General features: G+C 36.3%; 1 protein-coding gene and 1 long non-coding RNA gene across 7 annotated transcripts; both read left to right on the forward strand.

Moving 5' to 3' along the window:
• Nucleotides 1-2097: 2097 nt before the first annotated feature.
• On the forward strand, nt 2098-29675 carry LOC130544802 (uncharacterized). The gene is made up of 3 exons (XR_008961410.1): nt 2098-3242; nt 5555-5651; nt 29571-29675. It is a non-coding gene; the product is annotated as an uncharacterized LOC130544802 (long non-coding RNA).
• Nucleotides 29676-50394: 20719 nt separating this feature from the next.
• DYNC1I2 (dynein cytoplasmic 1 intermediate chain 2) lies at nt 50395-103447 on the forward strand. 6 transcript variants are annotated; one of them, XM_026492566.4, is made up of 16 exons: nt 50395-50826; nt 51862-51978; nt 54517-54634; nt 63357-63447; nt 70733-70848; nt 82301-82396; nt 82611-82773; nt 82896-82995; nt 83481-83606; nt 84469-84615; nt 84987-85100; nt 85406-85539; nt 86397-86541; nt 98480-98620; nt 100778-100903; nt 102505-103447. In XM_026492566.4, exons 2-16 carry the CDS (start codon nt 51871-51873, stop codon nt 102616-102618), a joined length of 1839 nt encoding a protein of 612 aa, XP_026348351.1. In that variant the 5' UTR covers nt 50395-50826; nt 51862-51870; the 3' UTR covers nt 102619-103447. The 6 variants fall into 6 exon arrangements, with proteins under 6 accessions (XP_026348351.1, XP_026348353.1, XP_026348352.1 ...); XM_026492568.4 differs by having other exon boundaries at nt 50397-50826; nt 102508-103447; XM_026492567.4 differs by having other exon boundaries at nt 50404-50587.
• The last annotated feature ends 6545 nt before the right edge of the window (nt 103448-109992 follow it).

Raw genomic sequence — 109992 nt, forward strand, 5'->3', positions numbered from 1 at the left:
ATTGTACATTGACCAGGCTTTTCTTTGACCTTCAAAAATAAGACCCTTGAGATTCATTTTTCTGTTAGCACCTGTAACATTTACATCAAACATTATGGAGTTCGCTTGTTTGCTGTAGGTTCTGGGTTTGTCTGTTTTTGGAATCTGAATTGTCTTTGAGTCTCCTTAGGCTGCTAGAAGACACAGCAGAGTGTGGTCGCATTTCTTGGTGCTGGGGTTTGGGTGGAGTCGTTATGCCAAGAGTTTCTACAGTTCTCACAGGTCTCATGCCATTGGGCAGGCTTGTGAGCTTCACACTAGGGTTGGAAACACACATTTGTTGCTTGATATCGGATTCCTTCCGTCTTTTTTTGGACTGTGGCTTTCATTACCTCTTGCTAAGCTTTTGGAGTTTCTTCATGAAACTGTTCTTTGTCTCCACTTCTTGTTCCCGTTTCTCGGATCACAGGTTAAACCTTTCTCCAGGCTGTGAAGGACTCAAGGTCTTACCCATGTATAACTTTGATCTTTGTCCATTCCATCTCGGATGGAGAGTAATACAAGGAATGAAACAAAATCTGAATCCAAGAGCTGGAAGGGGGATTTCCTAGAAAGATAATAATGCCTTTCAGAATTTTACTCTTAAAAAGTTCTGAGATAAGTCTTTCTTTTCTCCAAGGTTGATCTTGTTCAAATGACCTGGGACTTAGCTCTCTCCTCCAAAAATTGTGGGATGAAAAATCCGGATGATATCACAGAGAATGTCAATTTAAGTGTTTCTAACACTTACTGGCTCTTGCAGCAAGGAGAAAAATGTTATGTATGTTCTTTTAAAAGCTATGTTTTTGAAATTGCATCTTTTGATACCTGTTCTTGGTTCCTTTTTCTGACTAGGATGACCTATTTGCCAGTTCCAGCAAATGACAGCAGTTTCCTGGGCTGAGAGTACTCTATAAGCTTATGGGAAGAAAAGGAAAAAAAAAAAATTAAAAGCAATTAAGTTGAGGTAGGCTTGTAAAACAATGAATTAAAAATCCAAAGGGAGCAGGGAATGTAATAATTTCTCTGCCATGACAGTTTCTCTTTGTTATAAATGTCCTTATTCTTAACATGAGTTTCCAGGGTGCTAAACCAATTAAACTGAGGCTATGCTTAAATATTCTCTCTTAAGGCCTATTTTAAAACATAAAGTGAAGCTTGACTTGAAATTAACCTTTCTGAAATAAATAGTTCTGACTTTTTGCTAAGGAATGGAAGAGTTAGCTACTGTCAAACATGCATTTTCTCACAAAATGTACAATTACAGTTCTTCAAAATCTGAACAGAGAAGATAAAAGCAACTTGGTTCAAAAGCATAAAAATTCAAGGTTTAAGGTGGCTTTACATTGATTTTTAAGGAGAATGTAATATTTTCATCAACTGCCCCTTAGATATATTTATTTCTTTGGTGTCAAATCTTTGTTGACTTTTTGTCATTAAATTTAAAATTCAACTACATGAGCCCTGGAGTGACCAAGCTGAGCCATTTATGGCACTTCAAAGCTTGTCCAATCTTGTATGTGTATTTTGAAAATTTTGGACTTGCTTCTACTGCTTAAAAATGCCATTACTAATTATGTGACTCTGTGAATGTAAATAATACGTTCTTTGAAAGGCTTAAAATGACATTGCAAGGCAGAGACACATGAGGGCACTGTAACCAACCCCAGCAATCTGAGAGGTGTTTTTATAACAGCCTTTGTGAGGGTGGGGGGGAGAGATGGGCAGAAGGGAAGGTGGGCCTTTATCAATGACGTTGATAAATTCTGACTTTTAAACTTGACCAAGACTTGTATTAGCTTTTTTTTTTCCAGTTAAATAGTGGCTTCCGATTTTTTTTTCTTTCTTTTTCCACCTTTTTGGTTATTTGTTTATATATTTATTTATCGTGGTTGACATATATATTAGTTTCAGGCGCACAACATAGTGATTTGACAATTATGTACGTTATAAAATGCTTACCATGATAAGTCTAGTTACCACCTGTCACCATACAAAGTTATTAAATATTATTTTTTAAAGATTTTATTTATTTATTTATTTGTTTATTTATTTATTTATTTGTAAGACAGAGTGAGAGAGAAAGCACAAGCAGGGGGAGCAGCAGGCAGAGGGAGAAGCAGGCTCCCCGCTGAGCAAGAGCCTGATGTAGGACTTGATCCCAGGACCTTGGAATCATGACCCGAGCCAAGGGCAGACGCCTTACCGACAGAGCTACCCAGGCGTCCCATTAAATATTATTGACTATATTCCCTATGATATACTTTTCATCCCCATGGCTTATTTATTTTATAACTGAAAGTTTGTACTTTTTAATCTCTTTCACATATTTCACCCACCCGTCCATCACCTCCTCTCAGGCAACCACGAGTTTGTTCCCTGTATTTATGAGTGTTTCTCTTTTTGGTGTTGTTTGTTTGTTCATTCGTTTTTGAGATTCTGCATATAAGTGAAAGTATTTGGCATTTGTTTTTCTCCGGCTGACTTATTTCCCTTAGCATCAGGTTCTTTTTTTATACCAACCTAATGTTATTTTAAAAATATTGCTTTGATGATACTTGCGCTCTTAAGTGTAATTCTTTGGAAAAGAAAAAGAAGAAATGGTGATTATTTATAATACAAAACAGGTAACAGCAGTGAATGTGAATGGTCAGCAACTCAGTATAAATCGCAGATAGGATGTCTGGGTCAACTTAGACAAAAAAGACCTGTAGTCAAATGTGGGCACTATTTGACTTACCAGGAAGGAACACAAGAACCCACTAAGAAGCCTCTCCTCTCATCCAAAATTGCAGTTCTGTGAGGTGTCTGCATTGGTGCTGGAAAAACTGCGGGGGGCGGACACAGAAAAGAGTGCGCGGGCCCAGGTGGTCTCTGGCTCTTGGTGGTTCCGTTTGTGCATTTGTTGGGCGATGTTTCCCTGCGGTGGTCTTCTGCCCCAGGATTCGCAGGGTCTTCATGTTCAGACTCACCTGGATTGTAGTGCTGGAGCGTCTGGACTACGGATCAGAGATACGCTCACCTGGGTTGTAGACTGTAGTGCGTGAGAGCCTCCAAGCGGCCCTGCTGCTGAATTTGGACGGTGCCCTCTTCCAGGGTCCGCGCATGGATCCCTTCTGTTCAGTCCTGCTGCTGCACAGGGAGATGAGTCCGCACAGTGTGCTGAGAACCACAGGAAATGGATGTTGGCGACCACGACTGAGGGCCACGGCCCCGACGTTATGGTAACTACGGCAATAATTTGCTAACTGTTCAAAAGTAGCCCAGGCTTTTGCTAACAGAACAGACATTTTCTGCCTTCAGGGCGAGCTGGTGAGGTGGGACGTTACCAAAACAACAGTACCTCACAGACTTCTACTAGGTTTTAGGCAGATGTTTCTTCTTGCCAAATGCGTTTAAGCTTTATACGGTTTTATTGGACCTAATTTTTTTTTTAAATGAGGCTTGTTTTAGGCTCCAGTTCTCTTTTTACAATTAGAGTTGGGCACATTTTTTCACTATTCATTCATCTACATTTCCAGATATTATTTTTACCCAGTCTGAGGACTAGAGTTTCTGGAAAAATTGGAAAAGCACCCAAAAGTGGTTTTGCAAAATTTATTCTAAAGGAACTCATTGAAAAAATTTTTTCTTGCAGTCTTTAAAATTATGTATATGAGTGAATTAACTTTGAGGGCAGCCAAGTGCAAAACCAGATGCCAATTTTCCCTTCATACCCAAGTAGATTTATATGCTTTGCCTACACAACATAAGAGTATTTTCTCTGTCATTAGTTTGTTAATGGGTCAGTTGCTGGTAATTTAATGAAATGGTTCAAAGGGAAAATATTCCAGACCATTTTAAGATTGGCCTGTAGCAGTCCAAGTGTCCAATAAGATGAATAGATAAAGGATATGGGGGTATATATTTATACACACACAATGAGATATTATTCTATTATTCCATAGAAAGAATGAAATCTTACCATTTGCAACAACAAGAATGGATCTAGACAGTATAATAAGTCAGTCAGAGAAAGACAAATACCATATGATTTCACTCATGTATGGAATTTAAGAAACAAAACAAATGAACAAAGGGGAAAACAAGAGAGAGAGACAAACCTAAAACAGACTCTTGATATAGAGAACAAACTGGTGGTTATCAGAGGGGAGGTGGGTAGGGGGATGAGTGAAATAGGTGAAGGGGATTAAGAGTACACTTATCTTGGGGCACCTGAGTGGCTCAGTCGGTTGAGCAGCTGACTCTTGATTTTGGCTCTGGTGGTGATCTTGGGATGAGCCCAATGTTGGGCTCTGCACTCAGTGGGGAGTCTGCTGGAGAGTCTCTCTCCCTCTCTCTCGGCCCCTCCCCCTGCTTGCTCTCTCTCTCTCAAATAAATCTTAAAAAAAAAAGTATACTTATCATGATGAGCACTGAGTAGTATATGGAAATATTGAATCACTATATTGTACTCCTGAAACTAATGTAACAGTGCATATTAATTACAATGGAATTATAGTTTTAAAAAAAGAAAATTGAGATTGGCCCATATTGTATGGTGTTTAAAGGTGCTCAAAAGGAGTTGGTTTGCAGAACATTTGGATTTTAGTTGCAAGCCAGTCACATACACATTTGTCTGTACCCTTCTGTGTGACCTACATAACAGTAAAGCAGACTCCATTGTGCAGATATTTCAAGTCAGTACTGATTTAAAATCCCTGCATTCCTAGGCCTTCCTTTTATCCATTGAATTAGAATCTCTAGAGATTGGACTAGAATTCATATGGCACTCCCCGTGCCAGGGGAGAATGGGCCGAGAATGGAGAGTGTATAGTACCACCTGGATCAGCCAGCGGTCCGTACCGCCCCTCCCAGAGTGAAGGGAACACTGCAGCCTGTCTTTGCGCACCCGAAGGTGCAAGTTCAGAGATGTTAAGAAAGCCACATGGTAAGAGAAGGACTGGGTTTCATCTTCCTTCCAGGGAGAGAAGAGGTTGTGGAAGAAAACTAGAGGCAGAACATTATGAAGCAATGGCCTAGAGTCCCATGAGACTCCTGACCCCTGGGCAATGATCTTCTGCCTCAGCTGTTTCTGAGAGTTTCCAGACAGACATTTTCCAGTTGCTTCTAAACCATTCTGCAAGCTCTAATCACTCCTAGTGTCCCCTCCATTTCCAGCCCCTACTCTCTAGTTTGTGCCATCCCATGGATGCTTGGGGGAGCAGTGTCCTCACCAAGGCTGAGATACTCAGGGGCTCAGGGGGCTGCTTCTGGGCAGAGGTGGGAGAGCAGCCCCGCTCCAAACTCCAAACTCCGGACCTGGGCATCAGACCTCCAAAAGCCTCCCAGCAGGGCCTGTCAGCTCTTGGTCTCTGGGCATGGTGGCTGGAGCCTTCCTCAGCACACCTGTGTGCCAGCTCTAAATCTTGCACCAAGAAGCTTCAAACACTGCCATTGCGCAAACAACATTTTATTTTTAAAAAGACAGATTATCACTTAAAAGTATATACACCATCCACATTTCTATTTTATTCTCTAAAAATTTTAATTCCAGAAGTGGCCAGAATGCAAATGGACTCAGAGGACCACAGCGACCAGCAGAAAGCAAATGAGAGGAACTGACCTCCTGGAGATTTTTGTCCTAGAATCAGGTACGAGCTGAGAGCTTTGCTCTGCAGTCTTCATCTCCTCCAGCACCTTTTCTCCTGCCTTTTCTGCTCGCTGTGCTTTCTCTCGCATCTCTCTGCACATCAAACACCTGACAAGGACCCTGGGTCATGGCTCTGGTCACCCACCCATGCCCTGCGGCTAGCTCAGGATTGCTGAAAGCTGGAGCACTTGTTTTATATATGTTTTAATATATATGTGTGTGTGTATACACACACACACACAAATATATCTAAACTATATTTAGTGATAATCTAGTTACAGTGAAAACACTAAGTGATTCAAACCTGGCTTCTGATCTCAGCTACGTGAGTTTCTTAGCATGGCCAAGTTCCCTAATCCAGTCTCCATTTCCTGATGTACAGATATGGTCATTCCTATCCCCCTGTGTTGTTGAGAAGGTGAAATGAGAACTTACTCATAGACAACATGATGTCTTCTAAATGCTCAGTCAGCGTCAGTTGCTTCTTCGTGTTTGTGAATAAAGTAGATCTGTAATATATCTGACTCTGGCAGTGGCTCCCAAAGTGGGGCAATCAAGAGCGAGGGCTCTGCACCTGGGTCAGGTGGTGGCTTATGTGGAGCCCAGACCTTTGCTGGGTTGCCAAGGGGGTTTCTGGTAGTACTTTCCAAGTATCTGGGAAGGAGTGATGAATGCATTTGGTTGAAAGGACGGATGTCTGAAGATTCTGAGCTCAGCTGTATGATCTGCCTAGATAGGAGAATACAATATAAAATCAAGGGCTTCTGAAACATTTTCTAAAGAGGCTGAAATGTAAAGTTCTGGCAAATGCCTGGCAGTTTTGGAAAAGCAGAAATATCTGAAAATTAAGAATTAAAATGTTCCCTAATGCATATAATAAAAATATTAATTGGCATCATTTTATGGAATCAATTTTAAATATATATGTTATGTTTCCCTTTAAAGATACTAATGGTTAAGTGATACTGTGGAAATCTAAGAAGTGTTGGATAATGTGTCAGCAATTAAAGTCACTCTCACAATTTCTTGGACATCTTACATGATTCCCCTTAGTGGATCTTGAGGGGGCTGAGATATCCACTGGGGTAGCAAAAAATCTCTCAGGTTAATTACAGCTGTTAAAGGAGATCATGTGATTCTTTGCATCCACGAAAACAGAATTTTCCAAAGACCAAACAGCCTTCAGGGAAATTAAACATGACTGATGTGTTCTTTTTGTTCTGTCCAAGTTCTGGTTGTGTGTGTGTCTGAGAGTGAGGATGCTGTTAGCCTCTGGCTGAGGCTGAAGGAGGTGAGGAAAGAGAATGAGTAGCAACAGAGAAGACAAAACGGAACACCAGATAATACTTGATATGAGATGAAAAGAATTTCTGAACCAATGAACTTTCCAAAACCATCTATGGGATATCAGTGTATTGGAATACTCTTCGGCCAATAAAATGATAATTATGTTGATAATTTTGACACATGAAAAAATGCACCTAAAACAGTTTAAACTGCAAAATAGATGAATTTAAAATGCCATAATATGCCTTTTGAAAGTGTGTGAAATGTGTGTGTCTTTTGAAAAAATTAGAAGCTAATTTGATGTGCAGGAAATGTTTAGAGTTCATTGTTAGTTTACTTTTGTGGCAATACATTAAAAAATACCACTTTGGGTGAATATATAAAGTAACTTCTATTTCATTAAATAATAATTTGATAATCAAGTGACATTCAATATTTGCTCTGTAGCATAAAGGGTGAAAAACCATATATACAAGCATGTGAGTAGAGAGATATTGGATATTACTCCAGGAACACGGCAAGCCATTGTTGGTCCAGGAATAAGTTTTGAAATAGACAAAAGTTTTTATTTAAAACTCTCGGTCAACTATTTGAAACATGGAGCAAAGTGCAATGCAAAATACATCTATTTGTTGAGGTACATGAGAGTGTATGTGTTATGTAGTACAATATGATATTTTATTGGTAATTACCTGATCAAAACAGAGTCTCACTGAAATTCTATTTAACATTTTTATTTCCTTGGATGAGAGTCTGCATATTGAAAAATTGCCACCGCTTTCCTCTCACTAAGCTTGATGGCAGTGTGACTTGTCCTTCAAATTTTATGTTGGGCTCAGTTTCTAGACTATTATTCAGCAGTTCAGCCCATAAAACTTTCTACCTTCAAAGGAAGAGAGCGTCCAGAAAGCAACATCTGCCATTTTCCTTGCAGAGGGAAATAGACATATCTTCATGAAGACATCTAGTAACAAATTTCAGACATTTAGTATAGGGATTATGGAGTTTTAGCCAAGATTCGAGATCATCTCCAACCTTCTAAGATCATACTACATATAAAGGAATCTTATAGTCCCACCTTGGGTAGATGTTAGATTTCTATAGTTTTCTATTGCCATTTTATAACAAAATCCATAATGGATGCACACACAGAGTTAATGGCTTATGTATTGACCTAGTGATGATCTGTTTTTCCTTTCTTCTTTTTTTCAGGCTTAGGTCTATCTTGGACAAAACCAACCCTTTCTTCCCCAGGATCTGATTTCCAGTCACCTTCACCTCTGCTCTCTCATTCTACCTATTCCTTCCCCAGCCTGGGGTTTTCACACCCATCTCCTGGGCTCTCTTCCTTCCCTGCCTTACCACCTCCCTAGTTTACTTGACCCTAACGTTCAGCCTTTCCAGGTCCAAGGTCTCAACTAACTAATATAATCTATCAGTGTTAAAATGTGCTAGTGGCTCAGGTATTTAAGGTTGGTTCAACATTCAAAAATCAATGTAATCTATCACATCAACAGACTGAAAAAGAAAAATCACATGATCATATCAATAGATACAGAAAAAACATTTTATAAAATCCAATACTCATTCATGGTAAAAAGTCTCAATAAACTACAGATAGAGGGGAACACCTCAACTCAATGAAGAATATCTACAAAAACCTATAGCTAACATCATACTTAATAGTGAGAAACTTGAAGCTTTCCTACTAAGATCAGTCAAGGATGTCCCTTCTCACCACAGATGACATGATTGTCTATGTAGAAAATCTGAAAGAATTGACAAAAATACTCCTGGAATAATAAGCAATTAATAGCAAGGTTGAAGGATACATGATTATATTCAAAAGTCAATCATTTTCCTATGTACCAGCAATGAACAAGTAGAATTTGAAAATGAAAACATAATACCACTTGCATTAGCACCCCAAAATTGAAATATTTAGATATAAATCTAACAAAATATGTACAAGTTCCATATGAGGGAAATTACAAAACTCTGATGAGTAAAATCAAAGAACTAAATACATGGATATTCCATGTTCATGGGTAAGAAGACCTAATATTGTCAAACTGCCAATTCTTCCCAAATTGATCTGTAGATTTTTTTTTTTTTTTTTTTTTTTTTTTTTTGGAGGTTAAACCAAATGCGGTAATAATTTTATTGTTTTTTTTTTTTTTTTTTTTTTTTTTTTATTAATAATGATTTTTTATTATATTATGTTAGTCACCATACAGTACATCCCCGGTTTTCGATGTAAGGCTCGATGATTCATTAGTTGTGTATAACACCCAGTGCACCATGCAATATGTGCCCTCCTTACTACCCATCACCGGTCTATCCCATTCCCCCACCCCCCTCCCCTCTGTAGCCCTCAGTTTGTTTCTCATAGTCCATAGTCTCTCATGTTTCATTCCCCCTTCTGATTACCCCCCCTTTCTTTATCCCTTTCTTCCCCTACTGATCATTCTAGTTCTTATGTTCCATAGATGAGAGAAATCATATGATAGTTGTCTTTCTCTGCTTGACTTATTTCACTAAGCATTATCTCCTCCAGTGCCGTCCATGTTGTAGCAAATGTTGAGAACTCATTCTTTCTGATTGCTGAGTAATATTCCATTGTATATATGGACCACAACTTCTTAATCCAGTCATCTGTTGAAGGGCATCTCGGCTCCTTCCACGATTTAGCTATTGTGGACATTGCTGCTATGAACATTGGGGTGCATATGGCCCTTCTCTTCACTACGTCTGTATCTTTGGGGTAAACACCCAGTAGTGCAATGGCTGGATCATAGGGTAGCTCAATTTTTAACTTTTTAAGGGACCTCCACACGGTTTTCCAGAGTGGCTGTACCAACTTGCATTCCCACCAACAATGTAGGAGGGATCCCCTTTCTCCACATCCTCTCCAACAATTGTTGTTTCTTGCCTTGTCTATTTTTGCCATTCTAACTGGCGTAAGGTGGTATCTCAGTGTGGTTTTGATTTGAATTTCCTTGATGGCTAATGATTTTGAACATTTTTTCATGTGTCTGTTAGCCATTTGTATGTCTTCATTGGAAAAGTTTCTGTTCATATCTTCTGCCCATTTTTTGATTTGTTTATTTGTTTCTCGTGTATTGAGTTTGAGAAGTTCTTTGTAGATCTTGGATACCAGTCCTTTATCTGTAGTGTCATTTGCAAATATATTCTCCCATTCCGTGGGCTGCCTCTTAGTTTTTCTGACTGTTTCCTTGGATGTGCAGAAACTTTTAATCTTGATGAAGTCCCATAAATTCATTTTATCTTTTGTTTCTTTTGCCTTTGGGGATGTGTCATGAAAAAGGTTGCTTAGGCTGATGTCGTAGAGGTTGCTGCCTATGTTCTCCTCTAGAATTTTGATGGATTCCTGTCTCACATCGAGGTCTTTCATCCATTTGGAGTTTATTTTTGTGTATGGTGTGAGATAGTGGTCAAGTTTCATTCTTTTGCACGTAGCTGTCCAATTTTCCCAGCACCATTTATTGAAGAGACTGTCTTTTTCCCACCGGATGTTTTTTCCTGCTTTATCAAATATTAGTTGCCCAAAGAGCTGAGGGTCCATTTCTGGGCTCTCTATTCTGTTCCATTGGTCTATGTGTCTGTTTTTGTGCCAGTACCATGCTGTCTTTGTGATCACAGCTTTGTAGTACAGCTCGAAATCCGGCATTGTGATGCCCCCAGCTTTGTTTTTCCTTTTCAACAGTTCCTTGGAGATTCGGGGTCTTTTCTGGTTCCATACAAATTTAAGGACTATTTGTTCCAGTTCTTTGAAAAACGTTCTCGGTATTTTGATCGGGATAGCATTGAAAGTGTAGATTGCTCTGGGTAGCATGGACATTTTAACTATGTTAATTCTTCCGATCCATGAGCATGGAATATCTTTCCATCTTTTTATGTCTTCCTCAATGTCTTTTAAGAGTGATTTATAGTTTCTAGAATAAAGGTCCTTTACGTCTCTGGTTAAGTTAATTCCAAGGTAACGTATGGTTTTTGGTGCTATTGTAAATGGGATGGATTCCCTGATTTCTCTTTCTTCGTTCTCGTTATTCGTGTACAGAAATGCAACTGATTTCTGAGCATTGATTTTGTATCCCGCCACGTTACTGAATTGCTCTATAACTTCTAATAGTTTGGGAGTGGCTTCTTTTGGGTTTTCCATATAGAGTATCATGTCGTCTGCGAAGAGAGACATTTTGACTTCTTCTTTGCCGATTTGAATACCTTTGATCCCTTTTTGTTGTCTGATTGCTGTTGCAAGGACTTCTAGTACTATGTTGAATAATAGTGGCGAGAGTGGGCATCCTTGTCGTGTTCCTGATCTTAAGGGAAAGGCTTCCAGCTTTTCCCCATTGAGAATAATATTTGCAGTAGGCTTTTCATAGATGGCTTTTATGAGATTGAGAAATGTACCTTCTATTCCTACACTCTGAAGGGTTTTAATCAGGAAAGGATGCTGTATTTTGTCAAATGCTTTTTCGGCATCGATTGAGAGGATCATATGGTTCTTGAGTCTTTTCTTGTTGATATGATGTATCACGCTGATTGATTTGCGAATATTGAACCACGCTTGCATCCCAGGTATGAATCCCACTTGATCGTGGTGGATAATCCTTTTAATGAATTGTTGGATTCTATTAGCAAGTATCTTGTTGAGGATTTTGGCGTCCATATTCATTAGGGAAATCGGTCTGTAATTCTCCTTTTTGAGGGGGTCTTTGCCTGGTTTGGGGATCAATGTAATATTGGCCTCATAGAATGAGTTTGGTAGCTTTCCTTCTGTTTCTATTTTTTGAAAAAGCTTTAGGAGAATAGGTATTATTTCTTCTTTGAATGTTTGGTAGAATTCCCCAGGAAAACCGTCCGGGCCTGGAGTTTTGTTATTTGGAAGGTTGTTTATCACTGACTCAATTTCTTCATAATTAATTGGCCTGTTTAAGAAATCAATTTCTTCCGGTTTCAATCTTGGTAGTTTATAGGTTTCCAGGAAGGATTCCATCTCTTCCAGATTGCTTAGTTTATTGGCATATAGCTGTTGATAAAAATTTCTAATAATCCTTCCAATTTCAATGGTGTTCGTCGTGACCTCTCCTTTTTCATTCATAATTTTAATAATCTGGGTCCTTTCTCTTTTCTTTTGGATAAGTCTTGCCAGTGGTCTGTCAATTTTATTGATTCTCTCCAAGAACCAGCTTCTAGTCCTGTTGATCTGCTCTACTGTACTTCTGGTTTCTGCTTGATTGATTTCAGCTTTAATTTTGGTCAACTGCTTCCTTGTGCGTGGATTAGGCCTGTCCCTCTGTTGCTGTTCCAGCTTCTTGAGGTGAGAATATAAAAACTGCATTTTAGATTTTTCTATTCTTTTGAGTGAGGCTTGGATGGCTATGTATTTCCCCCTTAGGACTGCCTTTGCAGTATCCCATAGGTTTTGGACTGTTGTATTTTCATTCTCATTGGTCTCCATAAATTGTTTAATTTGATTTTTGATTTCCTGGTTTATCGAGTCATTCCTGAGCAGGATGGTTCTTAGTCTCCAAGTGTTTGAGTTTCTTCCAAATTTTTCCTTGTGGTTGAGTTCCAATTTCAGAGCGTTGTGGTCTGAGAATATGCAGGGGATAATTTCAATCTTTTGGTATCGGCTGAGACCTGTTTTGTGTCCCAGAACATGGTCTATTCTTGAAAATGTTCCATGGGCATTAGAATAGAATGAGTATTCTTTGGTTCTGGGGTGTAGTGTTCTATATATATCTAAGAGGTCCAACTCGTCGAGTATGGCATTCAAAGCCTTTGATTCTTTGCTTAGTTTTTGCCAGGGTGTTCTGTCTATTTCTGAGAGTGGAGTGTTGAGGTCCCCTACTATTAATGTATTTTTATCTATATGTCTCTTTATTCTGGTTAAGAGTTGCCTTGTGTATCTTGCTGCTCCCCTGTTGGGGGCATATATATTTATAATTGTCATATCCACTTGTTGAATACTTCCTTTAAGAATAATATAGTGCCCTTCTGCATCTCTAACTATAGTCTGTAGTTTAAAATCCAATTTATCTGATATGAGAATTGCTACCCCAGCTTTCTTTTGAGGTCCATTTGCGTGAAAGATGGTACTCCATCCCCTTACTCTCAGTCTGAATGCATCTTTGGGTTCGAAATGAGTCTCTTGTAGACAGCAAATGGATGGGTCATTTCTTTTTATCCAATCTGCAACCCTGTGGCGTTTGAAACCAGAATTTAAACCATTAATGTTCAGGCTGAGTACTGAGAGATATGCTTTTGATTCTGCCATGTTGTCAGTAAAGTCTTTGTTTGTATTGGCTGTGACTTTCTGTTTTGTATCACTCTTGGGGCCTTTTTACTTTTATAGAACCCCCCGTAATACCTCCTGTAGGGCTGGTTTCGTGGTTACGAAATTGGCTAGTGACTGTCGATTCTGAAATGTCTTTATTTCTCCATCAATTCTGAATGACAGCCTTGCTGGATAAAGGATCCTTGGCTGCATGTTTTTCTCTGAAAGAGCTTTAAAAATGCTCCCCCAACCCTTTCTCTCATTCCAGGTCTGTGTAGACAGGTCTGATGTAATTCTGATGCCTTTGCCTTGGTACGTGAGAAATTTCTTTGCCCTGGCCGCTTTCAATACTGTATCCTTGGATCTCATATTTGCGAGTTGCACTATGACGTGACGTGGTGTAGGTCTGTCATGGTTGAGCTTGGGAGGGGTCCTCTCTGCCTCTTGGACACGAATTTTTGTTTCCCTTGCTAGATTAGGGAAGTTTTCAGCTACAATTTGTTCAAATATCTCTTCTAGACCTCTGTTTTTCTCCACCCCCTCGGGGATGCCGATGATTCTAACATTGGATCGTTTCGTTGAGTCAGTAATCTCCCGTAGCCAACATTCGTGGGCGTGGATTTTTTTAAGACCATCTTCTATTTTTAATTTTTCCTCTATTAACCCATCCTCCAATTCACTAACCCTTTCCTCCGCTTCCGTGACCCTGGCCGTCAGAGCCTCTAGTTTTGCCTGCATTTGGCTCATAGAATTTTTAATTTCTGTCAAATTCGCTCTCATTTCCGCCCTTAGGGATTGTATATTCTCAGTAATATTTTCCTGAATACTTTTTTCAAGTCTACTCATTATCTTGACCATTGTTACTCTGAATTCCATTTCTGATAATTTGGTTACATCCATATCCGTTACTTCTGTGGCAGAGGCCCCTGACTCACTGTCCTTTCTTTGCTGGGGGGGGCTTCTCCTTCTTGTCATTCTGATGAAGAGAGGTTGCGGGGTTTCCAGAGCCCAAAATTATTGACTGGGTCCCAGGCCGTGCCCCTTGTTTTATAGGGATCTTAGAGATGTGGGCTTCTTCTTTAAAGATTTTATTTATTTACTTATCTGAGAGAGGGAGACAGACAGCAAGAACGAAACAGAAGCAGGGGAGTGAGAGAGGAAGAAGCAGGCTCCCAGCGGAGGAGCCCGATGAGGGACTCCTTTCCGGAACGCTGGGATCACGCCCTAAGCTGAAGGCAGGCGCTCAATGACTGCGCCACCCAGGCGCCTGGGTTGTGGGCTTCTTGATTTTTCAGCCTGCCTTCTGTGTTCTGGGGGAGGGGCCTGCCGCGCCGATACTCAGGCAACCCTGTTTGGGTAGAGTCTCCGTGCCCCTGCGAGGGAGGATGGGGATGGGCACTCTCTGAGCCGGTATTTCCAGGCTTTTGTTCTCTGGCGGCTTTCCCTGGCGGCCGGCTATGCCTCTTCTGAGGGTCAGAGCAGCAGAGGCTGCATTGTCGCAGAACAGAGGGATTGCGGCCCGTTCTCCACTGATGTTCTGGCCACTTTAACTGTTACTGTTGGTGCTGCTCAACCCTGCGGCGTCCCGGGATGTGCGCACCAACTCGGCGACCCTGCCCTCACTTCCAGGGCCGGCGCGTCTCTGTCCTTTGTGTTTCTAATGCCGCCAGCCACCGGCCGCCCCGTCTCTGTCCTTTGTGTTTCTAATGCCGCCAGCCACCGGCCGCCCCGCTCGCTCCCGGGTCTCCCGGTCTCAGTCTATGCCCGGTGAGCACACCTCGATTCCGGAGTTTCGTGAGAAGCCTGGTGGCGCGCGCACCCGGTTCAGGGTCTCAGTCTGCTGTTTCGCGGGTGCCGACCGCGAGTCCGCCCGCTCCCCCGTGCAGGTGGCCCGCCAGCCGCCAGCCGCCCCGCGCGCGCTCCGGGAGTTCCCGGTCTCAGTCTGGATCCCGTGAGCACACCGGGATTCCGGTGTTCCGGGAGATGCCTGGTGGCGCGCGCGTTCACGGCTCACCGGTCTCAGTCCGCTCTCTCGCGGGTACCCTCTGTGTGTCTTCCCGCTCCCCCGTGCAGGTGGCTGCCGCTTCCCGGCGCCCAAACACGGCGGCTCCCTCCCCCTTCCGTTTATCTTCCGATATCCTTGCACGGTTTACAGCTCCCCTCTTGGTACCTCAATACTCAGCGCTGGAGATGTTCATTTGTAGAGATCCAGATGCATCATCCTGCGTCTCAGGCTGATTCCGTGGTTATTTAGGCTGGTCTGGTACCTATCCAGCTCGACTCAGGGGACCGGCTGAAAAAGGGGTCCCCTACTCCTCCGCCATCTTAACTCCCCCCTGATCTGTAGATTTAATGCAATTCCAATAAAAATCCCAGAAAGTTATCTTATAGATATCAACAAATTGATTGTAAAGTTTATGTGGCAAGGCAAAAGGCCCAGAATAACCACCACAATATTGAAGGAGAGGAGCAAAATTGGAGGACTGACACTACACAGCTTCTAGACTTACTATAAAGCTACAGTAATCAAGACAGTTTGTATTGGTGAAAGAATACACAAATAGATCCATGGATTCGAATAGAGAGCCCAGAAATAGACCCACATAAGTATAGTCAACTGATCTTTGACAAAGAAGCAGAGACAATACAATGGAGCAAAGATAATCTTTTCAACAATTGTGCTTGGACAAGTGGACATCCACATGCAAAAAGAAATCTGGACACAGACCTCATACCCTTCACAAAAATTAACTCAAAATCAATCAGAGACTTAAATGTAAAATGCAAAACTATGAAACTGCTAGAAGATAACATAGGCGAATACCTAGATAACCTTGGGTATGGCAATAACTTCTTTTTTTTTTTTTTTGAGGTTGGGTTAGCCAGTTTAGAGTGTCTATCATTTACTGATTATTTCTATATGCCAGACAGATTATCCTAGAATCCTACAATATGGAAAAGTGAGACTTAGAGTTAGTGAACTGCCCAAGGCCTCAGGGCTGTGAAGAGATAGAAACAGGATCAAAGCCTAAAACTGGTCTCAGAGCCCATATCTTCCCACCATTCCCTGGGACCTCTAGATTACTGGTTTATCATGAAAGGATATAACTCAGGAATGGCCAGATGGAAGAGATGCATAGGGTAAGCCGTGCGGAAAGTGGGGAGAAGCTTCCCTGCCCTGTCCAGTTGCACCACCTCCCAGGATCTCCATGTGCTCACCAATTCAAAAGCTTGGCAATGACTTTTTAGATACAACACCAAAGGCACAATTCATGAAAGAAACAAATAATTGATAAACTAGACCTCATTCAAATAAAAAATTTCTGCTATTTGAAAGACAGTGTCAAGAAAATGAGAAAACCACAAATATTTACAAAAGCCACATCTGACAAGGACTGTTATCCAAAATATACAAATAACTCTTAAAACTCAACAAGAAAACAGTCTGATTAAAAAGTGGGTCAAAGACCCTAATAGAGCTTTCACCAAAAAAGAGGTATGGATGATAAATAAGCACATGAAAAGATGCTCCACATCATATGTCATCAGGGAAATGCAAATTGAAACAACAATGAGACACCACTATACCCCTTTTAGAGTGGCCAAAACCTGGAAAACTGACAACACCAAATGCTGACAAGCATGTGAAGCAACAAGAACTCTCCTTCACTGCTGCTGAGAATGCAAAATGGTACAGACACCGTGAAAGACAGTTTGGTGGTTTCTTACAAAACAAAACACACTCTTACTCTATGATCCAGCAAGTGAGCTCCTTGGCATTTACCCAAAGAAGTTGAAAACTTAGAACCACACAGAAACCTACATGTGGACGTTTATAGCAGCTTTATTCATAAGAGCCAAAAGTCAGAAGCAACCAAGACATTTTTCAGTAGGTAAATAGATAAATCTACAACTGCTCTAAAAAATATTGTCTCAATAAAAACAGAATGTGCCAATGGAAGAATACTATGGGCTCTCCCAGGTAGTCAGTGTTTTGTCTCTGGAGATTTCCGGAGACAAGACACCAGGCAGGTGTTTACTCTCTGAATTACAGAATGTGGTTTGGTGCTATCTCTAGGTACGTTCTTTTTTAGCAGATTAGTTAAAGAGGTGGTGACCGGATTTTTAAAACACCAAAACATATTTCTAAACTTGTCCTACCTGGAAATTTCTTCTTTCCTCTCCTCTTTCTTCCCATCATTCTACATTCTAACTTCCTCTTTCTTGCAGTTTTTGGTTCCTTTTTCCTCAGGTTATTAAAATCAGCAGATCACAAACAGATTAATCTGATAAGCACAAGTAAGGGCCTCATGTGACACATTTGTAAAATCAGACTTATTTTAGTTCTAGGAGTCTAGTTGAGATGGTATTGGCTTCCTGTCTTTGAAATGTTTCATAAACTAAAAATATATGTATATCTTATCTAAAAAAAATAAAAACTCCCATGTACCCACATTTGCCCATTATTTGCCTCTCCCTAGTCCTACCCTCCACTCAAAGATAATCATTATCCTGAAATTGTGCTTATGATTCTCTTGTTTTAACTTTATTGCTTCACCACATAGAGTTGCAGTGCTGAAAGATACGTGGTTTAGTTGTGCTTGTTTTGGGCTTCATATAATGTACTTTTTATTTCTGTAACTTGCTCTTCCTCTCAACTTCCTCTCAATATCATGTTTGTAAGACTCGGCTCTTGATCTGAGCAGTCATTGTTCACTTACATTGTTGAACATACTACCATTTTGTATCCATCTTTTTGTTGAAGGACACTTGAGTTGTTTCCAATTCTTAGATAATATGAATATCAATGTTTTTGATGAACATATGAATATATTTCTGTTGGGTATACCTACAGGGAATGGAATCAGAGAGTATGCCCATCTTTATCGGATAATGGCAAACTGTTTTCCAAAATAGCTATATCAATTTATAGTCCTACCAATAGTATATGAGAGTTCTTGTTGCATAATATCCTTACCAGCATTTGATATTTTCCAACTTTTAAATGTTTGCCAATATGGTGGATGAAAACTGATATCTTCTTATGATCTTAATTTGTGTTTCCCTGATTACTGATAAGGTTAAGCATGTTTTTCATACATTTATTGGGTATTCATATTTCCTGTCTGTGAAATGCCTGTTCATGCTTTCTGCTCATTTTTCTATTAGATTATTCTTATCTTTTTATATTGAATTCTTAACATTTTTATATGTTCTGGATGCCAATAATTTGTTCATTATGTGTGTTACAAATATCTTCTTCCAGATTATGGCTTGTCTTTTCATTTTTTTTATTGAGGTATGCTTGACATTCAATGTCATATTAGTTTCAGGTGTACAATATAGTGATTTGACATTTGTATACATTGAAAAGTGGTCACCACAATGAGTATAGTTACAATCTGTAAATTAATACATTATTGACTGTATTCCCCATTCTGTACATTAAATACCCACAACTTAGTTATTTTTTTTGCAAGTTACTGGGGCCTTGTTTTTTTTTTTTTTTTAATTTAAATTCAATTAGCCAACATAGTACATACTTAATTTCAGATGTAGTGTTCAATAATTTATCAGTTGCATATAACACCCAGTGCTTGGTTATTTTATAACTGGAAATTTGTACTTATTAATCCTTTTCACCCCCCACAACCCCCCCTTCCCTCTGGCAACCACCAGTCTGTTCTCTGTATCTATGAGTCTGAGTTTTGTTTTGTTTTTTAAATTTCATGTATAAATGAAATCATGCAGTATTTGTCTTTGTCTGACACACACACACATATATGTATGTATATATATGTATATATGTATTTGTCTTTGTCTGACAAATATGTAATTTTTTTTTCCATATGGGCATCCAAATCTCCAGTACCATTAATTGACTAATTCTCCTTTTTTGAGTGGTCTGTAATACCAGTTCTGTGCTCTATCTATCTATCTTCTATCAATCGATCAATCGATCAATCGATCAATAGATCTATCTATCTATCTATCTATCTTATTTATCCACTCATCCATCCATGGACACTTGGGTTGTTTCCATATCTTAGCTGTTGTAAATAATGTTGCAACGAAAATAGGGATGCCTGTATCTTTTGGAATTAGTGTTTCCCTTTTCTTCAGATAAATACTCACTGGAGGAATTGCCAGATCATGTGGTAGCTCTATTTTTAATTTTTTGAGGAACCTCCATACTGTTTTCCATAGTGGCTGCACCAAATTACATTCCCACCAACAGTGTAAGAGGGTTCCCCTTTTTCTACATCCTCACCAACATTTGTTATTTCTTGTGTTATTTATTTTAGCCATTCTGACAGGTATAAGGTGATATCTCATTGTGATTTTGATTTGCATTTCCCTGATGATTAGTGATACTGAGCATCTTTTCATGTGCCTATTGGCTTATTTTCTTAAGGGTGGCCTTTTGATAATTAAGAGTTCTTAATTTTAATGTAATAAAATTCATCAAACTTCCTCTGTTAGAACTTTGTGTATCTTGCTTAAAAAATTGAGGTCATAAAATAGTTCTTCCATAATTTTTTCTAAAATTTTAAAAATTTTACTTTTCGCATTTGAATCTTCAATGCAAACTGAAATTGAAATTTGGGGTATGGTGGAGGGTATGGAGTCCAATTTCTTTTTTTTTTTTTTTTCCATATGGGCATCCAATTCTCCAGTCCCACTAATTGACTAACTCTCCTTTTTTGGGTGGTCTGTAATACCAGTTCTGTGCTAGAACAAGTTTCCACATATGTGTGGGTCAGCTTCTGGACTCTACGTTTTATTTACCCCTACACCAGTACCATAGTGGCTTAATTACTATAGCTTTATTTTAAGGTTTAGTATCTGGGTAGAGCAGGTATCCTCATTTTGTTATCCTTCAAGAGTGTCATGGTATTTCTCGACCTTTGCTGTTCCATTCCTGATTTTAGAATCAGCTTGCCAAGTTCTAGTGACAAGCTCCAGTGGGATTTTAATTGGAATTACATTGATTTTTAGATCAATTTGGAGAAAATTTATACCATTATAATACTGATTCTTCCTATGATTATCATATTTCTCTTCTTTTTACTTGTCTCATTTAATATTTTCATTTAATATCTTCCTTTACTATCTATTCATAGATACTTTTAATATAATATTTAGATGATGAATATTTTTAGAATTACATTTTCTGCTTGTGGATTCTAGGCATGTGTTGACTGGGGAAGTCTGGATTTGTAATAATTTGTGTGTTCTTTTAGGTTTTCTATGTGGACAAGCATATCCCCTGAAAATATTGGCAATTTTACTTCTTATTCTCTTTTCCTTCTCCCATTATACCTCCAACACAATATTGAACTGGAAGTAGTAATAACAGTGGGCATCCCTGTCTTATTCATGACTTTAAAGAGAGGGACTTTAGAGAGGAGAGGAAACATTTCACATTTAATGTTTATTCTATGTCATTGGTAGCTGCCTTTTATCAGAATGAAAGTTCCTTCCCATTCCTGGTTTGCTAAGCATTGCTTAAAATCATGAATTCTTCTTGCTGTATGTCAGATATTTTTTCTACATTGATCAAAACATTCTTGTGCTCTTTCTCCTTCATTTTGTTAATACGGCAATGATAAAAAGATTTTCTAATGTTAAACTAATTCTGCTTTCCTGAAATAAACCTAATCTCATCATGGTTTATTATCTTTTTTATACACTGATGAATTCAGGCTACCAATATTTTATCTGCAATTTGTACATCCATGTTCATGAGAAAAATTCCCCTGTAAACATTTATCCTTAGAGTGCCCATGTCTGCCCTTTGGTATTATGGCAATACTTGCTTTGCAAAATGAGTTAGGCAGTGTTTTTGGGGTTTCCATTCTCTTGAAGAGTTTGTTTAAGACTGGAAATCTCTTCTTTGAATGCTTGTCCCATTTGTTTCTGTGCTTTTTAATTTGATTTCTTTCATCCCACCCCCCCAGTCTTCCTTTCCCACACCTCTTCCTTCTCTCTCTTTATTTGTTCCCTCCTGCTATATTCACTTTTTTTTCCTTAAAGAGCTTCTTGGACTTAAAAGCATCAAGGAAATTGTACTGAAGCCCAAGTATCAAAATATTTCAACTGATGTTTTTAACATTTCCAAATATAACATTTCTTTGTGTTCAGTGTGACCAATTAGTACTGCCTAGATGTGAAAAAAAAAATCTTGTAGTCATTTAAAATAATACTGACTGTTAAATGAGAATTTCAGTCCTCTATTCATAACTACTTATTTTGAAATATTTTTGAAACCAATTCAGTCACATTCATAACACAGTAATTCTAGACCTCTCTGCCTTCTGACACTCAACAATGAAGGGAAACAATTTGGATATGTAAAGAACACATCAAAATTTCATGAGGGCAAGAGCCTTTTCACAAATAAGCTATGATGATTTTCCAGGTTTTTCTATGAACCTTTAGTTCTATGCTTTATATTTCATAGACATATATCCTCTCTTCTTCTTTTAGATAGCACAAATGCAATTTTCTTGATGGATCATTATTTCTGAATGGTAATGATTACTTTAATTCTCTGTAAGAAAACTCTAGGACCTTTTTTCCTTTATTTTAGTTGAAATGTAAATATTTTAAAACCCTCCATGTCAATTTGATTTCTTTTTCTTTCTTTCTTTCTTTCTTTTTTTTTTTTTTTAGTAACTTCATGGCTAAATACCAAATGCTTACAAAAATGCAAATCTCTTATTCAAAATATAATTAAATTATAACATACACAGTTTACAAGCAATTATAGTTACATAATGTGTATAATTTGGATTTTTTGTTAAAAAGGCTATAAATGCCCAGGTACCACATTAGAACAAGAAATATTTCTTTCTGGAAATAAGATATGCTATAGCAAAAATACCATTTCTAGGTAAGAATGAATGTAAAGTAGGTCTCTCTGAAAGAATACCAATTAAGGCTCCCTCTTTAGGAACTCTAGAGGGGTCCTGTCAGTTAATTAGGTCATTTTATGCTGAGAACAGACACCAACCTCAGAATCTATGTGAACATAATTCTATGGTCACATATAACAATTGTTAAGATTGTCAGTGTCTATTTTGTATCACTTCTTGTGAGCAGTCCCTCCCCAAAAATCCTTAACTGAATTGGAATACTCCAAAGTGGATTTCTGAGTTTTCATAGATTTTAACCAGAAACCCCATTTTTCTCAATGCTAGTGCTGGTGGACACTGTGATGAGTTACCCACATACCCATTCAGGGAGAAGGACTTCAGTGTTAGTTTTCTAGGAGAAAAAGCCATAGACTGGGTAGCTTAAAACAACAGAAACTTATTTTCTCCCAGTTCTGGGGACCAGAAGTCTGAAATCCAAGTGAGGCAGAACCTCACTCCTTCCGAAGACTCAAGGATAAAATTCTTATTTCTTCTAACGTCTTGTGGCTCCAGGTGTCCCTTGGCTTTTGGTTGCAGAACTCCAGTCTCTGCCTCTGTCTTCACCTGGCCTTCTTTCCTGTGTTTCTGTGTCTTCTCTTCTGTCTCTTATAAAGACATTTGTCATGGATTTAGGGGCCCATTTGGGTAGTCCAGGATGATCTCATCTTGAGGTCTTCAACTTAATTACATCTCCAAAGGCTCTTTTTTCAAATGAGGTCACATTCACAGGTTCTGGGAGTTAGGATGTGGACATATCTTTCTGGTGATCACTATTCAATCTGCTGCAGGCTTATTTCTCCAACTACTGGTGGGGCTACCAGAAGGCAGTCTCTCCTGTCAGCCTTCTTTGGGGATTGCCTCTTTGGGGGACTGCTTTGTCTAAGGCTTCCTTCTAGGGACAGCCCATAGGAAAGTGGATATAAAATGGATCAAAGTGATCAGAGGGGATGTAGAGGACAGGCCTCCTTGGCCCAACTTGGAACAGCACTGTAAAAACACTCCAGTTCTAGAGCCCCACTCTGGTGAGGTGAGGTCTTCATTTCAGACTGCACCAGAGCTCAACTTCTCTGCCTGATCCTCCTCCTTCTCTTCCACCTTCTCCTCCTCTTCCACCTCTTCCACCTCCTCTTCCCACATCCCCTTCCCCCTCCTACTTCTCTCTTTCTCCTGAGTCCGCTTAACAGGGAGCCCAGCCTGAAACACTTTGATGAAAAGCATTCATTCATTTATCCACTCATTTATTGATTCACTACCTCAATTTATTTAATCACATCAACAAATACTTATTGATCACCTACTGCGTGACTGGTGCTTTCTTTCATAAGTATGTTACAGTGAACGTATTTGAATCTTTCTTTGTTATATCAGGATCTCTCGGTGCCTAAAGCTGACCATCCTGGGGCCTCATTTGTTAGTTGCAGATACTAAGGGCTTAGGAGAAGACCTCACAACTTGACCTGGAAGGTCTCTTCTGTTTTGAATAAATTCCAACCTGACATAAGCTTCTTTTGCTGTGATTTCCAGTTTTCCCCTAACAAAAGCACCCAAAAAAAATCCATCAATTGAGTGTCCTGATTTAGCAGAGTCTGTGTTGATTCTAAACTTTCCATGCTGTTTTAGGTCTATCTCTTAACCTTTTTGAATCTCAGTATAGAGACATGGAAAGAGGAAATAATGACAGATTCACAGTGTTAGAAGCATCACAGGATTGCAGAATGTTAGGGCACTATCAGAACCAAAAAATTATATGCTGCCCAACCCCCTTTCACTGCCAATGGGAAAAGTGAGGGCTCATGACACAGTTGCCTGAATCATGTAGTATATGTGACTTTGATTGTTTTATGTAGGGATCGTTGTCTCCCCATCCAGTTTGTAAAGTTCTTTTGGATAGAATCTGAACCTCATACTTTCCCACCCTGCTCAGTGTCTAGAACAATAAGAGGTGGGTTTTGAATAAATAATTGACTGATTGAGCCCTCTTCATCCAGCAAAACTATTTCAATCAAATGGGTAGAATTTTAATCTTATGTATACGCAGATACTACTAGAGAAAATCCAATAACCTCCCTTCTCACTCAGATCAGAGGCTTGGCAATGATCACTATCAGGGAATTCCTCCTAAAAACATAACCCAGCCTTGCAGAATAGCCCAGAAATGTCATATGTACACATATAATCTGTACTAACCCTGTTCCATCAAAAATACAGATAATGAAACAGGTTAGAAATAAATAGCACTGTTTTTAAATTTAAATTTTTTTAAAGATTTTATTTATTTATTTGACAGAGAGAGAGGCAGCCAGTGAGAGAGGGAACACAAGCAGGGGGAGTGGAAGAGGAAGAAGCAGGTTCCCAGTGGAAGAGCCTGATGTAGGGCTCAATCCCAGAACTCTGGGATCACGCCCTGAGCCGAAGGCAGACACTTAACAACTGCGCCACCCAGGCGCCCCTTAAATTTAAATGTTTAAATAGCTAATCATTATTGGTTTTATTCTACCTCATTCTAAAAATGATTTGTGTCATTTACAATAAAACACATATTTCAATATATTAAAAAAAACTAAGAAGGTGAGAAAACTGAAGTAGAAAATAAGATAGAGCTTGGGGTAATGCTAATATTCAAAGTTCATGACTTGCTAGTGGTAGGCCTAAAATTTGGCTGTGAGCATTCCAATTAATTAATAACAGTTGCAGTAGAGTGGTCCAAGTTCCCAAGTCATCAGAATCTGTTTCACCCCGGATGATGAATCTAAGCCAATCATAGCATCCTATTCTTCTTCTTGGGAAGTGGTTTAAGACTCTGTATGTGACCTATTTTTGGTAAAATAGGCATGAGAGAAATTCTTCCAGGGAAGGAGGAGCTTTCCAGGAAAGGTCTCCTCATTCTTATTCTTAAAAGAGTGGATGTCGTTCTCTGGATGTCGTTGTGTCTAGATATGATGCCTGGGCTGATGGGCCATCTGGGGATCAGCCTAAGAATGAAGCCAAGATATAAGGAGGTGGGGGTGGGCAGAGTCGAGGGGAGTTACGTTCCTTCTGACCTCTGGTTATGGCATTTTTTGGTTATTATTTAGGGCAACTTGAGTTGGTTTTTCTGTTTCTTACAGCCAAAAGCATCCTAAATGGTTTAAAAGCAGCAGTTAAGGTTGAAGTTCTGACATCAGCCAAACCTGGATCTATCATTTAACTTGTTCTATGTAAACATGAAAATGAATTAAAATCTTTAACCATCAATTCTTTCAACCTGTATTTTGGGGGATGGAGTCGTACAAATTTAGTGGAAAAACAAAGCATGTGAACTGTTTAGCACAGAAGCTAATGCCTTGTAAGTGCTTAATAAAGAGTAGATTTTAACACTGAGGAGAAACACAGGTAATCAATACCTAAGTGACTGGCTCTCTGAAACGGCAATTGAACTTTCTCAGGCTGTAATTCAGGCTCTCAACCTGCCCTTAGTGAAGGTGGAAGACAATTGACCACTTCTTACTTGTAAAGCAATCCATTACATGCTGGACTGTCATTATGAGGGGCCTCATTTGTTAATCTCAACTAAATACCTAAAACCAAAACCATGAATTAAGCAACCTATATCCAATTAAGTTGTGTTCTTACTGAAAGGACACAGTAGTGTGACAAGGATAGGACTCAAATGTCACTGTCGAGTGCCCCACAAACAGTTACCAGGATGGTCTTTACTGTGTCAGCTCTTTTGGTCTTCAGTCTGCTTGTCTCTGCAGATAAGCTCTTTTGAGTCTGGTGGGTGCTGTCAGTGTTAGGGACCTTTGGCATAAAGGTTCCTTCCTCCTTCAGGCCTCACAGAAACAAATCCTTTGGAGCCAGCCACCAAGAGACAACACAGTATTGTTTCATTTGTTTTCAAGGGGCTGTACATGGTCAGTCACTAGGCCAACTCCAGTCTGTCCAGTGATCTCATAGCGTTAAGTCGTGTCCATTCAGCTGGAGAAGGATTTCAATCTAATGTTATATGGTCCAACTGACTTATCAGAACACACAGCATTGCATTAGTAGCAAGGGTTGGGGACGGTGGATATGGGAATTGGTGGGAGCTGAGGGAGAAATGTAGCAGACTACCCTGAACAAATCTCTCTTGTCTATAGACCTGCTTTTCACCTTTCTCCAAGAAGCAGTATAAAATAGCTAATTAAATTATGTTTCTTGGGGACAAGGATTGTACCTTCATTGGTACCATTTATTGCCTGGAAGTGTTAAGAATAGTTGTTGCTCTTATAAATTTTAAATGAAGTTTAAATGTCAGTATCTTCAAAATAAAGGCATCAAGCACATTTTTGAAAATAAAAGGCTTAACAAGGTAATTTACTTTTTAAAAAAGGAATATATTATGTTTGTGAGGAGAACCACAATGAACTCAACAGCAGAGACCCTTCTCCAATGTCCTGGGGGTTCTTTTATAATCTCAAGAAAAGGGAGGGGGTCAGAATTACTGAGATTGGATTCCCTCCTTTTTAAGAGAATAATGACAAAGCCAGATTTAATTGTAGCTAGAATAATATACAACACTTCTGCACTGTGGAACAGTTCATTCCTATTGTAGTAATTTTCTAAATGTGCAAATCTAAAAAAAAGAAACAAAATGAAAATTAAAAGCACATATACCCCACCACTTCGAAATCACACTTTATCTTGGTGGCTACTTTTGCTGAGAACACACACATACACATCCATACATGTATTCATGCATGTGGGACCGTACGTATATACGCTAGTATAAACTGCATTTTTTAATGTAGTGTAACATTACAAATATATTTCCCTATCAATAAATACATTCCTGCAATTTTATTTCTACAGTGCAATTTTAATAGCTACATAGTATTCCAATATATAGGTTCTATATGTTTTATATTATAACATGCATAACTAAACCATTAGTGTGAGATCGTTAGGCTTTTCCAGTGTTTTTGTTGTTATAATTAATAGCACTATGATAATTGTAACTAACTTCCTTTATACCTCCTTATTAAATTCCTAATTTCCTTAGTATAGTTTTTGAAAAGTACAATTGCTGGTTCAAAGTGTTTGTACAATGATAAGTTTTTTAACATAGATTGCACAATTCAGCAGACATATTTAGATATTTTTATGAATTATATTTTCTACTTAGAAAAAATTCCGTTGGCCTATTAAATCATCATACCAAAATTTTCACTTTCTTTCTCCATATTTAACAGATTCATAACCAATTGTAATAGGTTTTATTTGTACTCAAAGTTAAAATTCTTTTATTTACTAATAGATCATTTTCTTGAATTTCTTCTATTATCAAAATCCCAGTAACTGGGTTTGTAGCCCAATCTTTTGGTCTGTTAATATAGGCAAATCTCTCTAGTAATTCTATTCATTTTTTTGATTAAATTGATCATATTGCATAGAACAGTAAGCTGTCACTATTTAAATTAACTGAATTTAAAATAGAATATGCTAGGCCTTTTTGATTTGCAAATTTACTTGTAAAAGCCATGCCCACATAGCAGTTAAATGCTCAATCTTTTGATATTAGCACAGCATGAAAAGCAACAGTTTTTATATTTTGGTGGCAAACATTTACTTTAAAAATATGTATACATATACATATATAATGTATGCAATATACATGTGCATATATACACATACATACATAACGTTTATTCTAGAAATATGCTTTATTGCTTACAGATTTGGAATAAATTAACTACCAAGCCAAATACTTGCAAGTGTGTTTTGTTATTGCTTCTGTATAGAAGACCACTAGCTAGATGCTCCCTTTTCTGCTATTTCAACCTTAGCAAATAAGAATACAATTTAGCACTTTGCTTGGTGATTAACTCAGTTCAAAGGCTCAGGAGACACTAATGGTTAGACAATAAACAGTATTTTAACTTTAAATTTTAGCCTAAGTTCACAGCATGGACTACTCCATTCAAATAAAACTGAGAAAAATGTGGAAAAATATGATCCTTTTAGGGACAACTGTTATGACATACGTGAGTTTCCTTAAGTAAATGTAATTCGAGTATAGAAGATGCAGTAAGAGACAATATACTAATTCTTCATATTTGGGGAGCATTGTGGACATGGGAAGTGCTAAGTCATTTTGATAGGAAAATCTGATTTTTAGAAACACAACAAATTGAGCAGCGGTTATGACTTTAATCATCTGAATGAAACAATGAGCTAATTATATATAATGACTCGCTGCTGTACTTTCAACACCTTCGGGGATCAATTTCATCCCAAAGTGAACAGAGCCAGCACCACATGGTCTGCTATCAAGCACTGACCTCTCTGATTCAAATGCAAAATGCTATTGCAGATGAAATTCACTGGGACAAAATGTTCAATAGAAAGATTACATTTCCAGTGGGGCAGAAAGATATTTGCCAGCATCTCATTAAGGCTTTGATACCAAGTCTTGGATTTCAATCAGCATAGAGATAGAATGGCAATAATCCAGTAGCAAGAATGTGTCTAGGGCTTTGTTTCCTGTAGCATTATGCATTTTTCCCATCTACAATAAAGTCTTGAAAAAATTTCCAAGGGAATAGATATGGAAAGAAATCACCTTGTAGTCATTTTAATGTCAGCCACACAACGCATGCAGGAAAGCCTCCGCGGCCTGATAACTTTGCCTCTCACTAGGGGAGGAGAAGGTGACATCATTTACATTTAGCCCAACACGTGAAAAAGCCTGAAATTCTCTGCACCGTAAATGTAGCATCAATTCTCCCACCTTTGCAGCCCCACCTCCCATCATTAATATAGTCCAGCCATTTTATTGCTGGCATTTTATCCTCTTCCCCTAGAAGTAATTTACCGACTTAATGGAAATGTGAGAGATTTGCTTTAACAGAGTTTATGAATTTAAGCAAAAGGTCCCACTGAACATTTCGCTTTGGAGTGAGGTTATTCTTTGGCCAGGAGGCATTTGTAATAGTTCAGTAATCAAAAAAGATTTGCCTCGGACTTGCTAATTTGCTCAGTCTCTTAAGTAACAAAAGGGTCTAAACTCTGCCTCTCAATTTAAAGTGAGCCCATAAAAGCTTCCAGCTTAGCAAGAAATCTAAAAATCCACAATCTGAGCTTTTAACCCCATTTCAATTTGTGCAAGTGTAATATCATTAGGGACTGATTTCTACTGCAGAGTAGCTTGGCTTTTCATGGAATTTAGTTTTTTCTCCAAGAGGTGGTGGGGTGGGGGAACACTCCAAAGGAGACAAACTACTGCAGAAATAGAGCTCGTTTCCCCTAAAAGATCAGAAGCTGGGAACACTGCAAATTTCATGGGAAAGCCTCTTTCCCAGGAAACTTGTGGTCAAATGCAGCCAGGTAAGAACTCTGGATCGGATTTGTACTAGGAGGTAGAAATTTTAACTGTATTCTTTTTAATTTGCAGGGCTGCATCTGAAAAAGATACAATCAGGCAGAATTATGACACTGTGTCCACAGATGTATCCCCAGCATCAAGAATAGTGCCAGGCACTGGGCTGCTCAGTAAGTATTAGCTGAATGAATGAACTGTAACAGAATGGAGCCGCTGTCATTGTTTGGTCAGGGACGCTGTCGCTTCGCCTCAGGCTGCCTCCGCATCCTGCCATTCTTTGGCTGGCTTCCTTGGGCTGGTTGCTCCAGCTTCTCCTGCTACCTGATGCCGCTTTCTGGAACCAACTAATCAAACCCCACAACTTAGTGCGAAAATGTGTAATGAAGATTAGGGACTCTTAATTAACCCAGAAAACAAGGAGAAGAAAACTAACCTGTAAATCTAATATCTTGCCCAACAACCTTTGTACCTAAGAAAAAATTCACACGATCAAGAACCTGGGATAACCGTATTTACTAGATTCCTGAGACAGTTCTAATTTCCAAAATCTTGTTTCACTGCCACTTAAATTGTTGGCCAACCAGTGCTTATCATAATTAGACTGGAAGGTGGGGAGAGGAAAAAAATAAGACAGCAGAAAGGAGGGAAGAGGTTTTGCTAAAGCTGAATGGAACTGAATTATCTCCTCCGAATACATCATTGAGAATTATTATTTTTTTAAAAGATTTTATTTATTTATCTGACAGAGAGAAAGACAGCCAGTGAGAGAGGGAACACAAGCAGGGGGAGTGGGAGAGAAAGAAGCAGGCTCGCAGCGGAGGAGCCTGATGTGGGGCTCGATCCCACAACACCAGGATCATGCCCTGAGCTGAAGGCAGACGCTTAACGACTGAGCCACCCAGGCGCCCCTCTGAGAATTATTAAAAACCCCATGAAGTAAGCATAGACAGTCCCCCACACATAGGTAAAAGGGTTAATAATACAAGCATAGGTGCCTCAGCATCTTCTGATATGCAAGATAACAGCAGTGATGAGACTAGCTATGGTTGGTTCACAAATGCATATGAAGAAAAGACTAGAAAGAAAACACGGCATGCTTAGGCAACTGTAAATAGTTCTGTTTGACAGAAACATAAGCAGGACTTTTTCCTTATCTATACCATCTTCATCTCTGTTAAATTCTGTCTGAAATATCCTGCCATGCTGGTCCAGTTCTTCCTGATCACTCTGTACAGACACCACCAGGACCTTTATCAGCCTATCTCTTTGCTTTGTTAATTGGCTAAATCATACTAAAGTCTTTCAACTTTTAGATTCAAGGAATAAAAGAAATATCACTTTGGTTAGAATGAAAGTTCCTGTGGACTACTACTTGCCATAGGTGAGAGAGAGAGAGAGAGAGAGAATAACATGTATAGAGATTTTGCTTTTGTAAATTATGCCTGCATTTATTATTTTTTTCAAGATGTGGACAGATTTTTGTTTTAATTTTTAATTAATGTACATATGTCATTTAAACAGTCAAATAATAGTAGAAGGGCTTTCTTTCCCCACCAATTTCCCCACCAATAACATCTGCTCTTTTACCTGTTTATCTCTCTTTTTTGTTTTTGCTTTGTTTGAGAAAGAAATAGTGCATATACACGTGAGCTGGGGAGGGGCAGAGGGAGAGGGAGAGAGAGAATCCTAAGCAGGCTTCACACTCAGAGCAGAGACCAATGCGGGGCTCAATCTCATGACCCAGAGATCATGACCCGAGCCGAAATCAAGAGTCAGACCCTTAACCGACTGAGCTACCCAGTGCCCCTATTTGTCTTTGTTTCTAAGTAATGTTCTTAGGCTACTATTTCTTCAGTTTTAGATTTTATCTGACTATCTGCTATGGAAAATGAGAATTTTTTCTTACCATCATCTCTCTCCTTCATCTCCTCTTCATCTTCCTATGTAGTTATAACATATATCCATTCAATCAATATTCAATGTTTACATTATTATCATGTTGTTAACATTATTCACAGCAGGCTACATGGTATACCATAAATACATTTTCTTTATGGTACAATATTTGTTTTCTCTGGCAATAATTCCCTCAGATTTTCATTTGTGTAATATTCTGGGATCCATCCCCAGACTCTCTAAAAGAAGTGTAAACATCCTTCCAGTTCATTCAGACATATCAAGTAATCTAGGAGATCCATTTAAATTATTTTACTGACATCCTACTGGAGTCCCACACTGGCCAGCTCCCATCTGGTTTGGTTGTGTTAAATGCCAGTTAAATGTTGAGAATTCCCTTCTCCCCCGTCCTATGTTGCCTTCTCTGTTTCGCAGACCCTGTGTCTTCTTTCTTGGCTTACTCACTTGTTTTTGCAGATGCTGTTACCAAATTTCTTTTCTTCTTTTTTTTTCCAAATATTATAAACTTGTACAGGCAATGTAAACTACTCGTTTGTTCTTTTTTAACTCCCTATTTTTCATACTTGAATTTTAATGCAACTTGCATAATACCTGAACATCAAAGACCACCAAAACTCCATAGATCAATCACCCTTTGAGACTTTTGCTGTGTTAGTTCAATAATCAACCACAGTCGTACTTAGACCTATTCTTGTTGCTATGAGAAATAGAAAAATGTGACATACAAGGAGTTTACAGTCTGACTGAGAGGTGTGGTAGTCACAATAATGGCCTTCCAAAGATGGTCACATCCTAACTATCGGAGTTTGTGAATATATTGTTACCTGGCAAAAGGGAGATAAGGTGCAGATGGAATTAAGGTTGCCCCTCAGCTGGCCTTAAAAGAAGAAGATGATGGTGATGACGATGCTTCAGATGGGTTCAATGAAATCACAAGTGTCCTTGAATGTGGAAGTAAGAGGCAAAAAGTCAGAGTGTCAGAATGACGCAGTGTGAGAAGGTTTGACTGACCGTTGTTAATTTTGAAGGCAGAAGGTGGCTGTGATCAAAGGGATACGGGTAGTCTCTAGATTATGGAAAAGACAGGAAAACAGATTCTCCCCTACCACCTCCAGAAAGGACTACAGCCCTGCCAATCGTTTTCACCCAGTGAGATCCATTTCAGACCCCTGAACTATGAAACGGGAAAATAATAAATTTATTTTGTTCTAAGCCACTAAGTTTGTGGCAATTTGTTACAGCAGCCCTGAGAAACTAAGACAAGGAGATAAGATAACTATACACACACAGTTAGCATTTTCATCAAGTAGGATTAAACTGTGTAGCTTGTATAAAAGCCTAGAGGAAATCCAGAGACATGGACATGTAGTGACATTCATTGAACATGTACGAGATGCCAGGCACACGTAAGATGTCTTAAGTCTGACGTCTCTGTGGGTTAATTCCAGCGATTTAATAGTTGTAAAGGAAAGATGGAAAATAGAGAAAGACAATTGCCTCTTCATAAGAGGCTTACATACACATCAGATGTGAATTTAAATAGAGTTTAGGGTGTCGTGCTCTGTTTTAATTGTTTTGCAGAATATTCCCTTTAAAGTAGCAATCACTTTTTAAAGTATGGCTGAGCATGGACCTCAACCTTTTCAGTTGAAAGCAAATTACTTAACTCCATCTATTTCTATGAACCATTAAACACACAGAGACACAAAGACACATACACCTGGCCTGAACTAGCCAGCCTACTGAAGTGCCAGGGAGAAGTTTGTATGCTGAGAGTATCTGGCGTGATGCACATTAACCTGGTTGAGTTTTATTTTATTTTTTATTTTTATTTATTTTTTTGACAGAGAGCGCGAGAGAGAGCGAGCACAAGCAGGGGGAGCAGGAGAGGGAGAAGCAGGCTCCATGCTGAGCAGGGACCCCAATGCAGGGCTCGATCCCAGGACCCTGAGGTCATGACCTGAGCCGAAGATAGATGCTTAACCAACTGAGCCACCCAGGTGCCCCCCTGGTTGAGTTTTACGTATGTGAACAAATATATTCAAATCTCTTCATGAAAGCACATTCTCTCTGAGCCACTGATGCATGCCACCTGAAACCTACAGTTAAACAAAGACAACAATTGTTCTGGTCCCCTAAAGTAATCTGTTGAGTCTGCAATTTTATTTCCTCTCATTAAGTAGAGTTTGGTCTTGGAGCTCTAGAAATTAATTACTTATGTGGGTGCAAACTTATACCAAAGAGCAGAATTGAACATTGACTCTTCCCTATTAAACAAGATTAACCCTTCACATGAGGATAAGGCAAGACTTTCAAAGTCACCTTGATTAAATCCTCCTAAAACAATTCTACCTCAAAAGCAATGCAAAAAAAGAAATGCTCACCTATGCATTCCTTTCACATGCCATGGATATGGATATATCTTGCTATATTTTTGCTTTTCTTTGCAATAAGCATCTCCAGTTGTCTCGCCTGTGGGTATTCACAGACATATAATCTTTTCTCTGAGAATCTGAACTGTTGTTAGTGATTAGAATTCCAAGGCAAACATGCCAAGAAATGACTACAAGGGCCTGATTATCCTAGAAAAATATTCTTCAGTCGTTAATTATTTCTCGCATTTGGCCTTAGCATCAACAAAAGCTTCCTCCCTTCCCTCCATAGGAAGTTGCAATAATGCTTTCACTGGAGCCGCCAGTTGCCAGGGCTGGTAGGTACCCTCAGTGCCAGGAGCCCTACTACAGTGCCAAGAATATGGGAGTTTTTTTAAAAGAGGAGTGTGGGTTTTCAAAAATGACATTAAACAACTCCCTTATGTAAATCAAGACCTTCCTTGTCTGGCCTCACCCTGGTTGCAAGTTCTTGTGGTCTACAATAAAGAGAGGAGAAAGAAAAATGGATCCTCCATCCTGACTGCTTTGTCTCATATGCCATTTGAAGAGAAGCATCATGCATTGACAGTGCAACCCCTTTTTTTCTTTACACGCTCCAGACATGAGAAGAGAAACTACGCCAAAATCCAAGGAAACAGAAGAAAAAAAAAAATCAGAAGAAGATAGAGGTCAGTAAATGTATTAAAGGATTAGCGGCCAAGGAGGAAAGAAAAGAATTCTAAAAGACCCTCAGTTCATTAGATTAGATTGTTTAAGCAAGTCAGCCAGCAATGGGGTTGGAAGCTCTAGGGGTTTTGTTTTGTAATGTTTTTAAGTTTTTAGCCTCTTCATAGCTGAGTTACATATTTGGCCAATTAATGTTTAACCAATAGAGCGTATACAGTTTCAAGTTCTTAAAATGAAAAAGACTCAAGGCCAGGAAATATTATATAACGGAATATTTTGGTTAAGGCAATCAAGACTTGAATAATATCTTCCTCTGTTTCTCAGGATAACAAATCTACCTTCTGGTTTTGGACACAATGTTTTAATTATACTCTGTACTATTTCTCTAGGGATATTTGAAGGGGAAAAAATATTGATTTTTTTTTAGTAACTTTGCTGGAGTGAACTGAGTGAATGGCAATAACCCTTTAGGAGAATTTTCCAGAAAAAGGAAATTTTTAAGAAAAAGGAAATTTTCGGGGCGCCTGGGTGGCTCAGTAGGTTGAGCGTCTGCCTTGGGCCCAGGTCATGACCCCAGGGTCCTGTCCAGCCCCTGGTGGGCTTCCTGCTCTGCAGGGAGCTTTCTTCTCCCTCTCCCTCTGCCTGCCACTCCCCCTGCTTGTGCTCTCTCTCTCTCTGTCTCTCTCTCTGTCAAATAAATAAATAAAATCTTTAAAAAAAGAAAAAGGAAATTTTCAAGATTGAATTCTGAACTAAGCAGTGTAATCTATTTTAAATTAGCATTTTATAATAAAGTAAGTATAAAAAAGCAAGGATTTTATATTGTTTTCCTAGCTGCAGAAGATACTATTCAATTCACTGAAATACTAAGGAATAAAGGAGCTAATGTTTACAGTACCTACTATGTGATTTACAGAGTGCCTGCTATGTTGTGGGCACGGTGTGGTCATTTACAATGCGTGTAAATCTCAATTAGGTACTAGCATCCTCATTTTTCACATAAGAAAACTGTGGTTCAGAGAGGTGAAGCAATTTTGTCTGAGAGCATATAATTTGTAATTGAAAGGACCAAAAAAAATAATAATCCAGATCTATTTTAGTCCAAAGCATGTCATCATTCCACCCCCCCCCCCCACTGTGCCCTCAGAGCGTTAGCTGTCTAGTGGTATGACAAACACTCAAGAACATATAACCAAATTAATACTATTAATACCTTTAGAGGTGAATGTCTCGATACTTCAAAGGAGAGACAGAGACAGAGAGAGGTCATTGGGTTGGAAATGGCAAGCCTAGGCTTAGCCTTCTGAGTAGAGCACAGTCTGGAATAATTTGTACAGCAAAGTGGCAGCCACCCCACCAAAACACTTTAGCCCCACCTTGGAGTCCTGCTGCCCAGTAGAGACCCATCTGATTAGGACACGCGAGCTCATCACATCTCCCTGAGAAGAGGCTGGGGCTAGAGTGTTTCTGACTTCTACTATGGATACCTGCCTGCTCTGGCTCCTGACTGGCTCCCTGGCTGCACCCATCTTCTCCACTTGCCACCTTTCTCACTAATGCCAGCCTCCTCGGTTTCTTCTCGGTTCCTTGACCACTCCAAGCTCTCTCTCATCTGCCCTCCCATTTTAGGGTTTTGACACATGCCTGTACCTGCGATGTTCCTCAGCACTGCCGTGTACTACCATCCTTCCCCTCCCCCCTCCCCCATCCATCAGGGTACTTAGATGAAATCACCAGAAATTGACCCTGGCTGGTTTAAACCTAAGAGAAATGCTTCGGAGTATATTGATTGGGTCACGGAATTTCCAGGAAGGCTGAAATACCAGGTTTGGAGAACAAGAAAAAAACAAAGCAAAGCTGGAAACAGAACTTCAGGCAACATCATGCCCAGAACCAGTGTGACGAGGACTCTGTTGCCTTTGTTCTCTCACAGAAGGGAATCCTGGAGACATTGCTCCAGAAACGGAACGTCACTACTATAGACATTGCCACGAAAAGAAATTCTTGGCTCTGCTTCTTGGTATCACCGGCTCCTGATTTTGCCTTGGGCGGGTAACTCTGTCCAAGCCTGGGTCACGCACCTAAATCCTAATGCAAGGCTGACTAGGAAAGTGAGTGAGTGGGCTTTGGAGAAGTCTGCTTCTTACCCAGACTCACATAGTGGGAAGGCCTTAAAGATAGGAAAGGAGTTCAGATGCCTAGTAGCCAAAAAATTCCATTCCTTCTTCCCCTGCTTGCCTTTTCAAGGCTGGCCACTTTACAATTCAGGTCTTTGGACTAACCCCTCAGAGGCTTTCCCTTAACCACCTTCTCTTAAAAGATCTTCAGTCTGTTATTATCTGCATCAGGTCTGTTCCTTCAGAGCACTTATCACAGGCGATCATTATTTATTTGGACTATCTGGTTTCGGAGTACAGGGACCTTGACTGTATTGCTCACACTGTTTCCTGGTACCCGGGACCATGCCTCACACAGCACTCTCAGTACATAGTTGTTGAGCGAATGAGTAAATGCATTCATACTTAGAAGGCAGATTCACTCTCTCTGCTTAATTTTCTTTAGATTACATGTAGCTTTACATTGAAGAGGGAGTTTCCACAAAGTACACTGGGAATTAATCAAATTACTTTAGGCCAGAGCCCCAGTCTTATCAATCAGCACAAAACCATGTACAATTTTGCATTTCCATTAATTTTTTTAATTTGGTGGTAATGTTGACCTAATTGGCATGTTAGCATGCTATGGATTTTTACTCAGCAGTTTCTGCTCATAATCAGCCACTTCTCTTACCTGAAAATAGAGAGATTTTTAAAAATACCTTTTAAAAGGTATATCTTCATCTCTGTAACAAATCAGATATAATCTTATATGCTAGTATATGGCAAGTATTTACTTTCTCTCTCTCTCTCCTTTTTAAAGATTTTATTTATTTATTTGACAGAGAGAGAGAGATAGAGAGAGAGAGGGGGGCCCAACGTGTGGCTTGATCCCAGGACCCCGGAATCATGACCTGAGCCGAAGGCAGATGCTTAACCGACTGAGCCACCCAGGCGCCCCCCCCCAAAGTGTTTTCTTAGACAGAACTTCATAATTGAAATCCAGAAGTGGCATTAGTGACTAATGACTTTCCATCTGTGTCATTATACCTTTTAGGAATGTCTTCCCCACCATTACACTGTTGAGTCCCTTAATGGTGCCTTACTTGGTGCTTTTATCAACTGCAGCAGCTCAGTAAACAGTAAACATGTTTCTCATTCAACATTAGCTTTAGAGTAATGAGTGTAGCCACCCAGGCGTCACTTCCAACAAGCTGGCTCCTGGCCCTGTGCCTCTGGATTTTGAGCATGGGCTAGTACTTCACCACAGAATCTGAGACTTGTCCTCTAGGGTCTTGTCTTACAAATTTTTGCATTTTCCATAATGTTCAACATAGGTCTGGACACGACACACATTTTTCCTTGGTGAATGTTGGCTGTATGAGGCTAGTGGCTATTTTAAAATCTCTTTTACATGTGTATGTGTTCTATCGCCCCATTTGGTGCAGTGCCCTGCAGGCACTGTCTACAGTAGCTGCAGCTCCCTCCCTGTCCCACCACCCCAGGAAGTCTAGAGCTTACACTAAATGGGCTTTTAAGGGTCCTTTTCCCATTTACAAAATTGTGTGCAGTATTTTGTGTCTAGGTGAATTTATTCAAGGAGAGATTGCATTTTCCATCCACTTTTCTAATGAGTTAGAAAAGTTTAAGAATTACTACTCCAAAGGTTTCTAAATCTCAAATTGTCTGTTGGAAGTATAGGTAGAGAAAGATTCTCCCTACACGCATAGTCCCTCTATCCCTATATTCCCTGGATTACTGTAGTAGTAACGGTAATAATCATAAACATAAACATTGTTGGACACTTACTATGTGATAGTCACTTTTCTAAATATTTGTCGTCTGTTTCTTTTTTCTTTCCTTATTTCACCCTGAAACCCTATGAAATAGGTAAGTTGGTTACCAAAAATCTGTTTTAAAATATAAATTAGAGGGGCGCCTGGGTGGCTCAGTCGTTAAGCATCTGCCTTCGGCTCAGGGCGTGATTCCAGGGTCCTAGGATCGAGCCCTGCATCGGGCTCCCTGCTCTGCTGGGAGCCTGCTTCTTCCTCTCCCACTCCCCCACTTGTGTTTCCTCTCTCCCTGGCTGTCTCTCCCTCTCTGTCAAATAAATAAAATCTTAAAAAATATATATATATAAATTAGAACATGTAACACCTCAGGTTAAAAATGCATTAGTGATTCTCTATTGCCACTGAGGTAACACCTAGACTCATTAGCATTCGTAATGTGGACCCTGACTCAACTTCCACCACTTTTGCACAGTGCACAGCTGCAAGAGGTGGACTGTGGACCAGAGCCCTGGGGACCCAAGATGGCAGCAGTTTCCACTTTTGTTTTTAAACAGCAGAACCTTTTTTTTTTTGCTAACAAAATTGTCATTAACCCCAATATGTAAGATAAGTAAGACCAGCATTTTCTCAGCATGGATTTATTTCACACATTCAGCTTTATAACATTTAACATTTACTTCTTATATAAGTTAATCAAACAGCACGCTTTTGATAAACACAGACTTTTGAAACTAGGGTTAATGGGGTTAATTGCAGTCTTTATGGCAATGTAGACACTGAAGAAATTTGAATCAGAGGCTCATGGCCTTTCTAAAAATACTCATACAGAATTCAGGGATTCTGTGGAACACAGTTTGACAAACACTGGTTCAGCATCAAGTTCTTCCCACAAGGCAAGCCTTTCTCAGCCTTAACTGTCCAAAAGTTGCTGAAGATGCCATATTCTTCAATGTCACATTTCCTCCGTCTGTTATGTGGATATCATGCTTTCTGAGAACGTTTGGATCTTTCTGAGGGGTTTTTATATCCATGACCATCTGAACACCTTTCTCTCTAGGACCATCTAACTCTTCTTTGCCAACTCCTCCTCTAGGTCCTCCTGTCTCACCACCCAGAGCCATTCACTGTTGTCATATTGGCTAATTTTCCCCTAGTTTTTCCCCTCTGTATAATTGTTGACAAGTAGTTGAAGTCATACTTTATAGGTAAACTTATATTCTTATATTTTTCACTTGCCATTGTAACAGGGGTTTTCTCACATCATCAAACTCTGCCAAAACATGATTTCAGCAGTGGTCAGTGTTTCCACCATGTTGTTTATGCCACAGTTGACTCCAGTTATTCTCTGTAGTTGGACGTCCACATTGCTTCTAATTAATTGTTCACAATTATGTTTAAAGGTCATGAAAAATGTTTGTAAATATTCTTTTTAAAATTATTTTTGTAGGCTGGACTTTCAGGTATTGAACAAACTGTTAATGATGCAAACATTTTTCAAGCACTGAAAATTATTTTCCTAAAAGCTGCAACAGCGTGTACACTTATTGAAAGCAGGTAAGAATATCTGTCCATCTGTTGAGGCCTAGAGGTCTTAAATAGTTTCTAACATGATAGCTACAAAGTTATACTTCCTTATTTAAATTTGCATATCGTCACTACTAGGAATTGATCGTTTTCACACATATTAGCCATTCGTAGGTAGTCTATTGCAAACTATCTTTTTCCTTGCCTATTTATTTGAGTATACTAGTAATTTTTCTCTGATTTCCATGAGTTCCCTGAATATCACAAAACAATTTATAAGTAGTACATTCATTGATTTTAATCCAAATGTTTTGCTACACAGCTGCTTGAAAACAATGTACCAAGTGTCACTCCTAATCTTCCTTGTTTACTTTGTTACAATGAGAAAAGCAAGATTCCAGTTTGTGACATCTGATCTATTAGAATTGTAAATCTGTAAGGTCCAAAGTAGAAGTATTACTATAATTAATTGTAATCCATCCAAAATTCAATGACTATTTCTTGAGAGCCCATCATAGGCTAGACATTGTTCTTAGGGCTGGGGACACAACCGCACCAAGCAAGGTAGGGCCCTGCGCCCCTGCAATTCACTGTCTTCATTCAGGTAACTTGAGTCTAGAATATACCTGAAAGCAGACTAACTGATGACACAAATACTGTTCTTTTTAAATTGTGCAATTGTTCAGAGAAAATCTTTGTAGGCAGTAAAGTTAAAATGGTGCGGGGGCTATTAGTGAGAGTTACAGATGGCACCCAGTGACAGCTGATGTGATAACCTCTCTGGCCCCAAAGTCCTAGAAGCTGAGTTGGGATCATCTAACTCCACTTGCTCCTTCATTTCTATTCTAGTCTCTAAGATTAATTTGGCTCCAGGGTCAGGGAAATATAAGGACTGGGGGACCATATCTCTTTGGCTCTGCCTAAAGTCACCCTTACTGCTGATCCAGTTCTCGCCTTATATCTTCTAGCAAACTTTTTTAGGTCATGTGTGACCAAGTCCCTGCCTGCCATCCCAGTTCTAGGAACATATCCCTCATCTTATGTTTCCACCCCGGCTTCCTTCACCACTACTGAATTTTCTCCCTACTCTGGTAGTTCTCTGGTCCTGGGGCTTGGCTGGACTTTGCGCTGTGGCTCTGTGGCTGGATTCTTTTTTCCTGCTGCTGCATGTCTTTCATGAAGACTGTCTGCCTGCATCTGATGCTAGCTAGTCATGCTTGCTGCAGCCTGATCACTCAGCCTCACAGATATCTTTCTGTTGCCTCCAGAAAATATTTAGGAAATGGAATGAAATGATAAAATATGAAATCTGAAAGGGATGATTTTGCGGGATTGTGCTTAGATGACTGAAGGAATGATGGTTTCATTCAGTGAGACTGGGCACAGGGGAGTTAGCAGGCTTGCTGGGAACAATGACAGGTCAGCTTTGGACATGTTGAATTTGAAGTGCCAGTAGGATCTCCAGAAGATGTCCAGTGGAGTGTTGGAATAATGGCCGGAGAGCTCAGGAGATAGTGTTACATTGCATAAATATTTCCTAGTGTGTAAACATATGCATATTTATTTATTACATATAATATTTATACGTACGCAGAGACATTTTAATTTATTTTTTGAGAGAGAAAGAGAGTGCATGTGCACGAGTTGGGGGAGAAGCAGAAGGAAAGGGAGAGAAAGAATCCTAAGTAGGCTCCATACTCAGTGCAGAGCCCGACATAGGGCTCGATCTCACAACCCTGAGATCATGACCTGAGCCGAAATCAAGAATCAGATGCTCAGACAACTGAGCCATCCAGGCATCCCCACACAGACAACATTTTAAAAGCTAAGCCTCTGTCAGTGATCAAGATTTCTGGAAAGATCACTGAACAAACCAAAATTCTTTTCCCATTATGCAAATCTGTACATGTTGTTAATCAACAGTTCTGTATAATTAGAAGCTCATTTCCATGTTATTGTAGAAAGTCATAACCATGCTGAAATTTGCCTAAAGTCAGTAAGGTCAAATGTTGAATAAATATTTATTCAAAGAGGAATATTACAGGTCAAGGCTTCTAACCTGAACATTAATCAATCTGGATCGGATTTGAACTTCACATAGAGTTTATGGTTGTTTAACGATGTTTAGCCTGCCAATCAGTGCATTGTTTTCCACCCTTACATTCAAAGACTACCTATTGAATACCCAATAGTAAATTTAAAACAGTAATACAAGATTGATTCTACCACAAGAAACCAAATCAATACAAGAAATTCTGGGGATGAAAGTATCTCCCTACCACACTTAGGGGGGTATATAATGGGGCACTCATAATTCCCATTACAGTTAATGGGAGGTGCATGTGTGCATCAGGAGGCATGCAAGCCTTGCTTTCTCTATCAGAAAATGATTCCTTTTGTGTTGATCTTCTAGCTGTGTTTTCATTCTACCTTTTAAAACCATTACACCTAACAGAGTTTTGAGTGCATTATAGATAACTTTAAGAAGCCATCATTATCTCCTCTCTCTTAACCACATAATAGGGGGTAGAAAAGTGAGAGCACGGTATATACACCACGCTGAGGAGAAGGAACTTGCCTTGAATTTTTGAACCCTCAGCCTATTTTCTGTAATGCTCAGTGGTGAATCACTCTTAAGTGCTCCATCATTCACTAGGATATGTGCTTCCTGCCAAAGGTTACCAGATTACAAAAGTATCCTCAGCTCAGAAGGGACTCATAATTTACCATCACCTTATTTTGACACTAAGAAAGAAAATATGTGCATCAAGACAAGTAGAGGAAATAATGAAAAAAAAACCTATATTAAGTTAACAATGCAGCAAACACTCCAAAGGGAAAAATACAGACTAGAACAATAATAAGGATGATAGAAAAGTAATGCTGTTAAATTATGAGAGATTTGCTGACCAGCTCATGAACACTCCCCTGAGTGAAGATAGTTTCTTAAAGAACTTCATTTAGGCATGAGAGGAAATGGGAAAGTTAAGATAGTTCCCAAAGTTGGAAGAAAATAGGTAGTTGTGCCAATGTCTGAAAGACATGGTCAAATACATTTCTCGAAGGTGAAGGAAGTATCTGGAAAATTTAAAACACACAAATGACTTTGGAAGGAGCTGTTAACATACAAAAGATGAACATTGTAAGGTCACAGAGGCAGGATGGTAGAAACCTCATGAACTTGGACAATCAAAGTGAAATATTAGCAGATTAACATGTAGAAAAATAGGAGAGATACAGTATTTATGAAAACGTCCTGAGAAATGCTGCATGTTCTTTGCCTGGTAAAAAGGCCATAGGAATGTATATCTTAAATTTTAGTATGTCTCATTTTAGCAAAGTTATAACCAAACAAGTGACATTTTATTACCAGAAAGCTTCATGCATTGCTAATGCACCTACAATTTTCTTTTTTGCAACATAATTTCATCATAAACTTTGATGAAAATGCATATCACAACGTTGTCAACAAACATTTCTAAATGCTATAGTAGACTGCCTGGGAAAGACTTATTGAAGTCCCTATAATATTTTGAGATGCCTGGATCACTTAGTAGTATAACACATTTCTATTCCTTGCAAATTTCTTCCTCTCCTGATTTGGGTGTTGTATCTTTCTGATGGTTTATATGTCTGTTGGTTGATTTAAGTGCCACAGTTCAATATGTTACTTCTTTCTTAATTTTTTAAATTAAATATAACATATATCCAGTAAAGAAGACCCTTCATAAGGATAGAATTTTTTACAGATTATATAAATACATAAAATTTACACACTTTTAATATGCACAATTGTACAATAAATTTTGTATAGATTATATAAATTTATGTAACCTATACCCAAACCAAGATATGTAATTACCAGGACCCCACAAACCTCCCATGCCCCTTTCCAGTCAGTACCCCCAAATCTTAATAGCTGCTATTCTGATTTATAGCATTAGATGAGTTTTGCCTGCTTTAAAATTTCATATAAATGAAACCCTGTAATACGTTCAATGTTACTTTTACAAAATTTTCCATAAGTGGGCATATTGAGTTCAAGTGCAATTCTGGATATGAATGTGTTCAACAAATTCATGTTTCCTCTATTTCTACCCTCTTTTACAAACTATTTTGTGAAGTTTAAAATGCAGATCCCCCCAACCATTCCCCCAAAACAAATAACACCTTCAGTACTAATGCTAACTATGACTCCTCCTTAGCCAACTTAAGTAGGAGTGACATAGTGGTTTGAACTAGTATCTGGACTAGTGACTTTTCTTAGCCATTACAGTCTTTTTTTTTTTTTTAAAGATTTTATTTATTTATTTGACAGAGAGAGAGACAGCTAGCGAGAGAGGGAACACAAGCAGGGGGAGTGGGAGAGGAAGAAGCAGGCTCATAGCGGAGGAGCCTGATGTGGGGCTCGATCCCATAATGCCGGGATCATGCCCTGAGCCGAAGGCAGACGCCTAACCACTGTGCCACCCAGGCGCCCCACCATTACAGTCTTTCTAATCAATGCTGATAATGAGGTTTTTTTTTAAGTGTTAAAATGAAATAAAACAAAAAACACATGTGGGATTTTTTTTGGTGCTTTTTTTTGTTTGTTTACACATTAGCATATTTAAAAAAATTAAATAGGCCACGGGAGAAAGTCTTTGTTTTACCCTAGATCCCAATACAACTAACCCTCTTCTCTAGAAACACTCATTCTTAAATCACTTCTTGTGCATCTTTGTAAAAATAGGACACACATGGATATGTTTCTTCTTTTTTACACACATGGAATAATTCTAAGCAAACTATCCTGTACTTTACTTTTTCCAATTATAAATTATATTGGAAGTCATATGCCGTAAGCACATAGAGAACAACCATGCTAATTTCAAAGGTTTCATAGTACCACATTCTATGGCTATACCCTTATTTATTTAATCAGATTTTAGGATTTGAAAAACAGGTAAGCATCCTTGTTTGGCCAGTAATTCTTTAATCACAATGAGATAGAAAGTGTAGGACACTAAGAGACAGAAATTAGCTAAAGGATTTTATATATCCTTTACTCCCAATTAAGTGGATGGAAATTCCAAACAATATCTGGATATTTCCCACACCACTTTCAGTTCCCTGCCTGAAAGCAGGAGTCTTCAGCTAATGTAGTTCCCTGGGCGAGTAGGATCAAATAATAGTGGGGTTTGCCCATGGTCTTAGAGAAACCAGACTCCACAGAATAATCTTGGCTACTCTTCTAATGAAACGAAGAGGTATTCTGACCTTTTTAAAAAGCAATAGTTTCAAGACTGAAAGTTTTTCCCCTGAGATCAGGAATAAGGCAAGGGTGTTCTTTTTCACTTTTTCTTTTATTCAACATTGTACTGGAAGTTCTAGCCGGAGAATTAGGCAAGGAAAAGAAATAAAGGGATCCAAAAGGAAAAGGAAGAAGTAAAGCTATTTCTGTTTATAGGCAACATAATCTTATAGGTAGAAAATCCTAAAGAATCTACCAAAAAAGCTGTTAGAGCAAATAAATCAGCAACATTGCAGGATACAAGATTAACACAAAACTCAGTTGTATTTTTTTACACTAGCAATGAACATTCCCAAAAGGAAATTAAGGAACCAATTACATTTATAATAGCATTTAAAAAAGTAAATGCTTAGGTAAAATTTAACCAAGGAGGGCAAGACTTGTAAACTGAAAACAAAACAAAACAAAATATTGCTGAAGGAAATCAAAGGACTAAATAAATGGAAAGATATTCTGTGATTATAGATTGGAAGATTTACTATTGTTAAGATGGCAATCTTCCCCAAACAGATCTACAGATTTAATACACTCTCCACCAAAATCTTAATGGCCTTTTTAACGGAAATAGAAATATTCATCCTAAAATTCATATGGAATTTCAAGGTACTCCAAATAGCCAAAACAATCCTGAAGAAGAAGGACAAAACTGGAGGTCATACACTTTCTGATTGCAAAACTTACTACAAAGCCACAGTGACCAAAACATTTCCATCTCTCTGAAAAGTTCCCTTATTCCCCCTTGACAGTGAGTCACTCTCTATTCCAGCCCTAGGCAACCACTGATTTGCTTTTGTCATAGTTCTGCCTTGTCTAGGATTTCACAGAAATGCAGTCATACAGTATGTAGTCATTTCTGTCTGGCTTTGACTTAGCATGATGTTTTCAAGATTCATTCATGCCATTACACATACGAGTAGTTCCTTCTTCTCTGTTGTTGAGTAGTTTTCCATTGTGTGGGCATATTACAATTTTATCCATTCACCAGTTGATGAACATTTGGGTTATTTTCAGGTTTGGCTTTTGTTGTTGTTGTTGTTTTATTTTGTTTTCCTTTCTTTTCTACAGTTTCATTCTGCAGTGTCAAGTTTTAGATTTCATTTATCCCATTTGCAACTAATTGGAATTCTTCAATCTGTGGATTAGTGATTTTTGCCAGTTGTGAAAAAGTGCCTTTTTGGATATTGCCTCTGCTCTCTTCTCTCTCCCCTTCCCTTCTAGAACTTCATTAGATGCTTGTTAAACCTTCTCTTCCTATCCTCCATGTTTCTAATCTTCCTTCCATATTACCTTTTTGTCTCTCTATACTGCATTCTGGATAATTTCTTTAGTACTACCTTCCAATACAAACATTTTCTCTTCTTGATCTACCCCTAATATTTCTAAGACCCTGGAAAAAAGTACAAATGAAAGGCCACATACTATAGAGACACATTTAAAAGTCAGAAATCAAACTAACAAAAAATTAAATAAAATATATTCCCTCCTCCTATCTTGACAAAATCAGGTTTGAATTTAAAATTCTTGGATACCTAGAGCTCTGCCCTATAATATGGTGGTACAGGGAATGCTGACTCCTAACTGCTAACTCCAAACCCCTTTCTTTTATCCTCAGCTCCATTCCATATTGCAACGGCCATTGAATGTACACACTTAGGTAGCCAACCTACAAATCCAAGTCCCATCATAGCCCCATGAGAGCCATTTCTTGGCCACCCCCTGAGAGTGCAGGCTACCCTCAGGAGGAGAGACCTGGAGAAGAGGTCGGCATGAGGAACCGGAAGCAGACTTGGGACTATTTGAGGTGGAAATTTCAGGGTCCCTGGTGTCAGAAGTATGATCTGTAAGGGGGCATGTAGCTCTCATTTGACTGGCCATATCCTTAGCCATTCAGATTCCTTGGAGCTGGATGAAGGCCCAGCAGACTCCAAAGTACAGGGTCCAAGATTGGGTGTAAGGGTAGAACTGCTCTCTTTTACCTATGTTCAACTTATCTCTTGAGTCTTTTATTTCAGTTAGCATATTGTTAATTTCCAGATGATCTAGTTGGTTCTTTTAAAAATCTGTTGTTTTAGTTCTTTTATGTTTTACAATAGTTAACCATATTTATTTTATATCCTGTGTCTGATATTCTAATATCAGAAGTCTTTGTGGGTCTTATTCTGGTATCTGTTGTTTTGGGTGGTTGGCTCTTGCTTTTGGTGTCTTCTTTCTTTGTGTGTTTTGTGATTTTTGAGCTCATATTTCTTTGAAATTTATCTATGTAGAACCCTTCAAAGTGTTGAATTTTTCAAAGCTTGGAATAAGAGGAGCCCCTCCAAAAAGATTCATGTTTGCTTCTCCCAGGCACCTGAGTACATGGTAAGTCTGGTTAACTTTAAACAAAAATTTCAGCCCATGTTTTAATGAATCAATCAGGTACTGAAATTTCAGTCTGAAAAGCCACGAGGGTTCACCTGTGATTACACATTCTCAGAAATTTGCCTCCTCATTCCCATCCCATCAGTGGCAAAGTTGATAGGCATTTCTTCAGGAGTGGGGCTGGATTTCTTACATCAAGGATGTATTGGGAGGTTTCCTTTTGAAATAGCAGTCTAGAGTAGGCCTTGGGCTTTGTCTCTGTGGTCTCCTGCCTACAAGCTATGAAAATTAACTAGTTAGGCATATGCCTAAGGTTCCTAAGGGAACCTTAGGAAGATTCCCACCTTCCTTGTCCTAAGTACTCTTTACTTTCTTGCCAACTAATTGAAGCAAGAAGGAAGGTATTTTATCCTGCATTTTTAGTTATTTTTAGGAGGAAGGTCAATTGGGGTATGTAGCCTGCTTTATTGCTCTGAAAGTCTAACACAGTCTTAATATTTTTCCAGTCTATTTTTCTTAATTCCTGCTGCAAATGCATAGGCTCATACACAAGTTGTTTCTGGTTCCATCCAAAAGCCTTCCAACTATATTCCCTGCTTTTAGTCTCTACCCTGCCTCTTCTCTCCATCTCCCATCCCTTCAACCAAGCTATATCAGTTAGGGCCTCAGCAGGAAACAGAGTTCACCCAAGGGGTTCAAATAAAGATACTTTGATGAAAGGACCCATTACAGAAGGGCTGACAGAGCTAAGTGAGCAAGTAAGAGTTGATGAGGCACTCGGAGACCAGCTACAGAGGGGATGCTAAGGAGACAAAAGGAGAAAATAAAGTTTCCAGAGCCCAGTGAAAGGTAGAGCCATGGAGGAGGGGCCACTTGCAATAGCTGTAACCAGGAAAGAATGAAGCTACTATTGGAGATATAACATCAACAGAGGGAAGAAGTAGAGATGCCAAATTTCACTTTCCATCTGCCTTCTGATAACCCAGCTTAAGCCTCTCATTAGTCAAACCCAGCTACAAGGGAGTCATCAAAGAAGCTGAGGTCACTTCCCAGAGGCATAGAGATTGGCAAAGAAGGGTAGGAAATGAGTATGAGGGCCAAAAATACCATCATATCAGACTTTCTTCAGACCACTTTGAAAGGTCAAATGTCTAATATGCTAAACTTTTCATGCCATCCTCCTATTTAAAAAACTGTCAGTGGATTCACATCATCTCCAGGACTCTAAAATGGGATATGTGACTTTGCCCCTGCTTGTAACTTCATTCCCTAGTTTTTGTCCTAGCCTACAACCATTTTGAATTACTTCCAGATTTTCCAGTAGTTCATGCTCTCATATTATGTACATTGGTCACATTTCTTCCTCTTCCTAAGGCAACTTTCTGCATCTTTTTTGTTTGGTTAACTTTTATTCAATCTTCCAAAATCAAAGATTGAGCTCTGGAATCACCTCCTTCTGAAAATTGTCTTTTCCAGAGTGTTTCCATCACTTCCCTACTGAATCTTATTGTAATATTTAGTCAAACTGAGTGTCCTGAAAGAGATATGCATTTTTAGCTCTTACATACAGCACCCAGTACCATTCCTGGCACATGGTAGGCAATCAATAACAAATTTTCAAATTAATAAATGAAAACTAAATATTACAAAAGAAGAAGGAAAACAAAAAGGTAGTACAGTTATAGGGCTCCTTGAAATTTTAGGTTATGGAGAAAAGTCTTGAAATTGAAAGAATTTTCCTTCTCAAATTTATTTCTGAGTTATTTATCTTGTATATAGGCAGGGTAAGTAAGGAAAAGACTAGGCACAGGCCCAAGGACTTAGAATTTGAATCCTAAAGGTTAATCCTAGATTTGGGCAAGGTCCCTCTAGAATATAAGAAAGACATTGCTTTGGTGTTAGCTTTAATTGTTTCCAAATAATGCTTTATTTAAATAAGAAAGTTTGAAATGTGTATTCACACATAAACTTCTGGTAAATTCATATTCCAATAACTTTTCCCCTTTTTTGTATATTAAAAAACCTAACAACTGTAGAAGCCATTCTTGCTTGGTTTTAATAGTATAAAATGATTGATTTCAATACTGTAAAATTCTCTTTTCAAAAATTCTTGAGAGAAAACCAAAATGTTACCTACCACACTGCAACAAAGTAATGAAGAATTATTTGCAATGCTGATAAACACTTCTATTTATCTATCTATTTATTCCAACAGTAATCATTTTATTTGAAGGCTCAAATGAATACTCCATGTGTACATGATGAAACTTAGGAGAAAATATGGGAATTAGAAGTCTTTATTGCTGGGGTCCCTGAGTGGCTCAGTTGGTTGGACCACCTTAGACTTTAGCTCAGGTCAACACCTTGCTGATTTTAATAACTGTAACACTCCAGCTAAGCAAGTTTACAACTGCACAAGAATACTAGTAAAAATTGAGTAAAGACTTCAAAATCTTTTTCTAATTAAAGACAAATGGTCACGTTTCTGACAGAATGGGTTACACTACATTTTCAAATTTTAGTTTTATATTTTAGCTATTACCTAAGATGCCACAAGAAACCTCTACAAAGCATTTCTTCCTAACACTGGTGTATATATCCTAAAAAAATGTACTTCACGCGCAGTGTAATACAGAAGTTCACCACTGGACAATAACCCTTCTTAAAATCCGGCCAACGTTGAGTCAAAGATCTTTATAACACATACAACATTGTGAGCACTGACCAACGCTTCGCTTTGGAACACTGAAAATAGAAGGCCTTGAAGTGGAAACCGCAGGCCTAGAAAACACTACGCGTCCCAGCATACTTTGCGACTACAAATGACCATAACTCCCAGAATGCATTGCTCGTGGCACGCAGGTTTCCCTCGTAGCTGGGGATTGTAGTTCTCTCTGGTCGTGTGAATCTGTAACACGAGGGTGGTGTGGTTGCTTACCTAGCGGAGGACATCAGGCGTATTCTTCCAGTTTTTGGCAAAGTGGAAACACTTCGGGCCCTCAGGCAGACTGGGTTCTTTGTCCTGTCTCTTGGTTTCTACTTCAAAAAGGTAAATTACGGAGGGGCCGCTATTCACGCAGCAGGGCCCCACCCCTCCTTTCTGGGAGCGACCTCGTTCTGGTGAACCTATTTGTCCCTAAGCTCTTGCCGTAGTAGCCGCCGCCCATCCCTCTTTGTGTGCTTCGGGAAGCCGTGGAGCTAGTGGCGGCGACTCTTGGGAGTGTAGGAGAGGGACGTTACCCGGACGTTGCAGGCAGGCGGACTCTTTCTCATCACGCCAGCTGACAGGTGGGTTGACGGTGCTTCCCTCAAGGCTTTTCTGCTTGTTGTGTCTCACGTCCGGGCTCAAAGGGCGGTTTGGCAGTTCCTGCTGACAGCGCTGCCCGGCCCCGCTCCTGAAGGAGAGGCGGGGAGAGCCAGGTGCGGTGACTCAGGAAGCCCGGGGGAGACGAGACCACTTGCTTCCCTTCTTGACCCAGCGGAGGATGGCCCGCGGAGCCTCGAGGCTTGCTCGGCGCCCAGTGGCCCCCCTCTCCCAGACGCCCTATCCTGACCGCGCCCTCCTGGTGGTGACCTCAGGGGAAAAGTGACGCCTTTTCGTCTTGCTCCATTTTATAAATAAAAGTCATTACTAAATGGCGTTGAAGGCGTTTCCCCTCACCGTGTATGTTGGAAAGTACCCGAACGTGGAGGCTGTAGCACAAAATGACAGAGGCTTTCTTTTTCTTGTAGTTTTGACAAAGTGAACTTGTCAGTCACGGAGCTTCCGGCCTGGGAGAAAGAGCCGGTCAGACTTTGCCGTTGGGCTTTGACTAAAAGTATACTTACTTTAAATATATTTGATAGTTATTGATGATAAATTTTGTGTTTTGCTTGTCCTGAATATTATTAATTACACGTCATTTACGGGAATTTTGTCTGACCGCATATTTTTTAAATCAAATTTCTAGGGATGAATGCAAAACTCTGGTAATAGATTTGATCTGTGTCATATAGCCTCAGAGCTCCTTAATGCCAACCCATGTCCTCTGTTTTAAGAGTTAGAGACACTGTGTTAAATTTGGGCATATGAACATTAAAGAGCTCACCGTGTGCTAGCTACTTTGTTTAACTCTTAATATTTATATACATTTCTTTATAATGTTTTTTCAAGTCTTAATAATGTATATGCTTCCATATTTAAAAAGTAGAGTTTATATGTTGTCTTTCAATAACAATGAACTACGTAGCCTCTTGAGATAATTCTCTTCTTGAAGATTAATTTTTTAAAAGAGCGCTGTTTTTACCAGCGTAATGATTGTAAATAATTATATGTTTTTTAAGGTCACAAACATGTCGGACAAAAGTGAATTAAAGGCAGAGTTGGAACGAAAGAAGCAGCGGTTGGCCCAAATCAGAGAGGAAAAGAAAAGAAAAGAAGAAGAAAGGAAGAAAAAGGAAGTATGTTTTATTTTTTTAAGTGAACAATGTAAAATAATTGGATTTAATATCAAATACTTATACCTTTATGTAATACTTTCAGAATAGTTAAAAATCCAGCAGTTGTGACCGCAAATATAGCACTGTAGGTGGATTTTACTTTAAAGAAACGGGGTATGTGAAAATGACAAAATTCATAAATTAAAATGATTTTTTTTACTGAATAAAAATATTTCATATAGATTGATGCATTTTGAGGATTTGGTTTATAAAATTCAGTTTACATATTTCTCTCGCATATGTTTATTATATAAAGTAAGGGCCATCTGCCTTGTAATAGCTCATAAAGCAGGGCATGTATATCATAACTTAGTTTGGAATTTGAATTTACTTATCTGAATGTTTTGCTAGTCTGCACTGCTAATAATTTGTCAGAATAAATAATAGAAAAAAGAAATATATAATAGATTACTTAATTGATTGGGGAATTTATCTTTTCATCATGAAATATTTTCCTTGAAATATTTTTGCCAAGCAGTAAGTTTGATATTACCTTAAAGGTAGACCTAATAGGTATGTCTTTTGATTTTTCACATCACCGTTTTATCATGTATGGCAAATATACATTGATCCTGAGCTGGAGATAATTTTACTTGTCCTGTATTGATATGTACATTTCCCCAACTATTTGGATGGATTTGTATACTTTTTTTTATTTTTAAGATTTTATTTATTTATTTGACAGAGAGTGTGAGAGAGCAAACACAAGGAGGGGAAGCGGGAGAGAAGGAAGCAGGTTTCCCATTGGGCAGGGAGCCCAATGTGGGGCTTGATCCCAGAACCTCGGGATCATGACCTGAGCTGAAGGCATATGCTTAACGACTGAGCCACCCACGCGCCCCAGATTTGTATACTTTTACCACAGATATGTTTTAAATGGTCAGTGTAAGATAATTTGTTCTAAGTGTGACATTAGTACCAAGGTTTCTATTTGATAGCCAATAGCCAAGACTTCTAGATATCTCTTAAGGGAAAAGAAAAATAAGAAAAATTTGAAGTACAACTTATGTACAGCATTGCTATGATGCTGTAAAGGCCTTTGAAGAGTTTTCTAATTTATTCCTGAACCTTTCTGTGATACATTATTGTAAGAACGTTGGAGGTTTAAGTTAGCTGTTTGATTAAAAGTTAACTGATAGAAACATGAGTCCCATAGGCAGAGGCATTTCAAAGTAGTATCTATAGCCTTAAACCCTTCGATGCTGAGAGCATATCTGATTTTTGTTTCCTAAGGATGGCCATAAGTGGCATAAATAGCCTGGGGATATCTACTACATGATTCATAGCTAATTTAAAAGTTATAAAACATTACAGGAGAAAATTTAATAGTATTAAACAATGAGTCTACTAATACATTGCTGTATATACAGGTAAAGTGTCAAATTGATAATATAGCCTATTTGGCTCTTTTGATGAAGTTCACTGATGACTTTTTTAAGTTAAAATGGTATCATAGAATATTATGATTGACAAAATTCACTGCAGATAATTGTATGAATAATAGTTGTCTAGCCAAAATAGGCATCTGAGGTATATATTTAAAACTTTTCCTTTGTTTTGTTTTGAAGACTTTATTTATTTATTTGACAGAGACAGACAGCCAGTGAGAGAGGGAACACAAGCAGGGAGAGTGGGAGAGGAAGAAGCAGGCTCCTAGTGGAAGAGCCTGATGTGGGGCTCGATCCCAGAACGCGGGGATCACGCCCTCAGCAGAAGGCAGACGCTTAACGACTGCACCACTCAGGCGCCCCTAAAACTTTTCCTTTGAAAGCTTAAATTTCATTTGAGATGTTTTGGGTGATCTGAGGTTATTGAGGCTTATCTAGTTTACCTGGAAGATTTTGCGAAAACTGTAAGTGACTGAAATAAAAGCTGGCAGTAATTTTGATAATAAATGTTTTGTGTTGTGCGAAAGTGAATTTTAACTTTACCAAATTCAACCATGTTTTTATTATCATAAAAATAAGACCTATAATTTAAAAAAAAATAAAAGCCTTTCTCCAGATGAATTTTTGACAAACATCCTCTACATAAAATTGCATAAATACAATGAAGACTTCATATAGAAGTTTGAGGTATTCATACTTGATTTTCAACAAATCACATGTCCATTTACTTAAAATTTGTTACCCGTTAAATAATTTAAATTTTTTATAGTGTTGTGATATTTTTATCCAAGCTTTTGTGCCACTGGGGGCTGTTTCCACAGTTCCTAACTGTGGGTAGCAATTTCATACTGTAGATAAATAGAAATTGACTGTACTTTTTGAAATTATTAGGTAAAAACTTTTGTGGGAACTCCTTGATTGCATATCATTTGGAGATTACTTACTCGAGCTCTGTTGAGAATGGTTTTCATTTAATGAGTGTAATGTATGTTCAAAACTAAGTCACCCTCCCAGAGTAAACAGTATTAGTACATTATTTAAAATACACTTTTTTTGCAAGCAGAAATGTTTCATATCCTATGTAAATTTAAATTTTTAACTTTAAAAATAGACTGATCAGAAGAAGGAAGCAGTTGCTCCTGTGCAAGAAGAATCAGATCTTGAAAAAAAAAGAAGAGAAGCTGAAGCATTGCTTCAAAGCATGGGGCTAACTCCAGAATCCCCCATTGGTAAGGATAAGACTATATCCATTTACAAGAGCCAAGAACAGATGCTATTCAGCTCAGACATATCTGAGATGAATGTGTTGACTTTAATATATTTTGCATATTTTTCTTATTTGTGTCCCTTAAAAATGATTGGTCTTATACTTTATTCAGAATTATCTTTTTTCACATGTGCCAATACATGGTTATTTTGTTTAAGAGAGCTGCAAGATTAAGTGTAGTTATTAACATACACTGAAAGCCAGTTGACTTTTCTTGTTAAATCAGTAATTTATTTCAACATTTGTGGAACAAGTTTTCAGTGCCATGCCGTATTTAGCTCAAAGATGACTGACTCCTGATCTTTATATTTTTTTCTGTAGGTTAAAGAGAGGTATAATGAATCAAAGTTCTAAAAGTATATTAGTATTCAAAGGTATATGAGTGGAGGGAAAAGATAGCCTTCTGTTCTCATTGCTAATAAGGGAAATAATATTGGTAGCCTGTTTCGGCAGCAATTTGACTTGTCCTTTTTTGGGCCATTCATTTTGATAACAGTACTAAACCAAAAAGCTGAAATAGTAGAGGTACTGAAGACAATCTAGTTACATGCCAGAAAGCATTAAAAGCTTGGCCTTTCTTCATTTAGGGTTAGTTTGTCAGAAAGCATTAAATGACATGGCCTTTGTCATTTAAGGTTGGTTTGTCGGCTAATTCCATCTAGTTCAGGGGACAAATAACAGAAATAGTAACTGCTGTTTGCCTGTTGTGAGCTACAACGTAACTATTTCTAGAGCTGGTATTTCTAAAAGGTTTCAAGATGAAAAAGCTGGTTACTCTCATGGTTACTCTCACTCTTCATTGTTATTTCTTTCACCTCATTTGCCTTTTCCCTAATGGTATAATTTGAAGATTAAAATATATTTATATGTCTTTATTTAATAAGTTTACATTCATATTGCAGTTTTAAAAGTAAATGAATCAAAACAGTTTTATTAATAAAATAGTAACTAAACCAAGTTGCTTGTTAGTTGTGTAGTCTTTGATCAGTTTTTCTGTCGTCAGCTTTTTTTACTCATGTAGGAATTTTTTTTCCTTTTCTATTTTTAGGATTTCAGTTTCACTCAATTCACTTGCTCATATTTCTCAGTTCATGGCCCTCCGCCATTATTGAGTCTTGACAGACCATTCTTCAGGGCTGTGTGTGTGTGTGAGTGTGTGTTTCTCCCTCATTCTCCATTTCCAATTCCATTCCCCTTCCCAATCTTGCATTAAGTACCCATTCTTGCATTTTTAACATATGTCCTTTTGATCTGTCCTACATGTGTTTACATATTTTAAGGTTTCATGTATATATGTGTGCATGTGCGTTTTATACACATAAACAACATTGTGTTATTTGTATCATTCTGTAACCATTCTATTTGTATCTTTTTGTCAAGCAGCATTTGAGACCTGCCCATTGTTGCTAAATATAGATCTAGTTATTTATTTTTGACTGATGCATAATATTCCATTATAGACCATATTTTACTTAACTGTACCCCAAGTGATAGGCACTTAGATTGTTTCCATCTCTTTGCTATCACAGTCAACACTGCAAAGAATATAAACTTTCCCTTTGAGAACTGTGGAAGAGTTTCTCTGGGGTGTATGCCTAAAAATTGACTTGCTGTATTATTGTGTATAAGCTTACTTACGTTTACTAGATTCTACATTCTACCGCTCTCAAGGATGACTGCAAGTTTACCCTCCCCAATGCCAGTGAATGAGAAAGTAACTATTTTACCATATCCACATCATCACCTGATTTTATCCAACTTTCCAATTTTTGCCAAGTTCGTGGGTATAAAGTGGTATACCAAAATGTTTTAATATAAATTTACCTGTTTACAGCGAGGTTGACCATTTCTCAAATAACTATTATTTTCTTCTCTGTGAATTACATATTCATATCGGTAGCCCATTTACTATTAGAGTTCTTTATCTTGCTGTAGGAGTTCCTTGTGTATCTTAGGGGAGGACTTCTTTGTTTTAGTCTTTTAAAAAAACCTCCCAGTCTATTACCTGTGAACTCTTTTTATAGTATCTTTCATTCAACCTTATTCTTCATTTTAATATGTTTAAATCCTTCATTTTCATAATAGATCTGCCAGTTATAACCCATTTTTTGTGCTTTTGGTCTTTTTTTTTTTTTTTTTTTTTAAGAAATCCTTTCTTTGAAGACACAATACATGTTTTCCTATATTTTTTCTGTTAGGCTTTATGGTTTTAGCCTTCACCTTTAGATGTTTGGATTATATAGTATGACATAGGAATCCAATCTAGTTTTTCTCCATATAGTTAGCTAATTTTCTCAGTACTAGTTATTAAATAGTCCATCTTTTTCCTCACTGATACTGATGGCAGCTGTGTCATACAATCCATTCCCATATATTCATGACATTTCTGGACTCTGTTTTCACTGTTGATCTAATTTGTTTGATTCTATACAATTAACCCACAGTTTAAATTACTGTGGCTTTGTATTCTATGTAATTTTCTTGTACTGTCCATGTTCATTGGCTGTAATGGTTATGATTTTGAAATAAGTTGGACAGCTTTCTCTTTTGATATTTTGTAGAACAGCTTGTAAAGGGTACATGTTACCTGTTCCTTTAAAACTTGGTAGAATTCAACGGTAAAACTGCCTGGAATTACAACTTTTTTTTTTCCCAGTGGCTAGTTGAGAACAGAGGTTATTCACGATTTCAGGTCTCTTTTTAAGGTTATAGTTTATTCAAGTATTCTATTTATTTTTGTATTGGTTTGATTTTTTTAAAACAATAATAAATATTTATTATCTCTCATAGTTTCTGCCTATTAGGAATTGGGTAGTGGCTTAGCTGACTGGGTCTCAGTGTGTCTCCTGGCATTGAAGTCAAGATGTCAGTTAGAGCTGCAGTCATCTGAAGGCTTGCCTGCTGCTAGGATTTTCTTTCAAGGTGTCTCACTCTCATAGCTGGCAAGTTGGTGTTGGCTGTTGTTGGTGGAAGGCCTGAGTTCCTATCCACATGGGCAACTACACAGAACTTCTGGAGTATCCTTGCAGAACGTCAGGTTCTCCAGAGTGACAATCCAAAGATAAAGACATCCAGGAAAAAGCTATTATTTTTATGACTTACTCTTGGGAGTCATCAATTCCACTACATTTTTCTGTTGACTGGAATTCACAAAGAATTTGGACATTCTTTAAAACTGCCAGAATATTTGCAACAAATTCATAGGTCTCTTCATATTTTGAGATGATCATATGCTTTTTTTTTACTTTTAATGTATTAATTTGATGATTTATAATGATAGCTTTTCTAATGTAAAAGCATGCTTACATTCTGGAATAAACAACTTAGTTATGAGATGATTTTTTTCTTATGCATTGCTGAGTTCATTTGCAAATATTTTATTTAGGAGTTCTTCCTTTGTATTCATAAGAGAATCGTGCCTATAATTTTTTTCCTTTTATTATATCTTGTCTGGCCATTATAATTGATAGAATGGTTATATATCTATAATGGCTATAGTAGCCATATTAAATGGGTTGTGTGGTTTTCACCTTCTTCTATTCTCTGACAGATTCCTAAAGATCTGTCCAGTATATATTTGAAATTAGGCTTGAAGAATACAGGATACAGGTGAAGGCAGTGTCTACCAAACTTTCTTGACAGTAACCCAAAATAAAAAATACATTTTATATCATGACACAGGATGGATTCTTGTTTTTCTTTTCATTACAGAATGCATTTAGTAAATATTTTTAAATTATAAAGTGTAAAAATACTGCTAGAATATTCAGGAGGATTTATTAAAAACATCAATCTCTTCTTTTATGAAAATAGACTTCTTTCTTTTCTTTTTTTTCTGAAAAGAATGTTTTTTTAAAAAGACATAGCTAATAAAATCCCTTTTAGCTTCTCATCATTGGTAGATTCTTATTTATTTGGTGAGTTGACTGCTTTTTGTCAGAGATCCTTGAGAGCAGAGAAAATAACATTTTTATCCCTGGTGTCCAGTGCAGACTAGACACTTAAATGTTGTTCAATAATTATTAGGTTGTATGTCTTTCTACCTTATAAGACCAAATAAAAGCCATCTGCTTTAAAAGCAAAACCAGGGGCGCCTGGGTGGCTCAGTTGTTAAGCGTCTGCCTTGGGCTCAGGGCGTGATCCCGGAGTCCTGGGATCGAGCCCCGCATCAGGCTCCTCCGCTGGGAGCCTGCTTCTTCCTCTCCCACTCTCCCTGCTTGTGTTCCCTCTCTCGCTGGCTGTCTCTCTCTCTCTGTCAAATAAATAAATAAAATCTTTAAAAGAAATAAAAATAAAAACAAAAGCAAAATCTGATAGTTTAGATTTCAGAAAAAAGCATAGTAGAAATTGAAATTTGAACATTTCATAAAAGGAGCATGGCTTTTTTTTTTTTTTTTTAACTAAATTTAAGTGGCCAGTCTTAAAGTTAATTTTAGGTACAACATTCAAGACATGTTATATCCAACGTGGAGTTCTTAAGCATTGATGATTGAAAAAAATAGTGAATCTCTTTTGTATGTATAACTACTGTTTTAACCGTCTTTTAAAGAGATGAAAGCAGACACTGTCAATTACTCTGTAGCCTGAGTCTGTATCAGTAGGGCACAGAACATTGATTAGTATGATAATTTATTATCTGGATTTTCTTTTACTAGGAAGAAACAAAAGAACTTTGCTAGTCAAAAATAAGTATTGCTTCATTTATTTCCCTCATACTCCTTGTAACTTTTGAATACCTTAAATCTCATTTTTTCCCAGTTTTATCAAGAAATAATTGGCATATATCACTATATAAGTTTAAGGTATTTTGTATGATGGTTTGATTTACATATATTGTAAAATAATTACCGCAGTAGGTTTAGTTAACATTCATCATCTCATACAGATACACTAAGCAGAAAAAAAATTTTTCTTCTTCTGATGACAACTCTTAGAATCTATTCTTTGAACAGTTTTCTTATGTATCATATAACGATGTTAACTATAGTCATCATGTTGTATGTTATATATCTAGTACTTATTTATCTTCTAATTGGTAAATCTGATTTTTAGATGGAATGAATGCTTCCCATGTACCAAGTCATTTATTCAAGTTTAGCCTAATTTTAACAAATGGTTCATTATAGTATTTTAACACCACAGAATTTTATTTTTATTTATTAATTTCTTTGAAAAAATTTATCTGATGCTCGAAATTATATTGAAGAGAATAAAGGAAACGAAACATTTAGAGATTAGTGGAGGATATTTAAACTTCATTATCAGGAGAAGAGGCCATAGAAAGGGAGAAATTAATATTTAAGAGAGCTAAGGTTTAAAGCAATACTTTTCAGGACAAAAGGAGAAGTTATGAAAAAGTTATTTAAATGTTATTGTTCCAGGCTAAGAGTATCCACAAGGGGGCATTATTGTAGCGTGGGCTATGTTTGTGTATTAAGTATCCTAGATTAGCTAGAGGAGGCCTTACAACTTTGGGTTATCTCAGAAGCTCACTCCTTCCATTTTACTGTCTCTACCAGCTCCTACTCCCTATAGTCACTTTCCTTGGCTGTTCACTTTTTCTAGGTTCTTCTTCCTGGCAAAAGCCCCTTCTTGCCAGAGGCTTTCTTCTACTTGAAAAATAATTAGACTGTGCATCATCCTTCATCATTGAGATGTTTGTGTAGTTCTGAGTGGTCAATTCAAATTTAATTCAAATCATTAATCTAGGTGCATTCCTAGGTGCTTTCTGGTTTAAAAATATTCTAGGTGTTTCTTTGTAGGCCAAAAGGCAGCAATGTTGATTTTATATCCTTGGAAGGCCAAGATCTAAACTGGTGGGAAAGGCCTCATGATAGGGTTTTTATTCTAGATAATTAAAGAGTCACAGTCTTTCAGTATTACTTACGTGATCGATGAATGCCATGGTGTAGATATGTTTTTTAATTTACTTCATATTTCTCCTCTGGTTCTGAAAGAAGGAAATAAGTATCTTTGCTCTAAACGTCTCTAAAGCTTAGATTCATTCAAATATTCACATATGTTAATGTTAAATCTTTTATTTTGTGCCTTTTAAAGCCTTGTTTTAGTCTATTTTATACATATATCAGGAGTAAAAGTGATGTGATTGAATCACTGTTCTTATTAAGCAGATTGTATCTCAGATACTTGGCAAAAGCTAATTAGTAATGACTTTTGTTATTTTCAAAGCCGATTGGACTCTTAAACTGTCTTTACAAATGGATTCTAAAACTGAGTCTTTTTTGAGATTAGAGGGGCTATGAGTTCACAGGTTTTTTTAACCTCCCTGAATGTATGCTGTTTTTCTTGGGGGTTGTTTGTTGAATCTGGGAGTATGGTGGCATTGCCTTATTGTGCAATTACTGTAGTCTTTGATTTTTCTAGACTAATTAGGTTGGAATATGGTAGTGACCAAACAACACTACCATTCCCTTTTTTTCTGTTAATATTACTCCTTTTTCAATAATGGTAATTTTCTTTTTCTAGGTTTGTCTCTTCTGTAGTATACATTATTTATTATTGCAAGATGAAGTGGGCGAGCCAGATAATAACTTTGAGTCTTTTAATGAGTCCTTATCCATAAACTGGCTTGAAAACTATCTTTTGTGATAAACGATACAGTTCTGGGATGGAGATTTTTTTTGAAGTACAAATGTAATGCCATGGTGATTAATATTGCTTCTAGCTGATAAACTATGATAATTTGGTAGCAACACCCCTGTAATTTATTTTTTATCTTGGAAACTTTTATTGCTGACACTTTTATTGGCTAGGTTAGTGTATATATGTACATATAATTACTGTTTAACCTGTTTCCATAAAGAATTTGAGGTAACATTTTTTTATAATGTAGTTTTAACCAAGTAAGATACTATTTCTTCCCGTATCAGTTGGGACTTAGACTAGGGAAAGCCTCACATTGAGAAAAGACAAAAAGATGAGGAATATAGCCTAAATGAAATTAGGGGACATTAATGTTCTTTTATTTTAGATACAAATTATGTTTAGCTACTCTGAGTTGTACACACAGCACCTAGCACAGTGCCATCCACTTGTAAACTATGTGGAGGTGATCTGGTTTTATCACTGTGAGAGAGGTAGTCACAAAATTAGAAACATTCAATTATGTTTTTATAGTCCTTTGGAATTTAAGCAAGAATCAGTCACTGTATCTCAGGAAACATTCTAGCTGTGATTTTTTTTTCTTCTGATCTTACTATTGGTTACCAATAGAATTTGCCATTGGAAAAATAAGAATGATTAGTTTTGTACCTGTGTTTGAGATGTAATTCATCATAGGGGCACCTGGCTAGCTCAGTCAGCATGTGACTCTTGATCTTGTAGTCCTGCGTTCATACCTCACATTGAGTGTAGAGTTTACATTACCAAAAAAAAAAAAAAAAAAAGATGTAATTCATCATACTATACTTGTACATTTTGTTAGATTAGCAAAGCCACCTTTTTTTGGTATCATGTATGAACATTTAAATATAATTTTAAAGGTTCAAAAATGAATGTGACTATCCCCAAAACATAGATTTTTAATTAAATACATAGTTCTTTAGATTAGTTCCTTTATAATTAGGAACTTACATTCTTTTCAGCAGACTATTAAAAGAAGGGCTTGCAGCTCTACATAAAATGTGTTAGTCACTTAATATTATATACTGAAAAATTATTTTAAAAAGATACTTGGGATTGGGGACATTTATGGTAAAATTTAACCAGAAGATGGCAGTGATGATCCTCCTATACTTCCTGCAATGGTAATCAAAATGTTTTACAAATGTAATAGCATGAAATGTGCACGTTTAACTGTTGGTATATAGTGTTAAGAGTGATGATTTAGGGGAAAGCATTTGCTGTTTGTTTTATATACTATGAAAAATGTGTATTTTTCTATAAGAAGGGATTAAGAATATTTTGGGTGTCTGTATCTTTGTCTGTACACTTCAGTTTTTTCTGAATACTGGGGTAAGGAAGTTATCATAAGTCTTGCCTTGTTTAAGTTGCATGCATCACTTTATGTTATGCATCATGTCTAGAAGGCATGCTGTTTTATGGCCTGTTTGCATTTTTCACCCAAATTGCTGGAAACTAATGGACATTTTAAAGGAGCCATTCCTTTAGCTGTGGTCATTTTCTCTAAATTGGCCCCTTTTCTTGGTAAAGGGAAAATGAAATCATTTAAGGCATTAATTTCTGAAATAAAAATTGTTAGATAAAAACATTTTAAAATAAATCTCAGAAAACCAAGGGTAAATGACTTTTGAAGAATATTTCAGAGTTTTGATTTTGACAACAATTATAAGTAATATTTATAATCTGGTGATCTTAAAAGTGAGAAGTTAGAAAGGGGGGAAGGAATGCTCTCCTTTGAAAATTAGTGCCCACATTTGGTGTTGGCTGGGATGAAGATGCATCCTTTCATAATCTTGCTTTTTTTTTAATATAAAACCCAATGCATTTTGCCAGAGAAATTGCATGAGTCGTCAGCATGCATTGTTAACTTTGTCTTTCTCCTCTTCTTTCTACTGTTCATTTTCATTCATGTATTTTTGTTTTTTGGTTTGCCATTTTTTCTTTTTTGTTAATTACTTCATGTTAAATTACTTTTGAAACGTCATAAGCTGAGCAACCTCTCCGTGTAGTAACAGCGGATACCTGTCTATTTCACTATTTAGTCCCTCCTCCTATGTCTCCATCCTCCAAATCTGTGAGCACACCAAGTGAAGCTGGAAGCCAAGACTCTGGAGATGGTGCAGTGGGATCTAGGTACAGTAAATTTCTTTTAACAGTTTAATGATAGAATGCATTTAGTGCCCACGTACTATTAATGCTTTAGAGGGACTCTAAATAGTTATGTTAAAACTAGCATTTTGAAATCTAAATGGCACAGAAATTGTTTGTTTTAAATTGGGGGAAATTTTTAATAGTATTTTAACTGTCGTTCTTGATTAATTTAGACTGAATAGTTAACTCATTTTACACTAATTATTTTATATTAAAATAGAGACGTTAATTCACTTAATTTTTTCTGCTTAAGCATAGTTCATGGGTTGTGTAAATGTTTTGTTTGTATGATATAATATAAACAATGTAAATAGTGTGTAAATAGTGTATGATAGTATAAAATAATATAAATACAATAGTATAAATATAGTATAAAATAGTTTATAAATAATGTAAAACCTCTGTTGTGCTTAATTGTCCATTCAGTAATTGAAAATCTAAACAATTCAGTTAAACACTTCAGTTGTGTTCTATTGAGTCTCTAGTACTAATTAAGATAGAAAATAACAGTGCATAAAATATCAAATAGAGATAACTGCTGAGGAAACAGGAGTGTTTACTGTCTTGAGGGCATTATGCTAAATGAAATCAGAGAAAAGCAAATACTGAATTAGGTCACCTATGTGTGGAATCTAAAAAACAAAACAAAACAAAACCAAAAAAAACCTTACCTCCAAAATCCAAAGAAATCCAAGCTCCTAGATACAGAGAACAGATCGGTGGTTGCCAGAAGTGGGGGATAGGGAATGGGCAAAATGGGTGAAAAGTTTCAAAAGGTACAAACTTCTAGTTATAAAATAAATATGTCATGGGGATGTAATGTACAGCATGGTGACTACAGTTAGTAATACTATATTGCATATTTGAAGATTGCTGAAGAGTAGATCTTAAAAGTTCTTATCACAAGAAAAAATTTGTAACTGTATATGCTGACACATGTTAACTAGAATTGTGGTGATCATTTCACAATATATACAAATATCGAATCATTATTGTGTACACCTGAAAGTAATATAGTGTTATGTGTCAATTATACCTCACTTAAAAAAATTTTTTTCTGCCAAGTTTTCCCATACTCCTGTCTTCCTTGTGAAACTGTATTTCATATTTATTTTAGGATCCTGCCCTGGGACTTGCTTTCCAAAAGTTCAGTAAGATTTCAGCTTCTCTCCAAAGATTATATTGGGGAAAGTATTTTTACTTATTCCTCTTTGTCGCGCGCACACACACACACACACACACACACAATAACAGCAAGTCTTTTAAAAAGAGCATCATACTTTTTGACTCCTTGTGTTAGCTGAAATGAGATTAAACATAGTTAAAATTTTTATTTGGAATCCTTATTTTGGGCAGGAAGTTAAATGTCATCCTCAGAAAAATGACTTAACATACCTCCTAATAAGAAATAAACTTGAGAAGTTTCATCTTCTTTGTGCCTGAGTTCCTCTGATTGAAGTTAGAAATGAGTAATGAGAATCTAAAAGGCAGGAAAAAAGAAGCAAGGGAGCTAGATAATAAACTAGATATTTTAATCAATTCCTGAATAATCAGGTTATCATTAACAATTAAAAAACAAAAAGTCTCACCAGTTTGGATTTGAGATGTGTTTTCCAAAACTGTTTTGTAAATAGAACCAAAATTGCAAATCTAAGCTATATTGTCATCAGAAGTAAATAATAAAACCATCATTTAAGAACAATCAAAACTTTTTTTAGAAATAATAGTACGTTATAAAATAGTATATATTATTAAACTAAAGGCTAAATTTATTTAGTCTAAATTCGTTTTTAAGACTAAATTTGTTTCATACTTCCTACTTTTGTATTTTTGTACAATTATGTTAATATTCCTCTACTAATAAGCAAGTGGTGTTTTCAAGAGAAGGCTTTTATTTCCTTTCTACAGCTTTACCATGCTACAAATATTTACCCAAATGAAGAATTATTATATTTATTAAATTTATTTGTATTATAAATTATTTTTATGTAGATATTATACCATGTTCATTTTGAACTCTATGTTCTTGATTTTGAATAGTAGAAAGATTATTTTAAATGTTGCTCCAGCAAGTTTGCTTTCAAAATTAACATCTACTTTATTTTGTTCCTTTTTTTTTTTAAAGATTTATTTATTTGAGAGAGAGAGAGGGAGTGCGAGTGGGGGGAGGGTCAGAGGGAGAGAAACTGAAGCAGACTCCCCCCTAAGTACAGAGCCCCGACATGAGGCTTGATCCCATGACCCCTGATATCATGACCTGAGTCGAAACCAATAGTTGGATGCCCAACCAACTCAGCCATCCAGGTGCTCCCATCTGCCTGGTTTTTTAAAGTAATGTGAATTAGAACATATCCTTTTGAGTTTCATTGGGAAACCTAGAGTTTATTAGAGACGCATTGGAATATTGTGAATTGGTACAGGGAGTAAATACTGTTCAGAAAAATATTTATTTGTATATAGTACATGTATTCATCAAATTGCCAGTTTAATGTTAAATACTGTATAGATTACCACAGAAAATAAAATATTCATGGTCCTTGCCTTCATGGAACTTACATTCTAGTGAGTACATAATTAATTTAAAAGATATTATTCGCTGTACTGAAAAGTACTAGCATAGTGTGCTAAGTTGTGTTTGTTTAAGTTTAAAGTATAGATTTTTAATGATAAGTTATAAAACAAGAAAACAGGTATTTAAATATCTTTAGGGGTATTTGTTCTTATTAGAGAATGAATATAAAATTTAGTTTCTTCTCAGTTTAACAGGAGAGCAAAAAAAATTCCTCTTTTTGAATGAGATGACCTTGTATCTTTTTAATCTTACTATATACATTGTCTCCTTTGAGAGCACAGACTTGGCTTTAATCATTAATTTTCAAGAGGGCTGCATAGGTTCTTTTTTATGTATATATGTATACATACAAGAGTAAAAGCTATGAATTCTACATCATCTCCAGATTCCATAGGAGGTAGATAATCTTGTTGATTAATTGTGCTATTGGCAGTGAAATAATAGCATTTCTAAATATATGGCTTTTGAAAAGAATGCTATGATCTGAGAATGAAACAGAATGAACTTGAATTGAGCAGGCATGTTGGTAATGAAAGAATGAAGAGAATAAGAAGAAATATCACGGGAAAATCCATGAAGATGTGTGAGATGTATGAACCTACACACTCTGTTAACTGGGCAAGACAGTCCAAGATTAGTACACTCAAGGAGTGGGAACAGATATATTAAACATTACCAAATATGGTATCGAGACATACCTGAATCACTATTTCTAAATGCCAAAAATTTCTGTTGCGCCTGGTTGTAATTTATGAACAAATATAAAAGGCCATGAGAAGCGATATCTCTCTAACTCTGCAGATTCAGAGTTGAATTTCACTAAATTTCTAGGTCTCTTTCTCAGTCACTTCTGTTATCTCTAAAATTTAGCGGACAGTTACTCAATTGGGTAATCCATGCATCTTGTTCCTTTTTCCATTCTTGATCAGTTTATTTTTCAGGCTTTTGGATTATATTGGAATTTTACTTTATATGTTTGCTAATGCCTTTAATAAACATAATTATGCATATTGTGCAATGTATTTTCAGTACTAGCTGTATTTTTAGTAAAGTTTTGCTTAATTTTAGACGTAAATGACATCCTCAACAAGGAGCTGTAGGTCACTGATAACAGCTATACCTCTCATATAATGTAAAGGCCAGGGACAGAACATTCCTTCGATAGCACCTAATAGAACCCCTTCTGATTTAACAATGCCTAAGTTTGTTGCTGTTCATTGCTTAGTACAAAGTAATCAGAGTGACCTTTTCTTTGCATATACACGATCCTGTTTATATCCCCAAATCTTTCTTGTATTTTTAATAAGAAGAATTTCTCTAGTTCAATTCATCTGAGTGTTTTTATCGATAAGTTGTATAGACAGGTAAAATACAGAAATCATTTGTTGTATTTAAATAGTGTAGCTGTTTTAGTTGTTTGTTATAACTTGTATAAGTGAGTATATATATGGTAATACTGAATATATTGTGCTTAACTTTTTAAGTACTACCAAAAATGGTAGTACTGAATATATTGTGCTTAACATTTTAAGAGGGGCTATGAGTATCATACAGTACTGTATATAATTATCTTATGTATTGCTAACTTATAAGAATGCCCATGTGATAAAGTACCTTTGGTTCTAGTAATACAAGATTTGGCTTAAGTGGAAAAGATCCTGTGTAAGTTATTTACCCAGAAGGCTAAAACACAACCAAATATTTATTTAGAATTGGTACTCTCTAGAAGTTTAGTTAATTTAGGTAAGTCCTTTGAACATAAAATATTTTTCCTGGGAAAATTTATTTTTTCCTACAGACAGAAATCTTTAGTTGTTTTCTGAAGCAGATGACATGTAAGCCCAAGGCAGTGCTTAACCCATAAATTACATAGGGGTCACATTTTGGAAACTTTAGCTTTTTTGTATCCCAGTGGAATAGTCTTTGGTTTTCTTACCGAAAGGCTTATGTGTTGATTCATTTCCTTTACCAATATGACAATTTCCTGCACACATTTAATAAATGCTTTGGGCAAGATTATAATATGTTAACTAAGATGTTTTTACTAATGCTTTTTTAATTAAGAAAATTAAAATTTTAGCTATTTTTATAGCCTAGCTTGTTATCCAAAAATAATATATTATTTGTGTTGTTGGATGCTTTGGCTGTTCTTGTCTGTTATTAGGCAATATTAGTTTCCTGTAATCTGAAAATACTGTCTTTTAACTATTCTGGGTTGTGTCTTTGCATCCTTAACCACCTTATGCTTATGGCGTGCACTAGAGCATTGAGTGATGATACGTGGTGTTTTTTTCATACTAACCAGAACATGTGGTTTATAATTGTGAACAGTATTTTAGTTTTACCTATTCATAGAATGTATTTGCTTGACTAACTTATGGCCTTTTTTGCTAATGCTTCATGGTTGTCCTACAACCATTTAGGACGCTGCATTGGGATACAGATCCATCAGTTCTTCAGCTTCACTCAGATTCCGATTTGGGGTATTGAATAGATTTTTTACCTTCCCTCTTTTATAATTAATTTGATTCTTTGTGAAACTGTCCTAATTTTATTTAAATTTCTAATGTACGTTATACAGTTAGGAAAAGAGTTAATATTTTACTGTGACACCTCATTTATCCTTTATCATTAGTGAAAGAAATTTTTATGTATCTGATTTTGTAGGTACCCTAAGTCTACCCATTTAAGTGTCCCAAGTCCTTTGATTATTTCCATATTTTTAATGTGAATTTTTCTAAGCTGTATTAAAAACTTCCCAGACTTTTTCTGGTGTGTATTCTACATGTAATTGAACCTTTTCTGGGTTACTTGATATGAATATTTATTTTCTTGTATTAAAATTTCCTGATGATTTCCAAGTTTTTAAGAGGAACAGAACTGTTGGTCATCTACACTATGGCCCCAGATTGTTACTGATTTATTTTTATTTTTATTTTTTTTGGCGTCCCTGGGTGGGCACGATCCCTGATTTATTTTTTAATTCATTTATTCACTCATTTATTTATTCTAGTCTCCAATGCAAGTTATGTTTGTTGCTGCTATTGTGCCTTACTCAGATAGTAATTTGATAATTTTCACCTTCTAAAACACGTGACCAATACCTTTTGGAATTATGTCTAAAGTAAGAGTAAATAAAGCCTTCAATTAGGGCATATAAGAAAAGTATATGAGCTTCTGAGTTTCTTGTACATTAACTGGAAGCTTCTCTGTTGGCTGCCCTGAGGACCTCCTCCCCCTAGTTGCTTCTTTATTCTCAGGAAAAGTGGCTTTGGATAAGTGAGGTATTACCTTCCTACCCTTCTACCCCTAAATCTTAAGAGTATTTTGTTTGTTTGCTCTAATGTGATTTTTGTCTAATTAGACCCTATATGCAGCCAAGTTAGTAACTTGTTCCTAATGTTCTTGGCTTGGCCATTTTTTCCCAGATACGTGAATGATTTACTTTTCAAGTAGTTTACATCTTAAAGTTCAGAATACAGTGTTTCTTATTTCAAACTTTATTCTTAGAACACGAGATTACTTCAAATCTGCATAAGTTTTCCTATTTATTTCTTTGATTATGCACTTTTTTCCCCCTTTAAAGCTAAGATATTCCTAAAGTGGAAAACACATTAAAAATTTATTATAGCCCACATTTGGGACCTTAGAGAAAACTAACCCATTTAATATACTAATTTTATTATATTTTTTTGTATTTAGAATTTTGAAAATGTTTTATTATAAGAAAATAGTTATTATTACATATATGTATATATTTCAGATATCCTGCTTGATATTCTGAAGTTACAGCAATGCTTTTATTAGATATCCTTTTAAGACAGTCTTATAATTGAGAACTTCTTTGGGAGCTTGTAAGCATACTGTATTATTTGATTTAGCATTTAGACAGCTAGTAAATCAAGAAAAGATTCTCTATATATCTAATAAAAAATATTTCTCTTCTGATCCATTTTCCTCAGCTACAGTTCTCTTCTGTTTGTCAAAAAAAGAATGTTTTCTGTCTATTTAAAACAGAAGTGACTTTAATAGTTTTATTGTATTTAAAGTATCTGTTGCTTTAATTCAAGTGTAGAATATCTGCATTGTAGTTTGTCCATATGTGAATCAAGGACAGTACTGACCATGCAGAGATTAGAGATTTAAAAGTTTAAATATTTAATATTAAAATCTAAATTGTATGATTCTCAATTTCTGCGAAATATAAGTAGAAAAAAGGTTTTCAACAGAAACTTGTTTTTCATTCTTAAAGCTTAAGTCTCATAATGGTGAAGGAAGCTAAACGTGGTCTGAGATCCATATATCTGCCTCTTCAAAAAAATCTGGAATCATATCCCTTCTAAGAACAGTTCTCATAACCAACCATATTTAGTAGTCCACTCTGAAATTCCTTTCCTCTTCCTCTATTATACCCACACATTTGCTCTAAGAAACTAAATTATTTGCCTTTTTAACGTGAAAAACAAACATCTTGAGTGATTCAGAAATATCTTTTGCTTTTGCTACCTTCTAAATTCTTTTGTTAAAATAAAGCCAATTCATTGTTCATCTAAAATTTCTTGAATAAAACAGGAATTTAAATTACAGTGTTGGCTACACAATGTTTAATTCTTAATTTTCCAAAATAACATGGTTTGATGTAGTTAAAATGTTTCATTTGTTGTATTTAAAAACATTTGTCTTCACTTTATTTAGACGAGGACCTATTAAACTTGGAATGGCTAAAATTACACAAGTTGACTTTCCTCCTCGAGAAATCGTCACATATACAAAGGAAACTCAGACTCCAGTTATGGCTCAACCCAAAGAAGGTAAATATCTATCCTTAATATGATGATCATTAAATTCCCATATTGAATAAATAGATTCTTTCTTTTTTTGTCTTCCTTTTTTTTGTTTGTTTTTTGGCATATTTTCTTAGGGAAACATAAAACTAATGCTTTAAGGTTTTTGTATTGATGTATTTGTTTCTTAGAGCTTTAAACCTTTTTCTTTTAGAAGTTAATAAAAGTATAAACTGTATGTATGGTTTTTAATTTTGTTGACATAAACTTAAGTTTTTAATCTTCGTTTTATCATTGACATGTGATACTTTAGAATCGGAAAAGCTTAGGAATGTTCTATTTCTCTGTCACTGAGCATAATCCTTCTCTAAAAGAGTGTATCACACAGTAAATGAAACCATGGGGTAAATTATTTTCATAGAGCATATGATATTCTAAATGCTGTCATTGTTATCCATATTAATGAACAAATCTAGACCTAATTCTTAAACTTCTGCTTTTATGATCTAAGGGCTCTATTATGTTGATTTCATGAGCAGCTTTTCATCTGTAATAGATGTATACACAGACATTATATTGAATGTCGGGTCTTTTGATTTTTTTTTTTTTAAGAGTTATTTATTAGAGAGAGAGAGAGCAAGAGGGGCAGAGGGCAAGGGAGAGAGAGAATCCTCAAGCATTTTCCCTTCTGAGCATAGAGCCTGATGCAAGGCTGGATCCCAGGACCCTGAGATCATAACCTGAGCTGAAATCAAGAGTTGGCCACTTAACCAACTGAGCCATCCAGGTGCCCCAGGAGTCTTTTGGTTCTTAAACCAGAAGGAGTTATCATTTTTACATTGGGGACTGATTTTTAAAATCTCATCAGATGATGATTCAAGCATAAAGTTAATATGTTCTTGTTTTTTTCCAGTTAGGCTAATAAATTTATGTCACACATAGAAGAGATTGACGTAATATCCCTAACACAGGTCCACAGTTTCTTACCTGAACCTTTGAAGACACATATGTATTTGAATTCAGAATTTGTCAGATTTTAGAAACGTTACTAGTAAAGTATATGTACTGTAAATAAACACACCAGCAGCATCTTAGGCATTAATATTTGTGGCAGCAGAAGATATGAATATTCAAACTAAGTAAGATAAATAATGATTATAAATAGCTTTACCTCTGGTCATATCAGGGTTTACCACCAAATGAGTTAATGGATTTTAGAGTTGTATTTTGGATTGTGGTCCAATAATAAATTTTTCCTTTTAGCAGTCTGTGCATAAGGAGCATTTTTTCTCTTTGGCCAGGAAAATTTATTCCTGTTTAATTATGGAATATCAAACATTAAAACTTTGTGTATCAAATATTTAAGTTAATTTATTTTTAAAATTTTAGTTTCATTACCATGTTTCTCCATTAAGAACAATCAAAAGTAATATTCACTTAAGAAAGCCCAGAAAAATGTAGGTAAGCAAAAAGGAGAAAAACATCATTGGAGCGCCTGGGTGGCTCATTTGGCTAAGCATCCAACTCTTGATTTTGGCTCAAGTCATGATCTCAGGGTTGCGCTATCAAGCCCCATGTCCCAGCATGAAGTCTGGTTAAGATTCTCTCTCCCTCTCTCTCTGTCCCTTCCCCCCACCTTAAAAAAAATCCTTGAAACCTTTAACTGTTATCAAAGAAAATCTTTAGATTTTCATGTTCATACATACCTCAAAAGAAATAGGATTATACCTATTTACAGTCTATGTACTTTTTAACAACTATCCTTTCCCTGCCCACTAAGGATGGAAGTGAGATAAATACCTTAAACTTTTCTGTTCACTTTTATCTTGTTCCCCCAAAAGAGTTGACATTATCATACATACAATTACACTTCCAAAAATTTGAGGATATCAGGGTAACATTTTTATCCAGGTCTTTTTTTTTTTTTTTTTTTTTTTTTTTTTACTTGATCATGTGAATGTTCATTTCTGTGGATACATTTTTTTTCATTCCTAGATTGGTAAAATAGCTTTCACAGGACGAAGATCCTCATCTTCCTAGAAAATAAGCCACTAATGGTAATCTTGAGACATAAGTAACTTAAAGAAAAAAGGAAAGATGAAGTGTTGAACTAACAGTATGGAGAATACTAATACTGCAGGATTCCATAATTTCTGGAAAATAATATTAATTAGTATATTCAAGTATTTTAATGTCTGTCTTTCTGAAGTTACATTATTATATATGTTAAAAAAGCGAGCAAAATAGCCAAAATGAGGACAAAATGACTCGTTTAAAAAGCATATTAGGCTGGTTTTCTTCATCTAATAATTTGGAGATTTATTTTTAGTTATTCCATCATACTTATGAAATACATTTTGGATTGTTTGAAATGTAAAGCATTCTGAAGCTATTGTGGGTAATGCCTATCATAATATATTCAGTTTAAGTGAAGAATTCCTTTTTTTAAATAATTTTTTGCTAATTATTAGAGTAGTATATCATGGAGAATTTAGAAAATACAGAGAATGAAACTAGGCTACTATCTTCCATCATATACAAGAATAAATTCAAAATGGATTAAAGATTTCAATGTAAGACCTGAAACCATAAAACTCCTGGAAGAAAATATAAGCAGTTAAGCTCTTTGACATCAGTCTTAGCCATACATATTTTTTTAGACCAGTTTCCTCAGGCAAGGGCACAAAGGCTAAAATAGACAAAAGGAATTACATTAAACTAAAAAGCTTTTGCAAAACCATCAACCAAACTAAAAGGCAACCTGTTGAATGGGAGAAGAACTTGGCAAATCATACACCTGAGAAGGGGTTAATATCCAAAATATATAAAGAACTTAAACAATATAAAAAAAAACAATTAAAAAATAGGCAGAGGACTTTGAATAGACATCTTTCCAAAGACTTACAGTAGACACATGAAAAGATGTTCAACATCATTAATCATCAGGGAAATGCAAATCAAAACTACAGTGAGATACTACCTCATACCTGTCAGATTGGGTATATCAAAAAGACAAAAAATAACAAGAGTTGGTGATGACGTAGAGAAAAGGGAACCCTTGTACACTGTTGATGGGAATATAAATTGGTGCAGCCACTCTAGAAAAGAGTATGGAGTTTCCTCAAAAAATTAAAAATGTAATCACCGTACAATCCAGCAATTCCACTTCTGAGTATTTATCTGAAGAAAACAAGGATACATGTGCACTCCTCTGTTCATTGCAGCATTTCCAATAGTCGAGGATAATGGAAGCAGTCTAAGTGTTCATCGATAGATGAATGGGTAAAGGAGATGGAATATTATTCAGCCATAAAAAGAATAAAATATTGCCATGTGTGACAACGTGGATGGATCTAGAGGGTATTATGCTAAGTGAAATAATTCAGACAGAAAAGACAAATACTATATGTTTTCACCTGTATGTGCAGTCTAAAAAAACAACCAAAAAACCAAGCAGAACAGAAACAAGATTCATAGATACAGGAAACAAATTGTTGGTTGTTACCAGAGGGGGGCAGATATTGGGGGTGGGTGAAATAGCTAAGGGGGATTAAGAGGTACAGACTTCTAGTTATAAAATAAATAAGTCATGGGGTTATAATGTACAGTATAGGGAATATATTCAGTAATATAATAACTTTATATGGTGACAGATGATAACTAGACATATTGTTAGAGTCATTTTGTTGTGTATAAAAAATGCCAAATCGCTGTGATGTATACCTGAAACTAATAGGATATTTGTGACAATTATACTTCAATTAAAAAATACGGAAAGGATATAAAGAGGAAGTGTCATGATTCCGTTGTGTAATAACCACTGTTAATATTTTGTTTCCAGTGTTCTAGGATGTATTTTTTTCAAAAATTCTGTCTGTATGTATATACACACACACATATATATATACACACACACACGTATGATTTTATATCCTGTTTGAAATTTGCATTTTTAATTGCTTATTTTGAGATGTGTGTCAATTTTTAAAAGTTAACATGTAATTTATTGCCATTGAACTAATTTGAGTGTATAGCTGTATAAGATGGGCATTTTTAAAAACTTCTTTTTCCTATTTTTGTTTTGTAAGTATTTAAAAATTTGAAAGATCATGATTTGTTAGATAAGCTGATGATCCAGAAGCACAAGATAAACTGTATTCTTTTCAGTTTTAAATTATTTGGGGCAAGGCTTTTAGCATCACCAAACTTTAGCTTCTTTGCCAGATTTTCTGAGTGTACAGAGTGTTTCTTCTTCATTGCTGTAATGCCTTGTTGGATAGTGCCTGGCATGTAGTAAGAACATACTATTTGGCAAAGGAATTAATTGCTTTTATCTACTCAGGAGAATGATTTTGCTTACTTGCATTATTTATTTTCATGCATTTACTCTGTAAGTAACTACTGGGAAATAGGTTATTTTCAAGTGTTAGTGCTACAGTATAATTATTGATGAAATTGGAAGAAAAAGTACGATTAGTCTCTGTTCTTTGTTTTAATATGACTGTATCATATTCTAGTCTTTATTTGCTCTTAGATCCATAAATGAAACCATTATAGATTCTCCATGGTTCCATGGTGACATACTATGTAGATAAAAATGTGTTGTTATTTTGTGTTCTATGTATCCCTGTGAATGCTTTGAACAAAATTCAACCTGTTAACATCTTTCAAATATATTATTTTAGCTGCTCGTTTGTAAGGGTTCTTCAAACTTTGTTTAAATTACTAGCTGAAAATTTTAACCACAAAGAGTGCTCACATCAGGTACAGTGTGAAGCACTTTACAGTATCTCTAATCCTCTCACCAAAACTGTAATAAGAGTTAAGTATAGTTTCTATTTACACATGAAGAAGGTAAAACTGAAACAGTTTATCAAGGGTCACATAACTAGTAGCTAAGATTCTAAACCAAGTCTGATTTTAAGGTGAGCTTTCTCTTTCATGCTGCCACTGAGGCAGCATTTTCATGCTTTTCTGGTACTAACCTATGATAAAAAATTCAATTTACAGTGTAATACAGTACAGTGTAATACAGTACATTTATATATACAGATATATAAAACAACAAAGGTTTTATTAAACAGCACGTCCCCTTCTCTTGTTGTATTTCATTTTTTAAATGATAAATGACCATAATGTGCTAAATTTATTGGTTTAGTTAGACCTGTAGTTTGAAAAACACTTCATTAAAGGATAGCATGGTTTAATTAACTTATTTATTGGTTTATCTGCATCAGGATAATACTTTGTAGTAATTGTCTAACAGTAATGAATAAACAGCTTTGATCTTTCATAGTTCTAAATATAATTTTTCTTATCTTTACTGATCGGAGATGAAAGTGACAAGATAAGTGATCTCAGTCCAGTTTCTAATGAGTATGTCTGAATCAGCACCACTACCTTTAAGCTTTTCCTATGTGGACTAGACTTAGATTTTAATTTTTTAAAGGTCCATGTTTATTCATTTGCAACCTAACAAGTATTCATGATTCTATAATTTTATTGAGTATACTCTATATATGAAGGCACTAGGCCATCCTTCCTTTTTTTTTTTCTTTTTTTTTTTTTTCTTTTAGTTTCAGGTTGAGTTATATAAGTGAAGGAGAATGAGAAATTTATTCTGATACCATGGGGCTATCCTTAGCCTTTGGAGCTATTTATAAAAATGAGATCATTTCCTTTCTATATTATTATAATTATTTTCATGTCTAGGGCTCTTACCGTTAAGTTTCTTTTCCCAATTTGTGGAAGTTTTAGAAAGAGGGAAAGAAAAACCTGAAATTAAGGTTTTATAATGAAAACATTTTGTGCTTAACTGTACTTGTACTTATCCTTTGCTTTAATACAGTGGTTCTCAAACTTAGCCTGCTTGGTTTCCATTTAAGAATTATGTAACAAATTCCAAAACTCACCATGAGACAAAATTGCTGAAATTACAATTTGTAGCAGACAGTAAATTAAACTTGGGTAGGCACTGTAATCAGTGCAGGAGTAATATGAGTTACTAAATTGAAGATAAAAATTGGTCTTAGGCTTAACTCTTATCTTTCTACCAATTTTTTTAAATGGCTGAATCTATTCTTTTAAAAAAAGTGGTTTTTATTCTGCCTTGTTTTTCTTTTTCACCATTCTAGCCATCTTCTTGCTTTCACGTTTACTCTGTAAGTTGGTAGTGCTGTTTCTGAACTGAGGTGCTTTGCTGTCTTAAAGCACCTACTGTGAATGAAATTGACTAGGAACATATGACCTTAGTCAATTTCGCTCTCTGCAGGTAAAAAGCTTCTCATGGTGCCCACAGATACACTCCTGGAAAAGTTACTTTCTTCCCTTAGCTTTTAAAAGTCTTTAACTCTTTTGAAAATAGCATTATTTTTTATCTACCTTTTCAGTATAAATTTTTGTTGTTGCTATTTTTAGATAGATTTTTATTTTTATTTTTTTAACAAATTTTTTTTTAGATAGATTTTTAAAGAGGAAGAAATCCTATGTTATCTAATATAGTCAGTTTATTTACACCTGAGGAAACGGAGGCCTGAAGAAGTTAATTGATGAGTCTGTGGTCACAGTGTGGATGACTATAGGGCTATAACCAGAACGTGGCTTTTGATTTCCGGTGAAATGCAATTCTTATACTATTCCAGTTTTTTACCTGTGTGGAGTTTTACAGTTACTTTTGGTATTGGTTTAGTAGCCAGATATTTTTCCTTAAGAACATGTCGATTGGTATTTATAATGTATAGAAAAGTATTATATGTAAATAGCTCTAAATTTTTTATTGTGTGATCTTAACATCTGTCTGTAATTCATGCTTCCCAGGTAGACTAAATTTGTGGGCCCCCTGGTTAGTATTACCCTTGTCCAAAGTGGAATTTTTAAAAATTCTGGAATAAATAAGATAATAAATGAGTTTTAACCCTTAGAGAATTTCTAAGAATATAAATATAATTGAAAATTAAAGCATTTGTTTGTAATCTTAAAGACTTTTAATCAGTATATCTGAAATTATGGCATCAAAGTATTTATGAGATCACAGATATCCAGATCTATGTCAATGACGCCAGTACTGCCTAGATAAATCTGAATTTTGTATAAAAAAGACCATGTAGAGAAACAAATTGTGTTAAAGTAAATGGTATAATTGAAAATTTACTTCTTTTCCCCCCAAGTTTGCATTAGATCTGTATTCAAAATATTTCCTGATTTAAAAGACTGCTATATATTTTCCCTTGTTGAGGATCTGAATTATTAAGGAAATCCAAGAGATCTTGCATATCATTCTAGATATTTAAAAATATAGAAAAAATGGATTCCATTGATCCATTCGTGAAGCTTTGTCCCAATATAAGATTCTCTTAAAATTGATTTTAAAGAGTAAGGTATAAGTAGATGGAATTATGGACAACTGGATTGAAATGAAGTGATTCAAAATGATTTTGATCTAGAAAAGAAAGGATTATTTTGAAAATATTAAAGGAAAACTGTTCATATCTAACTTATATTTTAAAACTAATGATTAAAGCATTTCCCTCTAATCTCATTTTATGAAAGATTTTGTGAAGTTATTCACAAGCTGAATTTTTGAAAATTAAATCATTCTTATTTGCAACAGATTTTCTGATTTTTAGAACTTGGTGGCAACTTCCTTGGTACCACAAATAATCAGGCTACTTTGTAAATTAGTAATGTTCCATAGGACATTAAACTGTCCTAAAATACAGCACACCAATATAATGAAACTACATAATACACTTATAGACAACAAACATATTTTCTAAACAACATTAATGCACTAATGATGGGACTTGTTTTTCACTTCATAATGAGAATTAATCATGATAAGTGATAGATTTAAAAGTATCAGTGTTTAGTGAGGATTTCCTAGGATGTTACATATTACCTGTTAAATGTGTTGTAACATCTTAAAATAATTCAAAAAGTGTACTTTGTGGCTTATTCTTAGCTTAAATGTCTCCTAAGTGTAATGTGACATACAGATGAGAAAACTTGCTCTGAAGGCTCCTTCCTTCAGCTTAACAAAAGCCACCCATTTTACAGATGATTTAACTTTGATTAACCTACTCCATTGTAACAGATTATTCCGACAACTAGAATTTCATTCTTTGGTGTTATTTCTAGGTGCAGCTTAATTTACAGAGCAGCTTTTCTTTCCATCTCACCAAAATACATCACAATTTTGATGTTAACTCAAAGTAAAAATTCAATGGTTCATTAAACCTAGTCTTAGCATTCATTGACAAGAGATTTGTCATTTTAAAAGTAACTGCTACTTTTATGCATTCTTTACTGCTCAGTTTATAATCTTAGATTCGCTGTCAGAGAAAGCATGGAGTTAACCACTTAGCATATTGCAATGAATATTCATCAATAAATTGATGTGACATGGCAGTCCCATTTTTCAGTCTTCCTGCTCTGTTGCATTCTTTTTCTGTTTTAAATACATTATAAGTTTATCATGTAATAAGGACTAGCTTAGAAAATCTTCTGAATTATGATACTATATTTTTGAACATGTCAGTAGTCCTTTAGTAACTATCAAATTAGTTTTGAAAAAGAGAAGTGTATTTGTTCAGAGGAACATTCTCTAATCTGATTTACTGATGGGTATTTTTGCCAAATATTTGATATATATAGATAATTGTTTAAGACCAGCTTTATAATAAAAATACAATCTTTTGTAGTTTTTAAGAACAGCAGATCATTTGTTTTTTATTCCTTGACATTTTATTTATCTTTTGACCTGTCATAGTTTTTAAATCAGTTTTTCATCCATGTAGAAAGGGAGGTATGTACATTAACTCTAAAACAAAATCATGAAAACATGTATCTAAATAGTTGGTAACTCATTGTTCAGCAACAACTAAACTGATCTGTATGGGCAAATAGGCATAGCAAATGCCATATAAGAGGCGGATATAGATCACTGTCTAACATACTTCATCTACATTTTAAATTTTAGAAGGAAAAGATGGTTTATAAACAAGATCTTTTCTCTTAAATATGTAGATTATGAGGTCACTTAGCACTAAAGTACTGACCATATGCATTATGACAGGAATTTGACACCTGTCATTGGAAATAGTACTTAGAAGCCATATAATGCAACAAAGTTGAGGGAGGAAAATACAATGTGGATAGGAGGCTGTAATTTATAATTCACAGTGCTCAAGAATGACCTGTCCAGGGTGTCTCAAAATCCCTCTCTTTGATTTTAGGATTTACATACCGTAAACCCTGCAAGTAAACAAAATTGGTTAGGATAACTGATAGCCAGAAAATGGAAAAAAATATATATATTCTCAGACTTAATTTTTAATTGAAGTAAATATATCATTATTCTAAAAGTCAAGTCCTGAGTTAAATGTAATTAAACCGTTTTATTATATTACACCTACAGGTGAGTTTATGGTAGAATTTCATCATGTTTGAGCAGTACAGTATAGAATTGTCACCAGTTATACTGTTTTCAGATTAATAATCTGTTGTATATGAGAATTCATCTAAAAAGGAATACTGTCTTTCTGTTTCTCTGTGTGATTATTTTGCCCAAAAAAAGCTTTCATTTTTTTAAGTAGCACAAAAGCTGTAATTGGCATGCTTTGTAAGGAAGTGTCAATGTGCAAGAGAGTGGCGATCACTAAGAATTCTTTTACGTGTTCTTTCCCCTTTGCACCACCGCCTCCTCAGCAGGGTCACTGAGATCACTAGCTTTTCTTGAAATGGCCATTTTCACTGGCAGGTGCATTATACCCTGTATTTTCAGATTGTTTTTCCATTCTGAATGTTTGGCAGGTTGATTGCTCTGGCTGCATTGACGGAGAAAGGGCTGACAAATGCGGTTGGGCTGGCTGAAAAGACAGTGATTACTGTTTTCCTTTGTGGCTGATTGAGGCCCTTGAAAGGAAAAATTTTAACCTTCACCATTTGGTTCAAAAGTATGAGCATATATTGAAATCATTCGTGCCATTTATCCTAGTTCTGTAAACTTGTCAGAACGTAAAAATCGCTCAATTTCAAGTAATGTAGGATTGGCATACGTCATTATCATTTTGATTAAGTTGGAGGTTGTATCATTGTGTGCATTATACAGTGTCATTTAAAGCTTTCTTTCCTACAGGTACAGTTATATTTTTATTGCCTATACTATAGACTTAGAAAAATTTTCATCGCTCTCCAAACCTAACACTATGTGTGTGGTTTGGCAGCTGGTGTGGCCTACAAGCTGCATTTTGTTTGCAGGGTAAAGGCTTATCTGTAGGCCTCCTGGAGTGTGGGTAATTGCACAGGCTCACCATTGGGGAGAGACGGGATTGGAAGCAGCCAAGCGGAAGAATGTTGTGCCATCCCTTTGCCACCTTGTAGCAGAAAGACACAATCCCAGCAGTGCCATCTGGTTGTTGCTATCTAGTCAGCTGGCCTGGCTGCTGGGACCATGACTTGGCAGCTGGTTCCCATCCTTGACCATTCTTTTGTGTACGGAGCATGTATGTGTGCTTTAGATAATTTTGAACATGGGTCAGGGAAATGACTATAAATAACAAGTCCCCTTATTGAATAGGCCCTCATTACTAAAGATGCACTCTGCTGCAAATGCCTGCTGCCATTCCCTTATAGACAAATGACACATCTGTTTAGGCAATAAAAATAAGCATTTTCTTCATAAAAATCTGCCTCAGTATATAGTAAAAGAGAAGGTAATCAGAGTTGTATGTTCTATAACATTTTAAAGTTAGTGATTTTAAGTTCTTGGTTTGGAGAGGAGATTTAGTAATAAAGTCTTCTTATAAACATATTGTATAGTATCTCAATATATATTTTTGTTCCAAGTTAAGAAAACATTATTTTAAGTGCTTATTGCCACATCATGCAATGGTAGATAATGAGACTTGCATTTAAAATGACAGAATAGAAAATGTGGTCTCATAGCTATTATCTTTAAAATCTGCCTCTCAAATAGCAACCTGAGAGTTAATGTAAGCCGTCTTTATGCCATATGAAGACCCATTAGACACTGATGGTTTCAGATCACAAGTAAGCAGCCAGCTCTGTAGGCTATTTTAGACATTTGATTTTCTTCATTCTACAGCATTAATGTGTCAGCATGCTACATAAAACTATGCAGGAGTTGCATGTTGTTCTGTCTGGAATGATAAATGCTTGCAAGCTTTTAGAGATTTCCATGAGGAATTTGTCCTAGTTGCTTATATATCTTATTTCAGTTTACGTAGCTACAAAATTTGGAATGACTACTAGAGGTACCACATAGGTATGTATAAATATCAAGAAGTTCCACTTATTTCTTTCTTTAAAATTGTGTTGATGAAATTCATATTATTCTTACTTGTTCTATTAGTGGTTTACTTTTGCATTTATGTAAAGTTAGTTGTATACCTTCTGAACTGTTGCTCAAAAGTTCAGTTATTTTCATAAAAATAATTTTTGTGTTTTTCTGTTTTTTCAGATGAAGAAGAGGAAGATGACGTAGTGACTCCTAAACCACCTGTTGAACCTGAAGAAGAGAAAACTTTAAAGAAAGATGAAGAAAATGATAGTAAAGGTATCTTAAAGAATTAACTAAAAAATTTTGTTGATTCTTATTAAAATTTTTTTTATTATTTATGTGTTAAAGTACAATAAAATGCTCTAAATGAATGAGGTGAATCTGGTTGAAAAAAAACATGTGCCATTCATTGATCCAAACTGTGATAGTGAGTTGACATGATTTGACGGACATAAATTAAACTGACTTCAGGAAAATATTTGTTTTCCAGCTCCCCCTCATGAGCTGACTGAAGAAGAAAAGCAACAAATCTTACACTCGGAGGAATTTTTAAGTTTCTTTGACCATTCTACAAGAATTGTAGAAAGAGCACTTTCTGAGCAGATTAACATCTTCTTTGACTATAGTGGAAGAGATTTGGAAGACAAAGAAGGGTAATCTTTAATTGCTAAAATTATGGCTTCAGCAATGTCACTTTAAGAGTACTTAAATTACTTTCAGATCAAAAGTAAGAAGTTATAACATTATCTTTTTTTGGATTGGTCTTTTTCTGTAGAGAGATTCAAGCAGGTGCAAAACTGTCATTAAATCGACAATTTTTTGATGAACGTTGGTCAAAGCATCGTGTCGTTAGTTGTTTGGATTGGTCATCTCAGGTAAATTGAAACAGAATTGGTTACTCATTTTTTAATTAAAATTAGGCACTTTTAATTATGGAAACTTTGTAATTAAATCAGTATATATCATTTAGAGTAATAATGAATGATGGTTCTAATGTTACTGTATTCATTTTATCTTATATACTTTGGAAGACACAGTTGGAAACATCATTTAATTTAAAACTTAAGATTAAATTTATGCCACAACCTAGGTTTACTAATTTCAGTTTGCTCACCATATGCTTTGGATAAAATTGCAGTGTTTTTTAATAAAATGTTTTAAAATTAAAACATTTTATGTAACTATACTAATTTAGAGTTGTACTAACATCCCAGTAATCATAACTCTCGTGATACCTTTCTTGGGGAAATGTTAAGTATTTGTATTTTCAAAATAATTGGATAAAAACAGTTGAGTCGCTAAGAATGTGAAACATTTCTTATGCATAGCAATTTTTTCCCCACTTGATTCTTATGAGCAGTATCCAGAGCTACTCGTGGCTTCCTATAATAACAATGAAGATGCTCCTCATGAACCTGATGGTGTGGCCCTTGTATGGAATATGAAATACAAAAAAACTACCCCAGAATATGTGTTTCACTGCCAGGTAAGATGGTCTTTTAACAGTCTTCCCTAAGTTTGAGAATTCACTAATGAATTTAGACAAGTGCCTTTTTTCTTTTCTTGTCAACATAATGATTTCATTGGATTGGCATTTACTAAACCACTTCATATTTGCAAACAGATGTTAACAAAAAACTAAAGACTTTTCCGTTCAACATGATCTGCCTTTTGTAGCTTTTCTGACATCTCTTATGTTTAATCACACCTAAAGTCCTTTGCAGTTGTGATTTTCTGTTATTGTGATTGATTATATGAAAGGAATCTTTTATAAAATGTCTTTTCTACAGGGAGTTTCTTATGAACTTATTTGCTGAATATACAATTAGACGGTTGGCCCACTGAATTACTTATATATGGCCTGAGGAGTTGGAACTAGATAGTTTTAAATAGAAACATATGTCTGAAGTAGGAAACAGATGCAGATTTTTAAAGTGAGTTTAGTGGAAGGTTAGAATTTGCAAGCCTTTTCTAGTTGCATAAGTTATAACCTTAAAAAATGCTTAACTGAATCAAAACTAGCTTATACTCTATTGTCAGATTACTGTTAGAGCCAGTTGTCTTTTGATTTAATACTGTAAACAAATGAAATAATTTTTTTGCTTTCTTTGTAAATTGAGTACATTTATGTAAATAATCATTACATTCGACTTAAGCAAAAACTATTCTAAAGGTGTAATTTTATAATCTGAAATAAAATGAAATTTTAAAACAAATTAATTTACTTCTTTTTATAACTTCTAATACCTTATAATAAAAGGGAAAATGTTTGCATACAGATTTATTTTTATAACTTATCAGGCTTCTTCCATTAGAACCTGAAGTATAAAAATCTTACTTATTTACAGTCAGCTGTGATGTCTGCGACATTTGCAAAATTTCACCCAAATCTGGTTGTTGGTGGTACATATTCAGGCCAAATTGTGCTGTGGGATAACCGTAGCAATAAAAGAACTCCAGTGCAGAGAACTCCGCTGTCAGCTGCCGCACACACAGTAAGTAGTAAAGAGGTCATTTCCATTAGACTTCTGTGCTGCTTCACCATCAAATACTTAGTAGTGTCCATCAGAGTACTCTCAGAATGTGTTTCCTTTGATGTATGAATTCCTCATCAGTTGGTCACCAAGAACGAAGGACTTTTTTTTTTTTTGTATTTTTAGAAAACTGTTTTATTAAAAACTCATCTATCTTCTGAGACAAGCTTTTATTAATCAACAGAATAACATCAAACTCTTCACATTAAAAATATCATCAAGATATGAGACTGTTCTGATATGAAACAGAATATCTGTGATTATAGTGTAAAAATGGTTCAATTTTTGGCAAAATAATCCCAGAAAACTTTTTTTAACATCTCTTTCTTTAGCATCCTGTATATTGTGTAAATGTTGTTGGAACACAAAATGCTCACAATCTGATTAGCATATCTACTGATGGAAAAATTTGTTCATGGAGTCTGGACATGCTTTCCCATCCACAGGTAGGTTAAACTTGGAAAACTGAAATTTTGAGTCAAGTGTTACTTTTTAAGTCCATGTAAATCCCAGCTTATGTTTTTTCATAAATGTTTTATAATACCATTATGAAACAGCTTATAACCCTAGCCTATTACATATAGTTTGTCATGATATACTTTATTTTCAAACCTACTTCATTTAATCAAAATAAATTTGTGTAAGTATTATAATAAAAAAATTGTTTATAAACCAATTAAAACTAGAAGTGTTTCTTAGAAAATTAAAAGTTGCAAACTTATAAAATAATTTCCTCAATTTTTCTTCATAGGATAGCATGGAATTGGTTCATAAACAGTCAAAGGCAGTAGCTGTGACATCTATGTCCTTCCCTGTTGGAGATGTCAACAACTTTGTTGTTGGGAGTGAAGAAGGTTCGGTGTACACAGCATGCCGCCATGGCAGGTAAATCTAAACTGGAATTTGCAATTATTTAAATTTCTCCGTTTAATAGTCTTATTAAAACAAATTGCCCCTTGTTTAAGTAGAAATTTGTCATAGAGCCACTCATTATTTTTGACAAATTGTATTTGAGTTCAGGTATATAAAATTAAAACTTAAATACGTTTTAAAATAAAAGGTTATTTTGGATCGTGATATGTTCTGGATCTTACAGCTTGTGGTGTGTTATAGTTTTGTATGTATGCATGTACTCACAGAAGTTAATGGTAGGAAATAGCTTTCAGCAGTTGCAAATATATGCACATGCCACATACTAACCCTTAAAGTTGTAAAAAAGATTTTCAGCCATTTTTCCATTTTGATTTATTTGGACTTTGAGCTTTAGTTCATCTTCCTGATAATTGTGTAATAATGTCATGTACACGTTTTAAATTGACTAGTATTTCTCCTGCTGTTCAATCTGTTTTGAAATTGTCTAGCTGTACTTTATTAATTGCTTCCTTAAAAAAAAATGGGAGTGTCCAGATTTCATCTCAAATACAGATCACCTTCACTTCAAAGCTTTTGATACAAAAGTAGTAGCCTGGATTTTCCCGCTTACATATAGCCTCCCTTTGTCTCTATTCCATCACTCAGATAATTGGACTTGTGAGTTGTGTTTATAGTTCAAAATATATTTACTGTTTTAGTAGTGTTATCAAATCTGGTTTGAGTAACACTTAACATATGATGTTATCTTATGAGCAGAGTTAGGTTGGTTGAAATTATGTCAAAGTCTGATCTATAATCCTTAATAAAATATATTTCTAAGCAGTCTGCTTCCAAGAGATTTCCCTAATATTTTCACTTTTATGAAATAGCAAAGCTGGAATCAGTGAGATGTTCGAAGGACATCAAGGACCAATCACTGGTATCCATTGTCATGCAGCTGTTGGAGCAGTGGACTTCTCACATCTTTTTGTCACTTCATCATTTGATTGGACAGTAAAACTTTGGACAACTAAGGTATCTAAAAACAGATGTCTGCTCATTTCCTTGGGTTTCTGACACAAGGTGGTGCTCTAATTCTACATGGGAAAGATGAAAAGCTTTCTAATAGCTTAGGATGATTCACTGATAGATCAAACCTGATAATAAGTTATACTGAACGTGAGTGAGCCACTGGATGTTGTAGTTTTCATAAAAGTGTGCTGACAAATATGTTAACCCCACACATAACCAAAGACCAGTCTTCCCACTTCAGGCTTTTCAAGCACAGAACTGTTTACTCTGAACTGAGTTGGGGAAAAGGCACCTGAGTATCTCTCATAGCACATAGCTATGTATTACAAAGCTGTGTATAGCCCAGCACAAAAGCCATGCATTTGCTCTTGGAAGAGCTGTTAGAGGCTGCATGGCTCACAGAGCTGATGGAAAATGGAGGAAAGACAGATAACAGATGTACAATAAGTCTTATACAATAAGGCTATAATAACAAACTTAAATCATTAAGGAAATACTGTGTAAAGGCATGGATGAATATGTATTTTTGTTTTCCACAATAAAAAATTTAAATAGTTTGTTTTGCTTTTAATTAGCTTCAGTTATTTGAAAAACCCACTGTGTTATAAAGTGATTCCTGATCCTCTAGCAATTCCAGATAAATGTGACATTGCCCTGCACCAGGGAGTCTCAAGGCAAATCCAAGTAGGGAACATACTTCTTTTGATAGGCCTTATAGTTTCATTTGACCCCATATTAAATTTAAGAAGCTTTGACTTTTCTGTCTGGCTTTTCTGCAGTATTACATTGTAATTGGCAAAGCTGCATAATCAGAATATCAGATTCTATTTAAATGAGGTTAAATTTAGGGGCATCTGGGTGGCTCAGTCATTAAGCATCTGCCTTCGGCTCAGGGCATGATCCCAGGGTCCTGGGATCAAGCCCCACATCGGGCTTCCTGCTCCACTGGGAAGCCTGCTTCTTCATCTCCCACTCCCCCTGTTTGTGTTCCCTCTCTCGCTGGCTGTCTCTCTCTCTGTCAAAGAAATAAATAAAATCTTTTAAATAAATAAATAAGGTTAAATTTTAAGCTGTATTTTTTCATATTTCTATTTGCCTTATTCTAAATGTTGACATTTTGAATAGTTAGTCATGAGACAGTTTAGAAACCTTATTTGGTTCTTCAACTTCTTTGAGGAAACCTAGTGGTCTTAAGAGATGTTCTTTACTGTTACAGTGAACTCATATTTATAAATCAAATGCATGCCTCAGAAATCTGGGATGGAGTTACTGTTCACTCTTTTTTTATGATGCTTTCTTTTAATGTAATATGAAGTGAGTTAGAAAACTTTGCCTCTAAAAGCTTGCCTTTTAAAAATTTTTTTTAAAGATTTTATTTATTTATTTGACAGAGATAGATAGCCAGTGAGAGAGGGAACACAAGCAGGGGGAGTGGGAGAGGAAGAAGCAGGCTCCCAGCGGAGGAGCCTGATGTGGGGCTCGATCCCATAATGCCAGGATCACACCCTGAGCCGAAGGCAGACGCTTAACGACTGCGCCACCCAGGCGCCCCTTGCCTTTTAAATTTGAGCATTTTCATGTTTGGCACTAGTGAACATAAAAATAGCACTTAAGGCTAATGAAAGAAATACATAGAAAGTGCTTAACACAGTGTCTAACATGTAATAGGCACTTAGCAATGTTCATTTCCTTTTTCATGGGGATCAGACAGAGCCCTGAATGCATTTAATCAATCATCTGTTTTCTTGGATTGTTCTTGAATTTTAGTTTTTTTAATGAGAGTTTTCAGTGGGAAAAGGTAGAGGAAGAAGATTTTTACAACCACAAGCAAAGAAATGTATAATCTAGCTAGTAAAACCAAAGCAAGGTGTAGAATAGGAGAGATGAAGCCAACTATTTCTGCATAGGCTGCAGGTAGCCATGTAAGTAGCTACATTTCTTGATGTGCTTTCACCTTAGTAGTCCTTTATGTAGACAACAGGAGATATATCTTTGTTAGGTTGTTGGCCAGCTTCCTTTTTCAGTAATTGAAAAGAATCTTTTATAAATTTGTAGGTTTATTTTAATATCTTAGGGCTTCAGTTGCCAGTCTTTTAAGCTTTAAATGTGAGGCTTCCATCCTTGCATATGTTACCAGCAGGTCTGGAAAATGAAGAATTCCTCTTCATTGCCTAAACAAGAACAGAACTTATGTCTGTGATAGCAGACTGATTGATGCTTGCTTTTGTGGTACTCACACAGCTGGTTGATTGGTGGTTGGTATTTTTTGTTCTTGTATTTTGCTGTATTTCAACATAGAACTGCCTTCTGAATAAGAATGACAGGCAGGCATATCTCTTTCTTTGCTAATTGAGCTAGGCATTGCTTCCCTCTGTGAGCTTCATTTATTCATTCAACTGTGATACATGTGTCTCCCCCCCAACACACATACACATTACATACCTCTCCAGTGTTAGTGGCCAGAGGATGAACCAATATAGAACAGAGTGTTTTATACATTTTATACATTTAAGGGCCCTCTAAAACTTTATGGGAAGAATTATCTTCTAACTTTTCTGTACACAAGTAATTCTCAATGAAGGCTAGAACAACAACAATCTGGAAGAATTATCTTCTATTCTAACTTTTCTGCACACAAGTAGTTCTCAATGAAGGCTAGAACAGCAACAATCTGCTGAGTAAATATTTTTTTATTTGGTTATATCATGGCTTCCAGTGTCATTGTTTTGATCTGGGATTTATACTTCATGGTACTTGTGTTGCTGGTATTTATTTCTACCCTGCCAAAAAACTTGATAGAGTCTCTGTGCTCTCCAACACAGTGGTTATGAATAATTGGCAAGATGATTTTTTTTTTGGTCTTTTTTTTGTGGGGTTTTTTTGGTCTTTTTTATGTTTTTGGTTTTTTTTAAGATTTATTTGAGAGAGAGAGTTGGGGGGGGGGGAGACAGAAGGAGAGGAAGGGAGGGAATCTCCAGCAGACTCCTGCTGAGCATGGAGCCCGACAAGGGGCTCAGTCTCATGACCCTGAGATCATGACGTGAGCTGAAACCAAGAGTCAGCCTTTTAACTGACTGAGCCACCCAGGCGCCTCAGTAGGCAAGGTTTTTAAGTAATCTCTTTAGAAACATTGTTCCAGTTCCATTTTAAGCTTTTTAAACCAGTATCTTCACATTCATGAATTTAACGGACTTTAAATGTTTTTCTTCTTGGCCTCTACTTTTTTAAGGGTTTTCTGACTCTGGGAATTGAGCCCCCATAAACTGGAAGGAACTAATTACTAAAAACTGGGTATCTTTGTGTCCTTTAAGCTCTGGCTCTGCCCTAATAGCAAAACAAGATTCCTCCTTTTTCTCCCTTTTTATAAGTCCTCTAAAAAATCCCAGAAATCTCAATTTGACACTGCCTCAAATTTAAAGTAATCTGCTTCTGTAGTCAGCTTCTAATTTTTGCCTAGTTAGGAATTTATAATGCAGTGACAGAGTTCTGGGTCATCAAATTGTTTTCATGACTTTTTTTAAACTCAGTCATTTTTAGTAAAGAATATAAACAGAGGTAGAGGATTTTCCACATTTTGGTAAAGTTTATACCAACCAAGACATTGCTTCTAATATATTTGGAAGACACTGTTACCTTTTCAAAATGCCAAATTTGAAAATTCATGGCAGCCCTGAAAAACAGTAGGAAGAATGTGTGAGGAGTGAAACTACTGGAAGGTAACCAGAGGATTTCCTAAGAACTTGATTAGGGATAGACCTGGTAAATTAGCTTAATGTTCTACCGCATTTAATCATACTTGTTACAAATTACTTTTAAAATATAAGAACTGTTTATTTGGGGCCAAAATATTTTCATGTATTCACAATATATTCTAGTCTCAGAACAAATGCCTGTCAGTACTATGTTTCCCATTAAGTGTCAAGGTCTTAGAGTAGGTAGTTTTCAGACTTCAGTAGTCCATATACACCTCAAATTTTTTTCACAATCTCTGGTGTCTTAAATCCTCTTTTGTATTTTAACAACTTCATTATTTAACTCTCAAAAAACATCAGCATTTAAAACAAGGTTAAAGAGATTTTCCTAATGCTTGGGATAGCAACTGTGCGCGTATTAGACAAGTTCAAATGAAAAAAATGCTTCAAATTTGGAATGTTTCTTGAGGAATGCTGTCTGACCATTGGGACCCAGGCCTGCATGTTAGCATTTACTGTAGTAACCTGCTGCTGGCCAGTGTCCGGCCTGTTCTTTGCATATTCAGAAACTTAGTCTTGTCAGTCTGCTAGGGTTGATTAGCTAGGGAATGCTGACTGGAACTAACAGGCTTGTAAGACACTGATATGGAGAGGGTTAATTTATTAATTTAGCAATGAGAAACAACTGCCAGAAGGCCCAGATACTCATGCTGGCCTGACCAGCTCATTGTTTCTCTGTAGACAACCCACGTGGGAAGCCAAATTATAATCAGAAGATTGCTTGGTGAGCAAGGAATTGGAACAAAAGAAGTTTTCAAATTTGAATGTTTAATGGCATCAAGTGAAGATGGTGTGATTCATTCATTTTCATATGGAGATAGTCTTGCCATGGGTGGTAATTCTTTAGAATCCATTGACTGAGACTCTCTTTTGGACAATGCTTTAATTGAGTACTGTCTTCATTTTTCTTTTAAGACCCTGCTTCTTTGTATTTCCATTGCTTTTAATAGACACATTCCTTCTCAAAAAGTTCATATCTTCAGTCAGGTTATAGAGGAAGATATTGCTGACCTTGGAATTATTTCTTCTTAAAGAGATTCTGTTGGGGTGCCTGGGTGGCTCAGTCAGTAAAGCATCTGCCTTTGGCTCAGGTCATGGTCCCAGGGTCTTGGGACCTGGGTGTTCTCAGTGGAGAACCTGCTTCTCCCTCTCCTCCTGCAGCTCCCCCTGCTTGTGATATCTCCCTGTCTCTCTCTCAAATAAATAAATAAAATCTTTTTTAAAAAGACATAAATAAGTTTAATTTGCATATAACCTTTTTCCATATTTTATAAAAATTGAATCATATAATATTTATTTGTGGCTGGCTGCTTTTGCATATTAACATTGTGTTTGTGAGATTCATTCATATTGTTGAGTAGAGCTGTAGATTGGTCTCTCAGTTGTATACTATTTTATTATGTAAGTATACGACAATTTATCCATTCTACAGCTGATTATATTTGGGTTGATTCCGGTTTGGGGCTGTTATGAATAGTGCTGCTACTAGCATTGTTTATACTTCTATAAAGAAAAGTTTACCCTCATGAATCACTTATAAATGTCTTTTGATGGACTTACGCAGTCGTTTCTATTGGGCATATACCTAGGAGTGAAATCCTTGGCCATAAGATATGCCTACATTCTGCTTTAGTAGATACTGCCAAGTAATTTTCCAAAATGGTTTTACCAGTTTATAATCCACTAAGTAGCATGTGAAAGCTCCCCTTATTCTTCAGCCTTCTCAACATTTGATATTTTCTGCATTTTTTTTCATTTTAATAATTCTGATAGGTGTAGTTGCATTGCATTGTGGTTTTAATTTGCAGTACCTTTAGACTAATGAAGTTAAACACCTTTCATGTGTTTTTTTGGCCATTTTGCGACATTCCTGTTCAAATCTTTTACCCATTTTTCAATCGATAACCCCTTCTTTAGAAAATTATGGAAACCAGGGGCGCCTGGGTGGCGCAGTCGTTAAGCGTCTGCCTTCGGCTCAGGGCGTGATCCCGGCGTTATGGGATTGAGCCCCGCATCAGGCTCCTCCGCTATGAGCCTGCTTCTTCCTCTCCCACTCTCCCTGCTTGTGTTCCCTCTCTGGCTGGCTGTCTCTATCTCTGTCGAATAAATAAAAATAAAATCTTTAAAAAAAAAAAAATTATGGAGACCAATATATATGTTTACAGAGTCGAGCATGTGAACATGATTTTGATTTTGAACAACTCTGTTTTAAGTCCTTGATTGGAGACTATAAAATTGCCTAAAAATGGGATGTTCTTGAAGAAGTATACTATTACCTCAGGAATAATATACCTTAGCACTGTGGCTTTTAATCATGGTGTGCATCAGAATCCCTAGTGCAGCAACACCAGAAACACTGATGAATTGTAGGATGGGATGGTGGCCGCATCAGGATTTTTAAAAAGCTCTACAGATGAATGTGATGCCCGTTCTATGTTGAAAACCACTACTTCAGACTGAGACTTCATTTGGCATTGTTCCCAAAGAGAGTTATAGAAAATAGTGATCTTGAGAGGGAAAAAACCTCTTAATTTTAGTTTCTATCTTACTTTTAAGTTTTGAGAAAAATTTAATTACAAGCAAACATTTTTGGTTATTAAGTCATGCTCTTGGCATTTACTATAATACCTGAATGAAAATCTTAAATATTTTTAAACTTTTTAATGGAGAATTCCAATAGATATAAAATCAAAGAGAAGAGTAATGAAGCAATGGTGCCCATTACCTAGCTTCCACAATTATCAGCACATGACCCATCTTGTTTGATTCATTTCCATGTACACTGTCTCCCTACTGCTGGATTTTAAAGCAAACCCAGATATGTTACGTCATCTACAAATATTCAGTATGTGTCTAAAAAATAAAGTCTTAAAAAAATAGCCATGATACTCTATATCACAACCCCTAAAATAAACAGTGATTTCTTAGTTTCATTAAATTAGCCAATCAATGTTCAATTTAATTTTTTTTAACTATTTATTTGTTTGAAGCAAGATCCAAATGAGGTCCATATATTTGCAGTTGATACATCTTTTGAGCCCTCTCTTAAGATAGGGCTTCCTTCCCTCCTCTCTTCTTGCTTTGTTGTTGTTGAAGAAGAAACCAGGTTGGTTGTCCTGTTAGAGTTTCTCATAGTCTGGATTTTGCATTCTTACTGTATTGTTCATACTGTTGTGTATAATTGTAGATTAATGTTTATACTTCTGTAAAGAAGAGTTTACCTTCATGAATCACTTGGTAACTCCCTGTACTTAATGTTGACGTCTTCTCAGTTTTTTCGGTCATCTGCAGCTCATTCTGCAGTAGTGTGCTTGTGGATGCATTACTTTCATATTCACGAGAGCCTGTTGGGTTACAGAGGTCATTTTGGCTGTATATAAAATCCATGATTTACACTGTTTTCTTTGATTACCTTAAATATATTATTCTGTTGTCTTCTGGCAAAAAGCATTGTCTTTAAAAAGTCAGATGACAACCTGATTTTTTTTTCCTTAATTGTGACCTGGTCTTACAAAACCTGGGTGATCAATTTTTTTTTCTTTTTCTTTAAAGGCTTGATTGTCCTAGATGCGTAGAATATTCTTAAATATATAGTTTCAAGCTGTCTTTATTTTAGGAGAGTTCTCTTGAGTTATTATTTTTTTGTATTCTATAGTATTGCTTGGTTTTCTTCTTTAGGGTCTGCCTTTACAGGTAAATCTTTGTTAATTTCTGTCTATCACTTTTTAAGAAATTCACTTTATCTCTTTTTTAAAAAAATAACTTATTGAGATGTAATTCGTATACTATAAAATTCACCCTTTTAAAGTGTACAGTTCTTAGTAGATTCACACAGATATGCACTGTCATCACTAGTTTTAGAACATTTTCAAATTTCAGAGAGAAACCTTAAATCCATTAGCAGTCAGTCCTCCTTTCCCTTCACCCAGCTCCTGGAAATGACTTAATTTACTTTCTGTTTCTATGGAACTTCCTGTTATAGACATTTCAGGGCATCACAATATGTGACTGGCTTCTTCACTTTGCATAATAAAGGTTCATCCACTTTTTGTTTATCCATTCACTAGTTAATGAATGTTTAGGTTGTTTCCACTTTGGGGCTGTTGTGCATAATGCTGCTGTGAACACTCATGTACATTTTTGTTGTGTATATGTATGTTTTCATTTCTTTTGGGTATATACCTAGGAGTGGAATTGTTGGGTCATATGTTAACTCTAATTAGCATTTTGAGTAACAAACTTTTTCAAAACAGCTGCACTAATTTACATTTCCATCAGCATGTATGAGGGTTCTGATTTCTCATATCTTCACCAACACTTGCTATTATCTGTCCTTTTTATTATAGACATCCTAGTGTGTGAAATGATATCTCCTTGTGGTTTCAATTTGCATTTCCCTGAGGATAATGATGTTGAACATCTTTTCAAATGATTATTTGCTGTTTGTGGATCTCATTTGGAGAAATGTTTGTTCAAATCCTTTGTGCAATTTTTTGGTTGGCTTATTTTCCTTTTTTAATAAATGAGTTGTAAATGTTCTAGGTATAAGTCACCAGATATATGATTTCCAGATATTTTCTCCCACTGTATATGTTGCCTTTTCACTTTCTTGAAGGTATTGTTGGAAGCACAAGAGTATTTAATTTCGATATGGCCCAGTTTATTGACTTTCTTTTGTTGCTTGTGCTTTGGGTTTCATATCTAAGAAGCCATTGGCAAGTCCTGGGTCACAACAGCTTACTCCTATGCTTCCTGTTAAGAGTTATAGTTTTACCTCTTTATTTAGATTTGTGATACATTTTGAGTTACTTCTCTCTAAGTTTGTATTTTAATCCCAGTTTGTTAACATACAGTGTTATATTAGTTTTAGGTGTATGATATAGTGAATCAGCAGTTCCATACATCAGCTGGTGCTCATCACAAGTGTACTCCTTAATCCTCATCACCTGTTTAACTCATCTCCCCCCACGTACCTTTCCTATAGTAACCCTCAGTTTGTTTTCTATAGTTAAGAGTCTGTTTCTTGGTTTGTCTTTTTTTTTCTTCCCTTTGTTTCTTAAATTCCACTTATGGATGAAATCATATGGTTTTTGTCTTTTTCTGACTCAATGATTTTGCTTGGTATTATACTCTCTAGCTGTACCCATGTCATTGCAGATGGTAAGATTTCATTCTTTTTATGGCTGAATAATATTCCCTTGTGTGTGCGTGTGTCTGTGTGCGTCTTTATTCATTCATCATTTGATGGACACTTGAGCTGCTTCCATATCTTCTATATTAAATATGCTGCTATAAACATAGGGGTGCGTATATCCCTTTGAATTAGTGTTTTTGTATTCTTTGAGTAAATACCCAGTAGTGTCATTGCTGGGTCATAGAGTTACCTCTGTTTTTAACTTTTTGAAGAACCTTCATACCATGTTCCACAGTGGCTGTGCCAGTTTGCATTCCTGCCAATGGTGCAAGAGGGTTCCTTTTTCTTCACATCCTTCCCAACACCTGTTTCTTGTGTTGTTATTGTTAGCCATTCTGACAGGTATGAGGTGATATCTCGTAGTTTTTTTTTAAAAAAGATTGTATTCACTCATTTGAGACACAGAGCACAAGCAGAGGGAGGGGCAGAGAGAGAGGGATAAGCAGACTCCCCACTGAGTAAGGAGCCCAATGTGAGGCTCAATCCCAGGATCCTGAGATCACGATCCAAACTGAAGTCAACTGCCTAACTGACTGAACCACAGTGGCCCTCCTTGTAGTTTTGATTTGCATTTCCCTGATGGTAAGTCGTGATAAGATCTTTTCATGTGTCTGTTGGCCATTTGGATGTCTTTGGAGAAATGTCTGTTCATGTCTTCTGCATTTTTAAATTGGATTATTTGCTTTTTGGGTGTTGCATTTATAAGTTCTTTATATATTTTGGATACTAACCCTTTATCAGATATGTCATTTGCAAATATCTTCTCCCATTCCATAGGCTGCCTTTTAGTTCTTTTGATCGTTTCCTTCACTGTGCAGAAGATTTTCATTTTGATGTAGTCCCAGTGGTTTAATTTTGCTTTTGTTTCCCTTGCCTCAGGAGACGGATATAGAAAAAAAGTTGCTATAGCTGATGTCAGAGAAGTTACTGTCTGTGCTCTCTTCTAGGATTTTTATGGTTTCAGGTCTCACACTTAGGTCTCTAATCCACTGTGAGTTTATTTTTGTGTATGGTGTGAAAAAATGGTCCAGTTTCATTCTATTGCACGTATCTGACCAGTTTTCCCAATGCCATTTGTTGAAGAGACTTTTTCCCATTGGATATTCTTTCCTGCTTTGTTGAAGGTTAATTGGCCATATAATTGTGGGTATATTTTTGGTCTTCTGCCCTTGTTCCATTTATCTGTATGTCTATTTTTATGCCACTGTCATACTATTTGGTGACTACAGCTTTGTAATATAACTTGAAGTCTGGAATGGTGATATCTCTTGCTTTGCTTTTCTTTTTCAAAATATCTTTGGGCATTTGGGGTCTTTTGTGGTTACATATAAATTTTACAGTTGTTTTTTCTAGTTCTGTGGAAAGTGCTGTTGGTATTTTGGTAGTGATTGCATTGAATTTGTAGGTTACTTTGGTTAATTATAGATTTTAACAATATTTGTTCTTTCAATCCATGAGCATGGAATGTCTTTCCATTTCTTTGTGTTATCTTTAATTTCTTTTTCAGTGTTTTACAGTTTTTGGGGTATAGGTCTTTCACCTCTTTGGTTAAGTTTATTCCTAGGTATCTTATTATTTTTGGTACAGTTGTAAATGGGATTGTTTTCTTAATTTCTCTTTGTGCTGCTTCATTGTTGGTGTATAGAAATACAACAGATTTCTGTATATCGATTTTGTATCCTGTGAATTTACTGAATTTGTTTATCACTTCTTGCAGGTTTTTGGTGCTCTTTTGGGTTTTCTCAATATAGTATCATGTCATCTGCAAATAGTGAAAGTTTTACTTCTTCCTTACTGATTTGGATGCCTGTTATTTCTCTTTGTTGTTTGGTTGCTGTGGCTAGGACTTCCTAGCCTTCCTTTGAGTTACTTTCTGTGTATGGTATGAGGAAGGAGGGGTCCATCTTCATTCTCGTGCATGTGCAAATCCATCTTGTCCACCGTTCTTTTCCCATTTAACTGTCATGACACCATTATTGAAGATCTGCCATGATAACTTTGTGTGGGATTTGACCAAGATCCTTTTTTGTTGCTTATTGTCTACTAGTGAAATGAGTTTTTCTCTACTTTTAGGAGGGTGGGAATGGACATAGGATAGCTTTTCTAGTTTCGTAGTCTAGGCTAAAACTCTCTCTTCTGTGTTTTTTGCAAAGTGAATACTTACCTCTATCTTGTACTTTCTGAGATGTACCTTTTCTGTTTTTCTCTACCAGTTCTATCTGAGCCTTCTCTGTCCCTACTGTGCTATATGCTCCCAGCAGTTTCTCTTTGGTGAGGCTTGGTCTTGAAAGGGAGCTTTGGTTTGTTAATTTCAAGAGTTTGCAGATCTCAGACTGCACCATTAGACCTTACTTATGTTACATTGGATTCTGCTTGCACTTATTTATAAATAGAATTGCATTGAACTCCCTCCCAGTTCCTGCTGCTGTTCTCAGACTCAGTGTTCCCTGACACTGGCCAATGAGTATCTGCTGTCAACTATGAGGCTCTACTGTTCTGTTCTCTGGCTGTCAGAAGCCCCAGGCCTTTCCACACTTCTTCCTACACAGATGTTTGTACCACGTACGTCTTGTTATTGGCAGAAGTTTGTTTCTACTCACATTTGGAGCTTGTCTCCTGATTTTGTTGTACATATTGTCTGTGAAACTTTGGTTTTGCTATCCTCATTGCTTTGTTTGGGTTTATGGGGAGAGTTAGAGGAATTAAAAAAAGTAAACTTCCATTGCTGTCATCCTCCCAGAATCTTCTCATGGACAAATGTTTTTGAAGCACATTCTGTTCCTTTTTTAAAACAGTAAAACAGTATGGTGTCTACAAGTTAAAAAGAAACTGCAGTCCTGTTGTTGATTCTTAGTTCGTAACTCCAGGTAATTCTGTAGTGAAACAAACAAGAGGAACTTTTTCTAGGCTGAGTTAAATATCATAAAATGTTATTCATACCTATTGACTGTATGTTGTATTTTGACTACGCTAAGAATCAACTTTTCCCTTTCAGAATAACAAGCCTTTGTATTCATTTGAAGATAATTCAGACTATGTTTATGATGTTATGTGGTCACCCACCCACCCAGCCCTGTTTGCTTGTGTGGATGGCATGGGGAGGCTGGATTTGTGGAATCTCAATAATGACACAGAGGTGAGCAGGAAAATAACAAAAATTGCACTGAAAAATAGAAAATTGGAGATTTATTGAATAATTTGTGAAATTCCTTTTATCCCAAGGAATGTAAAAGGGCTCGATGATTGTAGCTTCATCACAAAGAAATCAAATAAGCTTTGTACCCTTAATAATAAACAGCATGCTGTGCAGTACTGAAGGGAGAAATAATGTTGCCAAGAGCACTGGGGCATTTCCTTTTACTTCTGAAAAGCACTATCATGTCTGTAATGTCCTGGCAAAGTCTCATTCATAAGGCAACTGGGATATTTTTCACTCGCAGGCTACAAAGCAAATAGTTTCAGACTGTTGAAGTATGTTAACCTTAATTCTGAATTTCTGAATTATCTCTTAGCCTTGACAGAACTGTATATCATCCATAAACATTAGTTTTAGCCTGACTTATTTAAATGAAAAGAAAATGTATTTTGATGACTTGTTCCATGAAGGGCTGAAAACAGTGTTATTGTTACTATAAAATGAATATAGAAACCACAAAATTTCCTAATTACTATGCTAAAACCACTTATTGGCAATGAAATTTAACTATAGCTATTATTTTAGGTATATGTATCTTACCAACTGAGGCTTAAAATGTTCCTTGAATTCTATATTGATATGTGGTGGTAAGAAGTAATGTTTTAGCAGTTCTGTCAGAAACAGTTATTGAGAGGAAAGTCTCTTGGTGCCTTCCCCCACATCCCACTCTTTCCCACATTTCTTCATATTTCTGGTGGCAGCCATCCAAATCCCTCGAAGTAAAATCGTTGGTTATACAGGGCAAGGAAGTTATGTACTAGAAATGTAGGAGTAGTTAAGTGTGCTAACTCCTGATTTAGAAGTTTGAGGAGGAACATTCAAATATTCCTCGGGAAAGGTGTGAAGCGCTAAGTGGTTGTGTGAGAATACTTATACCACTTAGAATGGTACCCATTGTATTTTTTTAGTTTGGGTTTTGGTGTTTGAGATTTGTGGTTACACTTAAATTTGGGTCTTTCCTATAATCCTTAACTCAAAGAATATATCTAAATTAGTTTTTCTCAATTATCATGTGGTTTCACTCATTTGTGGAACATAAGGAATAGCAGGAACATCGATAGGAGAAGGAAGGGAAGAATGAAGCGGGGGTGGAAATCAGAGGGGAGATGAACCATGAGAGACTAGGAACTCCGGGAAACAAACTGAGGGCTTCAGAAGGGAGAGGGGTGGAGGGATCGGCTACCCTGTGATGGGTATTAAGTATTGCATGGTGCACTGGGTGTTATACACAAACAATGAATCATGGAACACTGCATCAAAAACTAATGATGAATATGGTGAATAACATAATAAAAAAAAATTTTTTTTAATTAGTTTTTCTCTGTAACAGTTGTGGCATTCTAGGAGTTAAATTAGTCATCTGGGGATGACTTAGGGTCAATTAAAAGGATTATTTTTAATCAGGTTTCAGAAGTTTTATTGTGCTTCCAGTCTGAGTCAAACATTGAATGTTTGCTCTGTGTGGCAAATAAATCTCTTTTTCCTCAGCATAAGAGAAGTACAGTCATATTCTAAGGGGGGTGGTACCATTGTGTTGGTGCTATCATCCTACCCTGTTCTAGACAATTTATGGGAACAAGAGCTTTGGAAAGACCCGTACTGCACCTTCAGTATGAACTGTTTCTAGGAATTTTGGATGAAATCACAGGTTTCAGCTGACAGAGTCACAAGCCACAAATGTAATTTCTGTCCTCTAAAATTGAACCATAATCTGTTTATGAGGGCTTTTGAAATGTTTCTTTAAAATGGGGTTTTGGCCATCTGTTTTCAAACAGCTTGATTTCTTAAAAAAGTTAAAATAACAACAAAGAATCCTTTATTAAAGAGAAGATCTTTCAGAATGATGTATGTATCCAGTCATGTGAGAATTTCTTATATAAGAACTTAAGTTATTTTCCCAAACCATTTTCAAGGATTGACTGTAATGTCATTCATAATGTATCACTGAACAGGAAGAAAGTTGGGAAAATTCTTTATCTATTTTCATCTTTGTTTTAAAAAAACGTAGCCTGATTGGAAGAAAGAGTTACTGTTTTACATGTTTATAGAAATCTTGATGAAACTTTTAACACTGCAGTATATTTTAAATGACTTCAGGTGCCAACTGCCAGCATTTCTGTGGAAGGTAATCCTGCTCTTAATCGTGTAAGATGGACACATTCTGGAAGAGAGATTGCTGTGGGTGATTCTGAAGGACAGATTGTCATATATGACGTGGGAGAGGTATGAGGCTCACTGCCTATAATTTTGATACATCTGTTTAGCTTTCAGGGCATTGTAGTTATGGTATGTTTGTGGCTAAAACTAGTCTTCGAGGTTCATGAGTTCTATAAACCATATGGTTATAAAGGTAAAACTTTTTCCACGACAGAAGCAACTCTTAAGATTAAATTTCTTTCTAAACTGGATGTTCTGTGTCCCCATGCAACAGATTTTGAGGATAATATCATACATTGGAAGTACCTTATTTCTTGAAGCATAAATTACTAGAAATTAGAAACTCTTCAGGAAGAAGAAATTTTGAGTTACAGTTGAGTTACAGACTTTGCATTACGGACTTCGGGGCTTTACAGATTTAAGTTCTTATTTTTCTGTATTTGTAGATTTGTTTGGGCCAGGTAGTCGAAATCAAAAGTAATATCTTTGAGAGTTATTTGATGACTGTGTGAAATGTGAATCTTGACTTGTGAACCTTGTTGCAAAGCCATTATCATTGAATCCAGCAGGATGAGTTGCATCTCTTTGTCATCTTTAGTACTTGGGTTGGCTATACACAATGTTCAGGAGTGATTTTCTTCTTTTAGCCCTGGCTGCAAGACGCCTTAGTCACTGTTTTTTGTTTTTTTTTTTTTACTATGCCTTAGGATTCCCCATCCACTCTGGACACCCTATGGCCTCTAGTAATTGGATCTGGAGGGAGGTAGATTGAATCATTTAGAATAGCCAATTGAACTGTCCACACAGATGGAATTGCTCTGTATCTGCACTGTCTAATCCAGTAGTCATTAGCCACATATGGCTGTCAAACTCTTAAAATGTGGCTAGCACAACGAAAAAACTGAATTTTAAATTGTACTTCATTTTAAGTAATTTAAATGTGTGAATAGTCACATATGTCTGGTAGCTACTGTATTTTATATCACTATCCAATCTAATCTAATATGGTAGATTAAGAAGTAGGCACATTCATTTGCTGTACTGAGTGGTTTGTGCCCTAATATGGCAGTGTTGAGATTTCTCCAATATCATGATGACAGTTACCAAAAAGTTTTGGTCATTGGATGCTTCAGGGAGGCAAAAGCATCATGAACCTCTTTTCCCCTTTAGGTATTTGTAGATCACTAAAGTGGTAAGAAATAATGTACCTTCTGATGAAGGGATTGAGATATCGAAAAAGGTTATCTTATGCTCCAAACAAAAATAAATACTCATAAGAAACCAGCTCTTGGAAGCATGCTTCAAAAACTATTTCATATTTGGAATAGTGCAAGAAGTAAAAAATTTTAAGGAATTCCTCCCCACCAGCAAAATCCATGAGATATAGTGCATAGGAGTTATATTTACAGAGTATCATTGTTATTCTCTCTTGTACTGATGGTGATAACAGCAGAAGCATTTCTGAGGCTGTCACAACACACTTCCCAAACATCATCTTTTGTTTTGAAATGTGTCGTAAAGCATTGTTATAGTCCCTGTAATTATGGAAAGACCTTTTACGTCAGTTATTACTTTTTAATGGAAAAACTATTTGAAAACAAACTGAAATACTGGGTAAGATGATCTTTTATTTTAGTGTACATAAAACATTGCCTTTCTTTTAACAGCAGATTGCTGTCCCCCGAAATGATGAATGGGCACGGTTTGGCCGAACACTTGCAGAAATTAATGCAAACCGAGCTGATGCAGAGGAGGAAGCAGCTACCCGAATACCTGCTTAGCTCCTGAAAGGGGGATATTGTAGCCTTAGTGGATTTGGGGAAGTCTCTAAATAGAACCTAAGACTATTTGCATGTTTCTGTCTAAATGTTAATTAAAAGGAAATTTCGTGGATTTAACCATGGATTTAATGCAGCAAGTAAATCTTACAATGTCCTTTTTTATATAACATGCATCTTGTTTGGATTTGTGTCATTTTTAATACAGCTGATTGACTTTACAGATTGCAGCCTTTTCTGAATTCTTATACACAGGTGTATATTTGGTATTAGTTATTCTTTTGAATTCTTTTCAACTTATAACACTATATACAAGTTATTTCTAAAGTACAGATTAAATCAGTTCTGCATATTTTTAAATAATCACAATTTCCTGTTATACTGATACTGTCCTCACTAACCATAATATATAAGAACATTGTTTATTCTTAGCCATAGCATGCATACGTCTACCCAAGATCCATTCTAATATACTTTTTCTTCTTTATAATTCATGTGATAGCTATCTATAAATAAAAACAAATATGCTTCAACTTTTCAGATTTTCATTTTGATTTAGCCTTGCAATTTTAATTTTCCCATCCCTTTTATAAAGTGTCTTTTTTCTGTATCTTTCTTTTAGCTCTTGTTGTAAGCAGCCACCTCAAATCTCGTAAAGTTTTGTGTCTTAAATATGCCATACATTATAATGTAGATCTCTTGATGAATTACGAACTGATGTTTAACCTGTCAGTGAAAAAATTTCTCCTAGGTTAACTTTTGCTTTACCTCCTTATTTACTTTCCATCTGAGATGTAGTTCATCTAAAGAATAAACAGAAAGCTGTCTATTATTTTCATTGATTGAGATTATTATGTATGTGAGCTCTCTGAGACTAAAACCTCCTGTGAGAGAAATTGATTTCATGGTTGCAGTACTAGCTATGAAGGAAAAGTGTTCAAATGAACTTTGTTATTGAATCAACTCCACATCTTGAGATCTGTTACCACACAACCTTGTAGAAGCAAGTCTGAAAGGTGAGTGACAAATATCTAAGAATTAATGTTGAAATCAACCTATTTCAGAATTAGAGGAAAGGATTATGATCAGATCTTTGTTTTATCCACTTTAAATTATCCATTTCCTTGATCCTAACCTTTTGTCCTTCTAAATTTTAACTGTTTATTCAACAGAACACGAACTGGGAAGGAATAATATAAGAATTTGAACATTTTTGTTGTTGTTTTATAATTCTAACAAAGATCTGCTGGAAGATAAATTTCCAAATAATAAAATTTCTAAACTATGAGTATTATGTAATGTAAAAATAATCAACTAGGAATATTAGACCCAACTCTAGTTCTAGCTCTGGCACTCTTGAGAAGTGTGATTTTAGCCAAGTCTTTCCATCTGTTTGTGTCTCATTCTTTTTATCTAGGAATTAAGTTTGGATTAGATGATTGTTAAATTAATCCTTTCAGCTCTAAAATTATTGATTGTAATTACTTCAGTCAATTCTCCACTTTTATATATTCAGTCTTCACAAATTAGCACCCCATAACTGCCTATTATATACCAAAGATAAGTTTTTTATTTTAGTAGGCAAACATCTCAAGTTGCTCATGGTAGCAATGTCTATGAGTCAGAAGTTCGATTTCAGCAGTCACTGTCTTTCTTTTTTTAGTATTAAAGATTTTATTTATTTGAGGGGAATGAGCGCTAGGGAGAGGGAGAGAGAGCAGCAGACTCCCTGCTCATCAGGGAGCCCAACGCGCGGCTCAGTCCCAGGACCCTGGGATCATGACCTGAGCTAAAGGCAGATCCTTAACTGACTGAGCTACCCAGGAGCCCCCTGGTTATTACATTTTTGCCATCGGTTTGTAAAAAGGACTAAGAAAAGGGAAAACGTCATCATAACTAAGGTTGGAAATCAAGAGATGTGGCAGATCAGATGCTCATTGGACTAAAATTGGTGTGTTCAATTGTGAAAGAATAAAATTGGTAAGTAAAGTACTTAACACTAGAATTTTTGCTTTTGAGGAATAACTTCTCTCCCTCCCCACCCCACCCCCAAATGCAATGTGGAACTTTGCCCATATAACTTAGTCTACATTTTTAGGAACACATAAATTTAATGTGAGGAACTGCCTTTTAAGGTTGAGTATATAATAGAGGAAAAAAGGAAGAACTAAGACTGTCAATACTGATGTAAAATCTTCTGACAAGTCAAGTTGACTAGAAAAGTGTAGCATAGCTCTTTACTCTTTTACAAATGAAAACCTTACAATTTTCAAAAATATCCAGTTATGGAAATTGTACCTTATTTGTTACCAGTTATACTTTTTTGCTGAATGGGAAACAAGCCATAGCTTTCAGGCTAATTTCTTATTTTGTTTATTGTTTGGTTATTAGATTTTGAATGAAAAATTAAAGATTATTGGTTATTCTCGTTTGTGTTGAGAAAGAATACTCAGTTTTACAGACATAATTAACTTACACTAAGTCTCAGAAATAATTTTCGGTGTAATTAAAGCAAAAAAAAAACCCCACAAAATTCATTGGTAGAGTCTATCTTCGTGCTTATGATTCAGTTCTCTACAAAGTTTAGAAAATCTCTAAATATAAAATATTGTTGCAGTTGTGCTAATATACTGCATCTTGAAGGAATGGATGACTTAAAATTTAGAGGGGAAGGAACTAAAGGAAAGTAGTATTAGGAGTGATCCTAGTCTTGCAATATTATAAGAATGTTGATTCATTCTGTTTTGTACTAGTACTGAATAAACTGTTAGACTGTAACCTTGACTTCTTGAAGCATATGGAAAGGAAGGGCTTGAATGAATGAAAGAAAATCTGATATGAAGCATGTGATTTTTTTCTCTTTCTATTCTATTGGGAGGTGCATTTTTAAATCTTTTCCACAATCCTGGTATTTCAACATTGGTTCTGCAATATTTTCTAAATAAGACAGCACTGGAGGAGATAATGCTAAGTGAAATAAGTCAAGCAGAGAAAGACAATTATCATATGGTTTCTCTCATCTATGGAACATAAGAACTAGGAAGATCGGTAGGGGAAGAAAGGGATAAAGAAGGGGGGGTAATCAGAAGGGGGAATGAAGCATGAGAGACCATGGACTCTGAGAAACAAACTGAGGGCTTCAGAGGGGAGGGGGATGGGGGAATGGGATAGATTGGTGATGGGTAGTAAGGAGGGCACGTATTGCATGGTGCACTGGGTGTTATACACAACTAATGAATCATCGAACTTTACATCAAAAACCAGGGATGTACTGTATGGTGACTAACATAATAAAAAAATTAAAATTAAAAAAAAAACAAAGAAAAGAAAAGCTCTACAATTACGTTTGTATTGGAGAGGATGGATCTCCAGTTACAGCTCCAGCTGCTAGATGGTTGTGAGAACTGAGTTGTTTCAAACATGACATAGCATCCAGGGTGGTAGTGTCATGCCTGAATCTTGGGCATAAGTCTAGGGTAAAAAGCCATTGGCTTTACCTCATTTGATAATTTAGTGATGAGATTCCCATTCAGATTTTTTTTTGTTTGTTTCCAATCTACATAGAAACAAGACTGGGGTTCTTGCTTTTCTACTATCATCTTGCTGATTGAGAGGCAAATAGGCCTTACAGGTTTGGAAAAAAGACCTGGGGCTCTTCTTTTTGACTCATTAAAAAGTGCTGGGAAATTACTTGAAGATCTGGTTTACAGATTCTGGGGGCTTCTAGTGCTACCAAAGAATTTGAAAGTTGTCCTAAAGACAAAAATTAAAGAACACCTATGTTCAGTTCTTTTGAATTCAGGGATTACAGTTAAGAACATTAGCCAATCTCTTTAATCTTACTGCCCCCAAAAGGTACTAATTTGCTTATATTTAATATGTTGTATTTTTAAAATCCTTTTCACATATAACCAACACATTTTTTAAAAAAGATGCTACAATCCTAACTCAGAATGCCAACCGGAAGACTTTGAATAGTCATCACATTGCAGTGCTTTTCTCAATAGGCCAATGCTCCTAGATCTTCTGTTGCGCTTAAGGTGTATGGATTCTTTCTGCCTGCCATGCTTGCAATTCGTCAACTTCTTTAAGTTCAAATGGATTTTAGGTTTTTAAGTTTTCAGTATGTAGTTTCTAACCACTGATCGTTTCAACATAGCCAATCAGCCATCTTTTACAAACTTTTCTAAAATTATAGTATTTTGTGTTGTTAGTTTCATAGCAGGAATCTCAGTTTTGGCTTCTTAATATTCCATTACCAGTTCCCAGTCAGAGGACGGAACAGCTTGCACTCAGGTAAGCTTTCAGAAAGGCCTGTTTCACTTTGTGAGCTCATTTATTCAGGTGTCTGGTAATGTATTATCATGCCTGTCACTTAATGTACTTGATTTGGTCAGAAGGCTGTGGGGCAGTGATTGTGTAGGGTGTAGAACACACCTGCGTGGTGCTGAACATGCAGAGACCTGCCTCTGGTGACTTCAAAAATCAGGTATACCACCGGTAAGGCTTTGATGGCAAGTAATTTTATCTTTTGTGAATTTTTGTACTAGATTTTTAAAAAGTTTTTTTCTGAACAAAGTAATAGAAATGCTTTGGAACAAAATTTCTTATGCTGAAGTGTGGCTGGTATATGAGAAAAAGAACACTGAGCTCAAAAGACCCAAATTCTATTCCTGATACCACCATTACCAGTAATGTCACCTGGGACAAGGGTCAGTATTCTCATGTGTTAAGTGAGGAAAATGTTCGCTTTCTGTGAAGATTATAGGAGATAGGGTGTATGTGAAAACTTATAAAGTTCCACACAAATAAGGAATTGTATTTCTTAATTTTTTTTAAGAATACAAAAATGGAGAGAGACCATTTTTTGTAGCCATCTGTGCAATGTAATAAGAGCACATCTTCTAAGGATTTAAGTGGCTTGGCATTCAAGAAAATCTTTTTTAATTCTAAGACATTGCAGCATAATTTAACCCTCAGATATTTAGGAGTAGCAGTGAACTGAGGGATATAAATTGCCCTTAATCAGTGATACTTTTCCTAGGAATGTTTTATTACATTCTATGATAAAATTAAAATTAGGAAAACAAAAAAATGACCCATTCTGAACTTCCAGCCTATACTCAGCTGTTGCTCTTTCTTACATATAACATGGGTTGTGATATCTAGAGACTTAGAAAAGAGCACGTGGAACCCCTTTTTCAAGTCAGTGAGAAAACAAACTTGGTTCATGATTATCCAGTTAGGTGTTAGCAGAACTGGAATCCATCACTTCCACAAAAATCTGGGGAACCTTCAGTTACTCAGCTGTAGTAACTTACATAGTACAGCTCCCTCATCCCTAAGGTTAGGCCTCTTGAAAATAACTTGTGCTCGCTGTAAGAAGATGATCACTAGAAGGGAGAGCTTCAGTCCTGATGACCTGTGTGTGGCTGTTAGGCTTAGAAGAAGCCGTAAGATTAGTCCTGCAGGAATAGCTTTTATCTAACTCACATCCGGATTGGCAGATCTCTGCTGTCTTGTATCCAAAATGTGATTTTGAAGTAAGTCAAAACCTGACTTATTAATACCAATTGAGCAAGAAACATGGTAAAATGACTAGGTTCTTTCTAATGGGCCTCATTTCCAATAATGTTTTTGATACAATCATGAATTTGTCAGTACATTGAGGGTCATTAGATGGCTTTGGAGGACCTTTAGTTTTCCAAAGGCAAGAGAAATGGCCTTAGCCCCCCCGAAACTCAGGAGCAACTTGAGTAGAATTGGTATCAATTGAGAAAAAGGACTTTTATATTTTGCGTTGAAAATCAGACAAGAACAGTGTGATTCATAGAAGACTGCCCCGGGTTTTCTTGTTCCTCATCTCTCTAGACCTTCATCCTCACGACTGTAAAATGAATGCTGCAGTGATAATAGTGTAACGAGAGAGTAGCTGGAATAATACCTCCACATAGATCCAAAGCCCAAAAAAGGCTATAACGGACTATCGGGATGTCGCACCTTAGTTGGAATTCTATCAACTGATAGGAAACAATTGACTACTAAATTCTAATGTTTGGTTGGGAAGCTCCTTCAAAACATGGTGGTTCTGAGATTTGTATTTCTAGTAGAGATAGAGTCTTGGACTTAGAGTCAGCTTGTGTTGAAACTCAGCTAACCATAACTTTGAGCAAATGGTTTCACCTCTCTAAGTTTATTTCCTCATCTACTGCTTCACAGGGCTGTTACGGAATTAAACCAGAATCTGTGTGAAAACAAAGAATTAGACAAATTATGAGGCATTGCTATTATGGGAGGTGATGAGTAGATAACTCTTAACAGGTTCAATAACTGCTCTTCAGTAGCTCTTACAAGTTTATGGGCTTTATCTCTTGGCTGTTAGAGGCTAAAAACAAGCACTTACAAATTCCGAGATCTCTGCTTTACCACACATGGCTTTCTGGCTTGACCAGTTAGCATTCCCTTCTTTCTTTCCCCTCCTGCTTCCTCTTGTGAGAGAGAGCACAAAACCAGTAGGAAGTAAATTTCAAAGAAATGGAATTGGGAAGGTGACTTTCAAAGATCTGTCGTCAGCACTTATCCTTAATGGAAATATGTATCTCTTGTTTCCAAAGTTTCCTCTGCCTTATAAAGAACTAGCCTTTGTACATTCTGACCATGTAGTATTAATAACAGGTAGCACTTATTGAGTACTTGCTAAATGACTATATATGACACACACATTTTTATTTATCCTAGCTTCCCTATAATGTGGGAACTGTTATAAAGGATTACTAACTACAACTATTATAAAGGATTATTAATTTACAAAAGCACAATCTAATTTGATCCAATTTCTGTGGGCCTAATTTGTAGCCAGTTTCCATGGTATAAATGCTCCCACCAGGGCCAATAGCAAACTACCAACATAATGTCACTGAACATGGAATTGGGAAGATACACATATAATGGGCTTTCATTCAGTTGGTGCAAGCTGGGTCCAGCATATCACTGGGCCCCAGGCCATTAAGTGACTCACAATCTACGAACTAAAACAACGCAGTCTGATTTTAGAGCTGTGTTCTTAACCACTATACTACGCTGCCTTTATGATCTTAGCCAATCAACAAGTCAGTTTTTTATTCAGCTAAGCCTACGGTGCTCCGTGCTTAAAAGACCATAAAAGAACTCTGTAAGAGCTTCTGGCACCTACACAGTAAGTTCCCACTGGCTGAAGACAATGGCAATAGCTGTGCCTTAACTACAACTGAGCAGGCTCCCTTGTGGCATCTCTGTCAGCAAGGGCTGTACCTGAAACCCGTTTAGCAATCATTACTTTTCTCCTTCCTAGGCCCTCCCCTAACATTTGCAGGCCCTGAAGCAGTAGGTCAAAAGATT

The sequence above is a fragment of the Ursus arctos genome, unplaced genomic scaffold, assembly GCF_023065955.2.
Source record: "Ursus arctos isolate Adak ecotype North America unplaced genomic scaffold, UrsArc2.0 scaffold_1, whole genome shotgun sequence".
Classification (NCBI taxonomy): domain Eukaryota; kingdom Metazoa; phylum Chordata; class Mammalia; order Carnivora; family Ursidae; genus Ursus; species Ursus arctos.

What these genes read in the sequence shown, in the direction of transcription:
- DYNC1I2 (XM_026492566.4), top strand. Translation starts at nt 51,871, where the DNA reads ATGTCGGACAAAAGTGAATTAAAGGCAGAGTTGGAACGAAAGAAGCAG. An exon ending in AAGAAAGGAAGAAAAAGGAA is followed by an intron (nt 51,979 to 54,516) that starts GTATGTTTTATT and finishes CTTTAAAAATAG; the next exon opens with ACTGATCAGAAGAAGGAAGC. An exon ending in GTTTGGATTGGTCATCTCAG is followed by an intron (nt 82,996 to 83,480) that starts GTAAATTGAAAC and finishes TCTTATGAGCAG; the next exon opens with TATCCAGAGCTACTCGTGGC.